This window comes from Mytilus trossulus, chromosome 7 (genome assembly GCF_036588685.1).
Source record: "Mytilus trossulus isolate FHL-02 chromosome 7, PNRI_Mtr1.1.1.hap1, whole genome shotgun sequence".
NCBI classification, from domain to species: domain Eukaryota; kingdom Metazoa; phylum Mollusca; class Bivalvia; order Mytilida; family Mytilidae; genus Mytilus; species Mytilus trossulus.
In genome coordinates this window covers 5822753-5966440 of record NC_086379.1, presented here as the reverse complement: position 1 = coordinate 5966440, position 143688 = coordinate 5822753, and the positions used below count along the sequence as shown (strand labels likewise).

The 143688-nt window shown below is 31.4% G+C and overlaps 5 protein-coding genes across 17 annotated transcripts; 4 read left to right on the top strand and 1 right to left on the bottom strand.

The window, feature by feature from the left end:
• The first annotated feature begins 13771 nt into the window (after window positions 1-13771).
• LOC134724529 (sorting nexin-29-like) lies at window positions 13772-39147 on the top strand. The gene is made up of 21 exons (XM_063587615.1): window positions 13772-13937; window positions 15399-15463; window positions 21525-21658; window positions 22040-22116; window positions 22649-22823; window positions 23457-23527; window positions 24236-24409; window positions 26034-26304; window positions 26776-26873; window positions 28247-28328; window positions 28786-28850; window positions 29857-29920; window positions 30199-30327; window positions 30993-31078; window positions 31614-31720; window positions 32544-32660; window positions 33097-33149; window positions 34979-35069; window positions 35411-35551; window positions 35956-36095; window positions 36480-39147. The coding sequence occupies exons 1-21, from the start codon at window positions 13931-13933 to the stop codon at window positions 36601-36603; spliced, it is 2271 nt and encodes a 756-aa protein (XP_063443685.1). The 5' UTR covers window positions 13772-13930; the 3' UTR covers window positions 36604-39147.
• A 2378-nt stretch (window positions 39148-41525) lies between these two features.
• On the bottom strand, window positions 41526-45358 carry LOC134724528 (josephin-1-like). The gene is made up of 3 exons (XM_063587614.1): window positions 44991-45358; window positions 42408-42533; window positions 41526-42007 (listed from the first exon to the last, which is right to left on the bottom strand). Exons 1-3 carry the CDS (start codon window positions 45137-45139, stop codon window positions 41593-41595), a joined length of 690 nt encoding a protein of 229 aa, XP_063443684.1. The 5' UTR covers window positions 45140-45358; the 3' UTR covers window positions 41526-41592.
• Window positions 45359-45732: 374 nt separating this feature from the next.
• On the top strand, window positions 45733-61185 carry LOC134724527 (PDZ and LIM domain protein 1-like). 3 transcript variants are annotated; one of them, XM_063587612.1, is made up of 9 exons: window positions 45733-46017; window positions 48287-48438; window positions 49701-49839; window positions 50590-50966; window positions 51772-51842; window positions 55389-55494; window positions 56030-56115; window positions 56505-56604; window positions 57585-61185. In XM_063587612.1, the coding sequence occupies exons 1-9, from the start codon at window positions 45889-45891 to the stop codon at window positions 57586-57588; spliced, it is 1164 nt and encodes a 387-aa protein (XP_063443682.1). In that variant the 5' UTR covers window positions 45733-45888; the 3' UTR covers window positions 57589-61185. The 3 variants fall into 3 exon arrangements, with proteins under 3 accessions (XP_063443682.1, XP_063443683.1, XP_063443681.1); XM_063587611.1 differs by having other exon boundaries at window positions 45734-46017; window positions 51772-51974; XM_063587613.1 differs by lacking the exon at window positions 57585-61185 and having other exon boundaries at window positions 56505-56608.
• A 7944-nt stretch (window positions 61186-69129) lies between these two features.
• LOC134724525 (PDZ and LIM domain protein 7-like) lies at window positions 69130-119611 on the top strand. 11 transcript variants are annotated; one of them, XM_063587607.1, is made up of 16 exons: window positions 69130-69367; window positions 72962-73113; window positions 81051-81086; window positions 85897-85926; window positions 92280-92394; window positions 93614-93714; window positions 97942-98069; window positions 100229-100268; window positions 100718-100741; window positions 105024-105100; window positions 106371-106620; window positions 107294-107305; window positions 112701-112887; window positions 113911-114031; window positions 114847-114962; window positions 116486-119611. In XM_063587607.1, the coding sequence occupies exons 1-16, from the start codon at window positions 69257-69259 to the stop codon at window positions 116561-116563; spliced, it is 1578 nt and encodes a 525-aa protein (XP_063443677.1). In that variant the 5' UTR covers window positions 69130-69256; the 3' UTR covers window positions 116564-119611. The 11 variants fall into 11 exon arrangements, with proteins under 11 accessions (XP_063443677.1, XP_063443668.1, XP_063443667.1 ...); XM_063587598.1 differs by lacking the exons at window positions 100229-100268; window positions 100718-100741 and adding exons at window positions 99029-99191; window positions 102876-103073 and having other exon boundaries at window positions 105027-105100; XM_063587597.1 differs by lacking the exons at window positions 100229-100268; window positions 100718-100741 and adding exons at window positions 99029-99191; window positions 102876-103073.
• A 4473-nt stretch (window positions 119612-124084) lies between these two features.
• LOC134724524 (4-aminobutyrate aminotransferase, mitochondrial-like) lies at window positions 124085-135122 on the top strand. Its single transcript, XM_063587596.1, has 13 exons — window positions 124085-124172; window positions 124420-124544; window positions 125034-125151; window positions 126427-126476; window positions 126670-126750; window positions 127347-127439; window positions 127930-128056; window positions 128409-128557; window positions 129359-129496; window positions 130749-130916; window positions 133504-133650; window positions 134313-134424; window positions 134918-135122. The coding sequence occupies exons 1-13, from the start codon at window positions 124112-124114 to the stop codon at window positions 135073-135075; spliced, it is 1527 nt and encodes a 508-aa protein (XP_063443666.1). The 5' UTR covers window positions 124085-124111; the 3' UTR covers window positions 135076-135122.
• Window positions 135123-143688: the final 8566 nt, after the last annotated feature.

The window sequence follows — 143688 nt, the reverse complement described above, 5'->3', positions numbered from 1 at the left end:
AAAGGTTAAGGGCAACATCAGCAACAACAATAAACAGCAACATAAACCCCAAAAGACATCTAAAGCTTTTTAAGGGCAACATCAGCAACATAAACCCCAAAAGACATCTAAAGCTTTTTAAGGGCAACATCAGCAACAACAATAGATGGGTGTTTCTTGATCTTCAACTACACCAAAACAATTCTATCTTATATCAATTACAAATTCATCAAATATAAAAAAAATGATGGTTGTTGACAAAATTATAAGTAAAGTGAAAACGTATTGAAGATAGTAAAAAAACAAAATATCATGGATATGGTCATATTTATAAATTAACTGTTTACAAAATTCTTGAAATACTAAGGCTTTTCTACCTCAGGAATAGATTACCTTAGCTGTATATGCCGAAACGTTTAGGAATTTTGGTCCTTAATGCTCTCCAACTTAGTACTTTATTTGGCCTTTTTAATACTTTTGGGATTCGAGCGTCACTGATGAGTCTTTTGTAGACGGAACGCGCGTGTGGCGTAAATGCAAAATTTAATCCTGGTATCTATGAGTTTATTTACAAAGTTACCGTCTGTCATATGTCCATTGTCCTTGGTCTCATTTTCATGGTTCAGTGACCACTGAAAAAAAAGTTGTAATGTTATTTTTGTTCTTATGTATGGGTATTACTATATCTGGTATGTGCGTACCTTGCAGTGTCTTCATACCCACAAAACGGTTTTCATTTGACCTTGACATAATGAATAAGGATAAGTTTTGGTGTTCCCGTCAAAATATCAGATACTAGAAGAAATCGGTCTTCTATATTTTGGGGTATGCAATGGTTGTATGATGTACATTTCCAACTGGCAGGTGTCACCTGACCTTGACCACATCATGATTCAATGGTCAGTTCAGGTTCTGAGTTGGTGTTTTTTCGAATACCAGGGGCGGATCCAGGATTTCCAGTTAGGGGGGGCGCAAATTTTTTTTTCGCCGAGCGGAGCGAGGTGAAAAAATTTTGGAGGTTTTTTTTAAAGTAAAATTATTGAAATATTCTTCTAAAGGGTTGAAATGTAGATATCTCGAACTATTGTGTGTTAAAATTAGCGAGGAATTAAAGTTTCAAGCTGAAACAGCCTTAATCCACACTGACAACAATCTACAGATAGACGAGTGGACAGACGGACGCAAAGTGAGACGAGACAGATCACAATTGCTCACCTGACCAATATATTTTTCAAACGAAAAGTTCTACTTTTACCAGTGATTTTTAATTGTCCTTTCATACTATCTGGTTTTTTTTACTTTTTTTGATTTTCGGAGGTCGTGCCAGACTTTACTGTGTTCGGCAATCGCCACAAACAACTAAAATCAAAATGAGATGTATTTACGCAGTTAAATTTATTTTCTTGGCATCCCAAGCATACAGTAATACGGTATTGATTTCGGCTAAATATTTAGGTTGCAAGTGAAAAATAAATATAGACACAGAGATACAAATTAATGAACTAACCTTTCGCTTGAAACAGTATTTCTATCTTTCATTACGGATATTAATAAAGAATCTCACCTGTCGACTGTTTTTGATGAAATTGTGAAAGTGTGTGCAGGATGTTTTGGAACTTCGATTATCAAACAAATTGGTTATAAAAACCGCAAATACAATGTAACATTTGTTTTTACTTTAACTGCTAAAAACCTATCATATTTGTCATCAAACGCAGCTCCGCGTTTGACACCTTCCGTCGAAATTATTTATAGAACTTTAACAAATCGTAGGTCAGTTGATTAGTAATCATGTCGATTCTGTTAAACTGACTGTTTTATATACTTTGAATGTTAAAAAAGATTGAAAGGTCTCATCTGATACTTAAATATGTTGAAGTCAACCCATGCTTTGCAAATTTTAGGGGGGCGCACGCCCGCCACGCCCTCGCCTAAATCCGCCCCTGAATACTGTATGCATTAGATCAACTATATTTATCGTATAGAAATATTTTATGATGTACATGTCAGTCGCGCAGGTTTTATTTGACCTTGACCTCATTTTCACGGTTGGTAGCTCTTAAATTTTGGGATTTGATCTGTTTTTATACGCCCGTTACTGTTATGTCGGTATAACGTTGTCCGTTCGTTGTCGACATGTCGGACATTAACTCAAAACCATTTTAACCAATTTGCATTTAATTTTTGGTGAATTGTTAACTTCTAATGACGTGAGTTTCCTTTCGTTTATCTTTTTTAGATTTTAAGTTTCCGAGTTTTGAGCTTTATTCCGTGACAAAAATAGGGGTATTTTTCAGACAATAACTCTCAAACCTTTCACCAATTTGCCAGAAACTTTGGTGAATTGTTTATATCTATTGACTTGAGCTCCCTTACACATTTTATAAATTTTAGATTTTACGTTTCCGAGTTTTGGGTTTATATAAAAAAAAAGGGTGGATTTCCCAGTTTTCAGACAATTAATTACTCAAAAATACTTTCACCAATTTGCAAGAAACATTGATGAATTGTTTATATCTATTGACATGGGCTCTCTTTCAATGTTTATAAATTTTAGATATTCGTTTCCGAGTTTTGGGGTTTTATTCATTAAAAAAGGGTGATTTTCTAGTTTTGTGGCAATTACTCACACTCACCAACACTTTTACCAATTTGCAAGAACCTTTAGTGAATTGTTGATATCTATTGACATTCATGAGCACCCTTTTGAATTTTTTTTAGATTCAAGATTTTACGTTTCTGAGTGAAATGTGGAGTAATTTATTTCAAAATGGGGGAATTTTCCAATTTTCGGACAATAAAAAAAAATGTTTTTAGCAGTTTCCGTTAAATTTTGTTAACTGATTTATATGAAATATTAAGATAACATCCCTGTAGTTTTTTGTCGAGCCTGCAACTTTTGTTGCAGAAAGTTCGACATAGGGATAGTGATCCGGCGGCAGCGGCGTTAGCTAACTTCTTAAAAGCTTTATATTTTAGAAGGTGGAAGACATGGATGCTTCATACTTTGTATATGGATGCCTCATGATACGAAGTTTCCGTCAGTCACATGTCCAATGTCCTTGACCTCATTTTCATGGTTCAGTGACTACTTGAAAAAAAAGTTCAGATTTTTATACGACCGCAAATTTTGAAAAACTTTTCGTCGTATATTGCTTTCACGTTGGCGTCGTCGTCGTCCGAATACTTTTAGTTTTCGCACTCTAACTTTAGTAAAAGTGAATAGAAATCTATGAAATTTTAACACAAGGTTTATGACCATAAAAGGAAGGCTGGTATTGATTTTGGGAGTTTTGGTCCCAATATTTTAGGAATTAGGGGCCAAAAAGGGCCCAAATAAGCATTTTCTTGGTTTTCGCACTATAACTTTAGTTTAAGTGAATAGAAATCTATGAAATTTTGACACAAGGTTTATGACCACAAAAGAAAGGATGGGATTGATTTTGGGAGTTTTGGTTTCAACAGTTTAGGAATTAGGGGCCAAAAAAGGGCCCAAATAAGCATTATTCTTGGTTTTCGCACAATAACTTTAGTTAAAGTAAATAGAAATCAATGAAATTTAAACACAATGTTAATGACCACAAAAGGAAGGTTGGTATTGATTTTGGGAGTTTCGGTCCCAACAGTTTAGGAATTAGGGGCCAAAAAGGGACCCAAATAAGCATTTTTCTTGGTTTTCGCACCATAGCGTTAGTACATGTATAAGTAAATAGAAATCTATGAAATTTAAACACAAGGTTTATGACTATAAAAGGAAGGTTGGTATTGATTTTGGGAGTTTTGGTCCCAACAGTTAAGGAAAAAGGGGCCCAAAGGGTCCAAAATTAAACTTTGTTTGATTTCATCAAAATTGAATAATTGGGGTTCTTTAATATGCCGAATCTAACTGTGTATGTAGATTCTTAATTTTTGGTCCTGTTTTCAAATTGGTCTACATTAAGGTCCAAAGGGTCCAAAATTAAACTTAGTTTGATTTTAACAAAAATTGAAACCTTGGGGTTCTTTGATATGCTGAATCTAAAAATGTACTTAGATTTTTGATTATTGGCCCAGTTTTCAAGTTGGCCCAAATCGAGGTCCAAAATTAAACATTGTTTGATTTCATCAAAAATTGAATAATTGGGGTTCTTTGATATGCCAAATCTAACTGTGTATGTAGATTCTTAATTTTTGGTCCAGTTTTAAAATTGGTCTAAATTAAAGTGCAAAGGGTCCAAAATTAAACTAAGTTTGATTTTAACAAAAATCTAATTCTTGGGCCTCTTTGATATGCTGAATCTAAACATGTACTTAGATTTTTGATTATGGGCCCAGTTTTCAAGTTGGTCCAAATCAGGATCTAAAATTATTATATTAAGTATTGTGCAATAGCAAGTCTTTTCAATTGCACAGTATTGTGCAATGGCAAGAAATATCTTATTTCACAATATTGTGAAATAGCAATTTTTTTTTTAATTAAGAGTTATCTTTCTTTGTCCAGTAAAGTAAGCAAGAAATATCTGCAAGAATTTTTTTTAATTGGAGTTATCTTTCTTTGTCCAGAATCAACTTAAATCTTCGTTATATACAATATACAATGTATATTCACTTTTTACTACCAACTGATAAATTTAAATAATCTTTACCATTCAGTGATAACAAGCAGTTTTTTTACATCTTAATATTTTATGATGTATTTAAATGAGTAGTAATTGTTGCAAACTCCATTAGAATATCTTAATTGAAATTAGTTTTGGAATAAGGGAAAGGGGGATGTGATTAAAAAATTGGGTTCAATTTTTCTCAATTGAAATTTCATAAATAAAAAGAAAATTTCTTCAAACATTTTTTTGAGAGGATTAATATTCAACAGCATAGTGAATTGCTCTAAGAGAAAACAAAAATTTTAAGTTCATTTGAATACATTCATTCTGTGTCAGAAACCTATGCTGTGTCAACTATTTAATCACAATCCAAATTTAGAGCGGACTCCAGCTTGAATGTTGTGTCCATACTTGCCCCAACTGTTCAGGGTTCAACCTCTGCGGTCGTATAAAGCTACGCCCTGCGGAGCATCTGGTTTGTAATGTTAAATTATCTCTTATTATAAATAATAGGATAATTATATTTGGTATGTGCATACCTTGCAAGGTCCTCACCCCGGTCAGACAGTTTTCACTTGACCTCGACCTCACTTCATGGATCAGTGAACAAGGTTAAGTTGGTGGTCAAGTCCATATCTCGGATACTATAAGCAATAAGTCTAGTATATTCGTTGTATGGAAGCACTGTAAGGTATACATGTCCAACTGGCAGGTGTCATTTGACCTTGACCTCATTTTCATGGTTCAGTGGTTATAGTTTAGTTTTTGTGTTTTGGTCTGTTTTTCTTATACTGTATGCAATAGGTCTACTATAAATTATAATTGGTGTATGGAATGATTTTAAGGTGTACATGTCTAGCTGGCAGGTGTCATCTGACCTTGACCTCATTTTCATGGTTCAGTGGTTATAGTTTAGTTTTTGTCGAGCCTGCAACTTTTGTTGCAGAAAGCTCGACATAGGGATAGTGATCCGGCGGCGGCGGTGTTAGCTCACTTCTTAAAAGCTTTATAATTTAGAAGGTAGAAGACCTGGATGCTTCATACTTTGTATATAGATGCCTCATGTTACGAACTTTCCGTCAGTCACATGTCCAATGTCCTTGACCTCATTTTCATGGTTCAGTGACTACTTGAAAAAAAAGTTAAGATTTTTTGTAATGTTAAATTCTCTCTTATTATAAGTAATTGGATAACTATATTTGGTATGTGCATACCTTGCAAGGTCCTCATGCCTGTCAGACAGTTTTCACTTGACCTCGACCTCATTCCATGGATCAGTGAACAAGGTTACGTTTTCGTGGTCAAGTCCATATCGCAGATACTATTAGCAATAGGTCTAGTATATTAGGTGTATGGAAGGACTATAAGGTGTACATGTCCAACTGGCAGGTGTCATCTGACCTTGACCTCATTTTCATGGTTCAGTGGTTATAGTTAAGTTTTTGTGTTTTGGTCTGTTTTTCTTATACTATATGCAATAGGTCTACTATATTTGGTATATGGAATGATTGTCAGGTGTACATGTCTAGCTGACAGGTACGTGTCATCTGACCTTGACCTCATTTTCATGGTTCAGTGGTCAAAGTTAAGTTTTTTAGTTTTGGTCTATTTTTCTAATAAGTTATGCATTAGGTCAACTATATTTGGTATATGGAAATATTTTATAATCTATATGTCGGTTACGCAGGTTTCATTTGACCTTGACCTCATTTTCAGGGTCCATTGCTAAGTTTAAAGTGTTTATGTTTTGGTCTGTTTTTCATTATTTATAAGCAATAAGTCAACTATATTTGTAATATTGAAGAATTGTTAGCTGTACATGTCTGCCTGGCATGGTTCATCAGACCTTGACCTCATTTTCATGGTTCATTGATCAATGTTTCATTTTCTTGGTTAATGTTGAGTTTATGTGACAGTTGTAGTAAAGCTTCATATTTAGGTCTATCAAGATAGTATCAATGATTAGTAAAGAAGGCGAGACATTTCAGTGTGTGCACTCTTGTTGTGTTTTGGTCTGTTTTTCTTATACTGTATGCAATAGGTCTACTATAATTGGTGTATGGAATGATTTTAAGATGTACATGTCTAGCTGGCAGGTGTCATCTGACCTTGACCTCATTTTCATGGTTCAGTGGTCATAGTTATGATTTTGAATTTTAGTCTTTTGTTCTAATACTATATGCAATAGGTCAACTATATTTTGTGTATGGAAATATTTTATAATCTATATCAGTCACACAGGTTTTATTTGACCTTGACCTCAATTTGAAAAAAATTTCGTCGTATATTGCTATCACGTAGGCGTCGTCGTCGTCGTCGTCGTCGTCGTCCGAATACTTTTAGTTTTCGCACTCTAACTTTAGTAAAAGTGAATAGAAATCTATGAAATTTTACCACAAGGTTTATGACCACAAAAAGAAGGTTGGTATTGATTTTGGGAGTTTTGGTCCCAATATTTTAGGAATTAGGGGCCAAAAAGGGCCCAAATAAGCATTTTCTTGGTTTTCGCACTATAACTTTAGTTAAAGTTAATAGAAATCTATGAAATTTTGACACAAGGTTTATGACCACAAAAGAAAGGTTGGGATTGATTTTGGGAGTTTTGGTTTGAACAGTTTAGGAATAAGGGGCCAAAAAAGGGCCCAAATAAGCATTATTCTTGGTTTTCGCACAATAACTTTAGTTTAAGTAAATAGAAATCAATGAAATTTAAAAAAAAATGTTTATGACCACAAAAGAAAGGTTGGTATTGATTTTGGGAGTTTAGGTCCCAACAGTTTATGATTTAGGGGCCAAAAAGGGACCCAAATAAGCGTTTTTCTTGTTTTTGGCACCATAACGTTAGTATAAGTAAATAGAAATCTATGAAATTTAAACACAAGGTTTATGACCATAAAAGGAAGGTTGGTATTGATTTTGGGAGCTTTGGTCCCAACAAAATAAGTGGCCCAAAGGGTCCAAAATTAAACTTTGTTTGATTTCATCAAAATCGAATAATTGGGGTTCTTTGATATGCCGAATCTAACTGTGTATGTAGATTCTTAACTTTTGGTCCCGTTTTCAAATTGGTCTACATTAAGGTCCAAAGAGTCCAAAATTTATAGCTGACTATGCGGTATGGGTTTTGCTCATTGTTGAAGTACGGTGACCTATAGTTGCTAATGTCTGTGTCATTTTGGTCTCTTGTGGACAGTTGTTTCATTGGCAATCATACCACATCTTCTTTTTTATATTAATGCATAGACTGATTGAAGGTGTACAATTTTGTTTCCAAAAATCAAGGTAACGATAATTATTTGAGACCTCCGAGTCGACGAATCACAATAAGGATATTTTGACGAATCACGGTAAAATTTTAATCAATTTGACGCTAACGGTAGCCGAAAATGACCGTTTGACGATTGACTGACTGACTACCCGAACAAGTGGGTATTAATCATCATTCAAGAGCACTAATTCCTGTGAGAAGTGCAGATCATATTTGCTTCTATCTTTCTAGTTATTTTCAGGTTAAAATGCAAAAATAACCACAACAGTTGAGACAATTCCAAACACGTCAAAGGAACTGAAAGCTAAAGAATTTTATATGCATATACCGTGACTTTTAATAATGGGGAAAGGGGGGGGAGTCAATAATCCTGCACGTCTCAGGTGTGCTCGACTCCAATCTTATTTGAAAAAAAAAGATAAATCGTCAGTGTTCCTACCTAAGGTTGGTGGTTGCCTGGACACTCCTTCAATCCCAAATAAAAATCGAATCGGAAATAGGACAATAGAGCTGAAAGTGGCGTTAAACTTCAATCAATCAGTCAATTTAGAAACTTTCTATTATGTGACACATCTCAGACTTCAACATGAAGGTAACATTCTGTTGTGGTCGTCTTTAAAGCAATTTTACATTGCATGAACTTATTATAGAATTGTTATTATATATTATTGTTGTTGTTACCAATTATGTAAATCATTTGTCATTTTTTATGCTCTTTATGGGCCCTGTAATTTGGGAAATAAAAATCTTATTCTATTCTATTCTACGGAAGCGTATTAGCGCCACACATTTTTTTAAAAAATTTTCTTCCTTTGCGATATAACGCAAGCCTTTAAATTTTTTGCGATATAACGCAAACCTTTGCGATACAACGCAAACCTTTGCGTTAAAACGTAAACTTTTGCGTTATAACACAAACATTTGTTTTATCTTATTTCTTATTTAGGATTCAAAGGAAACAGTAGTTATTAATGGAGGAGGCTGTATATATTAAAATTTATCCGGCACCTTTGTAGTCATTGCAAAGTAAAATGCTTGAATAATTAGATCATATCATTGACTAATAATGAGCAGAATAATATAAGAAGATGTGGTATGAGTGCCAATAAGAAAACTCTCCATCTAAGTCACTATTCGTAAAAGTAAACCATCATAGGCCGAATTACGGTCTTCAACACGGAGCATTGGCTCACACTGAACAACAAACTATAAAGGTCCCCAAAAACGGTATCCATGTTACTACTAGTATATATATTACAAAGAAAATTGAGTAAATTGAGGTTATACCTAAGAAAAAAATCAACCCTGCTAATATAGCTATAACCGAATATAAATATACTTCCAAAGTAAGCTCTCGTTTGAGAACTGTGTAAAGTAGGTTAGATTCAAACAAGCTACCCTTTGGCAATAAATGTATAGAATGAAGATGTTTTATTAATAAAATTATGTTCTCTCTTTTCAAATTGCTACCCAAGCATCTTAAAAATACTTCATTATATTGAAATGAAAATTCAATGACTTTCTATCAAAAAATCTTGATCATGTTCTGAGATTTAAAAAAAATGTTCCTTATTAATAAATCATTTTAAAGCAGAAAGACCATTTTGTCAATTTGACATAGACGAGGTTTCACAATTGTATGACATTATTTTTGATCTTTCAATTTAAATATGACTATATACTAAACTGTATCTGAGACAATATCTGAAAAAGTCGATTTTTTGGCTATAAGAAAAAACAAAAAAAAATGTCTTTAAATCCGGTATTTTAATAGCACAAATCGAAGAACACACATTTGGGATCTAGGAACTGTTGTCTGTAATTCAAACAATTATTTAATAAGGAAACAATGGCAATTTTAAAAATGGTACAACAAAACTCCAGTTCTTTCCTGTTACCAAAGGGAATCAATTTTAAAAAGTTTCTAATGGGAATAAGGAATAAGTTTAAGACGTTAATTGTGGTTTACTAGTATATCCTACAATAGTTTATCAAATGCCAATTATTGATTTTAACATTTGCGATACAAAAGGTTTAGAAATATACTTAAATATAGTTCGGTATGTCGGTAACATGAAAGAATCTTGAGTAACAGGACAACGGTAACAGGACAGAGTTGGTAACAGAAAGGATTTTTCTGCTTTATTTTAAAGTTTAAGAAAAATACATCATTTTAGATTGGTCACAATTGGAAGATAACAGCAAACAATGTCATTTATACTTCGAAACTGTATTTGCAAGATGAAAAATCTGCCTAGGTAATGAAAAATTCTAAAATTAATTCCTTTCTGTTACTATCTTCTATACTTAAATTGCACAATGTTCTCTGCTGTTATCAAAAGCAAAAAACCTATTTTGTTATTCAATATACTGTATATTATTTTGAAATTTATTTGATATGGTGGTGATAACTTATATTAAATGAAATGGTTGACATATAGTAGATTAACTCTTCGATTCTTCGGTGAAAATGTCTCGAACATCCTTCCTGTTACCAGAGCCATATAATACACTATTGTATTATATGTCTCTGCTGTTACTAATGATGGTTATGCTGTTACTTTTTATCAGGTAACATGACAGAACGTAACAGAAAGGAATTACGCGATAGTTTTTGTCCTTTTTATCACATTAAATGTAAGTGTATTTCCTGTGTCCTATAACTTTTAAAAAAATGATATAAAAACACACTTAATATTGTGGTGCACACTTAAAAATATTCTCAGAAAGTTGAAGAAAAGGCTATAACAGGATAAAACACCAATAAGTATTTTTCTATAAATTCTTACTTTGGATGGGCTTGATTTTCAAACCTGGCTGCCTTTCCAACTATTTCTTTGTACTAATGCATTCAGGAAATGATGCTCTTCACAATACATAATGAAAAAATAACTCTAAGTCTTATAAACGTTTCCACAGGTTAAAAAAAACGTGTGGTAACAGGAGGGAAATCACCTCTGGGGACCAATTTTTTTTCTGTCTGTATCTGTATGTTACACAGTGCAGGATCCGATCTCGGATATATGCGCACTGGAAGGAGAGCGGGTTGGTTAGTCCAACCGTTGGAGGGCAGCCGTGAAACCCTCAACTGTCTTTTGACATGCAGTTACCTCGTCCAGATGGTTCCACTCAACTATTGTTTTTGGAAAAAAAGAGTTCTTTCGAATGTCTGTTTTGCAGTCTATTAATTTATACGATCTGCTATTTCTGGTTTCTTGTCTTTCCACTATGTTTGAATATTGGAAGTCACTAAAGTTTTTTGCTTTGACTTGGCGTTTATTTCTTGTCTTTTGTAGATAATCTGTTGGATCAATAGCCGGCACCAATCCCTCAACCACTTTGTAGAACATAGTCAGCCTCTGATGTTTCCTTCGCTCTTGGAGAGGTGGTAGTTTTAGCTTAGAAAGCATATTTGTGACGCATCCGGTGTCTCTGGATTTATAGTCGTGCAGAATGAAACGTGCTCCTCTTTTCTGTATACTTTCTATTTTTTCTATTTCCCTGATGGTGAATGGGTCCCAGATGACAGCACCGTATTCTAGTACGGATCTTACCATGGCTAAGTAGGCAAGTTTTTTGCACTCTTGGGGGCACTGGCGTAAGTTTCTTCTCAGGAACCCTAGTGTACAGCTTGCCTTGCTTGTTGTTTTCCCTATGTGGCTGGTCCATTTTAGGTCATCAGATATGTTAAGACCTAGGTAAGGATTAGTTTGTACCTGTTCTAGTATGTGGTTGTCTAGTTGGTAGAAGTGTGTCGATTTTTGTTTGAAGCTCATTATATAGCATTTTTTTTGCGTTGAATTTCATTCCCCAATTTAGTGCCCATACTTCCAGAGCTTTTAGATCTTCTTGGAGAGTTTGGTGGTCTTTTGTGTTTTTAATCTCTCGATAGAGTAGGCAGTCATCTGCAAATAAACGAACTTGAGATTTTACGCTTTCCGGGAGGTCGTTGATGTGGCATAGGAAAAGCAGCGGTCCTAGTACTGTGCCTTGTGGTACGCCAGAGTCTACGTGGGCGTATTCTGAGTGCTCACCTTCTACAACAACCCGCATTGATCGTTTTTGCAGAAATGCTGCTAACCATTTGTTCAGATTTCCATCTATTCCGAAGCTGTTTAGTTTTGCCAAAAGTTTGTTATGTGGCACAGTATCAAAAGCCTTTGAAAAGTCGAGTATAGCCATATCGAGTTGAATGCCACTGTCGAAGCTCTTTAGTAGGTCTTCTGTTGTGACTAAGAGCTGTGTTGTACAAGAGTAACCTGATCTGAATCCATGATTTAAATTTGTCAGTATTTTGTGCTTTTCCAGATGTTTAAGGATGTGTTTACAGATGATGTGTTCCAAAAGCTTACATGATACACAGGTCAGTGAAACTGGTCTGTAATTTTCAGCTGCGTGGACGTCCCCCTTCTTAAATACTGGAGCTATGTTTGCACTTAACCAATCTTCAGGGAGAGTGCCTGTGTCAATTGATTTTTGAAAGATGGCGGATATACTTGGTGCGAGTTCTTCTGCACATGTTTTAAGGACAGTGTTTGGTATTCCGTCTGGTCCCATTGCTTTGGATGGATTTACGTTTTTCAATAATTTTTGAACTCCTTCTGATGTTATGTCCAATTTTGAAATGTTTGAAGTTGATCTTTTCTTTAGTGGTGGTATTTGTGAGTTCGGATCTAATTTAGTGAATACTGATTTGAATTGGTTATTTAGAATTTCTGCCTTTTCTTTGCTGTCGTTTGTAAGGCCTCCATTTGACTTTAGTGGTGCTACTCCTATATTATCTTGTTTCTTTGCTTTCATGTAGTTCCAGAATGGTTTAGAACTATTCTTTTCAAAACCTGCATTGATGATGTCATTAATATAGTTCCATTCTGCTTTTCTAAATTGGCGTTTGCAGTCTTTTTGGAATTGTTTATATTCTTTGTAACTTCCAGTTTTTCTAGCATGTTTGTGCAACCTAGCTTTCCGTTTTAGCATTTTGCGCAGTTTTCTGTTTAACCATGGGACTGAGTGCTTTTTCTTTATCATTTTAGATGGTACGTTTGTATCAATTGTTGCTTGTACACCGTTCTTGAAGGTTTGCCAGGTTTTATCTATTGGCATATCGTGTATATGATTATAGATGTCCTTTTTTATCATATTTATGTCTGTTTTAATCTGATCCCAATTTGCTTTCCCAAACATGTATCTTTTCTGTGGGCGTTGTTTGCAATAGTATGGTTTTATCAACGAGTCTGTAATGACGATATCATGGTCTGAAATTCCTGGTGCATTGCCAGTTGATTTAATAAGGGACGGGTTGTTTGTAAATACCAGATCTAACAGATTTCCCTCTCTTGTTGGTTTGTCATGTATTTGAACGAGACGTTCAAATACGATACTTTTTTTGTCTTAAAATTTGCAAAATTTTATTACATGCTATAGTTATAATATAAAAAGACAAATTAATGGCAAGTTTATTATATAATTTATCATATGTGTGAGAATCGGACGCCTGTTTAATTAATTTGGATATTATTTGAATGATTTAGTTTTCAAAAAAACCGCTGACAGGGGACAACATGATTTTAGGGGGGGTTGAACATTTAAATTACAATATTTTATTGGAAGAAATATAAGAATGAGTGTTTAATTGGCAAGAGTTGGTGCATTATATAATTTAGTTCATACTGAAACTTGAAATTTTCAAAAAAGATGGTTGAATAAAAAAATAATTGCTGGTGAAGTGGGGGACATGGAAAATCGACTTTTTCAGATATTGTCTCATATACAAAACTTAATGAATAATCGAAATCAAGATTTTTGCGCTATAACGCAAAGGTTATATCGCAAAGGTTTGCGTTTAACGCAAACATAGGAAGAAAAATGTGTGGCGCTAATACGCTTCCGTACTATTCTATAATACTTTCCATGCTATAATTTACCGGAAACTGCCTCAGGTTTTTAGCTGTCAATTTATCACCTGATACCAAGGGAGATAACTAATGCAACACAACCCACTTTCTGAACGATAACAGATGAAAACCACAAACAAATATTATTCAAAATGTTTAAGAGAGTGTGAATGTAACGAATATCAATCCCAATCTAAGAATGAACAATGAATGGTAAATCTTCGAAGAACAATCTAGATCTCTGTGAAATTAGGGATATGTTGACAAAGGACACCAAAAATAAACATCAAAGTCTTGTTATCAACATCATCTGATCAATGTCATTAATGAAAACATAACTTTCATATATATAGTGTTTAACTTTATAACAACAGTTGATAACCTGAGCTACCACTATAAGATTTTGCATGAATAGTTTTATGTAGATCATGTTAGGATTTTGCGTGGCAATTAATAAACTCCTCTTACTCATAGATACCAAGATTTTTTAGAATTTAACGTCAGACATGCATTTTGTCTTTTAACTTAAGGTTCATCATAACAAATGGACAAATATGGCCGTATTTTCACCTCAAAAGCTACTCTGTATACAGACTTACCTGTGCTGTTTGGAAAGTTTTAATGCCTAGCATCCACTAGATATATAAAAGTTAAATGCATTTTGTGGTTAAGAAAGATAAAATCATTCTTGGTTTTTGGTGGGCATTTGTTTTCCTTTCTGCAGAAGGTGTAAAAAAATTATAGAATAAACAAACACCTGAATTACTCTGATACTGTCCACTCACTGACTCAGATAAACTCTTTAACTCACCTGTAGTTGTGAAGATACCTGTTGTCCATGTCAATTAAGGACAATCAAACCAATACAAACCAGTTGTTTTTTACCTGAGGTAGCATCTCATAGTTGTACCACAACTTCGTTAATTTTCACACCTTTTGCATGATGGAAAAAAAATGCCCATCAAAATCCAAAAGAGATTTTATCTTTCTGAAACACAAAACGCATTTAACTTTATTATATCTATTGGATGCCAGGCATCAAAACTTTTCCAACTTCACAGGTAAGTCTGTACTCAGAGTAATTTTTGGCATGTAAATACAGCCATATTTGTCTGTTTGTTATGATGAACCTTAAAAGACACATCAGTGACACTCATATAAAAAAGTTTGAAAGCCCAAATAAGTACGAAGTAAAAGTGCATTGAGTAACCCAAATTCCTAAATGTTTTGCCAAACACAGCTGTTTATAAAAAGACTCATAATTAAGTAATGCTCAAATAAAAAAGTTAAAAAGTCCAAATAAAGATCATGGTAGTTGGAGACCCTAAATTCCCTTAAGTTTTGCCCAAGAACAGCTTAGATAATCTATTCCTGTGGTAGAAAAGTTTACATATTTTGAAAACTGTAAACATTTGATTTATGACTATGACCAAATCCATGACAAATCACCCTAATGGCCCCACTTTCTTAATAATCACCTCACTCCTGTTCACCAACTCTTATGAAAAAGGGTAAAATTTCATTGAAAATAGGTTGGATAATTTTGCCCACTTATGAAATGATTTTAAAAAAAGGTTTGAATATACAAAAACAAAATTGGAAAAAAGATGTGCAACTAAATCAGCTTTTAAATGTTCATAATAAAAATTCATATTTTTTTTTTCATTTTTACAGGTGATGAACAACATGTAAGTGAAAGACAGAATCTTCTAACAAGGCTTCTTGATGCTGTTAAACAGGTAAATAAGACAGTCAAAACCTCTTTATCAAAAGACCTTTGTAATTTAATTGTTATCACACAAGATTCTGAACAAACTATGTTGTTGGCATGACACGGGTTATGTTCTTCTCATATATGTAATGATGGTATGATACTAAACCCCTAACGGGAAGGATTGTGCCTGATATTCATATGATGATTTAGAGTTGGGGTAATTATAACTGTAATCATTAATCAGCTGTAATTGATTACAATTTTTCAAGTAATCATTGTTATCATTAATCAGCCCAAAATCTGATTACATGTAATTTAATTTAATCAATTACTTTTCAAAATACCCTGTAATCCTGATTACTTTTTGATTACATTCTGATTACAATGCAAAAAATCTAAAGGTTTGTTTTTATTGCAATTACCAACTCTAGTGTTTATAGCTGTAGGGCAATATATATGATCAAAGATAAATCATACATTTGAAAATTTATCTAATTACAGTATAGCAAAAACTAAATTAAAATGATTTTTAGTACTTATATTTTGTTTACAATTTGATTAAATAATCATATTAAAATTTGACTTAGTTCTAAACTGGTAACTTTGTTTCATCCATATTTTAACTTCCATAAACTGCATAAAGTCTGGAAGAGGTAAGAAAACAAACAGCTAACTCTTTATAAACCTTTATTTAATTTCAAGTCAACATAATTCAGAGATCGATGATGATAAAGTGTAATTGGTCATTACCAATAGGACCAGTGACACAATGTTTGTGTATAAATATGTCAGTGTATATAGTGAAATTTTCAGATTTATTAAATAGATGAAATTTTAAGTCATTATTTTATAATATATCAAATAAAAGACTCTTAAAAATACTATAGTTATATCAAAAACATTTATTCATTAACCTCATTCAAAATGTTTTTTTAGCTCACTGGGCCCGAAGGGCCAAGTGAGCTTTTCTCATCACTTGGCGTCTGTCGTCCGTTGTCCGGCATTAACTTTTACAAAAATCTTCTCCTCTAAAACTACTGGGCCAAATTAAACCAAACTTGGCCACAATCATCATTGATGTATCTAGTTTAAAATTTGTGTTTTTTGACCCGGCCAACCAACCAAGATGGCCGCTATGGCTAAAAATAGAACATAGGGGTAAAATGCAGTTTTTGGCTTATAGGGTGCTATAAACAGTTTCGTATAAAAAACTAGGGGTTATTCCCCGACTAAAAATAGACTTGAAGGGAAGTCCCTTTTTATCAACACAATTGGTAAAAAAGTATCATGTTTTTTATATTTGATTGTAAAAATAAGTTAATTAGCTTCAATTAAAACAGGTTGAATGATTAAAATAGTTTTTATACGACCGCAAATTTTGAAAAAATTTTCGTCGTATATTGCTATCACGTTGGCGTCGTCGTCATCGTCGTCCGAATACTTTTAGTTTTCGCACTCTAACTTTAGTAAAAGCGAATAGAAATCTATGAAATTTAAACACAAGGTTTATGACCATAAAAGGAAGGCTGGTATTGATTTTGGGAGTTTTGGTCCCAACAATTTAGGAATTAGGGGCCAAAAAGGGCCCAAATAAGCATTTTCTTGGTTTTCGCACTATAACTTTAGTTTAAGTTAATAGAAATCTATGAAATTTTGACACAAGGTTTATGACCACAAAAGAAAGGTTGGGATTGATTTTGGGAGTTTTGGTTTCAACAGTTTAAGAATTAGGGGCCAAAAAAGGGCCCAAATATGCATTATTCTTGGTTTTCGCACAATGACTTTAGTTAAAGTAAATAGAAATCAATGAAATTTATACACAATGTTTATGACCACAAAAGGAAGGTTGGTATTGATTTTGGGAGTTTCGGTCCCAACAGTTTAGGAATTAGGGGCCAAAAAGGGACCCAAATAAGCAATTTTCTTGGTTTTCGCACCATAGCGTTAGTATAAGTGAATAGAAATCTATGAAATTTAAACACAAGGTTTATGACTATAAAAGGAAGGTTGGTATTGATTTTGGGAGTTTTGGTCCCAACAGTTAAGGAAAAAGGGGCCCAAAGGGTCCAAAATTAAACTTTAAATTAAAAGGGATTAATATAAGTTGTAAAAACTTGTTTCCCAATCCACTATAAACAAATATGTTTAAACTAAACTAAAATTAAACTTTGTTTGATTTCATCAAAATTGAATAATTGGGGTTCTTTAATATGCCGAATCTAACTGTGTATGTAGATTCTTAATTTTTGGTCCCGTTTTCAAATTGGTCTACATTAAGGTCCAAAGGGTCCAAAATTAAACTTAGTTTGATTTTAACAAAAATTGAAACCTTGGGGTTCTTTGATATGCTGAATCTAAAAATGTACTTAGATTTTTGATTATTGGCCCAGTTTTCAAGTTGGCCCAAATCGAGGTCCAAAATTAAACATTGTTTGATTTCATCAAAAATTGAATAATTGGGGTTCTTTGATATGCCAAATCTAACTGTGTATGTAGATTCTTAATTTTTGGTCCAGTTTTAAAATTGGTCTAAATTAAAGTGCAAAGGGTCCAAAATTAAACTAAGTTTGATTTTAACAAAAATTAAATTCTTGGGCCTCTTTGATATGCTGAATCTAAACATGTACTTAGATTTTTGATTATGGGCCCAGTTTTCAAGTTGGTCCAAATCAGGATCTAAAATTATTATATTAAGTATTGTGCAATAGCAAGTCTTTTCAATTGCACAGTATTGTGCAATGGCAAGAAATATCTAATTTCACAATATTGTGAAATAGCAAATTTTTTTTTAATTAAGAGTTATCTTTCTTTGTCCAGTATAGTAAGCAAGAAATATCTGCAAGAATTTTTTTTAATTGGAGTTATCTTTCTTTGTCCAGAATCAACTTAAATCTTTGTTATATACAATATACAATGTTTATTCACTTTTTACTACCAACTGATAAATTTAAATAATCTTTACCATTCAGTGATAACAAGCAGTTTTTTTACATCTAAATATTTTATGATGTATTTAAATGAGTAGTAATTGTTGCAAACTCCATTAGAATATTTTAATTGAAATTAGTTTTGGAATAAGGGAAAGGGGGATGTGATTAAAAAATTGGGTTCAATTTTTCTCATTTGAAATTTCATAATTAAAAAGAAAATTTCTTCAAACATTTTTTTGAGAGGATTAATAATCAACAGCAAAGTGAATTGCTCTAAGAGAAAACAAAAATTTTAAGTTCATTTGAATACATTCATTCTGTCAGAAACCTATGCTGTGTCAACTATTTAATCACAATCCAAATTTAGAGCGGAATCCAGCTTGAATGTTGTGTCCATACTTGCCCCAACCGTTCAGGGTTCAACCTCTGCGGTCGTATAAAGCTACGCCCTGCGGAGCATCTGGTTAAAAATTAGATTAAATACACATGTTTTAAGGGGAGACAAACTGTAAACATCCTGTTTTTTTGGCAGTGAAAAGTGCAAAACTTATTTGCACCCACTGTAGCTCTTTTCAGAGCAGGCGAACGTAGCCTGAAGCATAAATTTTTAGAAAGACCAGGTAAAAACCTATGAAATTCATACAGTTTTGAATATAAAAAATGTGCATGTATCATGTCTGCATGTGTGTGCACATGGCCTGATTTCATGTTTTTTATGCATAGATTAGGCAATGTTTTTCCCATTTTCTCTTGATAAAACTTTTTGGTACTATTAAAAGTACAATTTATTTTTATTTCATTATAAACTAGAGAAAATTCTGGTTCTAATCTAATCTTCATTAACATTAGCACCACTAAGGGTCAGTTATAGATGGTCCCTCAAAATATGACGTCATAGAAAAAAACTGTTGATTGCACCCATAACTCAAAAACGAAAGCATTTAGAGCAAATCTGACATGGGGTTAAAATTGTTTATCAGGTCAAGACAACCCATTGTTGAGTTACTGCCCCTAAATTGGTAATTTTAAGGAAATTTTACTGTTTTTGGTTATTATCTTGAATATTATTATAGATGGAGATAAACTGTAAACAGCAATAATGTTCAGCAAAGTAAGATTTACAAATAAGTCCACATGACCAAAATGGTCAGTTGACCCCTTTAGGAGTTATTGCCCTTTATAGTCAATTTTTAACCATTTTTCGAAATCTTAGTTAACTTTTACAAAAATCTTCTCCTCTGAAACTACTGGGCCAAATTTTACCAAATATAGCCAGAATCATTATTAGGCTATCTAGTTTAAAAATTGTGTTTTGTGACCGGGCAAACCAACCAAGATGGCCGCTACGGCTAAAAATAGAACATAGGGGTAAAATGCAGTTTTTGGCTTATAACTCAAAAACCAAAGCATTTAGAGCAATTCTGACCGGGGTTAAATTGTTTATCCGGTCAAGATCTATCTGCCCTGAAATTTTCAGATGAATCAGACAACCCATTGTTGGGTTGCTGCCCCTAAATTGGTAATTTTAAGGAAATTTTACTGTTTTTGATTATTATCTTGAATATTATTATAGATGGAGATAAACTGTAAACAGCAATAATGTACAGCAATTTAAGACTAAAAAATAAGTCTAAATGACCAAAATGGTCAATTGACCCCCTAAGAAGTTATTGTCCTATATAATCAATTTTAAACAATTTTCATAAAATTTGTAAATTTTTACTAACATTTTCCACTGAAACTACACGGACAAGTTCATTATAGGTAGAGATAATTGTAAGCAGCAAGAATGTTCAGTTAAGTAAGATGTACAAACACATCACAATCACCTAAACACAATTTTGTCATGAACTGTCTGCTTCCTTTGTTTAATTCACATATACCAAGGTGAGCGACACAGGCTCTAGTTTTAATTCATTGTAATCAGATGTAATCATGAGTACTTTGCAAATGTAATCATTAATTTAATCAGATACTTACAGAAAAGATGTAATCATTAATTTAATTTAATCGTACAAATGACAAAGTAATTGTAATTTAATCAATTACATTGAAAGTAATCGGACCCATCTCTGATCATAATCTTTCAATCAGTTTAATCGAAGTCTGGAGCTGGCATGTCAGTTAACTGCTAGTAGTCTGTTGTTATTTATGTATTATTGTCATTTTGTTTATTTTCTTTGGTTACATCTTCTGACATCAGACTCGGACTTCTGTTGAACTGAATTTTAGTGTGCGTATTGTTGTGCGTTTACTTTTCTACATTGGCTAGAGGTATAAGGGGGGGGGGGGGTTGAGATCTCATAATCATGTTTAACCCCGCCACATTTTTGCGCCTGTCCCAAGTCAGGAGCCTCTGGCCTTTGTTAGTCTTGTATTATTTTAATTTTAGTTTCATGTGTACAATTTGGAAATTAGTGTTGCATTCATTATGACAGAACTAGTATATATTTGTTTAGGGGCCAGCTGAAGGATGCCTCCGGGTGCGGGAATTTCCTCGCTACATTAAAGACCTGTTGGTGACCTTCTGCTGTTGTTTTTTCTATGGTGGAGTTGTTGTCTCTTTGACACATTCCTCATTTCCATTCTCAATTTTATAATCTAACTATCAAAAGATTAAATCCTAAATACAATACATAAGTACATGAATGAAACAAATTGGAAGCAATAATCGACACTGACAAATATGAACAGTAAGCACTTGAAATTCAAACTAGAGCAATACAATCTCCTGACAAAGCATGAAGGATATTAAGTATTTTATAAGGGTATGTTTTTCATGCTGAACGCATGCCACTCCAATCACAATATCAGAATTGACTATTGTCAAAATATTGGAAAGATGTGAAGGAAATTAAGAAAAATGCACATTTTTTGACTGGGTTGGATCTAAGCATGCTCAGTAAGCAATACAATGTTATGACTTGAAGACTAATTTGACTGTTTCAAAAGTTTGTTATTTGCTTGTCTTGTCTGGATTAGAGAAAACAGGTTACTATTGATTCATTATTACTCATGGGATACCATTTTTCACGGATTTGAATCCACTAAACAGATATTATGTTATAGATAGGTCAGTTGCCACAAAATTCATTTTGAAAAATTATATTTAATATTTTGAAATCTAATCAAGCTCATTTTCTATTTTTTACTCAGTGCCAGGTACGGTTTGGTGGTAGAACAGAATTAGCTGCCGATGCTGATAGTCGTGTTTCCTGTCTCTGTGCTGCATGGGAAGCTGTGTTACAACATGGGTTAAAGCAAACTAGTAAAGCTTTTCAGGCTCTCAAGTAAGGATTGCGTTTTACCAGCATTTTAAATATTTATCTATTAAAATTCTGAAAAGTACAAAATGTAATTGCAAAGTAATCAACAAATATAAATTCTTACAAAAGTTCATCAATGTTAAGATTTGAACTTGGTAAAAAAAAATATATTTCCTGACCTTACTGAGTATGAATCCTGGAATACATTTTGGTTAATTCTGGTCTTTAAGGAATTGATCATGACTTGAAAATTTAACGTGTCTTGACTCTTGCTTTATATATTGTACATATAATTTGGTTAGACCTGTATGATTATTTTTTACTGAGAATTGAAAAATGCAACATACAAAAACCAAGTGGTTGTATTCTTGGAGGAATAACAGACAGTTTTTATTTAATTTACAGGCAGGTTACAGAAATAACAGGCCTAAACAAAGTATCAGATGTCATTGCTGACATAACAAGTAAAGAGATAGAACCAGGTATGGTCATTTTATACAGATGAAAATACATTGATTTAGTTTATTTCATCATTTAAACATTTTAGCATTTTCCTATTGAAGATCCAGAACACCCAAAAAAGGACAACCAAAAGATCATAAAACACTACATGAAAAACTGAAGGTTTCTTGAACTTTCATTTTCCTATATTTCCAATCTAATAAGAAACTATTTTAATGGGAAAAAGTTTTACTAAGTTCTGCATGTTCATGCCTGCTAGGTTTACATAAGGTAATAGTTGTCTACTGCAAATTATTTCTTGAACTTTTTTTTATTTGACAGTGTGCACCACATTTTTTATGTTATTTCGAATAGACAGAAAAATATTACAGTCATTTCTTATAATTTAATTCTAAATTCCATTTTAAACCGTAGAAAACCATGAAAAAACGTTGATGACATCACGGTCACATAACTAAATTATGTCTATGGGCTGATAACAAAATAATGTCAGCCAATCAGAAGACGCGTTACATCCAAAATTAGATTATATATATTTGTTGTCTTTTACAGAGTACTGGTTATATGTGAAAGAGCATCTAACAAAACATGAACAGGACCGATTTTTTACGCTGAAGCATATAAACACAGATGCTGGACGTGGGAGGGCGTGGCTTAGAGCCTCACTTAACGAACATTCACTTGAACGTTATATGCATATGTTATTAGAACGTGATGAACTACTTAGGTATTTATACTTTCCCCATTTCCATTCTCAATTTTATTTGATAACACATTTTTTCCACATCAATAAATTTTGTTTACAATATTTGAATTAGACAAAGCTGACATTTGAAAAATAGGGTTTCCACAAAATTTACTGCCTTTTTACTGTGCTTCATCATAGTATTTAAATGAAGAATGGTAAGAATATCAGTTTTAAACAACAATTTAAACTTAACTTTGGCCTGCTGACATTTTTTTATAAGAAGAAAAAATCCTCTTCCATAACATTATCATTCCACAGATAAAAATTAATTCTAGGATATTATAATGTAGTAAATAAAAAAACAGATTTATTACTCTAGTCATGTTTAGGGCCCTTTATAACTTGCTGTTTTTAGTTGTGAGCCAAGGCTCTGTGTTGAAGAAGATACTTTGATCTATAATGGTTTACTTTTACAAATTGTGACTTGGATAGAGAGTTGTCTCATTGGCACTCATACCATATCTTGTTATATCTATTATGTTTGATTAGGATTTGCATGTTAATTATAACGTTTAACCTTTAACTATCCTCGACCGTACTAGCATTTAACCTTATTGAAAGAAAAGCATGCAATATGTATAAATAAGAAAAAGGTTTATTTTGTTTTTGCAGTAATCATTATGAAAGCTGGGCATTTTTACGAGATCAAGAAAGAAACAGTATGTTACCTAACATGGCTGCTGGTGAGTGGGAATAAGGCTGTGTTAATAGATATAGGAAGATGTGGTGTGAGTGCCAATGAGACAACTCTCCATCCAAATAACAATTTAAAAATTAAACCATTATAGGTTAAAGTACGGCCTTCAACACAGAGCCTTGGTTCACACCGAACAACAAGCTATAAAGGGCCCCAAAATTACTAGTGTAAAACCATTCAAACGGGAAAACCAATGGTCTAATCTATATAAACAAAACGAGAAACGAGAAACACGTATATATTACATAAACAAAGCCTTCTTTCATATAACATTTAAGTATGGTACAAGACATCTTATATTACAGGGCACATTCATGCCACACTGTAAGTTAATTCTTATGACTTGTAATGATGAGGAGGAAAAACAAAGAATATGAGGAATCCGTTCATGACACAAAATCAACAAAAATAACCAATAAAAATAAAAAACACAAGAAGCAAAGGAACAGCACTTTTATTGCTTTTCTTCATCTCAAAGTTAGTATGTAATTTTTATTTTGAAAATGCTCCTTTCTAAACAAAAATAAAGTTTTATATAATAGCCATAATTCTACGGGTTGCTATAGCTCAGAATGTCTTAACTATATAAAATTAGAAGATGTTGTATGATTTCCCATTAGACAACTCTTCAGAGGTGACCAAATGGCACATAATAAATGCTCTATATAAAAGACTTCTGTGGTTTTTTTTGAAGGGCTTGGATCAATACTGTTTGCCATTAATGTGGATAACTCAGATTTAAATACAGTGAGACGTCCAACGACAGCTGTCAATATACCTAATACAGCCAAGCTGGTTGGTCGATTGGAAGAGGAGCCCCGCCCAGTTATAGCTGGGGAGGAGAGTCCTCCTGGATCAGGATCTTTTGGTCTGTTTACATTATCAGGTGTATTTAAGTTTGAAAATAGGATAAAAAAAAAATATTCAATTTCAACTTTGAGTTATACCTCTTTGAAACATACAAATTGCTGAATTTCTTGTTGTATGTTCTCTTACTTTGGTTTGTCTCTAACAAATGTTGTAAAACTCATACACATGCTTTACTATAAAACACAGATCAAGTTCGAAATTTTGTTAGGTCACATTAACTGTCCATGAGTTATGCCCTTTGAAAGCAAAAATAAAACCTTTTTTTTTTGTGTTTTCTGTTCCCTTAGGCCACATTTTTTTAATTTGTTGGTTTACGGATTTTCTCCATGAAAAAGTCGGGTCGGTCGGTCGAAAAAAAAAGAAGAAAAAAAAAGAACTTTCAAGACAGAAAACTGATATGCAAAATAAAAATATATTTCACCTTTCTAATAATATGTTTGTCATACTATTTTTTCATCGTTCTTAAATTTTAGTTTGATGAAATATTATTGCTCAGCTGTAAACATCGCATGTCATTGTCTAATAATTTCCCGTAAAAAAAAGGGGGTACACTGACAAAGATGAAATTAAATCGTCATTTCACAAACAAGAAAAACAGATTCACGTCAGTTATTTTACTTAGCTTTTAATCAAAACTTGGTGAAAAATAATAAGGACGAAAACTGATAAAGAAAAAAAAAGTAAAAACGTCATACGAAAATAAGTTTCAACACACGTGTCAAAAACTAACAGACCCGTTCACTGGAAAAACGAGAACATCAGGTTAAATAATCTGTTGTCATGCATTCCCGTTTTTTTATCCAAATGGACGATATTTTTTTTATTATCTATAAAACAAGAAAATATCAAATGATTTGTTAAAATTCAGTATTTTAACTTGATGTCTGTTCCACCTGTCCACATTTGGACAAGTCTATTTATTTGAGAACATGCATCTTACGGACTGGTGACAAATAAGGGAAACGAACTTATTGTGTAATTGGTTTTAAACACAGGTTTCGTTCCGCAAAATTATTTGCGCGAACGACATTTCAAGGTCATTAATAATTGATTTGTCTATTTTTAGAAACGTAAACTGAAAGTTTCATTTTTCACAACAGCAAGTGTCATCACTTCTGTTAGTGATTAATGCATTTCATTTCATAAAAAAGGATATTTTAATTATTTTTCAGGGATAATGCATTTGTTAGGGTCAGCGAGAATAAAAAAAAGCCTGAAAATTCAATTTTATTTTTATTTTGGAAATCGGCAAAATCGGGTCGGCGGATCCGTAAACCAACAAATTAAAAAATCCTGGCCTTACTTTAGTTTGCCCCAACTGATAGTTCTAAAACTGGTAAACAATGCCCCTTTGTAAACAAAATAATTTCAGACTTGGTTTTTTTCCCATTCTTTAACTTTAGTTTGCCATGACCAAAGGTAATAAAACTTAAATATACACAATGCTTATAATCACAAAACTGTCTGAACTATGTGAATCCTGCATCTGTATGTGAAAGTTAACTCATGCATATTTACAAGCAGAGGCATCTGTCACCCATAGACACATTCTCCATTTATTGAGAATTAAAATTTCAGAAAAAAGGAATGTTTATTATGACAAAACTTTTTCAATTTTATAGATTCAAAAAAGAAAGAAAAGAAGAGAAAGAAGAAAAATACTCACATAGTTAGTTTTGATGATGGGACTTCACAAACTTTATTTCATCATGTGACTTCATCAGATCAGTATTCCACTCAGCAGACGGACAAGATATCAGATATATCTATATCTGATACCTCACCTGTGGAGGATATTCTGAGGAGAGAGTATTCCTTAAATAGAGAACCAAGTATTGTTTCTAATACATCTCTAGACCAAGCTTCTGTTAGTTCGGCAGATTTTGATGTTAGGTAATTCATAATTAAAAAGATATATTGTCAAAAAAAAGTTATATGCTTGTGAAAAATACTGTCACAATGGATATGCTTAAATTTTTCAATGAAATAGAATAAACAAATGTTTAAAAATCAGATGTCTAGAACTTTAAACAGTGTTCAGTTTTTATGTTGCATATTTTTTTTCTCATAAAAAATTCAAAATATGGATATTTTTTTACATTGTATATAAAAGGACCTGATGAAAATAATAATGCAAAGTGCTATTGATAATTTGCCATTAGAAAGAAAAAAGACTTTCAATAACGCCCAATAAAGTATGACAATTTAACCATATGATCCAATAAAAACTTTGGGGGAACATGAGTATACTATAGTTACTGCTCATAAGCAGTACTGAAAGTGTTACTCATGACAAACAAAACTATATAATTCTTTAAAAGTCTATAAACTGTTTGTGTTATATTAATATCTTATTTATTTCAGTGAGAGTACAATGAGACCAGTAGATTTTTCCGGTGATCCAATAGATTTTGGTATTTCTTCCTTCAGAGCAGAGTCGAGTAGTATACTAGGATCGTCTGGTTAGTACTTTAACTTAAGCACTTGTCAAGTACATGATTAAGGAAGTAATACATATTTTCAGGAAAAAATATTTGGTATTTCTTCCTTCAGAGCAGAGTCTAGTACATGTAGTAAACTAGAATCATCTGGTATGTACTTTAACTTAAGCACTAGTCAAGTACATAATTAAGGAAGTAATACAAAACTTTTCAGGAAAAAACACTTCAAAGTTTTGTCCATATGTTACAAGGTTGATTTTTTTTAAGGAAGCTGATGCTGCAAATATTTTTTTACCCTTAAAAACTGATTTGTTTTGACTTTTATTTTATGTATTAATTTCAATTTTGTTTTGAACAACCTACCAGATCACTAAACCATTTTCTTTCTTCACAACATGAACTCCTCAGGTTAAATATTGCATTTCTTTTTACCAAATCTTTCCATCAATACATGTAAATTCTTATAGAAATGAGTCAGTTAATGAATTTCTTTTTAACATAAAACATCAAGAATATAAGGTGTTTTTTAAGCTGCACAATAACATAAACAAAATATTGTTTTTTTAAATAATTCAGGGACATTTTATACTAACAGGACATGTCTCTATCGATTTTAACAGATAACCAAGCCGTCTGTTTAAAGCTACCACCCAACAATAAACTTAGTTTGGTATCTCTGATATACGATGCTAGTAGCTATTTGCATATTTCACAGTTGATTGTAATTATGTAATTAATATTAGTTGTTAATATAAGATCCATTTACAATGACAAAAAATATAAGATTTTGAAAGAATGATGAATTATTAAACTTGGACATATCGCTTTAAAGAACATTCCAGTTGTGTAAAATGTTTACATATCAAACAAGATGGCAGCTTCTGAAAATTCAAGGAACAAATACATCAAATACTGTTTCAGTTTCCTCAGCAATTCAAATTATACATTGTTGAACAATTTACTTGTTTCAGTTTACTCATAGCATCTTATTATATGCCTTTGTATGTTTTAGTTTTATCGTGGGTTCTAATTATAAATCGTTAGATATTTTAGATATTTCAGTTTCCTCAACAATTCTAATTATACATCGATGAACATTTCATTTGTTACAGTTTCCTTATAGTATCTTGTTCCCCTTGGTACTTTAAATGGATTCTAATTATACATCGATGAACATTTCATTTGTTACAGTTTCCTTATAGCATCTTATACGCCTTGGTACTTTTAATGGATTCTATTTATACATCTTCGTACATTTTCATGTTTCAGATTCCTCATAGCATCTTACACGCCTTTGTACGTTTTAGTTTCCTCATGGTTTCTATTTATACATTGTACATTTTCATGTTTCAGATTCCTCATAGCATCTAATTATACACATTTATACATTTCAGTTTCGTCTTCGGAACATGGAGGTATTGATGTACAGTCAGCTGCCTTTGCTTTAGATATGGTTCAGAGAGGAATGGACAATAGGTTAGATTTCAGTCTTGAAACTTTTATCTGAGTCAGATCTTGGTCTGATATGCTACTGTCCAATATCTTGCATTTTATACAACTATTGTTAAAATTTGTGAATTAATGCATTACATATCAACATCACTTTATGAATGTCTTTATAATAGAAATCTTCATTTCTAGAATCATACTCATAATCTCAAATTATTATAATTTATAGTTGATACGGATTCAAAGCTAAAGTAATTTATGTAAACATTTAATTTATTCTATCTAATTTGTCAGACTGTCAATCACTAGCTCACCTGGTCCTTCTCATCACTTTGTGTAGGTTGTTTTTCATCATGAAACTATTACAAAAATCTTTTTTTTAAACCACTGGGTCAAATTTAACTTGAATTCTTAAAAAAATAAAAGGGGCTGCATCATAATTTCTTCTTTAGAATTTAACAATGTTGTTTTTATGTTTCTATAGTTACAGAACAGCAGGAGATGGAGGGAATGATAAAGAAAATATAAGAAAAGATGCCATGTCAACAAGTAGGTAGATAAAAGTAGTATGAGGTATGATTGCTGATGTGACTACTCTCCGTCAGAGACCAAAAGATAGAAGGTTGGCAACCATAGGTTACTGTGGCCTTCAACAATGAGTAAAAACCCAGACTGCATAGCATAATGAACAACAAACTATAACCTCTGACTTGGGATAGGCATATGGAGAATGTGGTGGTGTTAAAGATGTTCTCTGGCACACCAATCCTCCTCAGAGTATGTTTGTCTGGATCTCTTGTTACTGGTGTTTTCCTTACAATATTTATAGATTATTCATAGTTCTTAAAATAAGAGGGAGTTTCTGAGATATGAACTTTGAGATAAGAAGTAGCAAAGAAGCCTTCTTGAGTTTTATTGTTCTTTCTGAGAAAATGTCAATGGTGTAGGCTCATGACGCCATTTATTCACTTCTACTCCAATGATAAAAACCATATCACTCAACTAACCTGATTGAATATTACCATTCAGAAGATTAATGAAAATGTTAGACAATTGCGATAATTTATTTTTAGAATATTGTTTAATCTGGTTCATGTTTGTAAAAAAAATATATCTTCAATTTACATGAGAATGACAACTACTGTAAAACTACTTTTTTTTTGCAGATATTTTCTATCCCTTTTTCGCGTCCGTCGATTTAATTTCAAGATTTTCAAATTTATTTGAAGTAGATGAATAAGGAACGATCTAGTTTTTACATATTCAAGACGATATATAATTGCTTAATTTTTACTTTCAAAAATAAGTTGGTTTACAGTATGTCTTCTCTCATTAAACATTAACCAATGCTTGTTGCCAATTTTCTATCTGAAAAATTTGTTGGCTCTTTCTATGTTTGAGTGATATAACAGGGAAAAAAAACATTCAATATTGTTATCTTTCCATTTTTTTGATTGTTGAAATATCAGTTAAAATAAGATGTACAAATAAATTAAGAATTAAGCAAGTAGATTATGAATAGTAGTCAAAATAATTTTGTTATTTTTCTTTGTAGATGAATTAAAACAAGCTGTTGTTGCCATGATGGTCAGAAAAGATGAGGTAGAAGAACAAAACAGGTTATTATTGTAAAAACTTACCTAGTGTACACATTTAATTTGCAACTGGTCATATATTTTGATTTCAATGACATTTATCAGCCGCAGAATGAATATTGCTAAAAAAAAATAGGTAAAATTTACATTTTCTTTTATGCAACTGCAGTTTTATAAGTTGCTAGTATATACCGTTTATACTACTTTTAGCCCTTAGTTTTGACATCCAGTAAGCCATTTCTTGTATTTAATAATGATATTTTTTTCTGATTTATTATTGTATCTGATATTTGTACCTTTAGGAATTTACAGATGATGTTAGAACAAGAAATGGAAACATCTTCCACGCTGAGAGCAGAGATAGAAGACATGAAAGTTCAGTCTTCTTCCAAGCAAGAAAAAGAAACTACTAAATACCAGTCACTTCAAAAGTAAATCTCTGTTAATTGAAACTTAAAAAAACACATTATAAACTTGTTGCTTCTGATTTGCTTTTCTGGATACACCTTTACCAGGAATAAACAACCCTAACATTTTGGAACCAAGCAGGTACTGACAATAATAAACTGTGGATTCATTTATTTTCATGGATTTAGGGAAAATAGCATTTTTTGTGGATATTTGATTTCATGGTTTTGCCAATCTCTGCATACAGGACTCATAAAAAATTCTTCATTCGTTGAACATTTGACAAAATTCATGGTTCATATTTTCCCACCAAACCTATGAAATTTGGTACCCAACAAATAATAATGAATCTACTGTATAAATATCTGAAAACGTGAAGAGCTACATGTATTTGAGTAAAAGGGTTAAGCAAAACATATTTTATTCTGTATAAAGGAACTTTAAACAAAGTATGGAAATAGATAGAAATGTGATCTCAAAGTCTTGATGTAGTTTAACAAATCATTTAATCACTTATTTATATGTATTCATGTTTCCTTTCAAATAACCAATTGATGCTTTCTAGACAATAAATTAAGAATACATAGGACAATTTGTGACAAATTTCACCTTTTAAATCTAAAAATCAAAATGAAATCTTGTTGAAATATGGTTGGAATTAGAAAGATTAAATACGATTGTATTTCAGAGAAAATGAGTTGCTGAAAAATCAGTTAAGACGTTATGTGAATGCTGTACAGATGCTGAGAGCTGAAGGATCACAGGATGAAAGCTGTAAGGACACTTTGTATTATAATTACTGTTAAAATTGTAGCATCAAAACGTTTTGTGATTTGCGTTTTTCAAGCTTTTTTAAAAGCATTATTATAATTTTGCGTTCTGTATTTGTACCTGCTAAAATTGAATCATTCAGTTTAAAGCTATCTTCACTTTTAACCATAACACAGGTCCAGCAGCCCAGGCTTGTAAATTGCTTTTAGGCCTGTAAAAATCTTCTCTACAGACCAACAGAATCTAACTAACATATTCCAAAAAGTGAGCTCCTGGCCCGTAGATTCGAAGTGTTATTGTGAAGATTGTTATGTAGTACAAATAAAACTGTTGAAATTATTCCTAAATACCATTTGATAAATTATGGAAGTACTGAAATATACATGTTTTGCACCAACCTATATAGGCTATTAAGATATATGACTAATTTCAAATCAGATAATGTAAATTCAGAAATTATTGCAAGTTTTTATGATGTGAATTAGTACTTTTCAAATTAAATAACTAGTATTTATAGTAGTCAATCTTTATATTTCAGTACAGTTAGGAGTTCCTGTAGAGGAACCACAGCCCAATATACCTCCTGCTAAATCTAATATAGATTACAGCCATGAAGCTTCAGAATATGAACAGAAACTCATACAGGTAGGATGTCATTTTTCAGATACAAAAATGATTGAGGCACCATTATGGCATTTCTTGCAGAAATGTTTATATTTGCATAATAAATTATTTTAATTTAGTGTGAATGTGTGTTGAGTGCTAATATCCAGTAACAAATATTTCATGCCTATCTTGACTAACACATTAACATACAAAACAGCACCTTTATCCACCTTGTGCAGGATTTCAATTCACATAAGCTCTTCTATTTAGTATTTCAAATCTCATCAGAACTCTACTTTATATATCTTTTTAAATTTCAAAAGTAGAAGTCCATGTGTTTCCAGTATGTCTGTCCTTACTATGATGATTTCGCTATTTGATATAAAATTTGGGTTCAATAAGTTATTCATTAAATTGTGTTGAAATCAACTTCAATCTGTTCATTATGATATGAACTTTTACAAATATATGCTGAGTAAGGCTTTTGACCCTAATATTGAGATCCATGAACATGAAATATGGTAGCTTGAAAGGGGCATGGTTTTTAAAAAAAAAAGAAATGTTAATATAAAAAAAGAAGATGTGGTATAATTGCCAGTGAGACAACTCCTCACAAGAGACAATGAAACAGAAATTTTCAACTATAGGTCACTGTACAGCCTTCAAAAATGAGTAAAACACATATCACATTGTCAGCTATAAATGATTCGAAAGGACAAATTTGAAACAATTCAAACAAGAAAAACTATTGGCCTGATGTATGTAAAACATAATGAATGAAAACAAAACAGTGATTGTTGATAGGTCGCTAAAATGCATTGAATGTGTATGCTTTAATTGAAATTAATTTATTTGTTTATAGGTAGCTGAAATGCACGGAGAGTTGATGGAATTTAATGAGATGTTACACAGACAATTGAATCACAAAGAAGCATATATCCGGAGGTTACAGCAGGAGTTAATTGATCTGAGAGGACCGGTAATTATGCTTTACTGAGTGAAAAAAATGCACTAGATTAATGTTTAATGACCTATTATTATATTTAAAACACAAAAAAGGCACACAGAATTCTGGATAACAAAGGCAGGAACACATATAAAAAGTTAAAGTCAAACTTCAACTCAAAAAAGGTCCACTGCCCATTTTGGGATACAAACAATATCGATGGATAAGTGACTGAAAAAAGGCCAATCATTAACGTATAATGTCATGCAAAATTTTGTCATCAGTTTTACTGTGTATAGCTTATATTTGTAATGCTTGATTTGGGAGGGAAAATCAAAGAAAACGATAACATGAAATAAATTAAAAAAAAATCAACATTGCTTGAAGAAGCTGTAACTTCCAATTTGATATAAAGGCAAAATCTTACCACACCTAATATGCAGAATATTTGATTACTTTATACTTTCAGTTACCTAGAGATTTACATATGCATGGTGATCAGATCTCTGGTGATTCAGATAGGTATGTGTATATACTGCCAGTTTACAAAATATATAAGATAAATATTTTTTTGGAATATAAGGGAGTAAGCCGATAAAATTGGGGCTAATTTGGCTGATAGGGACTCCTAAGGCAACACTAAGAAAAATCTGAAATCTAAATCAGATAAAAACCATATTACAAAAGTATTGGCTTAGAAATCACATTAACATTTTATTACAACCTTATGATAGTCACATGGTATACTATGGATTCATTTATTTTTGTGGGTACCAATTTTCATAGATTAAGGAAATATAAAAAAGAAGATGTGGTATGATTGCCAATGAGACAACTATCCACAAAAGACCAAAATGACACAAACATTAACAATTATAGGTCACCGTACGGCCTTCAACAATGAGCAAAGCCCATACCGCAAATAGTCAGCTATAAAAGGCACTGATAAGACAATATAAACAATTCAAGCGAGAAAACTAACGGCCTTATTTATGTAAAAAAAATGAACGAAAAACAAATATGTAACACATAAACAAACGACAACCACTGAATTACAGGCTCCTGACTTGGGACAGGCACATACATAAATAATGTGGCGGGGTTAAACATGTTAGCGGGATCCCAACCCTCCCCCTAACCTGGGACAGTGGTATAACAGTACAACATAAGAACGAACTATTAAAATCAGTTGAAAAAGGCTTAACTGATCAGATAGACAAAAAATAAAAGTGGAAACTTGTTTGTGGATCTTTAATTTTGTGGTTTTGCCGAGGTCAGTATACCAGCCTTAAGTAAATTTGTTAATTGTTGAACATTAATTTTGTGGTTCCCCTGTATCCACAAAATTAAAGAAAATATTAAGGATTGTCACAAAAACAAGAAAATTTGTTTATACTGTTTCTGGGATAGAAAGATAAAATTATTGCTTTTGGTTAATGGTAAACATAGGATAATTTTTAAAAATATTCAGCTGATGGTTATTCTGTATCTGTTCTCTAAAGACACACCAGCTTGATGCACCAATAAAAACTGTAGCCATGAGATAGCCAAGAGTGCACAAAGTGGCATTAACAGTCAATCAATCAATGGTTATATTTGTTGGGATTGAATAAGAACAATTAGATTGACAACTTTCGAGTTCGATGCATCTCCGTCAAAAACTCTGATTTGCCCCAAAGTTGGTCCTCAGGTACAAAAAGCGTCAATTTTGACGTTTTTTTCATTCTTTTTCTCGACCTGTAAGTCCGATAGATGCTAATAGATGCATCCATCTGCAGTTTACATATAGCGTGGACACCAGTGAACACTTTTATCACAACAGTTGTTAGGTTGGAGTGAAACTGATCTGGGTTCATCAGTGTAAAGAAGGTCATTTGCACCAAAATTCACAAAATTTCCGAATTTTTCCAATTTTGAACTTTAACTGGACTTGCAACCGGAAGTAGTCGTTTCCTCGGCGTATTTTGATAATAAACACGACCAGTCGTTTGGTGCCTTTAGGTTAACGGTATTTGTCAAGGTTTCAGTCCTCTGAACTCTGTGATTCAGACCTTGAAGGTAAGCCCACCCCTCCAAAAAAAAACAATTTTGTCCAATATCAAACTTTGAAGTTCGTATTTGAGCTCAAAATGATTATTTAAAGTGAGAAACATGACATGAATAGTTTCAGATTGAGAAAACATGCATACACTACGAATTAAATGGTATTACGATGACCTTTAAATGTATGGAGCGCCATTGATGCCAAAATAACGGTATTCTGGGTACGGCCGTAATATTACGGCCCCCTCATGACAAGGGTTAAATATATGTTTATGCACATGTCTCAAATGAAATAGTTTTATTTTCAGCCATTCAGTGCAATCAAAATCTCTTATCAATATATGGATTCCATCAGCATTCATTAGAGGAGGCCCAAGGGATAATTATCATGTTTATCAGGTAATTAAGACACATTATTTCATAATCCACATTGAGAAACTGTTAAGTTAGATTTATATGCATCTTAAATTTAAAAACTGCATTGATTTTGTAAAACATTACCTAATGATTTATAATATCTATTTTAGATTTCAAAATGATCTGAATGAAATATAACCCCTCATAAAATTACCAAATCCAAAATAATTTAAACTAATTTCTATGTATATTGAGGTGTAAATGTTTGAATAAGGAGAAGGATGGAAAAAATTAAAGAAAATAATTTTAGATTCTTTGCTCTTTAATTGATGGCATATAGTGCAAATATATTTTATACTTGTATACATTTTTTTGGTTTTTAGGTTTATGTAAGAATTAAAGATGAAGAATGGAATGTGTATAAACGATACAGTGAATTTAGAGATTTACATCTTCATCTACGGAAGAAATATCCAATTGTTAATAAATATGAATTTCCACCTAAGAAAACTATTGGGAAAAAGGTAAGGACAGATTAAGGATAAAATATGTTATAGATTAAAAATAGATATACCATCATTTAACTTGTATAAGAATGTTTTTATGGGCTTAATTAGTAAACAAAATGTTTATTTCTGGTATATTATTTCACTTTTCAATAGAATAGAGAATGGAAAAAGGAAATGTGTCTAATATACAAGCCAACAAACAGGTCTTCAATGCAGGGAGTTTAATTCGTAGCTATCAATGCCCCTTTAAATGTGAGTGAAAAAAGATGATGTGGAAATCATGCCCTTAAATTTGTGACCTTAGCCAGTCAAAATAAATGTACAAACAATGTTGTATCTGAGTTTGGCATTGATTCATATAAACAATTACCACAATACTCGTCATCACCTAGTATCTTATCTGCTTTTCAATTTTACAGGATGCCAAAGTTGTTGAAGGAAGAAGGAAAATGTTTCAGTCTTATTTACGTAGTGTTGTGAATTACCTATCAGAAAATGATCCCGGTTTAGCAGATAGTATATGTAAAATAAAACTCTCAGTCTTTCTACCGTTCTTCAGGTAGGTATAAGAATATTTTGTATATGCCAAATGTGAAATTTAATGAGTTTATATAACTGAACTTTATTCTTTGTTTTCTAACATCCTTTTAAAGTTAAAATAAAATATGAGATATAAGAAGATGTGGTATAAGTGCCAATGAGACAACTCTAAATCCAAGTCACAATTTTTAAAAGAAAAATCATTATAGGTCAATGTACAGTCTTCAACACTAAGCCTTGACTCACTCCAAATTAAACCATTTTAATTACAAAAAGGTAGTTGACTGGTAATTTTATTTGCAATATTTTACAATATGAATACAATACAACATGACGACAGTAACCCAGCAATAAAAATGACTAAAGTCATTTCCTTTATGTAATCAACTAATATTTTTTTCAGTGATAAGCCTATAGAAAAGGGAGATAAAAAGAAAATAAAGAAGACTGTGTCGTCTGCATCGTTACCAGGAAGTGTTCCTGAACCAATAAGGGAGACAATGCAAAATCAGTATGATGGATTATAGCGATATCATGACAGATGGTTGTAAACAAACTCATGCTTCAAATGTGATATTATTTTTTTTGTATTTTTGTAAATTTCCTTCTTCAGACATTGAAGGCTATCTGTTGCTTAATGCCCTTTTGTTTAGGAAAAACTTAGATGCATGCAAACAAAAGGCAAAAGAAATATTTATGTACCAATATATACATGTGACAGACTATTTATAGTCAGATCAGGATAGATTTTTTTAAATTTTGATACAAGGAATGGACCTACTGCTCAAAAGCTTCTAATAATTTCATTTTATAAATTTGTGCTACATATTTTATCATAGGTTTATACAATGATATTTTAATGAGTCAACTCTAACATATCTATAGATATCAATTTTGGGCACCTCCAAATGTTGTTTTCCAAAATTGGGAAATCTCCCATGATAGGTCAGTTTTCTGACAGGGAAGAAGTTACACAACAAAACTCCCTCAGAGTAGTTTACTAAAATTTCTTACAACTTCTTACATACTATTTTGATTTGTTATTGTAAACATATTTATAAAAGACATGGTATCATATTACCTTGGCTTGAGCCTTTTTAACTTATAATTTTGTATTTATCAAACAGGGTAAATTGATGATTAACAAAATCAACAAAACTGTGATAAAAAATATAATAAAGAGTGTGTATTCAAAAAAGGAAAAACTTATGGGAATTTGGCCAGTATTATGATTTAATAATATTCATTATAAAAATGATTTGCACTTTTTGCACCATGCAAAACAGTATAATTTTTATTTTTTTAATATTAAACAAGAAAAATAATAACTATACAGAAAATTAACCATAAAAACCTGTTGAATGCATGTTATAAACCTTAAAAAGTTCCTTTAACAACTTTCTATTAATAAGTACATGCATTATAAATAAATGTAGAATGGATTTTTAAAATTTTTGTCATGATATTGTTGACTTACCTCCCTTTGTCCATGTTTATTTTAACTTGATATTTTACCATGTAAAGTTGATATACTTGCCAATTGTTCTTTTTGTCAAAATATTGTACAAATGTATTTGTCTATATCAATGTATATTATACTTTAATGACAATTTGTAATTTGCAATAGTGTGTATTTACATTTTAATTCAGGGGACCTTGATTTTAATTTATACTTTTTTTTTAAAAGAAAAAAACCAAATGTAATATTCAAAGCATTGATTTTAATTACTGAATGATTTAATTTTGCTCTTGATTTTGATTTGGTATGGTCAGTTCCATTAAATCCAAGTGATAAGGAGAGTGGGCTATAATGGTTTACTTTTATAAATTGTTATTTGGGTGAAGAGTTGTCTCATTGGCACTCATACCACATCTTCCTATATCTATATCAATAAAGACACTTTTTTATTTCTTCAACAAAACATAAAATCTATAGCACTTTATATGAAAGAAATACAGTATGTGTATGTCTTAAATTCTTAGCAGAATATGATTTTCACTACTGGTTGTGTATGTTTTTATAAGTTTGTTTTATGGTCTAGGTCAATGATATTAGTTTTCCTTGCTTTTCACTAGTTTTATCAATGTGATATAATGAGAAAAGTCTGCAATGATACATGATGTCATAAAGAGAGGACACAATTGTTTTGTACATTTCCTGAAAAGAATGTCTTTGTTTACTTACATATCAACCCTAAGATAAGAGAGACAGATTTGTTCACTGTTTCTTGTTTGTTGCAATATTTCTCCACTTTTGAATTGTAAATATAAAGTACTGTGGATGCCTTATTGTCTGTTTGATATCAATTTTCGTTGGTTTCGTGGGTTCAAGTGAACCACAAATTCAAATGTACAATGATTTACAAATATTCTATCGTCTTTGTATGCAGAGATTGATAAATCCAGGAAATCCACGAAAATTGATATCAACGAAAATAAATGAATCCACAGTATGTAAAACCCCTTGCCTTTTAAATTTGATAAATTATAATGTCTTCAATGGAGACTTGTTTTATCTAAAGGTGCTGATAAAGTCTTTCTATGTTTGCATTTCTTACCTTAGATTAGATGACAGTGTTTAAAAGTAAACAAATATTTTAAATTTTTTTTTTTTTTTTTTAAATGCAATGTACATTTTTTTTAAGGCTTGGATATTGAAATGAAATTTTTAAATATTTTTTAAGCAACATCTAAATTTTTAGAATCATGGCTGAATTAATGAATTTGATGAGTCAGGCTAATTTTCAAAGTGAAATACAAATGTGAACATGTGTTGTGATAAATGAAATACACATGTCAACATGTGTTTAAAGATTATATTTAGAGATTATGGGACCATGTGCAATATGGGGTTCAATTTTGCTTTGCATTAGCAGTATGTTTATAGTATAGCTTATATTGTTTATATTATTGCTGCAAAACTTTTATGTAATGTTCAAATAAAATATACATATTCATGTAATTGGTCAATACTCAAACAATTTGCATATTCAAATTTAAAGTAATATTACACCAGATGTAAATATACCATTGACAGATAATTGTAAGATTAAAAGATCAATGTGAATTTGTTTCTTGTGTTGATTAATTGACTGACATTTAAGTTTCAAATTTACCTGTCTTCCATTTTATATATTTTTTTGCAAAGGGAAGCACTTTTAAAGACATTACACATTTATGGCAAAAAGGGAATCACAAATTAATGAGTTACAGAATTTGCATTCTTAACATCATCATGATTGCACCTAGTCCAAATAGGTATGACGTCATGAAAGGCTATTATATTTTTTTTCTTTGACACCTTACGTCAATGTAAGGTGTCAAAGAAAAAAACGATAAGCCTTTCAAGACGTCATAATTATTTGGACTAGATTGCACCAACTTGCTCAGTCTACTTAAGAGTTGTCTTCATTTACCAAAAAAAAAGAATTGGACACCAACTGGTAAGTTTTAAACTAACTATTTCACCCTTTGAAATTGAGTCCAATAGAAAATCTACAATCAGTTGATAAAATAGAAATTCATTCTTCTTTTTGTTATGTGATAAAGCTGAGGTGATAGCTTTTCAATGATAACTTTAAACAATTTACTTAAGTGCAGCAAATTCTCTTAAACTTTGATTTACCCTCGGCTGCTTGTTAGAGAATTGACACTGACAACCATCTCAGATTGCATGTGTGACAAAGTTAAGAGTCTGAAACTGGAAATCTCCAAGTTATTAAAATAAAAGCAAAGGATTCATGCAAACATACACACTGAAACCTAGTCTGTATGCTCAAGGAATATTAACTTAGCATCTCCTACTTACCTAGTCTGTATGCTCAAGGAATGTTAACTTAGCATCTCCAACTTATGTGGCACCCATAGGGCTGCATAATGGTCACTCAAAGCCAGTTACTCATTAAATACCAGAGGGAAACTAAATGCATTTACAGAAAATTTGTCAACACCAACCTTAAGGTGTAACACCACTAATTCAGGCCCGAACAGAAAGCACATACCAGAAAGTAGTACATATTTAATGCAAAATAGTTCCTACGCATGAGTGTAACTTTCAAAATATTTAGGATTTTTAGGTATTTTTGGCATCAAATGAAAGCTGAAGGACTGGTGATCATTGTAGAACACTTTTGGACTTTTAATTTTAAATATAAAAAAAACTGCATTAAATTTTAAAAAGAGGGTACATTTTGTCTGTTTGTCAGATCTGATGTACCTGTTTCGGTACATCCGAAGTTCCGGGAACCAGTTCTTTCTTATATGCCATGCAAGGTATGTTGATTTTTCCAGTAGAAGACACTATAAAGTGTTGCTTTGACATGTAATGATTGCCACTTTATTTGAACTTAAAATGAAAGAGGTGTGCCTGGTTGAAATGGAGGAATTTAACATAGAAAGTAATGGGACCATGAATTAGTGGTGTACTTCCTTAACTCAGCCAACTTGTGATGATAACCGTAATAGTTACCTTTTGATGTTTGTCATTAAGGTATGACAGAGATAACAGTCTTGAAGGTTTGTAAAATACTGGCAACTTGAGTGTCCCGGCTCTTTTTAATGTTAAAATTTTAATCTAGTGATCAATGCACTATATCATGTGTATCTCAAAAGTAGTGATAAACCTTGGAAGATTTAAACATAAAAGTAAGTGCCATAGGTTTTTGATTGCATTTCATGTGATCTTTACCCCAAAATGAACAAAATGAGAGACACAACAAACAGGCCTCACAAAATAAAATACAGAAAATGAAAACAATGGAAATCCCTTCCTATGTGGTTGTTTAGGTTTATTCATCTATTTTTCGAAAGAGTTGAGTGTTAGTGTGGTACTGTCCATTGAATATATTGAATAGACACTAGCACTGTCTATTGGTGAAACTGTAGATGTCTTTCAGTTTAGGTATTTTTGAGTTGCCGTCTCACTTTAACAAACCCCATTCATATCCTTAATTGACATAGCTGTAAAAGAGGGGCAAAAGATACCAGAGGGACATTCAAACTCATGGATTGAAAACAAACTGACAACATCATGGCTAAAAAGAAACATGTAAACATGTTTGGATGGAGAGTTGTCTCATTGGCACTCATACCACATTTTCTTTATCTATTGTCTGGACGCAATTCTATGAACATGATGAAGTTTAAGATTTTTTTAAATTCTAGTTGATTGCAATGAGCAATAATGCCCAATCTGAGGAACCTTAATTAAGTACCCATGATTTTTTATAAACAGTTGTTATCAAAATGACTGTAAACAGGTCCAAATGTAAGATAATATTAGAGCTTAGGATAAATAATGGAAGTGTGACTTGTGTAGTCTGCCTTTAGTTGCCCATACACTTTTTGTCTGCTTATTATTAGTTGTTGAGTTGCTTGTCATTAAAATACACGCCCACATCTCCTTGTATGGATTATTTCATATGACATACACACAAAGAAGTTCAGCATAGTATACTTATTTTTTAATTTCTTCACATATATCTAAAACAACAAAGTTAATATTAATGTAAACAGAATCATAAATCATCTATGCTCTGCAGAACTGGTTTTGAGGTTGAATTTTCTTTTCCGTTAGAAACTCCATTGTCATTTGCCTCGGTATTGTTCACAGAATTAAGCTGCCCATTTTCTATATTGTTATATACATGCTTCCACAACCCTGAGTTTGCTATGTCTTGACTTACAACAAGTAACAACTCCTTATCACCCTCATGTAGTTCAGACTGTAAATAGTCAAGTAATAAATTATCATCACCGATAAGTTCTGGCGACTCTAATTTTGAGTCTAAATTGTAATATGCATCTCCTATTTTTCTGAATGATATCCAATGTTTTCTCTTGAAAGGTAGATGAAAAAATCCCCATTTATAGTCCGAAGGTGTGTTCAGAATGAACCCAAATATGTTATGTGGAGAAAGGCACCTGATGTCCCTGAAAAATATTAAAAACAAAAATACAATTGGATTATCATGAGCATGTACTTCTTTAAGTTCAGTAAGACAAAATAATATATAAGTTTGTTTCCTCCCACCCTGTATCTTATATAATTTGTTTGGGGTGGGGAGAGGGTTTTCCTTAAAAGGGGTTCTGTTCCCGCTTACTGTTTTGTCAGACTACTGTATCCCGCTTACACTATGTACCTAAGCAATTATCATTTTTTATGTAATTTCATGTGTCCCTCTAGATTTCATTTCCCGTTTTCACTGCACAATGATTTGACTTTCACCTGTCAGGCTTATAAATATAATAACTAAGCAAAAATTGCTATCCGAAAAACAAAGACTTAAAATCATTATAAGCATTATGATCAAATATCAACTTTGTAACTTACTTTCGTTTATCAAACCAAATGGTTTCACAATCTTTTGTCTGGACTGCTGCCATTAATACATTGACATCATAGTTTCCAAAGCCAAGTAAACTTCTGTGGGGATTTATGAAACATTCTGGAGACAAGCTGCAAAAGAAAATAGTTAGCATAAATAGACAAATCCGACTGCCGACCATGCAATGGCTGTATAGCCAGTCAAGGTCGTTAAAAACTATATTTGTTGCAGCATCACTGGAAAAATGTAAGTTTGACGACTGCTAGTCAGGGTACAATTTTTGTCGAGCCTTCGACTTTAGTCGAAAAAGCGAGACTAAGCGATCCTACATTCCGTCGTCGGCGGCGGCGTCAACAAATATTCACTCTGTGGTTAAACTTTTTGAAATTTTAATAACTTTCTTAAACTATACTGGATTTCTTCCAAACTTGGATAGAAGCTTGTTCATGATCATAAGATAGTATCCAGAAGTAAATTTTGTAAAAATAAAATTCCATTTTTTCCGTATTTTACTTATAAATAGACTTAGTTTTTTCTGCGGGGAAACATAACATTCACTCTAAGGTTAAAGTTTTTAGAATTTTCATAACTTTCTTAAACTATCCTGGGTGTGTACCAAACTTGGACAGAAGCTTGTTTATGATCATAAGATAGTATCCAGAAGTAAATTTTGTAAAAATATAAATCTATTTTTTCCGTATTTTACTTTTAAATGGACTTAGTTTTTCTGCGGGGAAACATTACATTCAATCTGTGGTTAAAGTTTTAAAAATTTTAATAACTTTCTTAAACTATCCTGGGTGTGTACCAAACTTGGACAGAAGCTTATTTATGATCATAAAATAGTATCCAGAAGTAAATTTTGTAAAAAGATAACTCCATTTTTTCTGTATTTTACTTTTAAATAGACTTAGTTTTTCTGTGGGGAAACATTACATTCAATCTGTGGTTAAAGTTTTAAAAATTTTAATAACTTTCTTAAACTATCCTGGGTGTGTACCAAACTTGGACAGAAGCTTATTTATGATCATAAAATAGTATCCAGAAGTAAATTTTGTAAAAAGATAACTCCATTTTTTCTGTATTTTATTTTTAAATGGACTTAGATTTTCTTTAAGTTAACATTACATACAGTTTGCAGTTTAAGTTTTCAAAACATTCATTAGATTTATTAACTTTCCTAGATTTTTACCAAACTTAGACATAAGCTTCTTACAATCATAAGATGGTATCAAGGGATTTTTATTGATTTTTTTCCTCATTGTTGTTGAGCCCACAATTTACAGCAAAAGTAGGCGAGACACTGGGTTCCGCGGAACCCTTACAAATTTTCTACTTGAAGCAATCTTTTTCTGAATAATTATTTTTTTTACAGGTAAATACAAGACTTTGTTGACATTTTTATAATGTTTGACCTTGCAACAATAAGATGATAAAAAAGAAGACTTTAGGGCATACCATACAGTTACAGGGGAGATATTCTGTTGGTTTAACTTAAAATCTTATCTTTTGCAAAGTCAAATGGTGACATATTGGGAGAAAAATCTTTTAAATGCAGTACATTGACACCTTTTTCAAAATGACTTTGACTTGATAATTTAATAAAATAATAAGTTTTGAAAAGTAACTTCTAAATGCATTACAAAAAAAATTGTCATGAATAAAGTAAATGAGTTATAAGTTTCATTTAAAAGTGAGAATGGGAAATCACTTGATATCAACTCTAGTTATTTAATTTATTGATACGTTTTTGTAGTAATAATAAACCCACCATTAATATCAACTTGAGTTATTCAAATTCAATACAAGAATAAACCTGACTTCTGCAAGTTTTTTTTATTACTATTGAAATCAAATAACTTGAGTGATATCAAGTGATACACAATTTTTTCAAGTTGTTAAACCTATTTTTCTTATGTTTAACACACTCAATGTGTAAAATTGAATATTCTTCATAATGTTGATCTAATTTTTCAAGGCCTTTTAATGCTGACTATGCTGTAAATGGCTTTGCTCATTGTTGAATGCTGTATAGTTGTTAATTTCTGTTTCTTGTGTAGTTTTGTCTCAATTTCTTGGTCTCTTGTGTAGTGTTGTCTCAATTTCTTGGTCTCTTGTGGAGTGTTGTCTCAATTTCTTGGTCTCTTGTGGAGTGTGGTCGCATTGGCAATCATACCACATCTTCTGTATTTGATTTTTTGACATATTTATTTGGAAAACATTTAACATGATTCGTCAAATTCTTGAGTGTACGTTTTATTGTAATACACCAAAAATTACTGTAAACGTGATATGGCAATAATTTTTATTGTTATTCATCATGATTGATTGGTTGTTGGTTGCTTTACGCCGCATTAGATGTTATTCGTCATGAAGATAACCCTAAATTATGACCTTCATAATGAGAACCCCATCAATACTTAAGCATGATTTTGCACTTCGCTTTACGAAATTCTGAATCCTATACCTATATATTATAGATGAAAGCTTTGTTAACTGATATTGAAACATAATCTGACATCTACCATAAAACATGCAATTATTCTATTTTTATAAATAAAAGGGGTTTTAAATGATTTAAAATTTACTTTAAACAAATTTCATCCAAATCTTTTTTGCTGAATGCTTTTTTGTCTTGAAACAAATTGTTCAATGCGTGCAGAGCACATAGTTCTTTAACTTGTTTTTCGTGATAAAGATCAACTTTCGGTGGTTCCATATCATCCGGCGTCTGCATACAGCATCTAGACAAATTCGATGAAGAAATATTTCTTGTAATGCCTACAGACGGGTGTACATAGTTTGTGTTCAACTGTAGCTTTACATCTCGCTTTCACATGTTATAGATTCCTATATCAAAGTCTTTTCATTTTCGTTTTAAAGGTGTCAAAAATAGCAGGTAATAACCGGAACTGTGTAGAATGTGTTATACGTCATGTAATTGTGTGTATGCTAATTGCTTTTCAATCAAAACGGGTTAACATATCTTCGACACGCCCATGAACGTTGAAATAGGCGGGGCTTTCATTCCAAAAGGTGAATCATTTCCGAAAGGAAATACATTCATCTACGCCCACTTTTCCCGCGATTTCACAGATCAATCTTATTACCGCGAAAAGAAAATGAATAACCATTCTCCTCTATTAAAATATTACAAATACCACAATTATTTATGAAACAATGTACCAAAAATTTCGTTGTTTTATGAGTGAGAAATCTTTGAAATAATTATTCAAAAATTACTTTTGTTTGTTTCATAGTTACATTTTTTTAAACAGGGTCTTTCGTAGCCCGTTATGGTTTATTACTGGTCTGTTTGGTTATAGGTTTTTACGGTATTACACGGTACCGAAAAGAAATGAGACCATAATACACAGCACTATTTATTAATGTTTTCCGATATAAGGTGCATCTCACCATTTGCACTAGCTGCCCTCTGAATATATTAGTGTTGAGAAAACTGTACATTTAGGACAATTTGACAAGATGTCTATCGTGGAATTTAGACCTGCAGAAACTTTGACCATCCGATTAAGCCGACGGGACTCGGGTGTGTCATGGGGATTTCGTCTGCAGGGTGGCACGGATTTTAACATTCCACTGTCTGTACAGTCGGTAGGTAAACGTTGATATAAATGAGAGTAAAGTGGAGAATTAAAGAAAGTAAAACTTTAGGTTGAATATCCAGTGATTAATGCCAATTGTGAAGTTGTACGAAGTCGAAACTTTTTTTCGAATGCAGTTGTAACAAACAGACAATAACATAAAAAAAAGTTAATATTATTGAAAAAAATACTCTTTTATATTCAATACATGAGTTCATATGTGAAATAATTATAAAATTAACAAGGAAAATACAAATATGTATTAAAAATAATGAAAACAGGCATCCAGCCAATAGAATAAGGGTATCACTTTCACTGACTCCCATATAAGGTCATGCATGTTACATACATACAGGTGTAATTGTATTGTGAATGAAAACTGTATTATATGTAATGTCAAACATGTTTTGAATAAACAAATACTTGCTTGGAACAATTTTGTAGAATAGATATTGTTATAGTGAGGGTGAAGAGGGGGCTGGTATATGCATGTGTTATAATCTAATTTAATATAGTAATTAGTATTTATATTCTAGAAGCCTGTTATTTTCTTTTCATTAATTACTCTGATCTACTCTAATTGGGATGAATATCCCTTGGGAGTAAACTGCCCAAAAGTACAATACCAATGATATTTTTCCAGCTTCTTTTTGAGATAATGATCTGTAAATTAAAGAATGGTCATCAACCTTTTAATGAAATATATGCAAGTTTGGAATTCGAACATTATCTGGATCTAAAACCAATAAAGCTAATTCACTCAATCTATTCTGGCAGCAGGGAGTACATGTACGTATGTATCCCAATTCAATTGTATATTGAAGGGTTTGCATGTTGCTGCTTACATTAGAAAGCTATTATGTAACCAAAGGTTAATATATATCATAAAGCAGAAGTGATATCCTCCAAAGTTAAACAAGGGTCAGCATGATTTGGAACGTCTGTGACATGTAATACATTAATAATGATAATAAACATGTAATGTAGTCATGGTAGTTGAATTGCATATGTATGAAAACATAATTTGTTTTTGTAAATTTCAGTGTATTGTTTTGTTTTTTATTCAATATCTGTTATGAAATCTGTTCAAATTTTATATAACTGTCACATAAACTTTGAGTTAGTAACCGTTTCCTTTTATTATACAGTTTAGTAGTAAAAATGAAGATTTTCTTAAAGAAACATATTTTTTTAAAAGATTAAAGCGATCATGTTTTAAACTACTTTCTTTATTTTCAAATGCTATAACAATAAATTGTTCCTTGATATATAATTACAAGTAGTAAGGCATTTAAAACAGTCTGTGTTCTGCCACCAACAATTTGTTTTGACCCTCAGACCAATCTTAAAAGATAATGTTAGATTTGTTTATAGAGATCTAAGTATTGTTCTACATATTTCTCTATTGAGCCAGTTAATGTATTAAATTCCTGATGATTATTGTCATGGAAAATATCTCTTAATTTCTCAACCATTGATTATTTTAAACATAAACAAGAGGAGAAAATATACATAAACATTTTTGAAATTGTTGAGTTACAATGAGTTAGGGCTTGTTGTATGAGTATGATTTTTTTAAATATCTGCCTTCATACATGTCATAAAGGAAAGTAATTTATACTTTACCAAATTGGAATATTCAAGAGAGGAAATAATAATTATATAAATTATGATTTTTATGAAAAGTTTTGGTTTTATTTTATTATTCACAGAATGCATTTTGAATTTTTCATCCAAATTATTACATGAAATGAAAGAAAGCAAAACATAAGATTATTTCTCCTGTTTCGGACTAATTTTAACTGCTTTTGAAGTAACATAAAAGTTATGGGGCAATAAGTTATTTTTGTTTTGTTATGAATTTATGACAAATATGATAAAAAATAAGGATGGACAGCTAAAATTAGAACAAACTTTTTTTTTTAAATACATGTATAAGGCATTTGGGACAATGGCAAATCTTAAATATTTTTTAAATCACATTTGCTCTGATTTTATTCCTTACATTTAATAAATTATTATTGTTTTTTTATGGAGCAAAGTATTTCACCATTCCAAGAGAGTTATCTTTTTTCAGGTAAGTATAGTTTGGCTTTACCCCACTACAGGTTGTGTATTTGGTATAAACATGTCTATAGAATTAATAATCGAAATGGGGAATGTGTCAAAGAGACCAACCCAACCAAAGAGTAGAAAACAGCCAAAGGGAATGGGTCTCCAACATAGTCAGAAAATCCAAATTTCAATCATGATAATAAGCTACAATCTTTTATTTTTAGGTGAATCCAAACAGTGTTGCTGATAGGGCCGGTCTGCAGGCAGGGGATGGTATCCTATTTATTAACAATGCTAACACAGATCAGCTATCACATGAACAAGCTAAAATGGAGATGATCAGATCTGGCAATGAAATATACATGACTGTAGTCAGGTAATAATTTCATAACGTAATTGATATTTATGGGATATTTCTTGCATCTTTTGATCATAAATATAATAAGTGTCATAGTTATGGTCTGAGGGAAGAGATAAAAACAGTAGGTTGTTGTACTGTTTGTGAACTTCTCCATGAAATTTTTACCATAACAATTTTCTTAATTACTTGGTCAAAATGAAAGCAGTAATGCATAATTTTCTTCTGTTCATTTATATTAAATTCTGCTAAGGTCAATAAATATATTGATATCAAAAGTAGTGTGTTGCCCTATATGTGCATAGTGCACAATTAAAAAAAAAATACAAATAAGTTATTCTCCATCAGAATCCAAATGACGTAAAACTTAACAATTATTCTATTCTGCTTTCTTCTAATGAAAATAACACTTTATAAATTGGATGAGTCAAAGTGCTTTATCTAGATTTACCTTAACTTCAACCCAAACAATTGAAAGCCAAGGATGTATAAAAGCCTGCATATATAAGGAGATATCCGACTTTAGATATATATGTTTACATCATATATCAAAAGGATTAAATTTTCGTTTTTGGGAGACAACTTCTGAAGTAATATAAATGGGAGACAACTTCTGGAATAAGATAAATGGGAGGCAACTTCTTAATTAAGATAAATGGGAGACAACTTATGAAATAATATAATCGAGGATTGATTAGATCTTTGATGAATCACTTGACTTATCTTATTAACAGAGGTGCTGTAGAAGATAAATGGGAGACAACTTCCAAAATAAGATAAATGGGTGACAACTTCTGAAATAATATAAATGGGAGACAACTTCTGAAATAATATAAATGGGAGACAATTTCTGAAATAAGATAAATGGGACACGAATTCTGAAATAAGATAAATGGGAGGCAACTTCTGAAATGAGATAAATGGGAGGCAACTTCTGAAATAAGATAAATGGGAGACAACTTCTGAAATAATATAAATGGGAGACAACTTCTGAAATAATATATTTGGGAGACAATTTCTGAAATAAGATAAATGGGACACAAATTCTGAAAATAAGTTAAATGGGAGACACCTTCTGAAATAAGATAAATAGGAGACAACTTCTGAAATAATGAAAATGGACGACAACTTCTGAAATAATATAAATGGGAGACAACTTCTAAAATAAGATAAATGGGAGACAACTTCTGAAATAATATAAATGGGAGACAACTTCTGAAATAACATAAATGAGGATTGATTTGGTCTTTGAAGAATCACTTAAACTATTTTATTTACAGAGGTGCTGTAGAAGTATGGAAACCGAAAGTAACAGCCTTGTCGGATCTACGTCCACAAGAATTACGTCAAATAAAGACTGCTACTGGAGATACCATTACAGCAGTCCAGAAAACAGACCTCACCAGAGATGGACCACTGGTACATATGGATTCATTTAAAATATCTATTTTTTTTGGCCGTGCTTACTATAGTAGAAGAGAATTTTGTTTTTCAGTCTCTGTGTAATTTTCACATCTGTCCTGTATCTGGTACAAGTTTGTTTTAAGGTAGTTTGTGGTCACATCAACTTAAAAATAACGCATACATTTTATGTTTACTTTACATAAATGCCAACTAAGAGTTTAGTTATTTATCTGATTTGCATGGAAAGATTTGCAACCTGAATGTAGTTGCATTTTATCATACTTATAGAATACTGTATAAAAACCACTCAGTCTAAACAATCACTTGTGAACTTCTATAGTCATTTGGCTGCAGTTGAAATTTTGTTATAAGATTGTACACAGTGCATTTTATGTAGAAATATATCTGAGAAAGACGAACCATAAGAAGGAAAATTAGAAAAAAAATTAAAGTAATGTTCCGGGCAATTAAAGAATTTTTCAAATATATAGAAAATGCAATCATCAGTAGATTTTTTTTTATACAAACAAGAACTTATTATAACACATAATTTAATAAATTTTATATCTGACAGTTATCATGTATAAACTAATGAATATGGATTTTTTGAAAATCTACCCAATGTACAATTCCACATCCATATGTCACCCATGGTAACCAGCCTGTTATTATTAATTTTCAACTTATCCTCTGAGATTCATTTAGACAATTTATATCATTCACTTATAGAAAAATAACAAATATTTCAATATATTGAAAATTTAGGAGTCATTAAAAATAGGAAGTAGCCACAATCGTTCAGCGAAACCATTTGGACAATCAAGCCAGTATGAACCGCCAAGACCAGAATACCAACAACAACAACAGCAACAGTATAGACCACCCCCTCAACAACAACAGCAATATCAACCACCTCCTCAACAACAGCAGCAGCAATATAGAGAACAGCAACAACAACAACAACAACAATATAGGCCACCCCCTCAACAACAACGTCAGCCAATGAGTCCTACATCACCTAAAGTACCTGTTCCAACAGTTGTCCATGCTCAGTTTAATTCTCCAATGGGCTTGTACTCGGCTCCTCATATTGCTGAAAGTTACAATGTACAGACAAAAGGAATACAGGAAGAGATGAAAAAGTAAAATAATATTTAATGCCCCTGCCAGCTGAGGGGGCTTTAAGTTTTACCCTTGTCTGTCCGTTCTGTACGTCTGTCAGTCCATCCTCCCCGAAATTGATTTCCAATGCTTAACTTTAGTTTGCCTCAACCAAATGGAATAAAACTTATACACAATATTTATTACAATAAAACACAGATGTAGCTTGAATTTTGGTGGTGTCACTTTTACCGTTTTAGAGTTATGCCCTTTACAAATGGAAAAATTGCTGAAATATTTGTTTCCGTTCCCTTACTTTAGTTTGCCTCAACCAATTGGTATGAAACTTATACAGAATACTTATTACCATAACAAGCTGATCAAAATTCAAATTTTGGTGGAGTTATTTTTACCATTCTACAGTTATGCCCCTTTTCAAATGGAAAAATTGCAGAATTTTTAGTTTCCATACTCTAACTTAAGTTTGCCTAAACCAAATAAATAAAACTTGTACACAATACTTATTACTACAAAACTCAGATCAACTACAAAAACGGGTGATGTCACTTTAACCGTTCTTCAGTTTATGTCCTTTTATTACTTTATATGATATGCAATCTGTGTCCTTGGCATCTGTGTCCTATAGACTCATTCCCTATTTATTTATTTATTTATAGCAATATTTATTTGGTCAGTGTTTTGTCTATACAATTTGATGCATGTGAACAATGAAATTGTATTTAGATTCTGAACTGTGAATAGACAAATTGCAAGAAAATTTGTTAACAAATAAATATGTCTTATTGTGTAAGGTATAAGATATTTAACTCTACATTTGTATTACAGCTTAGACGTAGAAGATGCACCTGTAGGAATGAAAATCAGTGGAACATATCAGCCAATACAAGAAGACACAGGTGATGATGATGAGGTCACAGGGGTCACTGAGCATGCTCCCTTACCTGATACAGCAGACGACAACTCTAACAGTGTGAAGTGTGAAGACAATAATCAGCATGAAATTATTAATACTAATCCTGAAGTGGAAAGTATGTTGTTTGTGTTTTCAAAGTTTTTACTGAGAATTAAGGTTCTCTTGTGAGGGTAGTATTGCCCTTTACCATCAGACCTCAAACAGTCATTTTGGCTACCGCTAACATGAAATTTATTAAAATTTTACCATGATTCGTCAAAATATTCTTATCGAGATTTTAGAGATGACAAATAATAATCGTTACCGTTATTTTTTCTAATAACTTTTATGAGATTCGTCAAAATCATTAGATTTTTTTTATTAACTGAAAGAAAGTGCAATTATTTTATCTTCAGTTTGACTGTTATTCGTCATGAAGGTACCCCCTATTACAACCCTTTCTTATTCGTTGCGACCATTTTAAGTTTTTCAGATTAATTCATAATTTGAAAATGGGCGGTGAATAATCTTTAAAAAACTGTAATCAGTTTGGAATTTAGTTACATTGTACCATTAATTAAAGCCACAAATAAAAATGCTGTGTCATTAAGAAACCTATGCTTTCTTATTCCTGTGTCCATAGAATATCAGAAATACTTTAAATTAAGAATATTGTTGCATTCTTTTATTATTGAGAAAATGCAACAAGATCATAAAAACTCACATTATTTGGCACCTTTTCCTGAAATGATGTCCATCAATATTGCATCGTTGCCTTTTGATCAACAACTTTGACAATAAACGCATGTATTTATGTGTGTATTTTCATCCCCTCAGCATATTACATCTCCTTTTTTACAATAATTCTATATCTCTATCTTACATGCCTTACAATTTTATTTGTATACACTGTGTAGATTTGGTATAAATCTACTTCAATTTAAATTTGTCCTTACTGTTATATTATTGCCTGATTGTCAGAAAAATTAACAGTTACAGTAGAAACAATACAAGTGTTAACCAAGATTCTTGCTACTGTTCTGTTCAGATAACATTTTAAGTTTAAACATCATCATACATATTTTTTTTGTATAAATACTTTTATCCACTTGCAAGAAAAACTGGTTAACACAAGAATTGTTGCTGTTGTTATCTTTGACCTTTGACCTTGTTTGAATATTGTATTTTGAAATTCTCAGAATGCATGGGTGTGTTTTATTGAACATATTTTCTGTGAATGTTTTTACTTCAATTGAGTGAACAACTACTTACTGAGATTTTTTTTGGCAACAAGGTTACAATACTAAACATATCAAACTATTTTCACATGAAAATGCTATAATTCCTCTAAACTTTAAACTTGTAACTGACTGGAATGCTGAAAAAGATTTAAAAATTTTTCAAAAATTCCAGGCCTAATGATAATATTTTGCTAGCAGTTGCCTGTACTCTAAATTGAAAATAACACTTGATAGATTTGGTGCAATTTCTGGATTTACCCTCATTACCAATGGCCAGTCCCAAAATAAAGACAGACTGCTACAAATGTTAAAGAGTTCTTCTGCATGAAAAGGATTTGCCAGTCAGTTGATCAATTTCTGATTCTCTGAGCCTTTAGCTTCTTTGAAGTTCAATATAAATAAGTTTTGCGCCTGTCCCAAGTCAGGAGCCTCTGGCCTTTGTTAGTCTTGTATGATTTTAAATTTTAGTTTCTTGTGTATAATTCGGAGTTTAGTATGACGTCCATTATCACTGTACTATTATGCATATTTTAGGGGCCAGCTGAAGGACACCTACAGGTGCGGGAATTCTCGCTACATTGAAGACCCATTGGTTGCCTTCGGCTGTTGTTTGCTCTATGGTCGGGTGGTTGTGGCTTTGACATATTCACCATTTCCTTTCTCAATTTTATTGTATTCCTCAAATTTTATAATTAAATTTTTTTTTTTTTTTTTTTAGATCTATCGGTAATTTGTTTTATCTTTATCGACATGACTAATAAACAATATTTCAAATATATCATCAGTTAAATAATGATTTCTAAAACAATTGTCATTTTAAACATGAACAAAGAATTATGTGTTACTATAAGGTTGAAATCTATTGAACCTTCCTATCATCACCTTAGTAAATTTAAATGCTTTGATGTGTGATAAGAATATAGAATATGTGTTTACAAAAATTGTGTCCAAATTGTTTGTTTTGTCAATTTTAAACTTCACTTAAAGATAATCTCAAGTACCATCAGTCTGCAATATTTGTGGTCACTTTAATAAACGTAAGATGAATCAACTACCGGTAAATGTTTGCACGTCAATATTCACTGTTGAGTGTTGACCCATATATATGTCTAAGTGTTAAAAGTCAACTTGACAGCTACTTATTATGTGTTTGCATTGTTTTAAAATGACACTATTTAACAGTCATATGTGTGTGTAGTACATACAACCAATAAATTCTTAAATGTAAAAAGTAATTGCTTGGTATTGGTTTTTTTGGAAAAAATGATATTTTTGAAATTTTTAAAATTAAATGGCTACCAAGTAGCTTAATTCTCTGTACAACTTACCAAAAGCAATTGATAGCCCAGGATTCTGCCTCACTGCTGTACAGTAGAGCCAGGCGTAATGCATCTTCGCTAGCCAAGGGTTATGATCCACAGCCGCACTCCCTCTCTCTTCATAATTTTGTCAATTGGATGTTAAAATGATGCATCGTGGGATAGCTTCATTTATTGACATATTGCAGGAAAGATTTGTACTGCCACAAATTTCAAATGAAATGCAAATTTTGTATAATTTAGCAAATCTAATCAAATTGTGTAATGAATGGCAATTATTCATTTTGAATTTATTGAACCATAAAATTAATGTTTGACTCTTCACATTGAATAATCCCCTTTAATGCGAAGAGTCAAAAATTTATTTTATGGTTCAATAAATTCAAAATAAATTATTGCCATTCATTATCAATAAATTTCTTTCAGAAATGAGGCTCACAGAACTTTTTATATTATTTATATTAACAATAACAACGTATACACATGTTGGCGTATGAATTACAACACAACGTCAGAGTGGGGTGTCGCCATAGAAATTGACAACACTGAAAATAAAGTTTCTAGTTTATGGAACATGCTTATGCGTAGTAATGTACAGATTTACTGATCCTATAGTAGCATTGACTTCCCTTTAAAGGAACCTTATAAGAGGGGGACAATTTACATGGGAAGTGATATTGGGTTTTTATGCCCCACCTAGGTCCATTATGTTTTTTTCTGTCTGTTGGTCCATTCTTTTGTTCGTCAGTTTGTTCCTTTGTCAGTTCATCCATCCGTCTGTCCTGCTTTAGGTTCAAGTTTTTGGTCAATGTAGTTCAAACTCCCTATGATAAGATCTCTCTAATTTTAATACCAAATTAGAGTTTTGACCCTTATTTCACAGTCCACTAAACATAGAAAATAATAGTGTGTAAAAGTAATGGGGCATGGGTATACTAAGGACCACATTCTTGTTTTGTATTAAAATTTGTAAATAAAAACCTATTTCAGGACCTAGTGGATTTAGATCAGTGACAGCACCAAAGTTTGACCCCTCACAAAACCAATCACCGAAACAAGAATCAATGCACTGTGTAAAGTGTGGAAATATGGTCAGGTGAGTTTTCCCAGAATGCAATTCACATTCTCAAGTACTGAAAATGGACAAATTTTTTTTTTGGAATATTTCCACTGTTGACTGCAGAACTCAGGTAGTAATTATTCTGTATAGATAAGATCAAAATTAGAATATTACTCTGAAATAATTTGCACCTAATAATCTACTTGTTGTAAATAGGACACAAACACAATGCAGGAACATCACTTATTTCTTATATTGTAATGTAGACTTTGTGATGTGACATCTGTATACTTGGGCATTTCTATAAATCGATAACACATATTATAATATGCAGCGTTTTCTTCTTTAATTCAAATATTTGCGACATTTTGGTGCCGTGACCAGGATATTATTACATTTTTTTTTTACTGCAAATTTAGACAAAAAAAATACTTCTTATGAATATAGATTCTTGTCAATTTGCCTTTAGGTAAAAGTCCCTAGGGAGAACACTCAGTTATGGTGAACTCTAGTGGAAGTAGTACCAAAAATTCATTTTGATTCTGAAATGATAAATTATGTTTAATTTCAGTGGTGTATTTGTAAAGATCAAGGGACAGCCATACCATGCACAGTGTTTTACATGTACTTCCTGTGGTGTTAATCTAAAACAGAAAGGTGAGAACAAACATATATTTTTATTTACTCAATAAAATTTCTGTCATCAACATATTTACCAATACTAGAGTAAACTGTTTCCTCTCTGTCTTTCACTTTTAAACATGATACATATTAACTAAAGTGTGTTTTGAATGACTTCACTCAAACTTGCATATGATTTGTAGTGGTTTTATCAGAGTCTTAAAATCATATTGGTTATTAGGCTGTAGATGTTGCTGCCACCTACTTGAAAAGTTCTTATGATTACATTATTGCAACAACTTGAGGTCAACTGGCATGCAAAATTACAAGCTTGGTTTCTTTGATCATTTTTTTCTTTAAATTCTATTGATTGCATGCTTATTTCTTATGTTTATTATCAAAATAATCAATTGATCTAATTTCAGGATATTTTGTGATAGAAGGTAGTTTATTTTGTGAAATCCATGCCAAACAAAAAGCAGAAGCCCCTGGTCCAAACATGAGACAAGCTGATGTTGTTTATCGGTAAGCTTTATAAAACATAAAACTGATACTATTTATTGATAAGCTTGATGAAACATAAATCTAATGTTGTTTATCACTAGGCTTGATGAAACATAAAACTAATACTGTTTATTGATAAGCTTGATTAAACATAAAATTGATACTCTTCATAGATAAGCTTGATTAAACATAAAATTGATACTGTTTATAAATACGCTTAATTAAACATAAAATTGATACTGTTTATAGATCAGCTTGATTAAACATAAAATTGATACTGTTAATAGATACGCTTGATAAAACATAAAATTAATTCTGTTTATTGATAAGCTTGATTAAACATAAAATTGATACTGTTGATAGATAAGCTTGATTAAACATAAAATTGACATAAAATTGATTCTGTTTATTGATAAGCTTGATTAAACATAAAATTGATACTGTTGATAGATAAGCTTGATTAAACATAAAATTGATACTGTTTATAGATAAGCTTGATTAAACATAAAATTGATACTGTTTATAGATAAGCTTGATAAAACTGGTACTTTTTATTGATAAGCTTAATAAAAACATAAAACTATTGTTGTTGATCAGTAAGCTTGATAAAACACAAGACTGATGTTGTTTATTGGAAAGAATTATAAAATACAAAATGGCAGAAAGATGTAATTCAAAACAAAACACAGGATATGAAATTTTATCATGTCAGATAGCAAATGATTTTAGAAATTAGTTTATTTGTTTAGAAATAATGAGTGTGGTCTGGCACATACTACTTGATAAAAAGAGAGGCAGCAACTAATTGCTATACAGTCAAATATGACTTTAAGGAGATTTTATTTTCTAAAAGAAGAGCCATGTGACTTCTACTTTATAAAAAAAAAAAAGTTGTGGTATGCTTGCTTATGAGACATAGAAGTTTAGCAATTACAGACCACCGTCACTTGATGCAGTGCATGTACCCCCTTTTATTACACTATTTTTTCTTTTTATTTCAGATAAACAGTTTTAATTGGAACCTATATAAGACTTTGATGTGTGATTCCCTGAAGATATCTACAAAAAAGATCTGATTAACAGAATGCTCAGATTTGTTTATTTATGCTCATATATATTTATACCTTTGTGTAAAGAAAGTAAATTTTTACAGATTTGAAGTACAGATTTTCCAAAAAAGTATATTTCCATTAAAGATGTTCAAATGGTTATAAAAATAGTAACAGATTCATAGAATCATAATTATTTATTGGTTGTTATTTTTGTAAAGACTGGGTGAATATTGTGGATTCGTTATTTTTTATAGGTTACCAATGTTTGTGGGTTAGAATTTAAAAGTTCAAGGAAGTGTTAAGTTTTCTATAGGCTTGTAGACAGACTTTTGCAAAATCGTGATAATATACATCTATGAAAATACAATTTTCCTCAAATCTACGACACCAAATGAATCCCCAATATATTAAAAATAAATACAACTTGAACACAGTGATTTTAAATTGTCAAGCAAGTCAAAAACTGTCAAAGATATGGAAATATATTCTGTTAATTTTTATTGCAAAGAGGAATTTTGACAAAAATCTGACTACGAAAAAAGTTTTACAGTATTCTGAAAAAGTAGATATTTTTGAAATTTCAATATTTACTAGAGTAGATTTTTATGCACTGAAATATATTTTTATACAGCTTACTGTGTAGGTACACAGAATATTATTTTTTTACAAAATTGCTTTTTTTTGTGTGTTCAGGGTAAGGTTAAAATAAGGAAATGTGCCTTCAACTTCATGTATACTATTGTTAAGCTGTGATACAATACAAACTTTGGTCAGTTTTTTTCTGTTACTGTATAATTCTATATTGTAACATAAATTATATTTTTGAAGATTGTGTTTCTATGATATTATGACTTGCTATTCCATGGTGGAATATATTAGATAATGATATTTTTATACATATATACATGTATTATAAGTTTGGAAATTTAACTCATGCAAGCATAAGCAGATATTTCTGGGGAATGTTTCTATGTATAAAGGTGGAACCTATAAAAAAAAAATTCATTAAATGTATAGTGAATGATACCAGGGTATTTAGTGCTGAATGTTCCCACTAAAATGACCCACTTTGTAGAAAATATTAATGGATACTTAATTTGTGATATATGTGTAATGGGTTTTATGTCGATTTTTTTTTTACTACATTTAAGATATTTAGATTCCATTGAGAATCAACATCTTTATTTCAGTTGCATATAAACGTTATCACCCATTTTAAATCAATTTTGCAAGAGTTATCTTTCTTGACTAGTCAGATTTTTTTTTTTGTAGTATCATTTGAAAACATGTGCAATTTTAATCAGAAAATCAGTACAATATGATATCACCTTAACTCAAAACTAATGCATATCATCTTTTTATGGCCTCAATATTTTTTTTATTATTATTTTTTCTACAAGTGATATTGACTATCAACCCTTATAAGTTCAGACATTTCTTTTTTCAAACTTAATCAACAATAAACAAATTGAGTAGACATAGTTATAAATTAGCCTCAAGTATGCCTATATTTTAAGAAATATGAATTTTATATACCTAATTAGTTCCTACCGGTTATATTTTTTAAAAGCTTCTAGAAACTTCTCCGCAGATATATTGTGTGAATGAATGTTTGTTGTGAATGTTTTGGAGTGGTTAATTGTATTTTGTCCCCCACTCTCTTCTTTTCTCCTTTTTTTGAGTATTTAATAAGTACCACATTTTGTGTGTACCTAGCTTCTGATTTCTGTTTCAGAAAACTTTCCATAGACCTGAGTATATATGCAAGTGTAGATAAATATGATTGTTTTGTGAAACAGTTAACTGGATTGTAAATTCAGAGATATCTGAAGTATATTTTGTTGATCTGAGACTGACACAATACAAAGAATAAGGACTGTTAAATATTTATATAATATACATATATTTTTACTTGAAATGTTTCAATATTTTATTTAAAGGTCCTTTCTGTTCAATGAATTATTGCTTTCCCTTTTGGTGTCTGTTTCCATCTTTTTGTGTTTGTTATGTTACTGTGTACTTTTACATGAAAAAGGGCATTGATTCATGTATTAAAATGAAAGTATTCCGTTAAATTTTTAGCTTTTCTGTTTTTAATATGTTAATTTATTTGATTACACTAGATGTGAAAATACCATTGATTAAGTATCTGTTGTACTTATCATATGATATAATATTCAGTCACATGGTTAGATTAAATTAGTTTCTGTAGGGAATAAATGGTTAAAAATTGCTTAAATCAAGGTCAGACAATTATAAGCTGATTAAAAAGGGTAACAAACAATAAAATGTATGGTTAACTTGAATCAAATAATAAATTTGCAATGGTATTTTCCCACACTGTGTAATTTGACTGACACATCTGATTGTATATTGAAAGATATTATAAGTTTGATAGAAGTACATGTAGTTGAACCTTGCTTTATTTGTTTGTGATAGTTTCTGTTTCTTTCCTATTTTGTATGGTATTAACTTACCTACTGAGAGAACATCAGTGTTTGGACAATGAAAAAGTAAAACAGTTGATAAAACACACTTCTAAGTTGGAATGAACACAATGGACTATAGAAAATTATAAATGCCTTTTGATAACTGTTCAATAGATAAAACATTTACATAAAATCACAATTTCATCTTCTTCAGTTTGTAAAATAATTATTGATAGGCAAAGAAAAGATAGATTTTCAAGGATTTTCCAAAAAAGTTTGATTTATTGGACAAGTCAGACGTGCCCAACTGCCAACAATGTATATATAATTACCATAGCAAGGTTCAGTTGTTTGTTTACCAGAATAGATATTTTATTTTATTTTGACTTGTTTTTTTTTATTTTGTAATATTTACATTTATATGCAATGTCCCATATGGGCACTTCCTGTCAAAGGTGCTTAACATTATTTTTATAGTTAAATGTTTGTAGTATATTTAGATTAGAAAGTTGTAGTATATTTAGAAGATTAGATTATTTATATATTTTTACACACAATTCTGAAATATACATGTAGCACATTGTAGCCTTCAGTAAAAAGTACTATTTTTGTATTCTGTTTTTTTCATGAAACTTTTTTCCCTGTCTCACAGCAGACAGGGATACAGTAATGTTAGTCATCCAGAATTTTTTGTTGCTCAAGTGATCACTAGATCTAAAATCAGCATATTATTTTTTTATAATGATGCATACAGCATAAAACTGTGTATTCTGGCATTATATTTGGGAAGAAAACTATTAGGTCAATATGGAAATATTGTATTCATAATGACTGCTATTTATATTTTCCCTCCAATTTTCTTAGTGAGTTTTAGTTGGGTTGTTTGCCCTCTAAATCCCTATCCATTTATCATTTATAAAGAATACATGTATAGTTTTTTCAGTTGCATCTAATTTGAATAATATCTTCAATGAGTATAAATTGTCATTTGTGTATAGTGTTAAGTTATTTTTAGAATGTAATGAATGTTGTTGTTATACCCTGCAATATTTAGATCTGCTATTTTGTATACTGCTTTACACCACTTATCTATTTGTTGGAATAAAGTTTATGAAAAGTTATAGTATGGGTTTTTAGGCAGTTAAGCTGCCTTATGCAAGCACCCTGGATTTGTGTACTACCCAATAAATGCTGAAATATGTGCCATCGTTATCATCTAGCTGTCTACTATATTATTTATAACTTATTGGACGTTTTTTTTCATACTTTTCATTCTGGATTACAAAAAATATGACCAGAAAAACCTTAAATGATCGTTGATTTTCCCAAAAGTTTTGAAGTTGCACATAGAGCACATAAGGAATCCTTATGTAGTTAATTCTCCCCTGAGCTTTTAGCTAAGATGTCAAAGAACAAATGTATGAAATATTTAATCGCCGAAAATCTCTTAAGACAAGAAGTTAAGATTTCCCAAATTGTAAAAGTTGTAGGAATATTGTTTGTCGTCAATATGTAGTCAACTATGTCAGTAGTCTATTAATATAAGTTCAACTGATCACGCTCTTGCGCCAATTTTGAATTAAAAGACGAAATTTTCGTATCTTTTCAATTTGGACGCAGGGGTTCAAATTAGCGGTAGTCCGAGGTCTGCCACCTTCCACTTTTTCTACTTGGTTACTAGCTTTGGCCATCATATCAAATGAAATAAAGCGGAAGTCATTGGGGTCCCCCACCCCCTCCTGTTTGAAAACTTGATAACAGTCGAGATCCCCACCCATAAACCATATATATTCATGTATGGGACAATATAAAAAATCAAATGAAAAATAGGGGTAGTCCCTAGGGTCACCCCACATTCTCTTGTGTGTGTTTTGAGAACTTGAAAAAGATTGAGACACCAATGCCTAAACCCTATTCATTCCTGTTAGTCATTTCAAAAAAGATTGAATGACATACAAGGTCAATCTCATAGGTGCCACATATGCATATCACTTTGCTAGACCCTAACACCTGTCATTTTTAGCCCACCTGGCCCGAAGGGTGTGAGCTTTTCCCATCACTTTTCATACGTCTCCGTCCGTCGTCGTTAGTTTTTACAAAAATCTTCTCCTCTGAAACTACTTAGCCAAATTTAACCAAACTTGGCCACAATCATCATTGGGGTATCTAGTTTAAAAATTGTTTACATTGACCCAGTCAACCAACCAAGATGGCCGCCATGGCTAAAAATAGAACATAGGGGTAAAATGCAGTTTTTGGCTTATAACTCAAAAAACCAAAGAATTTAGAGCAAATCTGACATGGGGTAAATTTGTTTATCAGGTCAAGATCTATCTTCCCTGAAATTTTCAGACGAATCAGACAACCTCTTGTTGGGTTGCTGCCCCTGAATTGATAATTTTAAGGAAATTTTGCTGTTTTTGGTTATTATCTTGAATATTATTATAGATAGAGATAAATTGTAAACAGCAAAGTAAGATTTACAAATAAGTCAACATGACCGAAATGGTCAGTTGACCCCTTTAGGAGTAATTGCCCTTTACAGTCAATTTTTAACCATTTTCCGTAAATCTTAGTAATCTTTTTCAAAAATCTTCTCCTCTGAAACAACTGAGCCAAATTAAACCAAACTTGGCCATAATAATCATTTGGGTATCTAGTTTAAAAAATGTGTGGTGTGACCCCGCCATCCAACCAAGATGGCCTCCAGAGCTAAAAATAGAACAGGGGTAAAATGCAGTTTTTGGCTTATAACTCAAAAACCAAAGCATTTAGAGCAATTCTGACAGAAGTAAAATTAGTTAACAGGTCGGGATCTATCTGCCCTGAAATTTTCAGATGAATCGGACAACCTGTTGTTGGGTTGCTGCCCGTGAATTGATAATTTTAAGGAAATTTTGCTGTTTTGGTTATTATCTTGAATATTATTATAGATAAAGATAAACTGTATACAGCAATAATGTTCCTCGAAGTAAGATTAACAAATAAGTCAAATTGACTGAAATGGTCAGTTGACCCCTTTAGGAGTTATTGCCCTTTAAAAGTCAATTTTTAACAATTTTTCGTAAATCTTAGTTATCTTTTACAAAAATCTTCTTCTCTGAAACAACATAGTTAAATTAAACCAAACTTGGCCACAATCATCATTTGGGTATATAGTTTAAAAAATGTGTGGCGTGACCCGGTCAAGCAACCAAGATGGCCGCCAGGGCTAAAAATAGAACAGGGGGGTAAAATTCAGTTTTTGGCTTATAACTCAAAAAACAAAGCATTTAGAGCAATCTGACATGGGGTAAATTTCTTTATCAAGTCAAAATCTACCTGCCCTAAAATTTTCAGATGAATCGGACAACCAGTTGTTGGGTTGCTGCCCCTGAATTGGTAATTTCAAGAAAAATTTGCTTTTATGGGTTATTATCTTGAATATTATTATAGATAGAGATAAACTGTAAAAAAACAATAAATGTCGGCAAAGTAAGATCTACAAGTAAGTAAACATGACAGAAATTGTCAGTTGACCTCTTTAGGAGTAATTTCCCTTTATAGTCAATTTTTAACCATTTTTTCATAAATCTAAGTAATCTTTTACAAAAATCTTCTCCTCTGAAACTACTGGGCCAAGTTCATTACAGATAGAGATAATTGTAAGCAGCAAGAATGTTCAGTAAATTAAGATGTACAAACTCATCACGATCACCAAAACACAATTTGTCATGAATCCATCTGCGTCCTTTGTTTAATATTCACATAGACCAAGGTGAGCGACACAGGCTCTTTAGAGCCTCTAGTTTTCCAAACATAGACATCATGGACTTGGGTGAAAGTGGGAGTCATTTACATTTACTATGGACAGGTCAGTCAGACCTCGCCATTGATCCCTGTAGTAGTAAACATTTGTCTGATTTGTGTCTCATAACTTTTGTACTGTACAACACAAACTCAGTTTTCTTTCTAGGGAAGCAAGTCCATTCATACTTTTACAAGCTCGTACTAAAGTCAACTTGAACTACTAACAATCAACTAAAACGAACATTTACGATCAACTAGAAGAACTGCAATCATTACAAATTTGTACCACTGCAGACTCATGAAAGACTCATGATCATTTGTGGTCATATGCGTTGCTATTGAAAACCTTGATAAAATATGCCTTAATGATTAATTCATTAAATGAACATAAATGTACAATTATATATGAATGTTTAATGTTTGTTCTTTTAAATCTTTAAAAAAATTTTGAAGCAACATTGCCACAGTTTTCATATTCATATTAAATTATGTTTGCCTTGGTTTTTGGTTAACTGCCTACAGTGCTTACAGTGCTTTGATTTTAAATGTCAATAACACTATATGTAAGATGCTAAGCAAAGGGGATGTTTTGTATAGGGGAATGAGACATAAACACAACATTATAAACAGATTTCTACATCGACAAACAGCTAGAGGAAATCCACACATGGCCGCCAGTGGCAATCATCTTTAAATAAATAAAGAACTTTATTAACATACTGCTCTACTCAACATTGATATTAGAATAAGAAGATGTGGTATGATTGCCAAAAAAGGCAACTCTCAACCAGAGAATAGATGACCTATACAATTCATCTGTATAAATAAAAAAAAAAGATGTGGTATTAATGCACTTAGATGTAATTTGAGTAATCACTCCAAATGGGTGGTTGCACTTCAATGTTAGTTGAGTAATCACTACCAAATGGGTGGTTGCACTTCAATGAGGGCCCTCATGGGGTTTTTGATTATGTGATTACTTGGCCGTTTTTTTAATGATTATTTGATTATTAAGCCAAATATTTCATGATAATTTGATTACCTAGGACTGTATTTTTAGTTTATGATTATTTGATTACTAAAGATAAGCAAATATTTAATGATTATGTGATTATATTGGCAAAAAAATGGTGATTATGTGATTACTAGGACCCCCCCCCCCCCCCCCCATGAGGGGCCTCTTCAATGTCAGTTGTAAGTTATCACTACCAAGTTGGTGGTAGCACTTAGATGTCAGTTAAGTAATCACTACCAAATGAGTGGTTGCACTTATGTCAATTGCAAGTAATCACTACCAAATGGGGGGTGGGGGTGCTCTCAAATGTCAGTTAAGTAATCACTACCAAATGAGTGGGTGTTCTAAGTCGTCAGGTAAGTAATCACCATCAAATTGGTGGTTGTAATCATATATAAATTAAGGAATCACTACCAAATGGGTGGTTGCACTTCAATGTCAGTTGTAAGTTATCACTACCAAGTTGGTGGTTGCACTCATATGTCAGTTGAGTTATCACTACCAAATGAGTGGTTGCACTAATGTCAATTGCAAGTAATCACTACCAAAATGGGGGGGGGGGGGTGCTCTCAAATGTCAGTTAAGTAATCACTACCAAATGAGTGGTTGTTCTAAGTCGTCAGGTAAGTAATCACCATCAAATTGGTGGTTGTAATCATATATAAATTAAGTAATCACTACTAAATGGGTGGTTTCTCTTAGATGTCATTAAGTTTTCGCTACCAAATGGTAGGTCGCTCTTGGTCGTCAGTCAAATAATCACTACCACATTGGCAGTTGTACTAAGATCTCAGTTGTAAGTAATCACAACCAAATGAGGTGTTGCACTTAGATGTCAGTTGTAAGTAACCACTACCAAATGGGTGGTTTCAGTTGTAAGTAATCACTACTAAATGGGTGGTTGAACTTAGATGTCAGTTGTAAGTAATCACTACCAAATGGGTGGTTACACTCAGATGTCAGTAAAGTTATCACTATTAATTAAATGGTATGGTAGAGGGTCAAATTGACAACAGACCTAGACAAAAACAAAAAAATATACAAAATTATGAACAAAACAAATGTTCAAACTGCTTTCTCTCTTCCAAGATTATGTTTTAAATGACTTTCCTCCGTATAAGACTATGCTCAAACGGCTATTTTCCTCCCCTTTCATTACGAAAAAGAAGATGTATTATGACTGCCAATGATACAACTCTTTACAAGAGACCAGAAGACTATGTTTAAACGGCTATTCCCCTTAATCACGAGCCCGACAGTGTGTTTAAACGGCTTTCCTTTTATAACATGAAACATAATCAAAAGGTATTTTCACTATAACAAGACTATGTTCAGATGTCTTTCCCCTTTATAAGACAATGTTAAAACTGTTTTTTGTCGTTACCTATATTCTTGGTAATTTTTTGATGTGCATATGCATGCCATGTATTTTATTTCCCTCCACATAAAGCTATGTTCTTGGAAAGTTTTTTTGTTTCTCCCTAGAATACTTAAAATTTTTAAACTGTTTACATTCATGCATGTTTCTTCTGGCAAGGCTTTGTTTAAATGTATGTGTTTTTTCTATGATCTATTTATTTCCCTATTAACCGGAATATTTGCCACTGGATGTTAAACAAACAGCAATCGTTAAGATAATTCAGGATATGTGTAGGTTTATGGTTAGAAAAATGCAAGGTAAAAACGTTGTTCAAGTGAATCATTCCAGCGATTGTTAAACTCATCTACGTCCTCTCTTGTAATCTATATGATTTTCAGTAACTTCATCTGGTGACACCCAAGTTACCTGATATAGGAAATCGACATCTGTTTAACCATTTTGTAAAGTGCCCTTATACTTATATTTGATATAGAATACAGCTTATAAGATTACAATCGTTTAATGATTTCAATTGGATTTCATTTCTGACTATTGAAGTTTGAAACCATTAATTAAATTCATAGAAATTTTATCTTTCAGCTATTGGGAACTTAGTAAAGTAAATGACATTACAGTTTTGTCGAAGACAGTACCAATTTTGTGTAATCCACTTGTCCTTCAGTTTACAATCCAGATCTTTGAAAGTGTACCGAAAAAATTCATGCATGTTGAAGTAACTGTTGTTAATCTGCCATTACTGTATTGAACTGTTTTGGGAGTATTTTCCTAATTTTCTTTTTCAAAATGGACCATGGGATCTTAGTCATTTAATAAATATCATTAAAACAGAAGTATAGCTTTTAAGTTTGCTGACATCAAGTTGACCACTCCAATAAATACCGTTTGATAGCCTAGCCTAAAACAGACATTTATGACTCCAATTATCCTATTGTGAACTTTTCATATTTAGATACTAGTAGCAACATTACGTCGGTACTTGTACTATTGGAGTAATCGCATACTAGTATCTCATGTATCTTTAGCTATTTCTGAAGGATCTCCCCTTGATGACCTTTGCATTGTTGTGATGTAAAAGTCCCTCACTGTTGTGCACTGGTCATGAGGAGAACTACTGCAGAATGAGATACTATATTTTTGGTTCTATTTTTACTCTTTTTTTTTCCAATTAATTAACTTTATATCATATTTTTTAATATGAAATCAGCCTCATTACACCCAATGCCTCTATCCTACATTGCTCAATTTATCAATGTATTATTTGTGTATTTCACTAATGTTTATATAATCATTGTATTATGATGTTTGTGTATCTTGCCCGACAAGGCCCCATGATTGGTATAATAAAATGATGTCTAATGTCTAATGTCTAATGTACCAAAATTGAATCTGGAACCTGCATGTATCTATGAGTAGAACATAATGAATATTTGTTTCACAGATGACAAGGATATTGTCCAATAGTCGTAACCAAACTCCAGTCCTATTTTGCTCGAATGAGAGCCAACGAACTTATCGTCGCCGGGTATGGATGACACGGACTGCCACATGTGTAGCAATATCTGCTTATCCGTCCTAAGTAACTGAGCAGTGTAACTGAGAAACTGAGATATCTCCCTAATCGCACCCGGGCTATAGTGGTGTTTCTTAATCATAAGTTTCCTCGTTTATATGTGTTATTGTCAACGGTTGTCTTTTCGTCGCTTTCTGTTTTGTTTTTTGCCATGACATTGTCAGTTTGTTTTCGATTTATAATTTTGAAAATCCCTTTCGATCTTTCGCCTTTCTCATAAATCCGAATTTCTAGTTTCTATAGCATAAATAATATAAAAGGTGTAAAGTTTATAATTGGATATGCATATAAAATTCAACATAAGCACTGTAGAACTTTGAAGGATTTCATTGCTAGGGTTGCTACTTAGCAAGTGAAACTTTCAGTTACTGAACGATACTCAAGTAAAGGCATGGTCATCACTTAGATCTACAACGCTCACCATCACGATTTAGAACTTAGAAGCATGACTACATGTACTGTTGCCAGTCAACACGTCAGCTTGTTTTTAATCTCTGACTATTTACGATAATTTTATAGAAACAGTACAATTAGTGTGTTAATTTTACAACTTATGTGGTAGTTAATATAAAAAAGAAGATGCGGCATGATTTCCAATGAGACAACTCTCCACAAGAAACCAGATGTCACATAAATTAACAGCTATATGTCACCGTACGGCCTTCGTCAATGAGCATGCCCGCACTTCAACGTAAGCTATAAAAATGCCAGGATCCATAACCACTCCCATAGCCCCCTAACCCTAACCCTTACCCATACCCTAACCCTAACCAATAAGTACTACCATTTAAGAAGTACGAATGTTGACCGTATATGAGCTTTCGGTCACCCTCTTGCCATATTCTAGTCATCTCACCTCCTTTCCATGTTAATAATCTTTCGTCTCTTAGGCATTTTTGTCCTGGGCCATGCAACAAAAAAGGAAACCCCTATATATATATATACACAATATCATGATAAGTATTTGGCTGTAAAGTGTTTTTTTTATGGTAATTTTCTAATTTGAATTAATTAAAAAAATAATTGTCATCCAAAGGATTTGACGGAAAGATTATCCACAATTTTTCAGCTTTTGAGAGAAAGCCAGTGTATTTCAAGCTAATCTTTTTCCAAAAATGGGAAAAGTTTTCGTATGATCAGAATAATGTACAGTAGTGTCCCTAATAAATAAATACGACCCTTCATCAGTAAAAAAAACAATCAAGTAAAACAAATTATGAATATTAAAATAATCTGGAAATAATTAGTGAAACTTGCGTAATCGATATCGCAGTCAACATATTATAGACCGTTGTAATGTATCTTATTTCAGTGGTTATTAGTTGTATTACTCACTTTCGGAAGGCCTCGGTATGCGCATAGACAAACAGGAAATTTTTCGGCAAGGTAAATTTTGACAGTTCAGTGATAAGGATAAACGTGCACATTCCAGTCAAAATGTCAGTTTTGACATTGGAGGCTAAATTAGAACGAGTGGACCCTAGCACACCATGGGGATTTCGTATGCAAGGAGGAAAGGATTTCCATAGTCCGTTGTCGATTCAGCGGGTAAGTTCAAGAGTTGAATCTGTCCATATTTGGGTGTTAGACTTAAGATTAGAAAACACGGCCTTTTTATTAAAATAAACGAGTATTTTATGTGTTTATTGTAGAGTAATATATTGATCGAGACCAAAAGAAAGATCCTGCCTAAATCATCTATTAGGATTTCTAAATAATGTTAACATGACTAACATGACAACTTTTCAATGATCAATATTTCTTTAGAGTAATTTTCTATTTTAAACTTTTATATGAAATGTAATCAGAAGAGTTAGCAACGTTTGAAAGGATTTTCTGTTAGTTCAGGTGTCCAAAGCCTTATATCCCTATGTCAATGTATGTACTAAACTAATCCTTTCCCAAAATATAACTCTGGTCTATTACTATATAACTAAAACTAGCCCTAGCCCTTAAACTTAAATATTGTATAGAAGCAGAAAACCTAACCCAAAAGTATAGGGACATATAAAGTAAAAGTGGGTAGGCTTTTATGTATCTTCTTAATCTTTCTGATGTTATTTTTTTTATGATTTTTTGTAAGAATTAAATGAAAGGGCTCATGAATCAGGTAGTCCCTGTCTTAGTGTGTAAATTATACTGTGTAATCAAGTGCACCTAACCACCTAGATATTTAGTCAAATGATTGAGGCTAGATTTGAAGCCCTTCTTTGATAGGGATAAAAAGAGGCAGCATACATGTATAAAAAATGTATGAGCTGTATCAAAGATATCAAGAAATTAATAAGACATTTGTCCAAAGAGTTACTCAGTTAGGAAACTTGTCATCCAATATAAACCACAGGAAGTAACAGTGGTTAATGTTTGTAAAGTTCTTAAAAAATAGGAAAAAAGGGATTAGTTTGTTCATGTACATGTAGGTGTCATTGATGTCGGTTAAATGGAAATAGATACACGTAAGCTATATTGTAGTTAAGGTCAAGGATCTTAAAGGTTCCTTATTTAGTAACTCATGGTTGATAAAACTGTTTTCTGTCACTCCTCAAAAATTGTTCATTATGGCCATGAGTTTACTCACAGGGGCGGATCCAGCCATTTTTAAAAGGGGGTTCCTAACCCAGGACAAAGTGGGGGGGGGGTCCAATTACATGTCCCCTTTCAAATGCATTGATCGTCCAAAAAAAAGGGGGGTTCCAACCTCCAGACCCCCCCTCTGGATCCACGCCTGACTTATGTATATTAAGAAAAAAACATGTAATGATGTCATTATAATTAGCTGTCTCAAAGACAGATCTTGAAATTCTGTTACATTTGTACACATGTACACTGTACAATAAATTTTGACTTGGATGGAGAGTTAGTCTCTGACATTGGTACTCATACCACATATTCCTATAGCCATATACAATGTTCATGTTTTTTCCTACAAAAGGGGGATCATCCTCTGTAAACATATCAATTAAGTTATGAAAATGAAAATAAATAGGACACAAAATGTTGATATTTATTTTAATACAGTATCCTTGTTCAACTTCTTCAGAAATCTCAATTAAAACATATTATTAATAAATTTATATTGCATAAATGATTAATTTGATTGAAGCAAGATGCATAATTAACCACCATGGTTATATCATACATGTACATTTCATCTGTAATTTTTATCTACACAGATATTTATTATAGATTCATTTGCATCTACATGTACATGTTGGTTAACTTTGACTGGGTACACATACATTGTGTATATGTGTAAGGATCTTGTTACATATGTATCAATTGATTTCCAAAATGTTTGTTTTGATTACTCTGTTTAAACTGATTGAACCCAAGTGCAGGTCTCTCAACCATTATCATATTATACACTAGTTTCTTATTGTGGCTAAATATATAAATGCATCTGTAGTTAGTTCATATTATATAAAGTTACACGAATAAGCTATGCGGCTAATTAACCTGATTGTAACCTAACTGCAAAATTAGCAAACCTTATATCATCTTTTCATTTATAACATATGCTACAGCTAAGACTTGTTAATTACTACAATGTACACAGGGAAGACAAGTTAATCAATATAATTATGCATTTTCATTTTTCTATTAATGATTAGCTCGGAATGCATGGCAAAGTAGAAGAAAACCTTTTTGAATTGAAATACCTGTTCACGCTGCGTAAAATTTTAATAATTTATTTTGATTTTAAATTCATAGTGCAAATACATGCATTTTTAATTCCTGTGATATCCTATTTTAAACAGGCATTAGAACTAAGGACAGAGAACTCTTAATTTATTTATAAAATATATTTATATATCATATAGACATGATAGATAGATTGTTTTGCTTTTTTGTTTTCATGGTTTTGTTTGTTAAATGTATTTTGTGTATGTTTATATTATTTGTCACAAACTTATTGTTCAGAGTTTATATGGAAATAAATATTTCAATTAAAATTGAATTGATATTAATTTATAAGAGTGCAATATAATTATTACAAAATTATTATAATGCAATATGCAAGGTAGATTTTTGTATTACATGTACAATGTATATAATGTAATTTAAATAAAAAAATAAACACTTCATATACATGTAGAACAATAATAAGTTGTCCTCTAGCTACAACAAAATAATACATTTTTTTGTAATCAAACTTTTGTTCCACATTTGTTTTAAAGATCATGTGACTCTTAAACAAGCTGAAGTAATACATGTAATAATCCTTATTGACACAAATTAGGGATATTTTGCATACTATGGAAAACATGTTCGGGGTTAGCCAAGGTTCCGTGGTTGAAGGCCATACATTGACCTATAATGGTTTACTTTTATAAATTGTTATTTGGATGGAGAGTTGTCTCATTGGCACTCACACCACATCTTCTTATACCTACAATGTATGTAAAGTCTTTGGCCTGCCAATGTTCCCTGTTTTGTCTTCGAAAATCAGCATGTTTAATGTCTTACAAGTCATTTAAAATATATGTATACCTACATGTAGGTATAGGAATAAAATGTTTCACCTTGATTTATATGATATAAATACATCACATATTTGAAGTTCTGAGTCAAGAGTTGACTTTTTAGTCAGACAAGAACTGATGACATCAAAGAGGGACGAAAGATACCAGAGGGACAGTCAAATTTATAGATCGAAAATAAACTGACAAGGCCATGGCTTAAATTAAAAGATAAACAGACAATATGATTATGGCAGAAAAAAGAAGAAATAAATACCTTTTTAAAATGCAGCACATTTTAATGAAAAATAAATCTGTGTCACACTATCAATTTATAATTACATGTAAATAAAAATATAACATAATGAGTTTATGCACTCAAAGCATACATATAAATTATATTCTTTGTGTAATATTTCATACATTTTGGTGTGAAAACTTGCTTTTATATATATTCATAAAAACATGAGGAATATAATTGTCTAGCTATAGATCCCTAAATATAACTTCATGAACTTGTTAACGTTATTGTTAAAACAAAATGTAAGAAAAGACACTTGATTAAGTTTACTTGGTTAAACTATAATAAAAACATTAGATTTACTCCATAGACCAGCTGTGTTGATTGTCCATGTTACTTTAAACAATGTATAGACCTTTAAAAATTTGTTTCTTTCAACAGGTTAACGCTGGAAGTTTAGCCGCTAAATGTGGATTACAACAAGGGGACATAATTCTAAAAATAGGAAGTGTAGAAACAGAGGTGCTCCGACACAAGGAGGCACAGGACAGTATACTTCATAGTGGAAATAAATTAGATTTGTTATTGCAGAGGTAATTATCTTCTGAATAAGCATTGCTCAGGTCAAAATTCTGGTATTTTATACTTTTCCTTTATCATCATTATTATTGTCTGTCAAATATTTGTAGAGTATATGTTCACCATCTTTAGTACATTGCAGCAAGACCTTACAGGCCTCTAGCCAGGAATTTCCAAGGGGGTGGGTTGTTGGACTCACAAACTTGACTTTAACAGTCACAATTCGAACAGAACATTGACTTTAACAGTGCTTATTTGTTTTCAAGGGGGGGGGGAGGTTCGTCCAAACCCCCTGGCTACGGGTATGCCTTAAACTCAAATTTATAGTCCTTTAGATTAGTAAAGCATGTTTATATTCATTGTATATTTTTTATTTAAACAATGTAAATGTCATTAAGTCACTCAGACTGTCAAAATTTACACTGTTTTATTTAAATTTATGTAAAAATATACATGTGTAAACACCAAGAACACAGTAAATGTGTATGAAATGTTTATGAAACAGTCTTCAAGTCTTGCTGTTTATTGTATGTATTTTATACATGTATTTTAATACAACAGGATTTCCTGCATATATAAGCATTCATGTTAATTTACTGTTAGCCCATAGATGTATTATACATGTATGAATTCAATGTTATATACATATCTTCAGGGGATTTTGTTGTAAAATATTGAGTTTAAACATGATAAAAATTTCACAGTAACCATGGTAACATGGAGTTTCTTTCCTTATCATGCATTCCCTTATTTTTACCTGAGAGTTAGAATAGTTACTTTAAACTTACTTAGTCTCCTGATGAGGATCCAGGATTTTTAAAAAGGGGGCCCGCTAACAAGGCTATAATTTTTGTTAGGATTAAGAGTTTAAGACTAAAAATTCTATGCATAACCATATATGTAGCTCTATAAAGGGCCCCCAAACAAAATCTGCCTTAGGCCTCTGATTATGAGATAATCACTGAGATGGTGATTACTGGTGAATTAAAGTGATAACCCTTTGATTATTAGCCTCTCATGATTTACCCTTTTATGTACATGTACCTGTTATGAATATACAGAGTGAATCATTTTCAATAAAAGAGGGACGAAAGATACCAAAGGGACAGTCAAACTCAATAACCTGCATTTGGTGCAATCTGAAGAATCATAAATGAATTTAAACTAAAATCACCTTGTTTATATGTATATAGTATATTACTGCATTGTTTATTTAACGTCACAGTATAATTTCAGACATACTTAGACTATGACAGACTTGTAGTTGTACTACAATACATGTACATAGGTCATTTAAGTTCTCGTATTACATGTGGTTTAACCACAAACATTTAACAAATAGGATTGAAACTATTAAAGGTTACAATATAATACAAATAAATAAACAAGAGGTATTAATTATGGAATCATATAAGGATTGTTGTACCGATTTTGAGTCAACATTTTGATGCAGATTACGCATAGATTTCTCAGAGACAAATAGTTTTAATTAATTATGTATATTAATTGTTGTAAAGTATGACTTAAAATTTTTCACAAATGTATAGGATAGGCATAATGTTAGGTACATCATGTATGTAATAGTATAAAGATCTCACAGATTTCTGTAGCTTTGTTTTTCATAAGTTACTACTATTGACTGAGTTATGCAAAGGATTTGACCACCAAAATATTGCACTTGACGAATGCAGGTCTGGTATTATGCAACAGAAATAAAAGTGAAGACCAGTAGATTTTCTTTAAGGACCACCAGGGAAATTTGATTTGTTAACTGGTGATGTACATTTGTACATGTCTAAATAAGATAAATTTGAGTGATAAATTCCTTTTATGATGAGCAAAGTATGGTTTTTGATCGTTATTGAGGGCCATATATGGTTTCCTATAAATGCTTACATCCATATGGCCACTTAATTTAACTTTTGCGGATAGTTGTCTCATTGGTAACCATACCACATCTCCTTATTTTCTATAATGAATTATTGAATCTCTTTTCAAAAAAGTAAAGGAGGGACATATTGATTATATAAAACATGAACTGTTGTCTTTCTCTCCCTGAAAATTCTTCTTATCTACTTTTTATCCTCAGAGTCATAGTTGCTGTATAGTTCTCTCTCAAAATCCTAAGCCAGTAAATCATACAAGTCAATGAACTTTACTATTGTCTCATGTAGATAATCTGTTTGTGAAGGCCATAATATTTGGCACCAAGACCCATCTAACTGCTGTTATATTTCAGAAAAGAAATAATTGTACATGTTGTTTTGTTTCGAATAAAGTAAGCAGATGAGGGGGTCAGTAACCAGTTAACGGTTGCCATGATTCCAGAATCTGAAAAAAATCTGCCATGAATTCTTAATACATGTAACAGACCAGAATCTTGAAATTGTCTCCCCTGAGTTTTACTAAACAGTGCTGTTTCACAATCATCATTGGATGTAATGAATGTAATTGTTGCCAGAGAACTGATAATTAGACTTTTGGTTTGGCATTCCTTGGCACATGTTTCTGATAGTCATGATAGTGGTAGAATATCTACATATTTTATGTTATTTCTGATTGAGATCTATTTTCACACTTTCATAATCTTACGTAAACAATCTGATTACATGCAGTTGATGCTGTAAATCCCCTTTTAACTTTTTGGCTGGAAAATACCTCAAATTAGAATTAAAGTGCAGAAAACAATTACATACAAGTATAAATTTTTGAAATTGATTTTACTAAATTTTCAAGTGCTTGGTAGATAGGCTATGTTTTTGTATGTGAATTCATAATAGTCTGATTTTTAAGCCTAAATGAAAACATATTATTCAGAAATACATGAATAAAAACAAAAATTTGTAAGAGCTTATTGCAAAAGCCCTAAATGTTTCATTTGGCCTAAAATTGTATCTAATGATAAATGCCAATTTCTTAATGATTTTTTGGGAAAGACGTCTCTTCCCTCAGAGCTCAAGCTCTTTGATTTTTTCTTAAGACTCACAAATCTTGTATAAAAGTAAATGTACAAATGTAAATTTGCCTATAATACATGTATTATAACTGTATATTGATTGTTAAGTCAGATCCCTGTACTACCCTATTTTATTAATATTTTTAAATTCAGACATAAATATTCAAATCTTAAAAGTACAAGTTGAAGGGGAAAAAGAGGCCTAGTAAAAGCCTTTATCACAACTTGTACTTGTCCTTGTGTGTCCATAAATGAGGTGATATCATTAAAAGTTTTACATTTTTTTTATTGGAGGAAGGGTTTAAATTCAAAAACATTCAAGTGGTCAATCAGAAAAATAAATTGAAAAAGGAGACAACCCCATGAAAATCTTGACTTACGGAGCATGAGTCAGCAATATTAATTTTGATAAATTTATGTTTTTCTTAGAAACTTAAGGAAGGTATATATAGAGCACTATTGGACTATTGTGATTGTTATGACACATTACATAAAACATGTATAATATGCCTTATATCTGCTTCACCTATACACTTATCTGCATTCCATATTTATAATTACCTCAAGGGAAAAACAACATGTAATTTGTATTAATTATGGACAATAATTCAAACAAAGTTTTACCTGCTGGAATTCTTAGACAGTGAAATCTACAAGTGGTGTTGAAATGTTTTGAGGCCAAAATACCAGCTGGTTACTTAATTCATTGTCAGATGACTTTTTCAGAAAAAAAAAGCTGTTTCACCATCCGAAGGCTGTTTATTCTTGGGTAGCAATTTTTCGTTGATATACATGTAGGAAATTATATACTGCTTGCTGTAGAATTTGTGAATATTATTGAGAATTGAAATGGGAATGTGTCAAAGTGACAGCAACCCGACCAAAGAGCAGAAAACAAACAAAGCCACCAATATGTCTTCAACATAATGAGAAAATACTGCACTGGGACAGGGGTTTCAGCTGGTTTCATGGTTTTACAAATTATTCAAACAAGCATCTTAGAATTTGTATAACTTACAGTTTAATTTCTTAGTTAACGTTTACCCATGAAATCCACACAAATTATTACTATAACCAACAAATAAAATAAACCCACAGTTATTATAAGGCAATTTCTGTAAGACATCTGGTTATCATACAGTGGCCAAATTCTGGAACTATAAATTGTATTTTTAGCTCTGGTATTATCTTGTCTTTCTCTTGGTAATCATGGTAATGTAAATAGGAAATTGCCCCCAGTTATGCATTTGCTGTACATTTTTACATATGATAACCATATGTTATTACATATGTATTCTGTTACTGTTATTGCATATGATCCTGTCTTTCCTTTAGGGAAACATCTCCTAATTCTCATTTGTATTATGTATTTCAATTGCTTTTAGCATACTTTTCCCACACTCTCAAGGACAACAACGTTTATATCTTAGGATTTGTTTTTTCCTAAATGGCATTATACATGTATAATGTTTAAAGTACATTGTAATAACAGTAAAATATGTAATTTTTATTTTTTTTTAATTTTCATATTTGCACATTTTTTTTTGCACAGTCTGATAAATTTGAATAAATAAATGATAGCATTAAATGTATTGAACAGAGTCAGTGTTCTACTTAATCCAAGTCTGTGCATGTTTCATTGTACATTAAACAGATATCTTTTGATATAGAAAATAATAAGGTTTTTGTACATTCTCATGAATCATCACAAATTAAAACTCCACCCTGGCAAAGGATATTGTAAACTGTTTGTAGAAAGGTTTTTGCGGGGTCACTCGGAAAGACGAAAATCCATAAAAATTTATCATAATAAATGTTTTGTAAATGTAATTGACAATTTAAAGTTGTAAATCAATTCCTAATATAGTATTGGGGACTTTAACAAATTGTCAATTTGTTGGGTGGTTCACCTTATATCCCTGCATATTCAATATTGCTGTAAATTGTCACCCAAGTGATCATTCATTGCAACAATAGAATGACAGAACACCTGGAATCCAGTAATAATGCATCATATTATACATATTATACTGCTGTATTTTATGGTCCCAAAACATAGAGAAAATAAATATAGAAGTGCATCAAATTGAAATTCAAATGAATATCAATACACCTGTTAACACATATATATGCATAAAGCTGTTACTGTTTAAAAGATAAAATACTTACTTAATAGAACCCTTTGAAACAGATCATCATTTATTTCATATTTGATTGATTGATTGTTGGTTGTTTAATATTTTGTATTTGACTGTTTCAATATCAATCAAAGTCTTAAACATGTACATGTAAACTTGCAATTGCATAAGTTACATCTCTATCCAATGCAGATTATATGGTGTATTCAGGCCCTACGACCATCAAAATCCTACTTAGAAAAGGTTGCTGGTAGGTTTTTGTGACTTCTGCCCTTTTCTACCTGTAGGGTTGAGTTCTTTTTTCTAGAATTTTAAACCTTATGATTTCACAGCAGGAAATTGTTGTATTACAAGTCCCTTTACATGTGTATCAGAATTGAGCACTTGACTTGGTATACAGACATACCAGTTACCAAAATATGAACTTTAATACAACAGAAGATGTTGAATAACGTGTCTATCAGATCTACGAATTCCTCAGTCACAGCAGGGAAGTTTAATATAATTTAAACTTCTTACAAAGTGCTTTTAAAATACACACTTAAATTAAACAAGCCAAACTCTGATAACTCTAATCCTAAGCAACAAAGGGTAGGATAAAAATTCTCATACAGTGAACATTGAATAATGACTTGTGTACATACACAGGTCATGGTTATGAGAAATATATCATTTTGGTAAAGATTTAAATGAAATGTCAGTTTCAAAATTTTGAAAGATTTGTGTATATATAAGGTTTGAGTTCCAAATTTTTTAACTCCCTCTCGCTGAAGTGTCTTTATAAATTTGCACAATTTTTGGAAATTGGAACAATTTTTTTAATGTTATAATAACTGAAATCCCACTAGGTAACTTCCTATATATTTTGGAGGATATATATAAAAAAGTGTAACAATAGGTCTATTGATTGTAATCTGCTTTAAAGAGTGATGAATTTTGTGTCAAATCGATGTTTGTCAGCTATTAAATCAACAACTCCATAATCCAAATGTTTATATTTTAGGCCACTTAATTCAATGTACAAAATGTAGCTATAGGTTTCGTTCGTTCGTTTGATCTCATTTCGTCATTGTCTTGCTTTCCTCCGAATTTCCTATTGTGACAGCGTGAAAAAAGGCGACCATAATGCCTGATGACGTCACATAGAAAGAACACATCTTTTTGCAGATCATTCGAAAAGAAGGAATAAATTTGCCTGCATCATTAGAGAAACAGATTCCACCACCAAATCTTGTGTAATACTATATTTATCCCTCTCAACAGTTAAATTTTAAATATTTAAAATGCTTAGTGAGCCTCGAGTTTTTGATTTGAAAATTAAACTGCCTCGAGTGAATAAATAGCGTATCACACTTGATGCAGGGGAAGAATTTATGTGTACCAAGGAGGTTCAAATTAGGCAATACTACATGTACATGTATCTGCATCAAAATTTTCTGTTTTTAACTCCTTTTATATTATAATATTATTATTTTGATTATTTGATTAAAAATGATGAATTTTCAGTATGATAGTCATTTAGAATGAATATGATAGATAATATTTTCAGGGGTGGATCCAGCCATTTTAAAAAGGTGGGTTTCTATCCCAGGATAAAAGGGGGGGGGGGTGTTCCAACTATATGTCCCCATTCAAATGCATTGATTGTTAAACAAACAAAGGGGGTGTGTTCCAACCCCGGAACCCCCCCCCTCTGGATCGGCCACTGATTTATCGTACATCATCTCATCTCAGCTACAATGTTTTACTCCAGATGTTCTATAGCAGTAGCTATCAGTAACTTTCAGAATGGGGGGGTCTCATTGGGGGGTTCCTATCCCGGATCCCGCTTACAGTTTTGTCAGATTCCTGTATCCCACTTACACTATGTACGTAAGTAATTCTCATTTTTTTGTCATTTCCCGGGTCCCGCAAGACCTCATTTCTCGTTTTCACGCCACAATAATTTGACTTTCACGTGTCACGCTTAGATCCCAATGAGACCCACATTAATGGCAATTAGTCATCTAGAACAGTAACAATATAACTCCTTATTAAATATAAAGTAGAGTAACACAGTTGTCCTAAGTCTTTTCCAATTAACAGCCACTATGGGTTAAATACTAAATTTAAATGTTTCTTTTTTTTCATAACAATAAGGGATTTGATTGGTGTTTCTTTCCTTAGAGTTGAATAAGTAGTATGATGCAAGTAAATAAATAGATTACCGGTACTTATTATAAAGGGTTGACTGATGAATGCTTATTATATTCTATAAAAAGTCATCAAAGGTACCATTGGCTTATAATTTAGTTCCACCAGACAAGCACACAAAATTCATTAGAGGCACTCAAATCAAAGCAGTTGGATTGCCAAATTAATTATGAATTAACAAATAAACTAGAAATTGAAAACAGCTGCTCTGAATTTATGTGTACCATATAAAAAATGATTTTTTTTTTTAATGATTTTACCAAGGATATGTATAGTCTAACTATACAAATCCTTGATTTTACCAAATTATGACCAGTAAATTTACAGAAAATTACTGTCAGAACACTGAGGATAGATATTTGACTAAAGTTTATAAGTTGCAATGAAAATTGCACAATTTGAGAATCCTTTTGTTGAGTAGTTATGTCCATAAGAAATAGATCAGAACTGTCCTGGGCTTTAATAGCATGCAGAATACGGTAGATAGTTTTTCAATGGAGATGATAAAGGGAGATAATTTGTACTAAGACTAAGAGTGTTTTAGTCCAACCAGCATGGATGAGGGTATAATGTTTATGGCAATTTATTGTTCTTATAATGCATGCATCTTTCAGAATGTAAGAAATTTGAAAATTTCATCATCTATTTATTATCTTTTTTCAAGAATTCGAGATAAAAGAGGTATAAATAAATTGATCGGGTAAGTACATGAATGAAATGTGAATGAATATAGTAATAACTCTTTTTGTAGAGACTAAGCCAAGAAATATTAAAGAGTAGATTTTCACCAAAAAACACCTGAAATGTCAAGTGGTCCTTGATGTTTTGATAATCTGCTCATTAAAATTATTTGGCCATAAGTCAGTATTGTTAGTACGAAGTTTACAAAATAACACTTTTTTAAACTTTGATCTTTCGTTGGCTGTTTAAACGAAGGTCTAAGTTTTATAATTAGCTCAGCTTGAATATTTTGAAATACAAAATGGCATGTTCAACAATGTTAACACTTCATGTCATTTCCATGAAAACTTCATTGAAGTTTTCAGTGTAAACATTACAATTTTTTTTTAGAGAGTTTAAACTTTGCTTATTGAACAGTGTTGAAGCCACACAAAATTAATTACCTGTCTTTGAATATCAAGAAAAGCAAACACATATGTGCATTTCAATTTGAGTGGACTTTTTTTTGTGATTAATACAAATAGTAAAGTAGAGTTTTTAAACATGAATCATAATTCATATTTAAAAAACCCTATCTTCTTGCGCAATTCAGTATACTTGATTCAGTCTTGATAAGAATATAGATATCGTCTCCACATTTTGCTTGCAAGAATCTTGAAAGGTCTTTTCTACTTTCTGCTCTTGTTTAAACTTTTTGAAGATGTGCACCATTATGAAAAATCCCAAGAATCTCTGGAATAGAGCAATATTAGATCCTTGTAAGCATGGGTTGACACGGAATCTGTATTTTCTCTGATTGATATGAATTATATGGTGAAGGACCCATTTAACATTTGTAAACATTTGCTAAGTTTTTGGGAAAACTAGCATGGGATTTATGAAAATTAATTTTAGCTTTCCAAATTCCATAAGAAATGTATCAGTAAAATTATGCCCCTAAAATATCTAGAACAATCTGTTCATATTCCATTAGCAAAGCATGAACTAGAGTTAAAGGTTTAATATAGAATGTTGTACATGTATGATGAAAAACATGGCTTAGTCAAATAAGATGTAGCTTTGAAATTAAAAGCATGATTGAATAGTTGTTGTTGACTGAAGATATAAAGTTTTCTGCATGCAGCAGAATCTAATTCACAATTTGAGTTTTTGATTTCTAACAATGATGAATGAATGTTAATAGGGTATACAGATTTACTCTTGTCATCCATACATGCATATGTTAATTCTGGTTTGATTACCTTTAAGTTTTGAATTTAAGCTACTTTTCTGATGTACTATAGAAAAACATCAATATTGTCAGGGTGTTTGTGTTTATGGATAGTTAATTTTGTTAAGGATTAATTTGTTGTAATGTCCTTGACAAAATTCAACAATGAGGTTGCTTTAACCTACATTCCACGGCTGAATAACTTTGGTTAACTTTTAAGTTAAGGTTAAGGTCTATTATCAGAGATTTATTGTAGGATGTCAGTGATAATAATATCTGCAGCTTTCTGTACTTTTGAGATAAATACAGAAGAATTTAAGTGACCATTTTATCAAATCATTATATATATGACATGAAATGAGGACCAATTTAATGATATACACAGTATCTGAATTATTGATTATTTGAAACTTACAAAGATCAACCAAATATTGTTTATGAGTCAACTGTATGCCAAGAAGTTTTTGGTAATGGATAGTACATTTAAGAATGGTACTATCTATCGCTTGAAATTGTTTTAATGGTACATGTATGTGTACCAAATTGTACTTTTAATCTTAAATGAAATCTGCTGAACAATGCCTAAAATTTGTTTTTGTCTATGAGATATTTGTAGAAATTGCAAAACTGCAAAACACCAAAACTGCATAATATACTTTATGTTAGATGCAAGAATTTAAGTACAAGCGTTCTTAAATTAATTAAGAAAAACATGTCTTGTCTGGTAATACATAGATAGAATGGTTTTGATTTTGTTAAATTATTAAAGACTTAAGAATGATACAGTTTCTAGAGATTCCAAGACACTTTTTAGGGGTTCTCATGAGCTTTATAAATGTTAAAGAATGAAACAGAGTCACAGACCTGTAAAAGTACCAGAAATAACATTGTCTTGGCAGTCATACAAATGTTTATCTAAATAGATACACATGTTACTGTGTAAAGAAGTGGGAGGACTGTTATTGATAATCTATATGTTCTTAAGATGGATGTCAGATTTGCCAGAACTGCTTACTGCAGAAGAATAAAATGATCAAGTGGTTGTTCAGCCACAAAAGATTGCAAATTACTCATTAAAGACAATTTTGGTTTAGTTACTTCTTAATTGAAGTTTTTAAATATATATATATAAAAGAACGATATGACTGTCACACTTGAATATAAAATTATAAGCAGATGTGGTGTGATTGCCAATGACAGCAATGATAGGTCAATGTATGGTGTTCAATAATGACCAAAATCCATGTATAACTTCAAGCTTGCTTCACATTTCTGTATCTGTTTAATTGAGTGTCCAGTGTTGACTTTGTCCAATGAAATCTTTTTTCATCACAACAGAAAACTTATGACTTTAATTTGCATACCAAGTTAGCTGTTTTGTAAATTTTCCATTAGGTTAACAAGCACAGTATTCAGGCAATTCATTAGAAGTGGTAGAATACATTACAAAATCCTTCTCCAAAATTATTATCAATTCAAACCTTATTGAATTATTAGGCAACACATAATTAGGTTGTGTTTCATGCATCCCTAGTTTAACTTTAATTTTTGTTACATATATCTTGTTTAAATGTTTGCCATATTAAAGACATCACAAAAATTTCTGAAATTACAGTAGTCTATTTAAAGATGAAATATTTAATTAAAAATAATTTAGCTATCTTGGGGTTGAAGTCATAAAACTTTGCTCAGTGCTTTGAGCACAAAAATCCTGCTTGAAACATGAAATCCAACATTTTGATTGGTTGATTTTCTAGTAAGAGTACAAAAAAAGTACTCGAAAGTTTCATGACCACAAGGCCTGGTAACTACATTTTTTTCTACATACAAGAGTATTTTTTCTGTCACTAAGTTTGTTTAGACCTGCCCTATTTTTTTTCTGTCAGGAGAGACAAGAAACAAGTATATACATTTGTTTGGCCTTGTTAAACTGTTTTCTTCTGTTCTCCAGGTGTGAAGCTACCTTATAATTACCTTCATTAAAGGTAAATGACTTATTTCATACATTCATTGTTATTGTTTATTAGGTAGATGTTAGATAAAAACCATAAATTAGACTGTCTGTGGTTAAACCAACCATTAAAATTACTGGACTGGCAAATCATGATTCATAACTTTTCTGACTTTTTAGTCTGTATTTTAAAATTTTAAATGATACTTCATCAAAAGTTCATCTGATCAGGCAGTGCGGCCCAGTGACTCTAGAAGCAAAATGAGTAAATACAGTTCCTTTTAAAGAGGCCCTCAGGCAGAAGAGATGTATAACTTTAAAAGGCATTGTATTTACCCATTTTGCCTCTAAAGTTTAAAAGCTAGGGCTTAATATTGTATACAAAATTTGCTAAGGAACTTGCAATATGTTTAAGTTCTGATGGTGTCTGGTACAAATTGAAAAGTAGGGACAACTTTAAAGGATATTTAATAAAAACAGACGACCAAACCAACTTTAGTGGTAATAATAAAAAAAAAACCTCCCCTCTCCCCCAATGCATTCAAGAAACTGGTCTGAGCTCTCATTTCTGATTTCTTCATATAAACAGTAATCCTTGATTAGTTTTTGAGACTCTGGCAGCTCAATTTAAAAATCAAACTGATTTCATTTTGTGGAAACATTGAGTAGGTGTGATTGTAAGACATGAATATAAAAGAAAAATATCTAACATTTGGCAAGTTGTTGATTGTTACCTTGGAAATATTGAAGTGTGTTGAAACATAAATTACCAAGGTGTATCCTCCCTGAAACTTCTATCCTGATCTTTTATCTAAATGGCTCCCCAGAACGTTAAACACTATAAATTTTAAGAAACATTTCAATATATTCTATTTGATAAAATCATTGTTTAAATGAATTATCTTAAAAGATAGATACAAATGTTGTTTTTATATCAAATCATGCTATTTTCTGCAAATTTTGTTGATGCGTTTTTGCCTCCTACGTTAAACACAATATTTTTTGTATGAAAAGCACTTTATCTGCAAACTATTTTCTGATGACGTCTATTTCCATTCCTGCATCAGTTATATTTGTTTTTCAGGTAAAAACAAAGTTCATCTTCATCATTAATTTGTTGTACATCAAAAATAGTTGTATAGATACTGTCATGTTTTCTGATGTAAGAACTTAAAAACACTTTGATTTCTTTCAGCTTTATTTTAGATTTTCAGTGACTTGATTTATTAAATTATCATTGATAAATTTTATATTTAGTAAGCACTCTGTCAAAGTTTTCAAAGCGAAGTAAACCTTTGCAGCTATCAACAGCTGGAGAAAAAAAGATTTGAAATGCTTGTGTCATGTTCAACAAAATTAATTTCACTTAGAGATTGTCATATTTGCATAATCCATTTTCCTCCCAATGTCCTTCTCTGGTTATCTATGCATTTAAGCAGTTGTTTTCTGCTCTTTGATCAGGTTGTTGTCTCTTTGACATATTCCCCATTTCCATTCTCAATTTATTTTAGGTTATATTCATAAACTTGTAGTTCATGTTCATTCTACAAAAGACTTAAAAGATTGTATTCAATTTTGCTGATTATGCATCAGGATTGGTGATCATCATCTCAAGTTACTAGTTAACCTCTTAAGAAAAAGTACATATGACATTGATATATTTTACAGAAGAAACCTAGACCAGTATGTAGATTCAAAGTAAGTCTAGAACATCATGTGGTTTCTGGGAACATATTATTGCAGCGCTTCTTCTTGTGGTGAAAAGTCATTTACTGCCAAATTCTTGTCATCATTTTGTGGTACACTACAGTTAAGGTGAATTTTGTCATGTCCACCTGTCACTTATAACAGTCAGTCATACCCAGATTGAATGTTTTCAAGGGCTGCAAATTTTTGTTTTAGATTGGGGTATATTTAAACAACAAATTTCAACCTGGATAAGGAATCTTTCAAATAAATCTGACTTTACTTTACTATCTGTTTAAATCAGTACTGATAAATTATCAAATAAATCTGACTTTACAATTTACTTTTCTAAATACTTTTCAAATGGGAGTGTTATTGCACCCCCCCCCCCCCCCCCCCCCTTTTCTTTGATGAGGAAGGTAACTTTAGATTATGCAAAAAAATGGGCATCTCAAGCGTCTTTCAATTTTACAACATTCAGCATGTTCAAATTCAATATCCTTTTTGTGAATGAATAGAAATTGCATTTTCAAATTCTATACAGGGGATGTTTGACTACTCCACTGGGGGATCCAGGGGTTGGAACTTGGAACCCCCCTTTTTTTTGGTCGATCAATGCATTTGAAAGGGGACATATAGTTTGAACCCCCACCCTTTGTTCTGGGTTGGGAACCCCCCTTTTTAAAATGGCTGGATCCGCCACTGTACTCTGCCCAAATCCACAGTGGATAGGTAGAAATGACATAATCCACCAAGACTGTAATGTGTTTGTCTTTTTGTCTTCATATCCATCAACAGATCTACTCACTAATAGTTGTAACAGATGTGGACACAAACATTGTATGATAACTGCATGGATGTACATGTCATTGTTGGTGTCTGTGTTTTTCATGATAACTTTTATTTTAGTTGACGATGAATCTTAGCACAAAATGAAGGTTTAGTTTTTGGTCGTTACAGTTAGTGATCATTAAGAAAATCCCTGTTTATGTTGTAAAGCTCTTAGTATTTTAGTAATTCCAATTGAAATGGACCAAATTATCTAAATGTCTAATTTTCTTTATTTGTGGACTACAGGAAGCTGTTGTTTACTTGCATAGGCATTTCTTTTACATTACATTCTTTATTTTAATTTGCTAGTCAGAGTGAGGAATGCCTTAGGTGCCATTTGTAATAACCAAATTTTCAGAGAGCCATTAGACTTGCTACAATTCCCTTTCTATTATTTTTCTCTTACTAATTTATATGTTTACTGATAAGTGCTAGCCTACTGATCTGCCCTTCCTCCTGCAGATGTCAGTATAATTGTAATCTCCTAGTTATAGCAGTAAAACTATTAAAGGGGCAAAATTGAAAAAAAGAAGAAAAAACATTAGGAAGGGACATGTAGCAAGTCTAGAGAGCCAAGCAAGCTTACAGTTTTATGCCAAGGTCAAGGGCAAGCATCTCTATAGGTAGCAGAAATGAATCCCAAAACATAAACAAGTCTATGCCTAAAGCTTCCTTAGTGGTCAACTCAATTGAAAAGTCAGTTTTTGACCCTTGGCCATCTAGAATTTATTATTTTGAAGTTAAAGGTCAGCTCTCAGACTCTTATACATTCAGTGTTATTTATACCAAAGGTAAAACCATTATAAACAAAAACGTTTATCATTTCCAGTATAACTAAGCATTCAAATATCAGTAAGGCACAATTTCATATCTTATTGTTTTACAATTGATTAATGTAGAAAAGTATTAGTAGAATCAAATTCTAACAATTTATATGTATTTTATCAGTTAAGTGTTTTTTGCCCCATTGGCAGTTTTCTTTTTACTTGTTGCTCTTAGAGAGAACTGGAGAAGTTCCAAGAATTTGGCAGTGATGGGTTTTATACCACTGAGGAGAAAAACAGCTGATCACAATTAACAAAACTTACAATAAATAACTATAGTGTTAATTTCATATTTAGAACATTAATGACAGATTTACACAATTATACAAATTAAACAGTTTCTTTAGGTGTTGGTCAATTATAAAAATCTCATTTCTATAATCTATCTTTATAATACTTAATCGTTTCTTTTCTGATAACCAATTAGCAAAGTGGTTTATTCCTGTTTTAAAAAAGCATCAATTAGCTCTTAGGAGATATTAATTAATGCACAGCAGAAACCATTCTTGTATTTAGAAAGGGTTGGTTATGTTGAGGCATTACAGAAGTTTTTTAAACAATATTGTAATGCCTCGATCAACATTATCAACCATGTATTGTATATCCAAGAATTGTTTCTAATATGAATTAATTAATATCTCCAAACAACTGGAGTCTGGCATCTCCACTAGATATTCCTGGTTGCCACATCAGCAATTTTTAATTTAACAGCAAACAATTTTAAAGGCAGCAATCAAATACTAAACTGGCAACTTACAAAAATGGTTAATATGCATATACAGTCAATGCCTCTCCCTCTTGTCCCCAATTGTCAATCAGAGGAGACTACCAGTAAAGCAGTTGTCAATTGGCACACATGAAAGGAGGGTACTATTTTTGGGGGCAAATAAAGATCTTAACTAAAAATTCCTTATGTACATAAAATTTTAACTCATTTCAGTCAGTTTTAGATTTATCTTATAGAGTTAAAATATTAACACTAATTTAACATAAATTGTCTTTTGAAATTTGAATACTGAATGTTTCTTGTCTTGGTCAGCAATAGGTACCAAGACCACGATAAGGGGAGGGAAACTAGTTGTATGGCTGCAAAATATTAAACTCAGGGTGGTAAATGCTATACATTCTCTAGGGAACCTGTACATACATATATGCCATAGAAATTATGGAATCTTGTGTTAATGACGTAACATTAAGAGTATATTAAGAGACGGTTAGATGATAAATGCCAGGTTTATTGGTTTAATTTAGCCTATTTGTCTTCGTATGAAGAATAAAGTGTTTAAACAACTTTTCCCACTGCAGTTCAGATTATAACATGTTTATACAGTGAATCATGCTGATGATGCACTTTAGATAAAACAAATTTCATTGTGTGATGATTAATATTCAAGATAAAAGACAATTATTTTAAGAGGTAGCCTTTATACATGTACCCTTTCTAATTTCCAAGTCATATTCATTAGGATAGTTCTTCTGTTAATAAGCTGTTGGCTAAGATGTAAAGAAATAATGATTACCAAAGAGACATTTTGAGAAGATACTTTTATGTATTCCAATGTCCAAATCATGGTCTTAGTGTTTGTTTTTTCCTTTGTCTTGAAACATTTTGTGCTAAGAATAAAGAGATATGGTATGATTGCCAATGAGACACTCAACTGTTATCCATTAAAAAATAAAACACAAAGATGTGAAAACTACAGGTCACTATACAATCTTCTTCAAAGAGCAAACCTGCTGTGGCTATAAAACACTTGCAATGAAAAAATAAGAAACATTTCATATTATTGAATATCAGCTACGTCCCACCATTAATGCTACAGAAAGAGAGCTGTTGTTTTGTTTTGTTTGAAAAATAAGAATTTCTCATTTATTCTTAGTCCAGAATTTGTAAGGTAATTAGATAGTTTTTAGCTGTTTATTTGAACCAGAGATTACAGATCAAAATATCATGACACTGTATGTACGCCCAAGTCATACAAGTTCCTAAACTGCGATTTCACCTTTCCTTAATTTACAGTCTTAAAGACATTTAAAAATGTATGTTGATATAATGTATTTGTAAAATCATAAACTTTCCTTATTTGCACTAAGATTATAAGTAAATAATCATGTAAGGTTAAGGATAATCTCGGTAAGTAAGTCTGGTTTACAAAGAAATTTTACTACCTCTTGAAAGATCGCTATTTATTTGGTCTAACATGGTTATTTAAGGTATTAAGATACTTTAATAACAATCAGGTGTTGAAACTGTTATTACACTTACTGTTTTATTACTCCAGTAGTTATTGACCATTAAAGGGACGTTAATAGGTCATGCGCTGACCACAACTGTAAATATTTCTGAAGTAAAATACTCAGCGCTTTTTTTGTTGACCTTAATTGGAGTATTTAAGTTTAAGAAATAAGATATTGGTAGTCTCTTGTAAGCTTACATGACTTTAAAGAAACTTAGATAGTTTGCATGTGCCTGGTTAGTGGTAATAGAATGGATAGGGTGGTGTATGCTCATGTATTCAGTGTACTTTTTGTAAATGTAGAAAGTGAGATTAAAATGCTTCTTTGTGAGTTAATTTGGTTAGCATGAAGAATTCAGGAACTACATGAAACAAAACTTATAGTTGCAGCTTAAGAAACATATTTCTTAGCCATTTATTGAGGATAAAGATCAGTTTCTGACGAGTTATATATATTATTACAGGACTATGTGTTAATTGTACTAAGATTGATACTAATCAGACATGTTTCAATTGACCTTGACCTCATATCAAAACATTACTTTGTAGTAATTTGCCAGTATACATATTAGTTATATGTGTTATTGGTCTATTTCTTTTATTTGATCCAAAAGGGATGTTTTTTCTGACATGTTTTGTTTGATTTTGACCTAATATCAAAATATTAATTTTTGGACATCACTCAGTATACAAGTTAAAACATTTCTCTGCATCCACACTTTGATTTGGTTTGCAGTTATATTTTGGAATCAAAAAGTTATTTTTATTTTTTCCACCTAACAATAGATAACAAATTCAATAAAACAAATTGGGTAATAATTTCCTCATCAACTTGAACATGTTGAAGTTTTGAAAGTTTATTTCCTGTGATTGCTTTCAAACATTTTTGAATAAAGATTTTGATAGTGATAAGTTTCAAATTGTTGAATTGTAGTTGATATAAATCAGATATAAATGATAAACATATTGATTGAATTACTTGGGTGTAAAAGTATGACATGTTTATGTGAAAATTTGAAAGAAAAAACATGAGATGAATGTACAGGTAACAAAAATAAAATGAAATTCTTAGAAAAAAAGTATATTAAAAGAACAGCATTTACATTGCTAATATTCATCTTGACAGTTTTGACTAAGTCTAGTATTTAAAAATTAGGCACTGTAGCATCAAAGTGTTTTTTCTTGGTATCCACATATTTGTAAACTTCTATTTCATTTGGTCTTTGCTGGAGAGTTGTCTCATTGGCAATTATACAACATCATATTTTTATATACCACCAAATATGTACAGGATTGATTGCAAAAAGCACCGTATTTCTAAATGGGTGTAATCCATCAAATTTGATCATTCTATGTCTGACAATGGACTTTATAGGACCTAGGAGCCAGAAAAAACAGTAAATCTATCTTTGACATACAGAGCTTTATATACGGTTGTAAGCAAATACATGAAAATGTATCATTCAGTGAAGTGATGTCAGCATAGGAACGCTATGTTGTATTATTTTTTGTTAAAAGTAGGTTATTTTTGATAGAATATTTTATGCTATTGGTACTGGATAGAGTTCACATGTCTAGGAAGAAAAGTGTATAGTTTAAGGAAATTATGCAATAAGCTAATTGGCATTTTATAGGGAAAGGGAAGTATTTAAAATTAAAAAAAAAATCATTTTGTAAATTACCATTGCGATTGTTCAAAGATATATCAGAAACTGATCCCTTTCATAGCTATAAATATAATTTATATATTGAAATTTAGAGGGAGAATCCAATTTTGATATGCTAATATTAGGAATACATGCATTTTGATTAAATATGATTTTGAGGTAGAGAAGTGAAATTATGGGTTTTAAATACATATTTCACACATTGTGATTATAAATAAAAGAACATCTCATTTACATGCATTTTTGTCTGGTATGATATAATAAAATTTATATATTAAAATAGGATATAAAAATGTCAAAAATTCAGGCTTGACATACTTTTCCGTATCTGAAATTGAAATAAAATTGAACACAGAGCACTTGTATTGAAATTAAGATTATCCTGTAAGAGTACATTCACATGAAACTTATGTGTATTAATGTACCTTTATAAGATTGACTATATGTGAAAAGGTTAACTTTTTTACTTGTTACATTTGTATATTCATTTATTATAAGTTTGGTTCAGACACAATAGTACAAGATATCTTGGGTCCAAATTGATGGTTGGAGATATATCAGGTACTTCCATAACAGAAATATCAATGGTATGGCCAAGGTAAAATTAATATGGGATATTGGGGCACAGATTTTCTAATGACTGCAGTGAGTTTATAGTCTCTTAGGGATCAATCTCTGCTCTAGGTGAATTATTTAGATTTTCATGTAAAAAAATTGTGGTGGGGTTAGATTTTGAAAAATTTTATTTATGAAAGAGCATCATATTATTATTACAATATTCAGTATGATTTCTATTGTTTTTCCAGAGGTAGTACACCAACTCAAACCTATGTATCAACACCTCCTGTAGGAGCCTATAACCTTCAAGGATCTGGTCCCACATCACCTGCTAGCACTGCCACTAGTAGTCCAGGAAGCCAGGTAAGTCATAGAACCAGTCACAACCACATGCAGACTATAACACCATAGAGCTCAATACCTAACCAGTTATGATGCACTTTGAGAAGGCTTGATGCTTCTTAAAAGTCAAATTAAAATAAGATGATTACCTTTAATACGTTTATGCTCACAGCAATAAAAGAAATATATCTCAACATCAAGGTTAAGTAAGAAAAAATCATTGTTTTTTTCTTTATAAAGCTATGTTAGCTTGATCAACATTCCTCATACTGTTAAAGATATGTATTGCTAGAAATGGTACAACATTGATTTTAAATGAGATTTATAAACACACAAATATTCATTTAACCTACCTTTAAAAAAATAGCCGTAGGGTTTCTTTATCATGTAGATAGTATCATGTGTTTTAAAAATTATTAATCATTTATTTTGATATGAAATTGAATTGATCAGTAAAATGTTTAGAGATTTTTATTGTCAAGGAAAGGCCAGAAAATTGATTTCAAGTTCCGTTTTCATCTTTTTTAGTTTTGAAACTCTTCTTAAATTAATGTATGTAGCTTTGCAAATTATGGTCTTGACCATACCAAGCATGCAAAGTTGAAATTGATATAGACTTCTTTTTTTTACCCTGTCTGTCCATACATACATATACGTTTTATGAATGTCATTGACATTGGGGAAATAAATTGTAAATATTAAAGTGAATTCATTATTTATACCAATACATGATTTTTCGAAAATTGGTGTTTCAAGTCATCTGTACATGTACTTGTATGTAATTATCGTATATTTCTTGAGGACATTTGATAAATTTATATATACATTCAGGAAATAATAAATATGTAATTAAACAAATCCTGTTTACGACAGATGAAAATCTTAACTTAACCTATTTAATAAGTTTAAATTGAATTTATACTTATTGAACTAATTTCTATTTGTGATTGTATCATTACATAGAGTCAGAATACCACCCATGTTTTAATTATGCATTTTCATTGCTCTCTGGTTGACAAAATGACATGCAAAACTCAATTTGAAATATGTCAGATGATGTAACTCATTGAGATTGACCATTATTATCTGGCTTGATTCAGACACTTGAAAAACATGTAGTTTCAAAATTAATGCAATCAGTTTGACTTGATAGTTTACATGATTTAGCCTATTTCATAATTAGTATATGTATAACCATTGCATTACTGATTAACCATATTTTATGTTTTATGTTTTTTAGAACTATAACCAATCAGCCAGACCATTTGGAAATACCTCCAATAAACCTAGCTATGGCGTGGACAATGTCACACAAAAAACATCACAGATGTCATTCAGTCCGTAAGTATCCACAACCCTCAGTCCAATAAACCTAGCTATGGTGTGGACAATGTCACACAAAAAACATCACAGATGTCATTCAGTCCGTAAGTATCCACAACCCTCAGTCCAATAAACCTAGCTATGGCGTGGACAATGTCACACAGAAAACATCACAGATGTCATTCAGTCCGTAAGTATCCACAACCCTCAGTCCAATAAACCTAGCTATGGCGTGGACAAAGTCACACAGAAAACATCACAGATGTCATTCAGTCCGTAAGTATCCACAACCCTCAGTCCAATAAACCTAGCTATGGTGTGGACAATGTCACACAGAAAACATCACAGATGTCATTCAGTCCGTAAGTATCCACAACCCTCAGTCCAATAAACCTAGCTATGGCGTGGACAATGTCACGCAGAAAACATCACAGATGTCATTCAGTCCGTAAGTATCCACAACCCTCAGTCCAATAAACCTAGCTATGGCGTGGACAATGTCACACAGAAAACATCGCAGATGTCATTCAGTCCGTAAGTATCCACAACCCTCAGTCCAATAAACCTAGCTATGGCGTGGACAATGTCACGCAGAAAACATCACAGATGTCATTCAGTCCGTAAGTATCCACAACCCTCAGTCCAATAAACCTAGCTATGGCGTGGACAATGTCACACAGAAAACATCGCAGATGTCATTCAGTCCGTAAGTATCCATAACCGTCAGCCCTCACTCCAATAAACTTAGCCTGGGCATGGACAATGTCACTTATAAAACATTTCTGTTGGCAGTCAATCTGTATGAATCCACGAACCTCACTCCAAAAGAGTTAAGGGCCATGTTGGCCGAGTGGTGTAAGTCATCTACTTTGCTTTCAAAGCAGAGGTTGTGAGTTTGAACCATGCACAAGGTAGGTCACAGTGTTTGACTACAATTTAATTTTTCAAGGATTGTCAGTTTTCCTCCTTAAATATAGTATCACTATTAAATATCTCATCAGTTGAATTATTCAACATTTTTTAATCCTTGAAAGTCAATTTAAAAAATTTAGGCTTGAGTCTGAAGAAATTGTGGTGAAATCTACTATAAATTGAAAATGACTTTATAAAATTTGTGCATCCAAAGTAAAGCCCATTCCTGTATCACGTTTGTACAGCAATGCAATTTAATTACAGCAGTACATGTTTATAGGTGTTTTGTTTGTACAACATGCTGCGCAACACACATATCTAAATTGTATAGGTTCTTGTCAAAATATTATTTAAATTAACTTTTTTAAAACCATATGAAAGTAAAAGTATTATAAATTTGTCTTTTAATGAGGGGTGTATAATATTTACGTAATCAACAACATTACTAAACATCGACAATGAAGAATGTTGCTATTCTAATTATTTCCTGTTTATCCTCAATGCCTTATCTGCTGGGTTATAATCAACGACACATATAAGTTTGATTCAGGTAAAAATTCAATCTATGTTTGATACAGGTAAAAATTCAGGAGAAAGCTATTTGATTTACAAAGTCAAAGACCTCACTTGGTTTATTTAGTGGAAAACTGTAAAATATGGATGCTATTCAGATGTTTCATTATAGAGCATTATTGTCAATATATGTCATAGACAGGCATTCAAGTTCTAGAGTTGTGGTTTTATTCTATGTTTCATTTATCAATTATCAACAGTGTTGCACACAGACTTGAGTGGTGAATGTGTGGATTTTTTTTTATCTTTTTCTGCTCTAAAATTAAAAACTTTTTTCATGTTAATTTACTCTTGATATTATGATATACATTTTGGGTATAGCTGAGAAACTTACTTAAATTTGCATGTTTCTGGCTGTCATATAGGTTCTTATGTACAACAGCCCATATTGAAGTCCTCACTGTCTGTATTAATAGTTTCCTATGAAGGTTGTGGTTTCCTATGCCTATAAAAACGGACTCAGCCTCGAAAGAGTTCAAATGTGGCGCTTAAAACAAGTAAAATTGGTGTTAAAACATCAACAATCAATCAATCTTTATTCAATTGACAGAGATTGTTGAAATTAAGATTCTAATATTTAATATTCAGCTTTTATTTTCAACATTAACCATTAATAAGGTCAAATGGTTGAAAAGTTAGCTCCACACCTATTGACCATACCACATTTGACAGTCTGTCCATTTAAAGTCCTCGATGTGACAGGTTATTGAATACCCCTAGTTTTGTAATTACAGACCAGGGTGTTTAAATGGTTAGGACAGGTACAATTACCCAAAGTGATAGATCGTGTTATAAAGGACGTAATTGAAGGTTTACATTGATCAAATCTTCTAACAGATTAAAGGTGATAATCATAGTAACTTTATTAACTTCAAAATCAAGACACATGATAGTATTTGTTTTGACATATCAGTAAGATCAGCTGATAGACATTTTTTATTGTTGATGTTTTGATGAAAAGATTTACACTGCAGAGAATCCTAATTTAATTAGTCTTACAGTAGCAAATTTTCTGTGTTTGGAGCATTTTTATCGGTGGTAGTCTTCATTTGAAACATTTGTTTAAGGCTAGATAAGAAGAAATACTGTGCATACAGTAAACCAAAAACAACATCAAAATAAAAAAAGTACCCTCGTACCCGAAATTGTCCTTAGCCCAGTTTGTCCAAAACAATTGGAACCTAAAGCCCTAAGATTGAACATTTGTCTATTGAAAATTAATCAAAATATATGAGTCTTATGGTTACTTTCTCATTAATGTATTTTCCCAACAAATATGATGTAATGGCAGATTTTTCATAGTCAGTTTTAACCTCTGGTGATTTCAAGTCAATATGGTCACATGTCTATTGTTTGGGATTACATGTCTTTATTTTTTTGTGACCTTGGGTTGCTGACTTCCTGTCTCAGTGATATGTTAAACCAATCACTTCATCATACATGTATCAATGGATGACTGTCCGTCTGCTCAATCTGTTGCAGCACTGCATGACATCATAAGAACAGCTGATTGATTTGTCATTTTCAATGATAAAGTTTGCAATGCAGACATCTAATTAAATCTTATCTTATATTGATCATTCAGTTATCAGTTTAAGTTGGATATTTGTCAGAGAGAATTTGTAGAAAAACAAACCAGATAAACAAATCTATAAAATGGAAATATATAATGATAAAATCAATGTTACTTAAGGTAGATCACCAGTATATATTTTTTGAGACAGATTTTTTTTATAATTTGCCAAAATGAAGATTTTACTATGCTCTTTTTAAAAATTTAATAAAAAGTATGGGTCACCGTGCTATTTTTCAAGCTATGAGTTGTTGAAAATTGGCAAAATTTGGTTAGTTTGTTCATGAAAAATCACATTAGTGTGCATAAAAAAAATTCTATGAGATAGAATTTTGAAATAAATTGTGAGAAGAAAGGTTTCATAATATGTTTTAACAAAATAAAAAGAAAACATGGTGTCACCGAACTTGTTTTTTTGCTACAAGTAAATGTAAAAAAATTCCCTATAAGCCCAGTATAAACTTTGTACTAAAAGAGTTATCTCCCCTTAAATGACTCATTTGAAAAAAATGATTTTAAAACCAAAGAAAATGTTATTTGTTAAAATATTTTGTATAATACAATTAATTAACAAGTTTTCTTTAAATAGAAAAAACTTCTAACAATTGAATTGCAAATTTGTCTCCAAATTTGAAGATTTAGGCAAATAACTAGACCGATTTTGTACTGTGATTGTACAATCCAAGATGGCAGTATACCATCAATCTACCTTAAATGAAATTGTGTGATGGGATGTGGCCAACAATGAAATAGAAAAGAAAAGAAAAGTACTAAGGCCCATGATATTTTCTTTTCCTACCAGAGCACCTGAGATCATATTTGTCTGTTTGTCTTATTTTTTTAGCCAGGTGGTTTTCAGCTTATTTTAGATCTATGAGTTTGACTGTCCCTCTGGTATCTTTTGCCCCTCTTTTAAGGAAAATAAAAATGTGCATCCAGAAAAGATCAAAGGTAGATAAATTGAAAGTATTACTTAGTTGCAGAAATAGCAAACTGTAGGCGCAAAACAAAAAAACATTAAAACAAAAAGTAAAAACCCTAATGTTTTGTAAATGAATCGTCATAAGAAATGATCTTGCGTATAAATGAAGAATTGGCAAACTTTTAGAACTTTGAGGAAGATGACCTGATTATTGTTTTAAAGAACTGTATGACATTAGCTTTATGTATTTTCTTTCCCATTTCAGTAAACCAGTTGCAGTTGATTATCAAAGTGCCGGTCAAAAATATGCTGAGAGAGACGAAAAACCACCATCAGCATCGATGCAATCTAAATCATTTAGGTTCTTGAAAGATACACTTGACAGTGGACAAGGTACAAAACTTGTCTTAACGTAGACTTAAACATTTTCATAATTTTATCCAGTAAAAGAACTGTTTTCTTGAAAATGTGCGCTCAAAATAATATTAAAGAATCAGTGGGAAAATCCGTAAATTTTCATTTTTTTCAAATTAGGCTCATTATATTGTGAGATGAATAAAATTAAATTTTCTGGTCACACCAGTGCAAAAATGTCAATTATGTAAGGTACACCCACAACAATTTCCATGCGTAATATTATGTAATCTTCATTGTATGGTTATTTTTGTCAGTGCATGAATTAAATCTTGTAATTTGAATCTAAAGAAATTTTATAATTGAGCAGTAACATATTTATAAAAAAAATATCCTTTGTTAAAGGTTGAGGCCAGGTGCTTTTTAGAGAATTATTTTATATTGCACTTGTAAGACTTTAGTAAAATTATATTTTAAAATACTCAAGTCTTATAAGCAATTAGTGCAGCAGGGTTTACTTGGTCAAATATTATAACAAAATTTGATAATATGCTATAATTTTCCAAACATGATGCAAGGTATAGGAAGATGTGGTATGAGTGCCAATGAGACAACTCTCCATCCAAATAACAATTTATAAAAGTAAACCATTATAGGTCAAGGTAGTGCCTTCACCACAGAGCCTTGGCTAACACCGAACAACAAGCTATAAAGGGCCCCAAAAATTACTAGTGTAAAACCATTCAAATGGGAATATTAAGACATGGATTTTGTTAAGGGAAAAATTATGGGAAAATATGCATGTTTAATTTAACAGGGATTTTCTTACCCATGTTAATAATGTTAGAAATCTTTCTGATCAAAATAATATAAAGTTTGATTTTGTTTAAACACCAAATTGTTTGTTTGTTATATTATAGTTTTAAGTTGATTGTTTCCTATTTGTTTTTGTAAACAAATTAATCTGCATGGTGTGTTTACTAACCCTGATTTTACAGAACCTCCAAGTGCTTTGAGACCTATAAATAAATCAGTAACCAACCAGAGAGCAGTCTCACCAAACACAGTGGTTTCAAGTAATTCTAAACCTCGACAGTTCAACACACCTACTGGTCTTTACTCAGACCAGAACGCTGCTGATGCCCATAAAGCGCATGCCAGGTTTGTTTATGTGCTGTGATACATGTCTTGTCTTGCTACTCAAAGAACTGGAGTTTTGATAAGAACATTGTCAGTTTCATTGTAATCATGGGTATTTTTCCCAAATGCTTTGGTATTTCCCCCAAAGTGCAAAAAAAACAACTTGGGTGTTTCCACCAGAGAGCCAAAGTTCTTCAGCATTTCCAAAAATGTATAAAATCACGTTTTATTTTTATTGGCCATTCTGAAAAGTTAAATGGTTTATTTTAAATTTGAAAAAAAGGGTAAATTGTTATATCCCTCAAAATTCCTAAAATAGTATTATCATCATATTTTGATGCATTCAGACAAGGAAAAGATAACTACAGACATTTATTGGTAAATCAACATTATTTTTACTCCAAACATTAGTATTGATGATGATGTAAGAACCTCTGATTGATAACAGACACTGGAATCTTATCAAAACATGCCTGTTTATTGGGATAATCACAGATTTAATCATCTTTACCCAATATTGTCTGATGGGTTAAATTATGTGTAAATGTGTTGGAGATTAAATGATCTATATAATTATATAAAAACAATGAAAGATCTTCATTTATCAGAAGAAATAGATATTTTGTTTAATCTTATTTAGAATTAAGTGCCAAAAAAAATATCATCAAATTAACTTACGTTACTAATAATTTTGAAAATTTTAAGAAATCAAAATTAGTCATTATAAGTGTACATGTATCTAAAAAGATATACAAAATATACATCTTTTAAATATTTATGAAATGATATGAATTTTTTTTCATGCATCAGATTTGTAGTATTCTCCAACAGATTTGCACATTATTTGAATGATTACTGTGATTACACTTGTTTTATGATTACATTGATTACTCATAACCTAATTACTGTGGGATGTTTATTTTGTTTGCATCAAAGAAAATAAAACAAACTTTTATTGTAATATTTCATTGATGCAACAATTCAAAACAGTTAACAGTAACAACATATATATTTGAATATTGACAACAAATGTAAATAAAATTTAATAATGATTGCAGAATCACCAACTAGTACTGGGCCTCAACCCCCATGGAAAAGGTAGGAATGATGTTGTTGAGTTATCTCCCTTTTGAATTGAATTGTGTTTAATGAAATGATCTCCTATTATGGATTGATTTTGATTTTGTATTATTTATCCATTGTCAGTTTAACTGGATTAATATTAACAATGTTTTTATTGTTTTGAAACATCAAAACCGTTTTTTCTTGTATTTTTGAATGTTGCATGTGTAATGTGTTGTAAGGGAGACAACTCCATTTAGTAAAATAAATAAAAATGTGGAAATACACATAAAAGAAACAGTACATTTTTTTTTAAATACACAAGAGAGAAAAAGTGCATTAATTCTGAAGTACACAAGAAAGAAATTGATCAGATTTATATGACATGAAAAAAAAACTGAACAAAAATAATAAACAAATAAAAAAAGTTATAAAAAAATTAAGTAAATTTTATAGATTGTCAATTTTATCTTTACTTGCTGCAGGGCAGTACAAAATGCCAGGAGAAGGTAACTAGTTATATGCAAAATATAGTCTTAAATTAGTGCACAGATTGTCATCAGTAGACAGCTATAGGTTTTATTTCAGTTTTAGCCACACAAATTGTATTCCAGGATGATATTTATTCTGTTTAAAAAGTAATTGAAATCAGAAGAAGTTGGGCTAGCAAGATTTTGTTTTTATTTATATGTCTATTGACAAGTTTGGCAATAAAAACTAGGGTCTCTTTGAAAAAAACTATAAAAGAGAACAAACTATTTTTTGTGGTAATTTCTTATACACTTTGAAACTTGTGGTTTTAAATATGTTTTGAAAAGAGAAGAAGTGAAGAAACATTAAATGAAAACATTGAAGTTTGCAGTCAACATTTTCTGATTTCATTTTCCTTATACAATATATTTTGTATATTCTGTAATAAGTTAAAATCCTAGAAGTTATATATATATCTGTTGTAGGGTTGTCACTGACTCAGACGTACTTATGAATATAATTATTTTCTGTGACTGTATCTTACATTAATTTGTAGGATCCTTTACTATAGATAATTTAGCTGATCTGTAACAATAACATCTTCATGCCTTATATATCATGTACTGTAGTACGCCGCTAGATTAAAACTGACGTGGAAAGGTAACATATGGCCACCGAAAGCTCTTTTTTTGAGAGCCCAGGTGGTCGTGTGGTCTAGCGGGACGGCTGCAGTGCAGGCGATTTGGTGTCACGATATCACAGTAGCATGGGTTCGAATCCCGGCGAGGGAAGAACCAAAAATTTGCGAAAGCAAATTTACAGATCTAACATTGTTGGGTTGATGTTTAGACGAGTTGTATATATATATATATATATAACCTTCTATTTATTTACATCACCTATTTAAAAAGTACAATTAAAAAAAATCCCAGCAGTTATATAACACTCTGTATATTTTCAAACACCTCTTCAAAAGGAACACATTACTTTAGATGTAGCTTCACCATATACCTTTTTATCCCTTGGAACCTGTAGTGTTCTCCTTATTCAAAACTCTATCCAGAGTAATAAATCCCTGCAGTTCCAGAGCTCTCTATTTATGTTGCAAACTATATTTGGAGAAACAGACAGAACTTTAGCTTATTGTATCCTTCAGACTCCTTCCTGCAGTAAACCCAATAAGTTCTTATCCTGCTTTATGGTATACATATATCTTTCTAACTAGTCCAGAAACCTTTTATGGACTGAAATGTGATTTTTTTTTTGTGTAGAATTTTGATGGTTTTGTTGTTAACAAAAGAATTCCAGTTGATTATTTTATCTGTAAAAGTTTAAAATATAAAAAAGAAAATGTGAGATGATTGCCAATGAGACAACTATCCACAAAAGTTCAAAATGACACAGACATTAACAACTATAGGTCACTGTACCGCCTACAACAATGAGCAAAGACTGACATAAGCAAAAAATGATATGATATAAGCTTAGACTATTTTTAAAGTGATACAGTGGATTCATTATTGTTTGTGGGGTATTGAATTATGACTTTGCCATACTACACATAGGCTTTTCATGAATTCTTAATTGATGAATGTTGACCATAGTGAATTATGACTTTACCATACTCCACATAGAATTTTCATAAATTCATAGTTAACCAGTTATTGCTTTGTTCTTATGTGGTATGGATATTTTTATTCATTGTTAAAAAATCACCTTTTTGATTCAAATCCACGGCAGCCATTTCCTTTCTTTTAGCTTTAATTGAGTTGTGTTTATCAAATTTTCCAGTTATTACCTTTTTTTTAATTGGGTGTGGTTGTACATCTGGTTAGGTCTCTATTTTCTTCCTTAGTATACACTTGTACAACTTTATCTTGTTTGGTTATATCTCCCCTCAAATACCAGTTAAGCCTTTACTTTATAATTTGTGGGTCTGAATCACAGACGATTATAAATCAGTTCTTTATACCTGAAATACAATTGTGGAATTTATAGGTGTCTCTTGAAATATGATTTGATATTTACTAAAATGTGATTAAGTCGTGGAGCTTCTAATTAAATTTGTGTTGTAATAAACCAATTTACAATTGTATACTAAAGCCTTAACATTCATTTTAGTTTTTAACTGCATGTATGATTTATAGACCCTCCTATGCATGATAATTTCAGGGATAGTGATGAGAATGAAACTTCAAATCAAAGTGGTGCTGATTCAGAAATCGATGAACAAGGCAAAAAGATTTACCGACCCTCAGAGACATTCAAACTCGTACATGAGGCAGAAAGTGGTGAAAAGAAAAATGAGGACGATTATAAACCGAATCATTCTCGAACATTTAAATTTTTACAACAACAACTTAATAATGGGTAATGTGAATTATCTTTTCACTTTAAAAAAATATATCTCTTTAATCACAAATCTCTTACAAATGAACTTGTATTTTCACTCAAGACTATACAAGCGACTTGACACTTTGATACTGCACAGAGAATGCAATCACTTTTCTTCATGTATAATTATTTTGGACTATTTTTGATAGAAATTGAAATCAGCAGAAGTTTGACTAGCAAGATTTTGTTTCATATATTTCTCTATGACAATAAAAATAGGATCTTCTGGCACTTTCCTCAACTGTTAAAAACTTAGTACTTTAAACAATTTAATTTTGATAGCTTTAGCTTAGATACTTAAATCTGTCCTCTTGTAAATTAATAGTTTTTCATTTTTAAAGGGGCATTTCTGCCTCATCTTGCCAAATTAAAATATTCATCACTATTTTCATGAATGAAATAATGGTCACTAATTTCTCAGAAACTATAAATGAGAGCTACATCATGTGATGTGTTTCTACATTCATTGCTAGACAGCTTAGTTTATGGAAGACATTTGTAATTATAAAAAGGGGTATTATTAGTGTGCTAAACCTAAAGGGCTGAACCAGGATTTTTTTAATGGGGCTGAATTCTAGAAAACTGAGTAGAGTGGGGGGCTCATTTTCGCCATATCTTTCCATGTTTTCTTCAGCTTATGTTCAGGTCTTTATGTTTTTGAAGTATACTGATATTTCTATATGAAGATAACTTCAAATGCAAAATATTCTTAGCTTGAAAACGTGTTTGTTTTGAGTAAAATCATCTGAAAAGTTGGATTAAAGGGTGTTTGAAATTTCTGAATTTTTTGTCAACGGGGGACACATATTCGCCGTTTTTACATATCTATTTAAAACCAAATAACTGCAGCTTTAAACAATATTTATCAAATAAATTTCATTATAGACGAATAGCAGACATTTGAAAGGTGTAAAAAAACTAAAATTTAGGGCAATCAATCAAAAGAATTACTAAGGAATGCTTCTTTGAAATCGTTTTTGTCATTCATGAAATTGGCTGAAAATCGTTGTCCATTTTTCGGTCTTTGCCGGAAGTGCCGAAATTTAGTCTCATTTTCAAAAATAATCATATTTGTTATAAAAATATAATTTAACGGCATATTTCTTCCATTTCAACCATCCTTTGAAGTTTTTACACCTCAAAATCATAAAACGGCGAAATTGTGTCAACGGCGAATATGGGCCCTCCACTCTAACAGATTAAATGTTTTGAAGATAATGTGCTTCAACAACTATATATTTTTCTAAACAAAACCGGTAGAACACAAGCCTTTTCTCCACTGAGTTTTTCACAGCACAATGCATTTTGTTTACATCAAAAATACACCTTGTTCAGTTTCCTGTTTAGTTTTTCACCTAATTTGCTTATTGAAATTCAAGGAATGCCTATTGAGTATTGAATTATCATTATTTTCTGTTGTCCGAATACTTATGTCTAATTTCGGCATGTGCATGAGCTTGAAGTTCACTTGAATTTGCAATCCATGTTATTGATAGAACAGTTTTCAAGAATGTCACTAAATTTTGATTGCCTGTTCTGCAATGCATATTGATATGGCATTTGTTTTCAGCTCAATTTTATTGGTACTAAGTAAATGAATAATGTTATATGGTAAACATAAACACATTTTTTTTCTCCATAATTAATTGATATGAGTGTGTGCTATTTTCAAAATCTTCATTCCTTACCATAAATGCTTTAATTTAATGCTGAACAATTTTTAAGTTCTAACAAATGAATTCCACCATGGTTAAAGATACCCAAAAAAGCTCAAGGAAAAAAGAATGGTGGTAAAAATCAAATGTCTGATTCAAAGGTAAATTGAATATTAAACAAACCCTAATGGTAATGGGATAGCAGAATTTTTTCTTCTATTTGAAATTTTATTTTGATGGTAGATAATAATTTATAGTATTGTTTTTCCAGCAGTGATGTTCAGCAATCAGCACCACCATCTGCTCCAAAGGCGCCTCCACCGCCGTCTGCTCCTAAAGCGCCACCTGGTAGGTATAAGTAGTCAGGAAATAGGACAAAAAATTTGCTATGAGAAGGGACTTGATAGCCAAATGGTTATTGTCGAGCCTTCGACTTTAGTCGAAAAAGTGAGACTAAGCGATCCTACATATCGGCGTCGGCGGCGTCAACAAATATTCACTCTGTGGTTAAAGTTTTTAAAATTTTAATAACTTTCTCCAACTATCCTGGGTTTGTACCAAACTTAGACAGAAGCTTGTTTATGATCATAAGATAGTATCCAGAAGTAAATTTTGTAAAAATAAAATTCCATTTTTCTGTATTATACTTTTAAATGGACTTAGTTTTTTCTGCAGGGAACCAAAACATTCACTCTGTGGTTAAAATTTTTAGAATTTTAATAACTTTCTTAAACTATCCTTGGTTTGTACCAAAGTTGGACAGAAGCTTGTTTATGATCAGAAGAAAATTTTGTAAATTAATAAATCCATTTTTTCTATATTTTACTTTTAATTGGACTTAGTTTTTCTGCGGGGAACCATTACATTCACTCTGTGGTTAAAGTTTTTAAAATTTTAATAACTTTCTTAAACTATCCTGGGTTTGTACCAAACTTGGACAGAAGCTAATTTATGATCATTAGATTGTATCCAGAAGTAAAGTTTGTAAAAAAATTACTCAGTTTTTTCTGTAATTTACTTTTAAATGGACTTAGATTTTCTTACAATCATAAAATAGTAACAAGAGGAATATTTTTATTGATTTTTTTCCTCATTGTTGTTGAGCCTGCGATTTACAGCAAAAATAGGCGAGACACTGGGTTCCGCGGAACCCTTACAAATTTTATATAATATGAAAGTAAATATATGTGGTATGAATGCCATTGAGACATCTTTCCACCATAGTAGAATGATAAAACTAACAGTTTTTTGTATGTACAAAACAATAATAAAAAAAGAAATGTGACTTTTAACTACAAAGGGGTTTTAGTTCTGGTCTTTTGCTTAAAAATACCCAACAAGTTGCTCTTAAGTTTATTGGTATACTGGTATCTTGACCAGTTACTTGCTGATTGAAGGTCAGTGGTTCATCCTTGTCACTTCAGATTCTTCTGCAAATAAAAGTTCTTATATTTTTAAGAATGTACCATAATGGAAATGTCAGAAACGCTTTCTAATCAAATAAAGGCAAATATGCATTGGGATGTGTCAGAAGTAAATCAGTCTGAAATCTATAATAGCTTTGACGTTTATGATTTTTTACATAAAGATAACTTCTTAGATTTATTTTCAATTTCAGCATCAAAACCAGGAGTTTGGACGCCAGGGCAATCACAGGGAGGTCATGCTACAGCCCCTAAGCCATTCTCTCCTACTGTACAGCCATCCCCTCCTGCTCCAGGAGGACCTCGTGGAGGGGCTGCACCTAAACCTACTGGGGTTGGTGCTGTTAGAGCTAAGAAAGGAGAAGCATCTATGTTTATGTCTGGTGATGCCGCTCCTGGTGGCCAAAGAACACCAGTATGTAACTCCTGTGGCATGAATATCAGGTATGATCATATGGAAGACTTGTAATCTTCCCTAATTATGATATCACCTGAAAAGGGTGACATATTTAATCAGAAGTTTTTATATTAGAGCTGGTATGCCAGGGGCTTTAGATTTTTAAAGATGAGGCCCAGGAATAGACTCAGTGCTTTTAGACTGCCATTCATGTAAGCCAATGCTGCTTGTAAGACTTGCTTTTCTTGAAAAAATGACAACATTTTGCGGTTTAAAACTATATAAGTTTCAATCCAGTTTTGCCCAAAGTCTTATGAAAAGCAACAGTTTATGGAAAGTATGGCTTTGTTTGTAATTGTTCAGGTTTGAGTAAAAAATGGTAAAGAAAAAAATCCTGACTTTTGGTTGCCAAGAGAAATATTCAACTCCAGTTTGTTGCAAGAGTTGTGTCCCTTTAGTTTTTAGCTTAACAGTTCATTTTAGAAACATTTTACTCACAATTAGATGTATAATATTATTTTTAGAAGTTAAGTTCTATAAAAGGTGGATGTTCTAAAAATATTTTGTCAGAAAATTAAAAATATGTATATCGTTTGACCTGGTTAAATATATTGAGCTATTGAGCATTTTAGTCACTGTAAAACATCTGAAAATGTCAAGGTTTTATAATTCTCATATGAAATTATGCATGTATTTGTTAAATCTTGATTTGTGTTTCAGCGAACAAAAACGGTAATCCCGCATTCTTAATAGAATAATCATCTTTTATATAAGATGCATGTATTCATCAAAATAACTTTACTATTGGTGATTGTCTCTAAGTTACAACCCATACAAGTTGACTGTTTAATGTTTGTATGACACTCATCAGGGTTCACCAAACTTATTGTCTCTCAAGCATTGAGTATAAGTTCAATTTTCAAAGAAACTTTAAAAATGTTTTGCAATTTTGATAGATCCTTGCACGTATCAGACAATATGTACACTTTTATCTTAAAGAGTAAAGCTTTGGTATTTCATTTGAAAATGCTTTATTTTTTTAAGTTTATGAATTCTCTTTAAAGCCTTTTTTTGACAAATTCAGCATCAGCAGTTTTTACTTACAATTAAAAGTAAAAAAACTAAAACACTGAACTCAAAGGAAAATTCAAAACAGAAATTCCCCCATCAAACGGTAAAATCAAAGGCTCAAACACATCAAAAGTCACCATTGAACTCATTTCCATTGATATTTGAGGTATCACTGAAGCATTAGAGACAATGAATTTGGAATGGTCTGTTAAATTCATACACTCATTGAACACTCTATTTCTATAGGTTGTACACCTGAATGGTCTTGAAGGTATACAGGTGCATGGATTACAAAATTAATTCTACAGTCCAAAATATATCTTTTTCTTCTATTGTATAAGAAATAGATGACCTGAGCAATTGAAAGAAATTGAAAATATTTACGAATGTTTAAAAAAGTTAATGTATAGTAAATGTATGTCATGCATCTCTTTAGTAAATCAGTCATCCTTTCCAAATCTAGATACACCAAACACCTGTTGCATGACTGTATAGAATCCCTTGATATATTTATATTGTAATTAGATGACTATGAATGTTATATGCCCGTGTGTAATTAGGGGTTGTGTCTCATTGACACTAACCCCCATCTCACAGGTTTGTGTCCTCGAAACTAAATTTTCACAGAGGTATTTTTGTATCTAATGTGCTGTAATATGTTCAAGACATATTTCAAAATAATGTTCTCATTCTGAGCATACTATTACTAAACTGTGAGGTTGTTCAAGGCATACTTTAGAATAATTTTCTCATTTTGAGCATACTATTACTAAACTGTGAGGTGAGAGCGACAACAAAATGTAAACACTAGAATATTTATCATTGTTTTACAAATTTGCTTGAATTTCTGCAGCTTTTAAACCAAAATATATACCTTGTCATTGCCATATACTTATAGTTAATATAAATTTATAAATTGTATGGTTTAATATAATGGATCTATAAATTTCAATGAATAAGTCTTTTATGATGTGAATTATGTAATTATAAGTTACCTCAACTTAACAACATAAAGAAGAATACCGGGGTGATTTACCATTTTGGTTGGACGTAGAGGGGGCTTTATTTTTTATACGACGTCGTATATTGCTATCACGTTGGCGTCGTCGTCGTCGTCGTCGTCGTCCGAATACTTTTAGTTTTCGCACTCTAACTTTAGTAAAAGTGAATAGAAATCTATGAAATTTAAATACAAGGTTTATGACCATAAAAGGAAGGCTGGTATTGATTTTGGGAGTTTTGGTCCCAACATTTTAGGAATTAGGGGCCAAAAAGGGCCAAAATAAGCATTTTCTTGGTTTTCGCACTATAACTTTAGTTTAAGTTAATAGAAATCTATGAAATTTTGACACAAGGTTTATGACCACAAAAGAAAGGTTGGGATTGATTTTGGGAGTTTTGGTTTCAACAGTTTAGGAATAAGGGGCCAAAAAAGGGCCCAAATAAGCATTATTCTTGGTTTTCGCACAATAACTTTAGTTAAAGTAAATAGAAATCAATGAAATTTAAACACAATGTTTATGACCACAAAAGGAAGGTTGGTATTGATTTTGGGAGTTTTGGTCCCAACATTTTAGGAATTAGGGGCCAAAAAGGGCCAAAATAAGCATTTTCTTGGTTTTCGCACTATAACTTTAGTTTAAGTTAATAGAAATCTATGAAATTTTGACACAAGGTTTATGACCACAAAAGAAAGGTTGGGATTGATTTTGGGAGTTTTGGTTTCAACAGTTTAGGAATAAGGGGCCAAAAAAGGGCCCAAATAAGCATTATTCTTGGTTTTCGCACAATAACTTTAGTTAAAGTAAATAGAAATCAATGAAATTTAAACACAATGTTTATGACCACAAAAGGAAGGTTGGTATTGATTTTGGGAGTTTCGGTCCCAACAGTTTAGGAATTAGGGGCCAAAAAGGGACCCAAATAAGCATTTTTCTTGGTTTTCGCACCATAGCGTTAGTATAAGTAAATAGAAATCTATGAAATTTAAACACAAGGTTTATTACTATAAAAGGAAGGTTGGTATTGATTTTGGGAGTTTTGGTCCCAACAGTTAAGGAAAAAGGGGCCCAAAGGGTCCAAAATTAAACTTTGTTTGATTTCATCAAAATTGAATAATTGGGGTTCTTTGATATGCCGAATCTAACTGTGTATGTAGATTCTTAATTTTTGGTCCCGTTTTCAAATTGGTCTACATTAAGGTCCAAAGGGTCCAAAATTAAACTTAGTTTGATTTTAACAAAAATTGAAACCTTGGGGTTCTTTGATATGCTGAATCTAAAAATGTACTTAGATTTTTTATTATTGGCCCAGTTTTCAAGTTGGCCCAAATCGAGGTCCAAAATTAAACATTGTTTGATTTCATCAAAAATTGAATAATTGGGGTTCTTTGATATGCCAAATCTAACTGTGTATGTAGATTCTTAATTTTTGGTCCAGTTTGAAAATTGGTCTAAATTAAAGTGCAAAGGGTCCAAAATTAAACTAAGTTTGATTTTAACAAAAATTAAATTCTTGGGCCTCTTTGATATGCTGAATCTAAACATGTACTTAGATTTTTGGTCAAAATCAGGATCTAAAATTATTATATTAAGTATTGTGCAATAGCAAGTCTTTTCAATTGCACAGTATTATGCAATGGCAAGAAATATCTAATTTCACAATATTGTGAAATAGCTAAATTTTTTTTAATAAAGAGTTATCTTTCTTTGTCCAGTATAGTAAGCAAGAAATATCTGCAAGAATTTTTTTTAATTGGAGTTATCTTTCTTTGTCCAGAATCAACTTAAATCTTTGTTATATACAATATACAATGTATATTCACTTTTTACTACCAACTGATAAATTTAAATAATCTTTACCATTCAGTGAGGTTTTTTTTACATCTTAATATTTTATGATGTATTTAAATGAGTAGTAATTGTTGCAAACTCCATTAGAATATTTTAATTGAAATTGGTTTTGGAATAAGGGAAATGGGGATGTGATTAAAAAATTGGGTTCAATTTTTCTCATTTAAAATTTCATAAATAAAAAGAAAATTTCTTCAAACATTTTTTTGAGAGGATTAATATTCAACAGCATAGTGAATTGCTCTAAGAGAAAACAAAAAAGTTCATTTGAATACATTCATTCTGTGTCAGAAACCTATGCTGTGTCAACTATTTAATAACAATCCAAATTTAGAGCGGAATCCAGCTTGAATGTTGTGTCCATACTTGCCCCAACCGTTCAGGGTTCAACCTCTGCGGTCGTATAAAGCTACGCCCTGCGGAGCATCTGGTTCTATTATAGATTATTTACACCATTTTGGAGGAAAGAAAAGGGTGTGCTTATTATACTGTACATGGCTTAATACAGTAGTTTGCATATTTTATAAAAAATCTTAACATCTGGACATACTGTTTCCAAGAACCTTTTTAAAGATTAACAGTGACTTTTTAGCACTCATAAATGTATCACCTACTATTTATTTTAGCTGGTAGAATTCTTTAAATAATTAATCTTTTTAGCCCTCACAATTTATCATCTAACATTTATTTTTGTTTACTAATTCAGGGTTCGAACCTTTGGACTAGTAACATCTTTTTACCCCTCACGTTATCATCTAACATTCATTGGTCAATGGTAAATTCTTTAGCTGTAATTTTTTATGCAGGGTTAAGACATTTTTGTGTTTAAAACTTGTGTTACATTGCATGCACTTAAAAATTATCAAGAGTTTTTTATTGACCTTTTTCTCCAAGGAAGTTTTTAATGGCGTATTGGAAACGAAATTTGTCAAAGTTAAAATATTGTCACACGATTGGTTTCCGAAAGAACAATTTATTGCATATACAATATTTTCATCTGCTTCTAGAGTTTGTCCACTGTTTTCTAAAGACGTCTTTTTTAAGTGGGATGGAAACGTACATTTGCTGTAACTTTCCCGTTTATAACATACAAAAATTGAACTTATAATGCAAATTTCAAAGCTTTTTGATGGGATTAAATGCTCTAGAAAAATATTGGAAAGCTTGTTTAAATGCCCAATTGCATCTGTTGAAACCAAATTTATTTACCAGCAGATGATATCAAATTCAGGTTGAGGTTCAAAACCCACAATGATTTTATTTATTCACATTGTGGAACATATTTATTACACTAATTAGTGACAATTTATTTTTCTTCAGTTGTGTAAGTTTTTCCAAAAATATTTTCAGCATAGGTGTCAACCTGTGGATCCTTAACCCTCTTGCTGCCAGATGAACACATGTGTCCACACCAACTGTGTCTAAGGGACACATATGTCCATGTTTTAAGTTTTGCAAGCTTCTCCTCATTGCTGTATCCTTTCAAACAAAAATTCAAAAAATAAAAAGCGTTATATTTTCTTTAAAATGTAACGGTCATTTTGGTGTGACGTCATATATGGAATGACGTTATTGTTGGACATCTGACATCACAGACATTGACATCTCGTATCACAGACATTGACATGTCATATTTTCTAGCAAACAAAATGTCACCTTGAAAAACAACTGGCAGCAAGAGGGTTAAAGGTTCCACTAAATACATTTCAGAATTTAAAAAAAAATCTTAACTGCTCAAAATTTGAAAGGAATCAATTAAAACTTGCATTTTGAATTCTTATTGTATTATTCGTATTCAGTTGATCTATAGTTGCTCTAATTAGCTTGCACATGCAAAATATTATTTTGATTGAAATTGTTAAAACATAGTATTATATATGTGATATAGAAAGTTGAAACTGTCAGAAATGTTGTGTTCACCAATTATCTTCAAAAATAAATTAAATTTGTTTAAATATGATTATTACAGTTCTTTTAAAAACAGAAGAAGTTCTACTGCTGAAAAGACAATATAAAGTTAAAGAGAGCAATTAAATGGACTCTACTCAAATACTTATTAATGGAAGTTATGAAAAGTTGACACCTATGTGTGAGTGGAATTTTTGTCCTACCATGCATGGGCTTTACCTTGTCTGCTAGAAAGTTTATCACCAGTCGAACCATTTTGACCTAATTACCCTAATCTGTGACCGTTCTATTTACAGAGGGCCATTTGTGGTAGCGCTAGGTAAGACCTGGTGCCCTGACCATTTTGTCTGTGCCAACCCTCGCTGTGGTACTAAGTTACTGGATATAGGATTTGTAGAAGAGGGAGGATTTTTGTACTGTGAGAAAGACTATGAACTTTACTTTGCACCTAAATGTGCTGTCTGTGGTAGTGCTATTGTTGGGGTAGGTATTAACACATTGACCTGATTGAATAATTCGGTTTAAGCAATGATACCAATTTACAAGATTCTTGTCTGAAAAAACCATAGCGGCGTTTTACATTTGCGCTGATCTGCTTATCTTTTGCCCCAATTTTTCTTTCACTTGCTCCCATTTTTTCCTTCATTTGCGGAGATTATGTACATGTATATTACAGGTTGAATGATAGTTTTTATTTATCATTATAAACCTCTTCCATTATTTAGTTGAACTAATGTCATGAATGTTATGATACAATGAATTATAAATCTTTTCTGGATGAGTAGGGGGAGTATTTATATGCTACACATCTTTTATATATTCCTTTCACAAAATTGAGAATGGAAATGGGGAATGCATCAAAGAGACAACAACTCGACCATAGACAAAACAACAGCAGAAGGTCATCAACAGGTCTTCAATGTAACGAGAAATTCCCGCACCCTGAGGCGTCCTTCAGCTGGCCCCTATACAAATATATACTAGTTCATTGGTAATGAACGCCATTCTAATTTCCAAATTGTACACAAGAAACTAAAATTAAAATAATACAAGACTAACAAAGACCAGAGGCTCCTGACTTGGGACAGGCGCAAAAAGTTGACAGAGCTAATGTATTTTTATTAAGAGGTTTATAATGAAAAAAATAAATCACCTGTTAATTACCTGTACACAATCAGCGCAAATGAAAGATTGATTTTTTTTTAATCAGTGACATATACAAATCATCTGGCACATATTTTAATTTCATTGCTTTTTCATTTGTTTTAAAAAGAAAAAGCTATTTGCAGGTTGTGAACAGATTAATTTTTTTTCAACTGGAGTGAAAAATTTCTAAAAACCTTCTTGTTTTTTTTACATAATTCAATAAGATTATTAGATTCTTATGTTTTTATTATAGAGTTAATTCCCTTTTTCCAAATATTTATATCTCCTAATCCTTGAGTTGTATGAAGCAGAGAAAATGTTTTTGATCAGAATTAACAATTAAGTTTTGATATTTTCCAGGAATGTGTAAATGCCTTACAGAAGACTTATCACCCTAAATGTTTTACCTGTGTACAGTGCAAACAACAGATTGGAGGAAACCAGTTCCATTTGGAAGATGGCAAACCTTACTGTGAAAATGGTAATAAAATGGCAAATGGGTTTAATAAAATAAGAATTTCACTTCCTTTCATGACTTATCTAGATTCGACTGTATTATCTTAAAGTTGTTTTTACAATGTACTGTAAATTCAGAAATTAATGCGAGGTTTTTATTATTGCGAAAAATGCGACTGAGTTGTTAACGCAATAATTTAAACTCGCATTTTGAAATACTTTATATGAATTTAACAGGATTTTACTCAAAATCGTAAAAATTAAAATCGCATTTAAGTCTAAAATGACAAAATCGTAATAATAAATGCACGCAATAATTTCTGAATTTACAGTAATGAACATTTATTTTTGAATTGTCAGATCAGTTCACATCAAACTTTTGAGAAGGACCCAAAGTGAAGGCATATAATTTAAAACTCTAAGAAGAGTTTAGGCATATATATGTGGAAAATATGCTGCACAGCCTACTGGAAATTACATTGACTATATTAACAGAAGTGCAGCCTTCATTTGATTAATTTGTATTTAATCTTGTTCATCTTACACTTTTGGTGTTGCTTTGACGGAGTCAAAAGCGAGACTTAGGTATGCTGTTTTCTACGGAACAAAAAAATAAAATAAAATTCTTAAAAAAACTGCTGATGATGAGTATCTTTTATGGAATTTTTTCATTCAATGAACGTGACAGTAACTACTAAGATAAAAAAAAAAAAAAAGATCATACAAACATTAATTTACTATTGACAACCTAAAGTATGTCATACAACCATTGCCAATGAATGACATTTTGATGATGATTCCATGCCACAGGTGTTTAACAGGTACATTTTTCTATTGTAGATTGGAGACAACTTTTCCAGACCATGTGCCACTCTTGTAATTTCCCGATTGAACCTGGAGATAACTGGGTCGAAGCTATGACCAAAAACTATCATTCTGGATGTTTTAATTGTTCTGTAAGTATAAATTGTCTTTTCCAGTTTATAACTACGCCAAATATAGCATCTTCAGGAAGGCCTCAACTGGCTTTTTTATTGTTGAACTCTCAAAATATTCTATTCCACTATGCTTTGTGCAAACTAGATTATTTATTCTACTGTGGAGTCATTATTTTTTTATTAAATACCAATTTTTGTGAATTTCATGGGTACAGGTGAACCACAAATTTAAAAATTCAATGAATTATTAACAACTTTTAAATGAATTGTTAACAACTTTTAAATGAATTATTAACAACTTTTAAATGACTTTTAACAAATTTTCCATAGACTTGTATGCAGACATAAGCAAAACAAAGAAATTAAATATCCACAAAAGTGTAAGTGTTCCCCAATCCACGAAAATGGGTACCAAAGTAAAATAAATGAATCCACAGTAGTTTGTCTATACAGGAGGTATATTTTAGCGACAGACATTAACAGACATGTGTCTTTGCATAAAGAATTAACCCTCATTTACAAATAAACACCTTAATGCTATTTTTCTGCCATTACTGGACATCACAAAAGTTCCAGTAAAATTTTGAAGTCACAAAAACGAATGTTTGATGCTGTAATGTATGACATTACAGGTCAAGTGTCACTGATTCACAAATACTGTAATTTCAGAAATTATTACAAGGTTTTTATTAATGTGAAAAAATGCGACAAAGATTTTATTTAAAGGGGGTCTCATTGGGGGGTTCCAATCCCGGATCCCGCTTACTGTTTTTTCAGATTCCCGTATTCCGCTTATACTATGTACGTAAGCAATTCTCATTTTTTTTCATTTCCCGGGTCCCGCAAAACCTCATTTCCCGTTTTCACGCCACAATAATTTGACTTTCAGGTGTCACGCTTACAAAAAATCGGCAATCCCGCGTCACGCTTAGACCCCAATGAGACCCACTTTAAAGACATGCTTTAGATGTAATGTCTTTTTTGCTTGGTCAAGACTTTCATGTCCTAAGGTTGCTTTAAGTAGTCAATGTCTTTCAACAGAAACCCTCCCGCCAAAAAAAATTAACTTCAAAAAGCAATTAACTGGTGTCACAATGTCCAATTACAGGTTTTCCCAAAAAATAATATCAGTTTAACAAGGGCAGTTGATTTATAAAATGTAAATTGGAATCTAGTGTATTGTTTAGAGTCTGCTTTATTGAAGCTTTTGGTATTTGTTTAAAAATTACATATTTAGTTGCATAATTGTAGTTTAATTGAACTTTCCATTACTATAATTAAACTCATCATAGATACCAGGATATAAATTTGTATATATAAAAAAGAAGATATGGTATGATTGCCAATGAGACAACTAGCCACAAAAGACAAAAATGACACAGATATTAACAACTATAGGTCACCGTATGGCCTTCAACAATGATCAACGCCCATACTGCAGTCAGCTATATACTCCAGGTGCACATTTCGTCTGCAAAAGGCTCATCAGCTTGAATCCAAAAAAGTAAAAATGACAAATAAAGTATTTTTGTATTTTTCAGACATGCCAGATTGGTTTAGAAGGACAGCCGTTCTTTGCTAAAGCTGGTAAACCTTACTGCAAACAACATGCTCGATAGATAATACCAGATTGTAACCATGGTAACCAGTGTGTTCTTAGATTGCTCCACTACATAGTATAGTGCCTTAACATATCTCCATTTGTAACATTGCATTATGGGATGTGAATGTGATGTTACATATTTTTAACTTATATATGCAATAGAAGAAATTTTTAAAATGTTTTATTTTGAAAACTGGATTATTTATAGTATATATAACGAATTTTGGAATGAGTGAGTTTTTGTAAATTGTGTAAAAAATATATTATTGAATAGCTAGATTTATTGAAATTTGTTATTATTGATATGGAATTAATTAGATACAGTGTAATATTGAAGTGTATGGAATTACCACAACCGAAGAAAAAAAAATGAAAATTTTTACGTTATATTTTTCATGTTGATAAAGTTTATCATAATTCACATTTATAATATAATTACAACTATAAGAAGATGTGATATTGTCAAAAGTAAAAAAAAAATCATTTATATAGTTTTCATGGATCTGAAATCCATATCTATTAAGATTAAAGCTCACACAGCTATTGTCATAATGTCAACAGGTCTTCATTATAAAAATTCACTGATATACTATTTTTTGATGAATCAGCATAGTTTTGATAATTTTATATTAAAAATCTTTAAGATAAAGTTTAAACACGCACCCAAAAATTATACAGAAATCCATACAAAATCTGATTAAAAATGTAAGCTAATGGCTAAATCTTTTAGATGCTGAATTGAAAATATTCAGGTTTAGAACACAAGACAATTTTTTCTCTTTAAAGTGCAATTAAAAAGGCTTTCTCTTTATATAAAATAAATCAGAAAGCTGATTAGAAGAAAACTTACGGCTTTGCCTTAAAATGTTAAATGAAACACATATCTGTTGTTATGAGGCCCAACAACAGATAAATGTTTCATTAACATACAAATCATTTCCATGACTTAAGACAATAACATTATTATGGTGATAATCAATTTCTTGATAACTTTTCAAAATATAGTCCTCCATTATGTAGAAGATCACTATAAAGCGCCATTTACAGCAACATATCATTTTCAGTTAAGACAATTTAGAGAAAAACATATCCAGTCGTAGAATCTACTTATAATTTAATAATGTTACTAAATTTTGTAATGACAAGAATTTTTTCCAAAAATAAGACAATTTAAAAAAAAAATGCAGATAGATATGAAAATTCTCTGAAAAATTCTCATTAGTAAATACATGAAATATCATCTGCTTTATAATCAAAAACATAATAGCTCTCAAATATCATCTGAAATGGTTAAGACATAGCAAGTTTGGTACTGGTACCTTACTTTATAAAGATGCACTAAATTATTCTTAGCAATAAAGATCTATGAATGATCCACACAGCAAGTGTCTAACAAGGTTTGTTTTTTGTTAGTCTGAAGCATACTTACAAACAAAATGTAATTGTCACACAATATATATGTGTATATTTTTGCCACACAATATATATATTTGTATATTTTGGTGTGTGTTTATGGTAAACAAGACAACAAGTTACTTGTGATGAATCAAAACCTTTGTGATAGTATTCTGTGCCTTTAAACTTTTATATTTCTATATGGTTTTTTTTCCTTTCTCACTGCTTTGTATTTATATCAAATTTGAAACTTAATGAATGGTATTAACATCTGGACTCATTTGATAATCAAAAATTTAATAATTATTTCTATAGTTATACATTACAGGGTTAGAGGGTATAGCTATGACTTTTCAAATTCTACAAAACCTTTAAAACATATAAAATTTGAACCTGGTTTGTGATACAGGCATTGCAATGTTCTCATTTTATTAACTATTAGAACACATTTGATAATAACAATACAGGGTTAGAATTTATAGTTAGGAATCTTTTCAAATTCAACAATGTCTTTGACATTTATTAAAATCTAACCTTGTGAGTGATACAGTCATCTGAAGTTATTCTCCTTTTAATAATTATTAGAACAAATAAGACAATAACAAAGCAGGTTTAGAATGTATATTTATAAATCTCCAAAGTTCATATTTAGTGTGCAAATGATATATTTGAATGAGATGTGTTTGAGTGATTATTTTTGTTAAGAACATATTATTTGTTGGTTTGTTATATTTATTTATGTAGAGATTTTTTCTTATACAAAACAGCTTCTTCCTTTTATGTCCCATCATGAATTTTCTATTTTTACACGTTACTATGGTATATCTTTATATTTATAATAGTAGCTTTTTCTGATTATATGATTAAAGCAAGATCATCACGCTAGAAATACATTTATTGGATATGCCTTGCTTTCAATAAATATGCTAGCTTATAAAAAAATTATTAACACAAATTTTTGTTTCAAGACAATGATTTTTTTTACATTATTATACAAAAATGGTCAATAATAATAATTTACAACCATAACTTTAAAAAAAAAAATCACTTTTGAAAGTGAAGTTTTGAGTTTGATTTCTGTGAGAGAAAAATAAAACTGTACAATGATGAAAGTGTACAAGCTAAAGATTGATTCAGTAGCTAAACATCCATTCAAGTACTTCAGCTAATACTTTTCAACTGGAAATACACAAGATCTTTTTAATGAGATGGGCAAACCATTTATTAGAATGCCTCATGATCTCCAGATATATGCATGTGCTGGATGATAGTTAATTAGGAGCATTTATAAAATTATTCAGTTCAGCTTTGTACATGTATTAATTATGATATTGATTAACTGAGAAAAAGTAGTGATATTATGGTATGCGACTATTCAAGACAGTGTAAACATTATATTGTATAAGATATGGAAACACAAGGTACAAAAGAGTGGCACATCTGAGAAGATGTGACTGTATAATTGGTTATCTGTATCAATAAATATATCACAGTGACCTACTTTAGTATAAGGATATTGTTATTGGCTTGTAGTACTTAATTAATATTGAATGTACATGTATTCCATAACGAACAAAAGAATTTAATTCTGATAATCATTGTATAACCCTGCAATGTATATTATAGTGGTGTTAGGAATGTTGAGAAATAAACTTGTTCTTAAGTACAATTGTTTATTTTTACTGATACCTGAAACAAAGGTAGATGCAGTATAGAAGTTGAGGTACACTGCTTTATTTCATTGGACAGTTAGGTCGTTCTCTTGGTAAATTACACTATCATATAAATTACACTATCATATAAATTACACTATCATATAAGAAAATAAGATGTGGTATGATTGCCAATGAGACTTTTCAATAGATACCAAATGACATAGAAGTTAACTATTATAAGTCCCTATATGGCCTCCAATGAGGAAAACCCATACTATATAGTATACTATTAAAGACCCAAAAATGAAAAATATAAATTATTTCAAAAGGAAAAAACTACTATCCTGATTTATGTAAAAAAAAAAAGAGGATAAACAAAAAAATCAAATATGATGTACAGAAACAAAGGACATCCACTCAATTTCTGATGTCAAACACTCATATCAATCAATGTATTCGTAGAAAGTAGATGTTTTTGTGTTCTGTTAAATTGTTCCTTTTAAAATTGTTATACGATGATGACTGATGTTCCCATATTTTGACTATTTTATTGTTTATTTAAGGCATCAATGTAAATATAACGGAATTTGATAAGACTGTCATTAAAGTGAGAGGGTTAGCGCTATAGAACCAGGTTTAATCCACCATTTTCTACATTTGAAAATGCCTGTACCAAGTCAGGAATATGACTGTCAGTTCTTATCCATTCGTGTTTGATATGTTTTGTTATTGATTTTGCCATGTGATTATGGACTTTCCGAATTGATTTTCCTCTAAGTTCAGTATTTTTGTGATTTTACTTGTTACAGGCTTCTGACTTACAAAAGGTACTTACAGAATATGTCGATGTTTAACATGATTGCTGGTGCTGAACTCTCCTAAACCTTGAAAAGTGGGTTTACATTTCAACGTTAGGTCAAACTCTAAATTTTGGTGAAAATGGCTCATAATTATTTAAAGAACGTAAAAACCCGAACAAAAACACTAAATAGCAATATAATGTGGTTTGAGTGTCAATTAGACAACTGTACATTCCAGTCACAATGTGTAAAAGGCAAACAATTATAGGTAAAAGTACGACATTAAACACAGTGTTTTGGCTCACACAAAACCACAAGCTATAAAGGGCACCAATGACTAGTGTTAAATCATTCAAACCGGAAAACCAACTGTCTACAAAAAGGCAACAGTGGTATACCACTGTTCAAAATCATAAATAGATTGAGAGAATACAAATCCTAGTTGCAATCCATTCAGTCACGTCTCAGTCCTTACAGCTGAACGGACGTGCTGGGTCAGCTCTCCTTTACCCGCTATCTTCGATGAGGGTTTATTGCTAGATGGTCAACGACATACTACTAAGATGACAGAAACCAATCCATGCCGTACAGAGAGACGTAGTAGTAGGCGTACCCGCGTTAACATGCCTCCAAAACCATTGTCTATTATGGGGAGTGTCATGCCGATTAGCGTCCGAGGGCTGTATCCTAGGTTGTTGGGTGATACGACCTACATTTCACTGCCTCCGGGCTTTGGTCCTTATAACGCTTCCTGTCATCTTATAACTACGTCCACGATTCATCTACCAGTACTCCATCATCGAGGCTAGCGGGCTGCCAAGCTGACCAAACTGGCCCTGAAAGCAGCCGTTGTGAAGTAAAGAAAACAACAAAAATAGTCAAAAAGTAAAATCAACTCACCAAAACCAAGATGGCGGCCTCCTTTCGGCGTCCTTTGCTACCCGTTCCTGACCCACGGCACAAAATATTTAAATGCTCACCAATCGTCTTCGGGCACCGAGCCGACCGTGCGAGGGCTGAAAAGCCAGTCAAGGTCGTTAAACACTTCCATATATAATCCTAGTTACAAACTTAAACCGAGGGAAACACATCAAATGTACCAGGCTTATAATATATGATACGCCAAACGCACGTTTCGTCTAAATAATACTCACCCGTGACGCTCAGATCAAAATAGTTATAAAGCCAAACAAGTTAAAAGTTGAAGAGCATTGATGACCCAAAATTCCCAAAAGTTGTGCCAAATACGACTAAGCAAATCTATGCCTTGGGTTAAGAAAATCCTTAGTATATCGAAAAGTTCATACTTTTGTAAACAATAAATCTATAAAAATGACGAAATAATAGATTTTCTTGTCAACACCGCAGTGCTGACTACTGGACTGGTGATATCCTCTGGGACTAAACTTCCACCAACAATGGCATCAACCGGGTTAATGACGTTGATTTCCTTGTTATCATTTTGGTATTACTCCCTCTTTACTCTTCATGTTTTAAGTGGGTTTTTTTAATTGGTTCTATTACATACCTATTTGTCTGAGTGCAATCTGTCTTTTTGCAACGATTTTGCTATTCCAAAACAACGATGAAGGACAACACTAGAATGAGGTTTATTTGACCTAACATTTAAATTAATCTTACAAAAGTTAACATACTTAATGTGACAAAAGGGTTAACAAAAAAGTTTGCGTAGTTGATAGTACATATCGTATGAGAATTAAAAAAAAGCCATTTTAGTCAACATGCGGTCGTCAGTTGTATAAACAAAGTGTTAGCACGGCATTTAAAAAATCCAAATTCCCCAAATTACAAAAAAAAAGATATCACACATGTCACTCCATATAAACCATGTTGGTTTCAACTGATGGAGAAGAGGACTTATATCTATCAGCTTTCATTTTCAATGGAAAACTTTCTCACTCACAGTTATCATAACTAGCTAAAATACTTTCTTACTTATTTTTATATATATTTGATAAGCATAGAATCATTTAATGCGCAATTTGATAAAGAGATACAAATGCTAATCATACAGTAAATTAAAGAGAAAATTATGTGCCTATTTATATGTTTTCTCATGGACCTAAAAATAAAAGAGAATTGTGTGTGTCGGTATATATAAATTTCGTTACATAGGGGAAGATTTAAGAGAATTGTTTGGCTACTAGTACATTTATGTAAACAACAATGTAATGCTTCAACAATCATTATTTATATTATTACCAAACTTATACGTGGTAGTTGTCACTTAATGAGGTATTTAAAACTAGATTGCGGCTGTTGACATAGAATATTCTGAATCTCGTATCTATCATTATTTCTTATAGTTTTATATCTAAGACATTTTAAACTCCTAAAACTGTTGCCGTAATTGCACACCTGCATTTGATGTAAGATCGTCTCCAATAAGCATTTTATGTACAAAAAAGCTTAATATGTTTTTGAAAAAATGGCTTTAAACAAGGCAACAAATAAATATAAAAATAATGTTATCGTTAAAATTGTTTCCATTTATCCGATTTCACATGCAAATATTCAGTGCTCAGAATTCAGATATAAATGAATTTATTTATTATGGAAAGTTTGCGACACCTTAACTATGAATCTTCAACCATTGAAAGTGATAAGGTCATTTTTCCATGCATAAAACACTGAATTATTCAAAACACTAAGGTTTTCCACCCTAGGCATATACAAATATCCTTATTGTTCTGGCAGACAATTTTGCAATTTTGGTTTTAATGGCTCTTCAACTTTGATTGGAGCTCAACTGCCTGCTGAGTATAATGTGAAAAAGTTTCGCCTCTTACGTTAGAAATCATAAGCCCTTCAATAAATTTTATAACCATTGGCCCGATGTAACTTCTTGGGAATATTTCTGTAGTTTTTTGTGTAATGTTTTGACAGTTGTTTGTCTGTTTACAATGTTGTTGTCTGTTTTTCTTTGAATTGTTCTTCTTATTTTTTCCCTTTGTATCATGATAATTTGGAGAAAAACAAACCAAAAACAAGATGACGTTAACTATGCCAATTACAGCAGGATCTGATTACCCTTCCGGAGCACCTGATATCCCTCCTTTAGTTTTTTGTGTGGTTCGTGTTGCTTATTCTTTAGTTTTCTATGTTGTGTCATGTTTTTTGTTTGTTTGTTTGTTTGTCTTCTTTCATTTTTAGCCAGGCGTTGTCAGTTTTTTTTCGATTTATCAGTTTGACTGCCCCTCTGTAATCTTTCGTTCCTCTTTTACTTTACAGTGACATAACTATATGACTATTTTTATAACAATTTTCAACATGAACAGAAAATTAAAAAAAATTTAAAAAAGGAGTTGCTTGAAAATTATTCCTTAAAACGTTAAAATTGTCAAATAAAAATTAAGCATTGATGGATTCCTCATATACAACACTATTATCAATTTTTAATCTAGGAGTCTCGTGATTTGATTTGTTGTTTTTAAATGTGCATTCTATTTTTATAAACTTGTTGCTCTTTCTCAAGGTCAAGAATATTTAACCTTGAAAGAAGATACAAAACAAGATAAAACTTCCAAGTAGTCAGGTGATATTATCAATGCACACAAGATGACCACAACGTATAAAATGGGTTATCCAATCAAATGTATTCTGAAATTAATATTTGGTATAAATTCAAAACAAATGCTATAATAATTAATATTTATTATAAACAAACTGAAGATACCAGAACTGGTGAAGAAAATGAATAGGATACATTTAAACTCATTATTTCAAAAATGTATGAGATCAGGAATGACAAAAGGTTAGTTCTTCGTCATTTGATATTATAAGGAGAGTTGCCGCATTGGTAATCATACCACTGTGTCACATCTACTTATTTCTATAGTGGTATAAAAACAAACATAATGACAACGTTTACTCATACATTTCAAAGCACTCATTTGATTTTTTTTAATTCAGTATACGATGCATTAAATTTATGTATGACTAGCACTCATCACGAAATAAAGTAGTACCTATTCAATTACCGTAATTACTGCTTGTTTAAGGTTTGCCAATGTCGACGTCAGCGACTGTTACAAGAGCTACAGCAGAACCGAATTTTCCAGAAATGAAAACTTCAGTTCCAGGACCAAAATCTAAGGAACTAATCAAACAACTTGGAACCATACAAGTAAGACTATTTTCGTCCTCAGTTATGGAAAATGGTCCCTCGTTAGATAATCTCAAAGCATGTCTAGTAAGAGTATGCTGTGGCAAACGAGCTTACCTGCTCATTGCAACTCAACTTCGTATTTTATTTGGCGTTTACAACATTTTTTATTATAACGTTACTGATGAGTCTTGTATAAACGAAAATCGCTTCTGGTGTACACTTGTTTAAGCCTGGTATTTATAATGAGTTTATTTCCGTTTCATTTTTAAATGAAGAAAACTGAATATTTTTTGATTGCTTTAACTAATATACAAACTATATCTGTATACAATATATCCTCATCTATATGTTTATCTTGTAAGTGCACGTTTGCGTTTTTCAAAGAGAAAATAGAAGAAACATAGGAACAATCACATTCTAATTGTACAAGCATGCATTTTGTTAAAAATTGTGCTATGGTTTATGTTGATGCTTAATAAATACATATTATACAAATTTGTAACACAGAATTCAGACGCTGTCCACTTCTTTGTTGACTACGACAAAAGCTATGGAAACTATATTGTAGATGTAGACGGAAATACAATGTTGGACCTGTTTACACAAATAGCGTCGCTGCCCCTCGGTAGGTTGCTTAATTATTTTTTTCTAATGACATGCACTATGAATTTGGAAAACTAGTTTTTACCAAAAGCTATAAATTGATCTGTACATCTTATTGTTTTCCTTGCCAATTGAACATATTTGTAATCATTAAATCAATTTTGACATGAATTTTCTGCGTCTCTTCACATTGTTATTCAAAAGGCGTTTGTCTTTAACACAATTTCGACACTATAGAGCTTGTTTTACTCAACCGATATGAAGGCGACATTTTTTATGTCATAGGTCTCGATCACATGTTGCATCTTAAAATTATGCCAAATAAATTACATTGTTACAAGAACCGACATGATTGTGCCATTCACTGTGTATGTTTTCCGTGTAGAATTAGGAACTTGGGGACATCAGAACGATGCCCAACAATAATAAGTAATGAAGCAAATTCAAAATGGTCGGCTTTATTTCCTGGAAGACTACATGTATGTTCTCTTGATATCTAAATAATACACATAATGGCACTCTGGAAATATCACCTACCACACCTTTGATCAACCATTAACAGGAAAATTTGAAGAACAAAATGTCGAGAATTAAATTGTGTTGTTACGGACATCAAAATTCTTTATGAACCTTTAATCAAAAACAATCAATACACTTATTAGAACATTATTGAGGCATCATAGGCTTAAATTTGCATTCGTTGTAGATAATGTACTGCCCTTGTAAAATGTTTTAAATTTTAGTATTGAAAGACATGTTTCTTTATCATCAAATTTTATCAAGTAGATAAGAGGCCTAGGTTAACTAGATGCAAGAAATTACATTTAAGCCCGTCGTTTCTTCAAATTCTCTTCATAAATGAAAAATATTTGAATTAGCAAATGGTTTACAACCAAAATAAGAAGTCATGGGCATGATAAATATAATACTATTAGAATTTATACGATCATTACTTGAGACAACCTCTTTTAAAGCATTTCATGTCTGTAACCATGTACGCTGTACTAGCTGACAATTATATGAAATTTGAAATAATATGTCCGGATATTATAAATGTATGACAAATATTTCAGTGCACTATACTAAATTGAGCAACTTAAAAATTGTAACATAAAGTTGCAACCATTAGTTGAATAAAATTACAGAGTAACAGGTAAACTTTCAAAGACTTGTATTTTTTTAATGTTTGTGGTAGATCGCAGATCCAGAGACAGAAGGTTCATTCAACGTAGATGCATAGAACGAATACATTAATTTCTGTATTGCTAACAACATTCAATATTTTCGTATTTTTAAGGTTATAACCACCCGTCTATGTTAGAAAGCATACAGAATCCAGATAATATTGTAAGTTTGTTCATTATTACAAAAGTGAAATGAGATCATCAAAGTTTAATTCTCTTATTTCAGGTTTAGATAACTTTTGAACAATCACCTGTAATCAAAATGAAAAATAATTAAACATTTCAACAATAAAATGGCATATAAAAAAGACCATATAACTGATTTTAATACTACATATAGCATTTTCACTTTTTAGTATGCTTTCCTAAACAGACCAGCTTTAGGCTTTTACCCACCAGGTGACTGGGTGACAAGACTGCGTTCATCATTGCTTGAAGTAAGTAAAACTATTAAAATTTAAAAAAGAAAAGCACGTTCTAAACGCTTTTCTCGATTTTCCTTCAACAGAAACGCCAAATGCCGAATGTTTCAAAGCTAAGTATGTATCAGAACCGAAACAGTTGAAGCGCTATACGACTAAAGAGAAACCAAACAAACAGACATAGCTAAAATACATCTACGGACAACTTTCCGAAAGCTCGAAAAATGTAACCACAATGTACATTATGATAACAAAATTTTAGTTTTTCATAAGGGAGTTGAAACCTCAGGTTCATTAGAAATTTAGACATTTATAAAAGTACAATGTTAGAAATATTTGTTATCAATTACGTCGCGAACGTTTCATCTTAGAGCATACAATCATATAATTTTATTGGATACATCTTCAAAGTTTGTTTCATAAATCAATTTAAATAAATGGATGAAAATGACACTATTGACAGCGACGCCTAACTTGGCCCCTCTGTTTGGATTCGAACCCCATTGACGATAGTATAAATCAGAATACTTAAGCATTGCTTTCTACAATATGACGCTATTGAAAATATTTATTAATACTTGAAATTTAATTAATATTCTTCTTTGTTAAAGGTTGCACCACCAGGACTTTCGGAAGTCATGACAATGGCTTGTGGATCATGCGCAATTGAAAACGGACTAAAAGCAATGTTTATTTCACATCAGGTACTTTAATGTACAGCCATTTGTTACAATGAACTGAATGTTCTATGAGAACATATGTTATTGTAGTTAGTCTTTAATTTGTTGCCATAACCATTTATTGTCAATGTGTTAGTGCTAATAAAGTTATCTTAACTTATCATATCCGCATATCTGATATATAATGCCAACAACCAAAGTTATTTTACAGATATTGAAAAGTCTTCAAATATTTGCAATATATAAATAGAAAAAAAGATAATAATGGATCAACACCATGTGCTACGAAAATAAAAAAAACAAATTATCTTGAAAGTTTGGTCCGATCTGATCTAGACATTTCTTTCATATTCATTTGAACCATTTAGTTCCCAAGTAATCATGCACCTTTACCTTTTAAAATATTTGTTTCAAGTGTTCCTGATTAAGGTTAATCTAAAAGAGTTTAAAACAAAACAAATCTATATAATGTAAACCCTAATTTTACGTCGTTCATTTTACGTATTATTTGTAGGGGAAAATGAGAAATGGTCGACCACCTTCTCCAGAAGAACTGCAGTCATGCTTGATAAACCAGTTTCCTGGCTGTCCTGATCTCACAGTGTTATCCTTTAAGAATGCACTACATGGCAGAACAATGGGTATTTTTTTTTACTTCTTTTTTTTTATTAAAGAAAGTGAGATGCATTATGCTCTCTCACTACCTGTCCAAATATGTCAACCCGTCAAAAATAAAAGATCGGCACATTTCTGGATCAATGAGTATTATGTGGTTTGTTATGATTGTTACTCTGTTATGAGCTATTTTATGTTCAGGTCCGTTGAGACCAAAAGTTATCACAGCTTACAAATTTAAGTAGAAAAGTATCATAACAGACATACATGTATTTGGTTTCTTGTGACATAAAATACACATATTTTTTTCATTTGGAAACACCATCCTCAATCAATTTATCTCCTTTTTCTAATATTATTAAATATGTATTTAAATAGGTGCAGCGGCAGTTTCACACAACAAATGGACACACAAATTAGATTTCCCAGCTCCAGAATGGCCAATAGCTTCTTTCCCAAACATGAAGTACCCATTGGAAGAGAACGTTCGTGAAAATGAAGCTGACACAAAAAGATGTTTAGAAGAGGTATTTATTTGACAGATATGTAATAATAGTGAATTGGAGCTTTGTTAGACTTTATTCCTGTTCTATATTTTGATTCGACACATTAATTACTCGATAGTTATTGGTAACAAAATTGAATATCATGCTTTTGTTTTATACTTTTCTATTAGGGTTCCATTTGATTAAAAGCTTTCAATTTTGAAATATACGTTATTTATATATATTGCTTTGTGTTTATTTTATCAACATTAGCTAGGGGAGGGCTGAGATCCATAAAAACGTGTTTAACCCAGCCGCATATTTATGCCAGTCCCAAGTCAGGAGCTTCTGGCCTGTGTTAGTCTCGTATACTTTTTAATTTCAGTTCATTAATAAATTTTATATAGAGTAATATGATTTCATTATCAACCGGACAAGTACACATTTTTGATTTGGGAATAGCTTAAGCACGCCTCCGGGTGCGGTATTTTCTCGCTGTATTGAAGAACCATTGGTGGCAATCGGTTGTTTTCTGCTATTTGGTCTGTGTGTTGTATCTTAGACACATTCTACATTTCCATTCTTAATATTGCAATATACAAATCTTTCAGATAGTGAAAAGTAAAATCACAATAATACCGAACTCCGAGGAATATTCAAAAACGGAAAGTCCCTTATCAAATGTTATAATCAAAAGCTCAAACACGTCAAACAAATGGATAACAACTGTACTATTCCTGAATTGGTACAGGCATTTTCTAATGAGTTATGTGGTTACAATTCAGTATTACTATTTTAGCTACTCTTGATAACTTTTTTTTTAATTTAATTTGCATTGTAAAGGTTGAAGATTTGATTGACATTTGGAGCAAGAAAAACAGACCAGTTGTAGGAATAATTACAGAACCCATCCAGGCAGAAGGAGGAGACATTTTCGCTCCTCCAGAATTTTTCAAAGGTCTTCAAGAAATATGTATCAAGGTTAGTAAATGCTTTTTATCCTGATTTGGTGGATATCAAAGAGTAGAAAGCTTAGCTTTTAATTAAAGGCAAGACATTAAAACTATTAAATCAATTAAACTTCTTATTTAGACTAATATTTATTATACAGTATGAACTATGTACCACAAACATCGACACCTGGTGACATTTGGGAGTTTACTGATTAAAATTAAATAACTATTTGATGTGAATATAATATTTGTAGCATCTATAACGAAACATTCTACCCCAATGGCCGAACGTCGGTGCTTCCATGTTTTAAAAATACTTATGTTAATTTTTTTCAGTTATTAGAATTGATCCTACCATTCGGTTATATCTCCATAGACAAATTTTACATCAATTACATCAGCTAAATTTGTGGATATTATTATTTTTTGTCTATATTACTATACTTTTAAAAATGTTTAATGTGTTCGGTTTATAAATAATTAAGAAGTAGTCAACGATCGTTTTATTACATGAAATCTTATGCTGTCATTTCTTTAAATTACTGTTCGCAAAATATTACAACCATTCAAAACACATTTGTTTATGTCACCAGGCAAAGATAGTTTTTGACAGATTTGCACAACCCAAAACGCATATCCTGATACTATAAATATGGTTCTCTAATTTTTGTGCTATTTTCACATTTCCTGACCGGTGTTAGAAAAATATTTCTCCTCACTAATGAACAATCTGTTCTCAGCAAATGACTGTTTGAAATTTAATTGTGACGTTGAATTTTCTTGTTTTCTTCTGAATTTTCTTATTGTGACGTCATGAAAAAGGCGACCATGTCTGATGACGTCAAATCAAAAGTACACAACTTTCCTCAAATCTTTGAAAGGGAAGGATAAAAATCATTAGAGAAACAGATTCCACCACTGGAACTCGTGTATTACGATATTTCTCCACTCTCAACAGTTAAATTTGAATTATTTAAAAATCTTGACAAGACTCACGCTTTCAATATTAAAATTTAATTGTCTCGAGTTGAAAATATCGTAATACGCTTGTTGTAGTTGTGGAATCAATATTTACATATTTTTGTATTGGAACGCCACGGTTAACTCTTTCGTAGACGAACTGAAATTAGAAGCTTTATATCTTTGAAGACTTTTGACACAACTCTAGCGTACTTAATCAAGTTTACGTCAGATCACTATAATCAGTTATTTTGCTCTAATTCATATAGTTGTAGGACGTTTTTATACAAGTTCCTATTTTGAAATTATTCCATTTTTAGAACGATATTTGTTTCCAAATGGACGAAGTGCAAACTGGATGTGGAGTGACTGGCAAAATGTGGGCACATGAGTACTTCAATCTTCCTCAACCTCCCGACATTGTTACATTCAGTAAGAAAATGCTGACTGGTGGATTTTACTATAACTCAAAGTTCAGACCTAATGAGGTAAATTATGTAAAACTTAAAAGTGATTGAGATCAAGAAACATACTTTTGTTTGTCAGCAGGGTTGTTATATTCTCAACTGTAAATAAGCTAAAACACTATTACTTAAGTAATACACTTTATACTGATGGACACCAGTAAGGACACTGCCTCACATTTCATTTAAAACATTCCAACAGTTTATGAATATTTGTTATCATACTTTATAAGCTTTAAGTGGGCTTGCAAATAATTTGATAAAAAAGATAATTCAAATTAATTTAAGTATTTCAACAGAAAAAAAACCCCATTAACAGCAGAAAGCAGTTACAAACACAAACAAAAAAGAACGACACTTAATTGAAATAGCCTGGCGTGGTCCAGTAACATGTGGTTGAATTGAAACAGCTTTAACTGCATTAAAATCCCAATTTGTCCCTACACCATGTATTCATATTCCAGAATAAAAACCTACTAAGTGAAGAAACACAAGGATGCAAACAAACTTGAACTAAGATATAAAAGACACCACAAAACATGCTCGCTTCAAAAAACAGCAAACTGAGGTTGTCATAGATATAGCAAGATGTGGTATGAGTGCCAATGAGACAACTCTCCATCCAAATAACAATTTATAAAAGTAAACCATTATATGCATATCTGTTTTTGACAAAAGGAAAATTAACAGAAACAACAGAAAGCTCAAATATGAAATATATCATAATATATGGATGAGTATGTGTAATATCCTTTGTTTCGCCATTTTACATTATTCAATGATCAAATGAAATACATAAAACCAAATGAAATACCATTATCTTGGTAAACTTTGAGATCCGTACGAATAGTGTATATTGAATTACAGTAAGATCAAACATAATTTTCATTTTACCATGCAACAGAAATATAAGATGAGTCAAAAATACAAAATACAAATTATGCAATATCGATCTTCTTAATAATAATCATTATGTCGGGTCTTTAATTTCAAATATTAATCTATTTAATTCTCAATGTGAAGCAAACCGGTATTGTAATATGCGATCCCTTAAAAACTTAAAAACCTTCTTCGGAGCTAGCCTAAAGTGTAAGTATTCGATACACACATGAGGGTGTTATACCGATTGGGTGTACGTAATTTATACTACGATATTTGGTTAAGGTGGTACCTAACACTACAGGGAGATAACTCCGTAAAATCAGCTAAACGTTTTAATTACGTTGTGTTGTTAAGGGAAAATTGAAGCTTTTCAAAGATCAAAATAAGTTTTTGTCAAACTGCTATATAACCAGTGTATTTTTTCTGATAAAACGGTTGGTTCAAAATTTTTTAAATTTTTATATTTTTGTTTAAGTGTTAAAAAAAATACTTTGACAAAATTTTATGGAAATTAAACGAGCCAAATTAAATTTAGTGAAAGTGTTGGGTACCACCTTAACGCAAAAGGATTGAAGTCAATAATTCGGCCGGATAGTGTACCATATTCTACAACAAATATGTCTTATTATTTTTCATCCGTACAGCAGTCAAATACTGTACACTTTATGTTTGTCTTCCACATTCATTGAAGCTGATAGCTGTATTTGTTTTTGTGACGTTTATTTTAGGTTTGATACTTCCAATCCACACGAAGACACCAGGAGGTAAAACATAAGCAACACTGATTTTATATCAGATATATCAATATTCACTTTTTTATAAACATATTTTCATGTTAATCTATGTACATGCAGATCTCTTTCATTTTTGCGAACTTGTTCGTTTATATCAATCTTGAATTTACATACCTGGATTGGTCAAGACAATACAGACACACAACTGTCCAATATTTCTAGGAACGCACACCATAGACCTTTTATGTATTAAGAAAGAGTTTTAAGAAATATAAATAAAATAAGCAGCCTTTGGTGGACTTCTTGGCGCTGCAAAAGTTATTCGGATTTTTTTCAGATATAATTTATTGCTTAAATAAGTGTTGTAGTTTTATATACTAAGAGGTTTTCACTAATTCTATCCATTTTTATAATACCTTAATGTATTCTTGCAGAAAAACTACATTTATCTTATTTAGTATGCGATGCTTTTATACTAGTGTATAATGGTTTTTGAATGTTTCATGCAAACCTTAACATTTTGTGGCATGCCAATCATAATGACGTATTTTCAGTATGTATGCGTATTATATTGGTTGGCAGAATTTCATAAAATCTGCGAAATTACACTCGAACACATTAAGAAAGGTTTTGATTTGTCTTATTTGTTTTTTGTAAACTTTTCCTTCTATGGGCGATTATAATATATAACTCCAGCAGTTCCAATCGACATTTCAGTACGTTTTCGTTTTTGAAATATTTAATTTAGTTACAATGTTTGTTGGAGGAGATTCCATATCTGCGCATTTGTTTCCCTTACAAAATGAATATTTAAGATCATAACTATGACAATATTTTCCCGTTCGTCCGCTGGTGATGATTTTTAATTGATTTGACATCGTTATCGAAAGGTTATAATGCTTTCAATTAATACATCTTCATATTTTTTGATAATTTTATTTATAATGTCCTATCTATTTTAGTGCATTCTAATTTTGACTTTTTTGTTTTTGTAGGGATTTCGAATTTTTAATACATGGATTGGTGATCCTTCTAAGGTTATCCTCCTAGAAGCCGTTGTAAAAGTGATAAAAGAACAACATCTTTTGACAAATGCCAACGATACAGGCAAACACTTCTTTGATGGATTGTATGACTTACAGGTAATATGATTGAAGAGAGACAAAAGATACCAGAGGGACATTCAAACTCATAGATCGAAAAATAACTGACAACGCCATGGTTAAAAAACACGAATAATAGTACTCCTTACATGCAAAATTGAGAAGACGCGTGTGAGCTTTACCATTTGTAAACGGAGCTTTGAGAAAAATCTAGTTTGTAATTTAGCAATGATTACTGTTCATGTAATATTACAACGGAAAGAAATATAAAAACCACCCAATAAAAAACCCAAATATACGGACAAAATTACACATTATTGTAAAAATAAGACCAGATGTTTATATACTTTTGCATATAAACATCTGGTCTTATATTTACAATGTATATAACGAACCAATTGGTCCTCAACTTTACCAATTAAGGCGACAGAAGGTCTCCGATGTACATGTCTTCTTTATCGATTCGAAAGAGACAAATAAAAAACCAATGATAGCTACTTTATCATCATGTAGAATAGTTTTCACAAAAATAAAACAAAAACAAAATTTTAGTTATTAGTAGATGTATTTGAAAAGTCTACTGATCTATAAAAAAAAAATTAAAAAAGAAGAAAATTTGAAGATAATATTTACAAATTAAAATGCTACAAATATATGATTAATTTGTTAAAATTATCTTTACATTCGAACGTTTATTTCAGGATAAGTATTCAAATATACTTAGTAAAGTTCGTGGACTCGGTTTATATGGAGCGGTGGATTTTCCAGATCAGAAAACACGTGACATTGTTATGTTAAAGCTGCGTGAGAAAGGTAAGTATGCATTTATAAAAAACGACTTAATATTTTACGTAACTTCGTAACTCAAATATAGAATTCTTCTTCAAATATTTACTACGATAAACAGACAAATATTATTCTTAAAAAGAGTTTAAACTTCACTAATTTCAGTATGAAGTAAAAAAACCAAAAAGAGGTTGAAATAACATTAAAAGTACAAATTCTAGCACACCAGATGAAAATTTCTCATTGCTTAACAATTTCAAAAGTTTATTTACATTTCGTGAAAAGATATTCCGAAATAGAAATACATCATTTTTTGATAAACTTCTTTATTATCGAATATCAACAAAAGGACCAATATCCAAACAATACAGACAATAGTTAACTTGTTAACTGTAATCACAAACATGTTCCAAACATTTGAAAACGCAATTGTTTATATTTTTCACTAAATAAAAAAACCCAGCTGAAACGGTTCGAATTTTGTCAAAAGTTTTACTTAGAATATTAATTTACCTTATAGGAATTCACACAGGAGGTTGTGGTAGTAAAACAATACGATTTCGACCAACTCTGATTTTGAAGAAACACCATGCAGATATTTTCCTCGACAAATTTAATTTAGTGTTGGGAGACCTATCAGTTGACTCAAGGGATAGGCAATTCCAAGCTGTCTCTTAAAATTTTATGTCATTCTGAAACTTTTACAAATAAGACTCATGCAGCACTGCTTATAAATGCATAGGCGATAGCGCGGGTGATAAAAGAGAACTTAAACTCATAAGGCAGAGCGTAGCTTTGATTTGGACATCAACACTTTTCTGACAACCATTTTCATACTTGAAAATGTTTTTCGAAAAAAAAATTACCAATTTGAAAATTTAACAACTACATTCATTACGTTTTAGTAATAATTTATTCATACATAAACCTACGTTATATACTTATATTTGACACCGATGTGTGTTTGGTCACCAGGCATAGATTAGCCAAATCCAAATATAAATGAGTAGTTTTTTTGTGTTGTTGAATCGATTGTATTTCCCAATATTAGATGTGTTTTTTTTTACAACCATCTTATTTATAGCATATGATTTGATTTTCGAACACTTAATTTTTTCGTTCATCGTAAATGTACAAATAGACAATATTTATTTGCCACAGATATGTTTAATACTTCAAAAGGAATACAAACCAAATTAGAATTATTTTTAAAAATATGTCTCATTAAAGCGTTTTTGTTTCCCAATTTAGTAATATATATTTTGTCGCATGTCATTGTGACTACTTCATAAATAGTGATTAATTGCTAACTCAAACAATTTCATTAAGATAAACAACTGAAATATCACCAAGAATAAGTTGATTTTTAAAGTGTCTCTGCTTACTACGGATTTCTTTATTCTGTCACAGATTATGCATTTACAAATCTAACACCATACTTAGTAGTAATAAATCCGAATAAAAACTTTAAGAATAATTCACATTGGAAATATGTGGTAGGAGTTGAGAAAGAAGAAAAGAACCTTTGTACCTCTTTCATTGTTTGAATTGTTTCACTTTATGACGTTTATAGATACATATTCGGTATCGGCTTTAGCCAACTTCGAAGGCCATACGGTGACCTTTATGTATACTCATGTAATTTAGCAGATATATATCTAATGCACAATCATACCACCTCTTGTTTATTTATTTTGTACATTGGGTTTATGTAATAGTGTAACTTTATCTTGATAAGAGGAAGGCCAAAATATTCCCCCATAATGTCCTTAACCTCCATTATAACAACATCAAGGTTATTTCTTATCCTTTACATATTACTATGCAGTAATGAGTATGCATAAGTTATCAGTGTAAACAGCGTTTGTTAAAAACAGTGGAAAGGTTTATTTACATATGGCCAAAAGGCAAGATACTAGTAGATATGTTGTTATGCTCTTGATATTGTACAAATAAAATATGTATACGATAGTCCCGTTGTTTTACATTATATTTACATTTATTGTTTTGCCTTTATTTTTTTCACAAAATTCAATACAAGAACCCGGCTAAGAATAAAATACGAAGTCAATATAATTGTAGATTTTGCCTGTCAATTGTTTCTGGTTCTCTAGATATACAGAAAAACTAATAGCACATGCAAGTACCAACTTGTAAATCAACCAAGTTGTTTATCTGAAGTACGACAGTACGTACTTATTTGGTACATGTAATAAGTATTTCTGTCTACAAAACATGTGTCAAAACAATTAAAGTGGTATATAATATTATGTTTAGATCAATTATTTTTATTTCCTCTTTTCATATCCACATCTCGTCTTTGATATTGACGCAGATGGATGACTTCAAGCAAGAATCTAGAACAAATGTTATGGTTTTCTAATTGTTAACTTAAATTTTTCAGCAGTAACATACCTTCCATCCCATCGTTTGGTGTTTTTATATACCAATTGGTACGCTACATTTATTCATATTCACAATATATACATTTCCTTAGAGTTGGATGTTCTATACACAATAACTTTATCCAACAGAGTTATAAGGGAAAACGACTCAAATTGTAATTTCATTAGTTTTACGGATACTAAGTCAGGAAAATGGTAGTTGTTATCTTATAGTTTGCGTGTGTGTATGTGAAATTGTCGTTTATTTTTGTTGCACTTAAGTGTTTCTGTTGTTTCGTTGTTTTCCTATTACAGTTAATGTGTTTTCCTCGGTTTTAGTTTGTAACCCGGATTTGTTTATTCTCAATCGATTTAGGACTTTTGAATAGCGATATACTACTGTAGTCTTTATTTACCATCATATTTGTATGGCCGACACGACGTCTGTATCTTATCTTATCTTATCCCAAAAGTAGCTATAGTTTTTGTCGTCTTGAATCTTAAGTCAAGAAAATAGTTGGACTATTTTTTATTTACTGATTTTGTCATATTATCCATTGTGAAATTTGAACCGAGTTTGGATTCATACGACAGTAAAAGCCCTCCTAGCAAAGTAAAATAACAAAAATAACGAACTCTAATGAAATATAAACGGAAAGTCCTTGAGGTAGCACTATACAGTTAGCAGATGATGCTGAGATTTTGTCTCTAAGTTCATGAACATGCGCATGCATTTTAAAATGGATATGGCCAATGCTACACGAATACCCAAACATGTATATATATTTAAAATCCTATTTCTCAGCCGATTCCAAATCTGTAAAATAACACTAAAACAATGATCAGTATCCATGGAAATATTGGTGTTTGTTTTCTTCAAAAATTGCTGTTGCACACCCCCACACAGGCTTAAAAATATACATTTTATAAAGTTACAATAAATATCAGACAACTACTGTTTCAACTCAGATACAACGCCCCCTCATAAAAAAATGGGATCTTTCTGCTTCCCCCCCGCAAATTACCTTTCAAAAGGTTGAGTCTCTTCTCTGGAATCATAACTTTCAATTACACAATAACAATCGAAACCAAGGAGAAAACAAATACTCACAAAGCCAAAGGACTTTTACAGCAACAGTTATAAACAATAACTAAGAAACAACACGATCTCCACTAAAAACAAATCTTACACCATCAATTGCAAATTTCATTATTCTTCATTTTTAAGTTCTTATAACTTGCATTTTCTTTTATTTAAAAAAATTCACCGTGGCCAAAATGAGAACCTAACACTTCTAACTGTGTATTGCTACCTGAGCAAATGGCAAGATCAATGCTCAAACACATCAAACGAATGGATGACAACTGTCATATTCCTGACATGGTACAGGCAAAATGAAGTTGACATATTTGTTTGTTTTCATAGTGATTGAGATGCTAATACAATGTTGACTGGGGTACCCCTATTTTTAACATTTTAACCTATTGTGTCTGTTTGTTTTGTTCACGCATCGTTGTCAATACAATGAAATTTGATGCAACTGTCGTACAAGTGAGACGTTTGTCTAGCTATCAAACCAGGTGCAATCCACCATTTTCGTCATAAGAAAATGCCTGTACCAAGTCAGAAATATGATATTTGTTATCCTTTTGTTTGATGTGTTTTAGCTTTCGATTATGCCATTTGATTAGGGACTTTCATTTTTGAATTTTTCTCGAAGTTCAGTATTTTTGTGATTTTACTTTTTTCATATACATGTATAGAAAATGGTAGATTTACCTCTATACACACTGGCATAGGTGTTAAAATTGTGTTTGCAATATGATTATAGTATTATCATGGTTATTAACAGTTTCAAGTTTGATATGCATTACCAAGTGAACCTGATAACATAGTATGGTTAGGGAACGACCATTTCACTTTGAGGGGGATGGGGTTTTCCTTAAAATTGTGGTCAATCGGATGACGAAAAAAATATTCTGAAATCCAGATATCCCAATAGTACCTTATAATGTTAAATGTTGAAGAAAGAACCCCAATTTGATTGAGATCATCGAAAAAATGCAGATAAATGGTTGCTTCCTAACTATGTTTATCTTATCATTTCACAGCTAAGAAATTCATCTCTATATATACCTTAAGTGAAGTACCAGTAAACAGGGTAATTCTTTACAAAAAAGTGCATCATTATATTCAACCTTCATGATCGTCAGGCTTAGCTGTCAAATTGTTTTGATTTCTTTAACCTATGCTAAACCAAATATAAATATACATGGTTTATATTAAACTAAATGCTCACCTCTGAATGCTTCAAGTATCTTTTTACATCTATCGTTCTTTTGTTTTAAAGTTAATTTAACATGAAAATATTTTTATTTCATTAAATGTCATAACATCTTAAAAAGAATAAAAGGGAAAAAGAAATCTTACTCAAATAGCAAAATCAAAGAACTCAAACAAACCAAACGAATGCGAAACAAATTCTAAATGGTTTTATAACTATCTTAACCTCTCACTTGTACGACAATCGCATAAAAATCCATTCGTTTGACAATTCAAGTCATGTGCTAAATAACAAAAAGATTAATACAAAATAAGTTGATAAACACTCCAGTTCAAATCGAGGTCAAATTTACAATAAAATATCAAATATGCAGCAGATTCGATCTGATCATTATTCACCTCTTATTTCATTAATAGGTGCGTATGTATCTCTTATACAAGGGTAAACAAAATTATTTTAACTATTCGCTACCAGGATATTGCCCTCCATTAATTTTTTTTCCATTATTCCATGTATTTGAAAATCAAATGACTTATGCTTTAAATTTCCTTGCCAAGTTAGGACACACAATATCAATTTTATTTAAAGTCATAAGAAACCTCAAATCAAAACAAATAATGCATATGTTTTTTTATAACTCAATGGATAGTTGTTAATAAAAAATTATGTTCATATACTTTTTTCTGAAGAAAATTCTTTAATTTATTTATAGTTATTGTAAATCTAAACCATTATAGGTCAAAGTACGGTCTTCAACACGGAGCCTTGGCTCACACCGAACAGCAAGCTATAAAGAACCCCAAACAATTACTAGTGTAAAACCTTTCAAACTAGAAAACCGATCTAATCTGTGTAAAAATAAAGGAGAGAAACAACCATGCCGTTTTGAATTGTGTACCGCATTAAATGTCAATGTTTACTATGTTTGCAGTACATTTGCTCACTGGCAGGTGTTATCGAAAACGTATTTTGTTTTTGTTGGATTTTATTAACGCACGTATTTAACTTGAGCTTCAATTTAAGTATAAGGATAATAGGCTATTAAATCATATTGAAACAATATAAATTGACCTAGTTTAATTTGTTGTTGTTATTAAACAGATTTATTGAAACATTTTTGAAAAAGAAATCAACTTTAATTTCTTCTTTAAATATTGTGACAAATTATGTAAAATGTGCATTTAAAAAAAAGAGAATCAAGCATAAGAATATGTTTAATCAATACCCAAAATGATCGCCTTGAAGATTATAATTATTTTTGTAGTCAGTCTATTTAAAGCAATAAATGGGGAAATATTTGATCAATTTCTTAAAAATGTTTAACAATACGTAATAAATGTCAGGCATCCAAAGCGCTTTTCTGGATTTACCTACATCAGGTGTGCTTGAAGCCGAATATTTAAAGGTCAATGATGTATAAGGACCGACCAGTTCAAAAAGGAAATTAAAAATTCACATAAGGTGCTACGAATGCAATTTCTCAGATCATAAATTTATTAGTACCACAACAATTATACTTGACATTCATGGAGTCCAAAAAGAAGCCGAATATGTTTTGACGGTATTCTTTTTAAATTCGATATTTTGAGTGTGAGGTGGTAAAATTGAATATATAAAATTAGAAAGAAAAACAATCAATTTCTATACGTGTAGCTGTTTTCAATAAGTCATTAGGAAACTATTTTTACCTGCATAATTTAAAACGTAGGTTTTCTAAGGGACTTTTTTTTTAAATTTACAATAAAATTTATTCAGATTCAATCTCTGCTCTATGGAGTTTTATTAATACTGACACCATTGAACAAAGCTGCCGTATTAAATGTATTTATGAAACTGTGTTTTTTATAATTAGTATACTGCTTATGATAAACCTGAAAGAGGCAAGCATAATTACAGTTGAAATCATCCCTTCGTAAATTTTACGGACGCCATCACGAGTTGGTTGACCTTTATGGAATAACCGTTTCACAAATGATATCGGATATGTTCCTTACGTCGTAACTACAATCCCTTTCCCTTTCATGAATTTGACGTACCGAATTAGACTATTTACCGGATTTGTAATCACATAAGCAACACGACGGGTGCCGCATGTGGAGCAGGATCTGCTTACCTTTCCGGAGCACCTGAGATCATCCCTAGTTTTTGGTGGGATTCGTGTTGTTTATTCTTTAGTTTTCTATGTTGTGTCATGTGTACTATTGTTTTTCTGTTTGTCTTTTTCATTTTTAGCCATGGCGTTGTCAGTTTGTTTTAGATTTATGAGTTTGACTGTCCCTTTTGTATCTTTCGTCCCTCTTTTAATTACATTGTATTTCTATCTGAGTATCATGTCTTCTTTCTGTACTCAACTTGCCAATGGATCACATAACATCCACCCAACCATCCATTTTTTCAAAAGTAATATACCGAGTTCTCATGTTTAATTCTTGTTCAATATGTTCTGATTTGACTCAAGCAAGATACAAATACATGTAATATGGTATTGTCAAATAGAAATATTAATAAGATCTTACTAAAAACATAAACCTTATAAAATAACCACACAAGATACAATTCTGACAATAAATATACATTAAGCCAGAAAACTAAAAAAAGAGCTTAAAATTAAAAAAAAAACATAACGAAAACATCAACATGTTACGATATGGAAAATGAATGGAAATGGGATAAGTGTCCAAAGAGAACAATTAACTCACCCCAAATATACAAAACAACCCAAGACCTACTAAATAGGCATCACTGTATGTATTCAAATGTAAACATTGTAACTAATTTTAAGGTAAAAATACTTATTTTACCTGAAATTGAAACAAATTAAAATCTTGAAAAAGATGCACATTTACGTACTTTAAAAGAAAAATCTTTTTTTATGAACACACAGTGATCTTTTAATATATGCACTGAAAATAGCAGGTGTTTATCTGTTTTTAAAAACAGTAATACAGCTACAGATACAGATACAGTTCTGATTTTAATTAGTGTTATAATGAAACAATACTGACGTTATGTTTTCAGGTCTCAATTTATTCAAAATAATATGCATTCAAATTTAAAAAAAAAACAACAACAAAGAAACACACCAAATCAACTAATATAGCTATACATAAATCAACACATTTCTGATATTGATAAATATGAAAAAAAACCTGAAAAGTAAGTATTTATTAAAAACAGAAGATCACAAAACCAGTTCTAATAAAAAATCAATATACTAAAAGTACTGACACAGTACTGACAAAATCAGTCCTCAAACAGTACCGACAAAATCAGTACTGAAACAGTTCTGAAAATAATAGTACTGAAATAGTACTGTCAAAATCAGTACTGAACCCGTACTGAAAAAAACAGTACTGAAACAGTACTGTTAAAATCAGTACTGAAATAGTACTGAAAAAATCAGTACTGAAACAGTACTGAAAAAAACAGTACTGAAACAGTACTGTCAAAATCAATACTGAAATTGTACTGCCAAGATCAGTACTGATTTCATTGAAAGTATAACATTATAAGTTTTTAGTCTTTCCTAACAGTACTGATATGCACGAGGGTAGAAATGTACCAAAAAGTGTGGGTAAATTATTGGTAGTGTATCCAATGTCGAAAAGTAAACGTATTACAATACGCACATTAAAATTCTGTTCAAGAGAAGTTTGATGTTTAAAGATGTAACCAAAAAAAAAAAAAAAAAATGACAATAATACATAAATAACAACAGACTTCTAGCAGTTTACTGACATGCCAGCTTCAGACTTCAATTAAACTGATTGAAAGATTATGAGTTCATCATATGGATATCAGACACAATCCTACCCGTGAGTGGTTTAGTATCATACATCAATAACATAACCCATGTCATGCCAACAACTGTTTATAAATGTGTTTAGTTCCGATGCAAAAACCCTATAAGGGTCAATATTAACGCCAAAATAAGCAATCTTTAATGACCTGACAACAGTATCGTAACTATTTCCCTTCTCAATAAGTCTATCTAAAGGTTTTGTTAGTTTCTTATGCGAATGCTGACATTTAATGCTATAGAAAGAATATTTCCATAAAAAATTGGATGTGAAATACCTGAATGTATAAGAAGTCTGCATGTTGACCTATATTTACGAATGACGTCCGTAAACCGATGATAAAATTTAGTAAATTTTTGACTAGTTTGTGAAATCAAAAACCCTGGTATAATATTTTTTCAGTAATAAATAAATTTCTCTCGTAAAAATCTTAAACATTGTTGCATACACGATGTATGTATATGTTTGCATTTTGTTTGATTTTACATGATGATGGCTTCAGGGAAGATACCTAACTGTGTAATCTTCTTAAAATAAAGTATTTTTGTTGAATTATCCGGTCTTGCTCCGTGTGGAGTTCGCGCGATCCCCTCAGTTTTTGTTTGTAACCTGAGTATGTTCCTCCCTAATCCATTTATCAGAATTGAACATCCTCAAAATCATGCTAGAGCATTGTTTGTGCTAGAAGCACTACAATGTTAATAATAATAATAATAATAATAATAATAATAATAAATTCTTTATTTAAAGAGGGTAAACTCAGTTAGTTACAATTAACTAATCTTCCCTGAGGCCCTCACATACAAATTACAATACAATCAA

Coding starts and splice junctions, on each gene's coding strand:
- LOC134724525 (XM_063587597.1), top strand. CDS start 69,257: ATGTCAGTTTTGACATTGGAGGCTAAATTAGAACGAGTGGACCCTAGC. Junction 93,715..97,941: donor TCACAGATGTCATTCAGTCC/GTAAGTATCCAC, acceptor TTCCCATTTCAG/TAAACCAGTTGCAGTTGATT. Junction 103,074..105,023: donor CAACAACAACTTAATAATGG/GTAATGTGAATT, acceptor TTGTTTTTCCAG/CAGTGATGTTCAGCAATCAG.
- LOC134724524 (XM_063587596.1), top strand. CDS start 124,112: ATGAATAGGATACATTTAAACTCATTATTTCAAAAATGTATGAGATCA. Junction 125,152..126,426: donor AATAGCGTCGCTGCCCCTCG/GTAGGTTGCTTA, acceptor CGTATTTTTAAG/GTTATAACCACCCGTCTATG. Junction 130,917..133,503: donor CAAAGTTCAGACCTAATGAG/GTAAATTATGTA, acceptor TTGTTTTTGTAG/GGATTTCGAATTTTTAATAC.
- LOC134724528 (XM_063587614.1), bottom strand. CDS start 45,139: ATGCAGACGCCGGATGATATGGAACCACCGAAAGTTGATCTTTATCAC. Junction 42,534..44,990: donor TTGGATGAAATTTGTTTAAA/GTAAATTTTAAA, acceptor TTTCTTTTGCAG/CTTGTCTCCAGAATGTTTCA. Junction 42,008..42,407: donor ATTTGGTTTGATAAACGAAA/GTAAGTTACAAA, acceptor AATATTTTTCAG/GGACATCAGGTGCCTTTCTC.
- LOC134724527 (XM_063587611.1), top strand. CDS start 45,889: ATGTCTATCGTGGAATTTAGACCTGCAGAAACTTTGACCATCCGATTA. Junction 46,018..48,286: donor TTCCACTGTCTGTACAGTCG/GTAGGTAAACGT, acceptor TTTTATTTTTAG/GTGAATCCAAACAGTGTTGC. Junction 50,967..51,771: donor ATACAGGAAGAGATGAAAAA/GTAAAATAATAT, acceptor TTTGTATTACAG/CTTAGACGTAGAAGATGCAC.
- LOC134724529 (XM_063587615.1), top strand. Junction 22,824..23,456: donor GAACGTGATGAACTACTTAG/GTATTTATACTT, acceptor TTGTTTTTGCAG/TAATCATTATGAAAGCTGGG. Junction 35,552..35,955: donor AGAAAACTATTGGGAAAAAG/GTAAGGACAGAT, acceptor TCAATTTTACAG/GATGCCAAAGTTGTTGAAGG.